A 144,179-nucleotide genomic window follows, 5' to 3' on the forward strand; every position below is an offset into this window, starting at 1 on the left:
CACAACTGTGGCTTCGGCGGCTTGGAGCGCGCGCGGGTCTGGGTTAGGGAAGTTCTGCTTTGACCTTCAGTTTGAGTCTGAGACATAAACAGCTTGCACTTAAACTGGGATTAATGTAACTGGGTTTATAGACGCACAGCTGATTTTCACATTTATCAGCAGGTTTTTATATTTAGCCAGGCAGCACAGCGGAGCGAATCAAAACAAGGACTCCTGTCCTTACACTTGCTCTGTCCCTGACCTGCGGTGTAACCTCAAGCAAGGCCCACGTCCATGTCTCTGTCTTCACAATGGATCTAGCTCACTTATTTCACAGAACAAGCCTGGAACCACCCGTATCCATCCCGGGCTTTGACGTTGCTATATGAATATGGTTTCACTGCTGAGTAAAATTCATAAGCATAAGCGGACAGAAAAGGGGTCTCATCCTCCTCTTCTTCTGCCTGGCTTTACAATGGCATGCCCCCACTGACTTGTTTCAAGCTAGTTGGGATTTACCCCAGTCCAAACGGAGTTTCATACACGGACATTTGATAAACATCTGAAGACCGCTCTGCTGAGCACGTCCTATTTTTCTATCACTGACCAAGTTTCATCAGGTCAAAACTGGCTGAAAAAAAGTTGCTGGGCACTAGGGTGAGAAACGGGCCCAGGTTTTGGATCCTAGCTCTGAACACCAGACTCAGGACTTTGTTTGGGGTCCTGGTCTAATAAAGAAAAAAGAAGAATTGCTGAAACCCAGGCAATACTTTGCTAGTCAGGGAATGGTTTCACAAGGCCAAAGCCATCCTTTGCAGATCTGATCCCATACTTGTAAGTCAGGGGTGGGCAAAATGTGGCCCGCACAAAGCCAGGGGTGGGCGCAAAGCCCCCTTGGCTTAGCTTCTGCTCAGGCCTTCTCATGAGGGCGCGTGCATTGGGCGATGACTTCTCTTTTTCCAGCTATCGCTATGCAGAAGGGCAGTTGATTGCATTTTGCACCAGGCCTGAATGAAGAGTGCTGAACACACTCACTGCCTTTACCCACAGCTGCAATCAGTCTGCAAATCAAAGACACACTTCAAGGCAGCTGTTAACACCTTCCAGAATAATAATACAATGAGAAAGTAGCAGGGATGCAATTTTGCTGTCCCCCGCCATAAATACAGTCACTGCCTTTTCCTCTTATGTCCTTGGGCCCGGTCCTACCACCCTTCCTCACGTGACTAGGTTTGCAGTATCGGGTCCAGCAGCCCTGCAGCCCGGGTTGCTGCTCTGCTACATGCCTATCAAGCGGTTCAGCGGGGTGTGCGTTGGAGATGACTTTTAAATAGCTGCGCGTTGTGGAGTGACCTGATGACGTGTGGAAGGAGCTGAGCGCCTGGCGGTGAGGCTGACAGGGCACCACGCTGTCCTCGCTCATCACGGGACTGATCGTATGGTCACAGCTGGGGCCTCGCAGCAGCTGCACAGTAAAAAAAATGACTCCAAACAGCACAAAATGGAGAAACTGGCACAATCCAGCTACTCTTTGGAGCCGGTCTCCTCCCTCTCCAGTCTGACCTCCCTAGAGCATCCTCTTCAGAGTTTGGCCTTTTCCCCCTGCTGCCTGCAGCAGAGCAGTTCAGAAGCAGCAGCCCTGGCTGGGGCTAGAGGAAGCTCATGCTCATCTCCCCAGCTCCGGGAGTCGGAGGGATGACAGTGGTTTTGCTTTGCAGCGTCTGCTGGTTGTCTCTGAGAGCCGTGCCAGCAGCCGGATGTTGGCAGGGTCTAGACACACCACCAGACCCTTCCTCCCACGACGTACCCCCTGCACTCGCTGCCGGCCCTTGAGCGGACAAGAGAGCTGCTCCTCGGTCTTGATGCCATCCCAGGGTTTCCCCTAAAGGTTCCCTAACCATTTTTCATCCCCAAGGCCACCCAAAGCAGCCAGAGTGAGTGCCTGGATTTGGCCTACTCTGGTAATAGCTTTTCTCGGGGTCCTTCACAGTCCCAGCCAAAGGTAGAAGGAACAAGAATGAAAAATGCCAGAGGAGGAAATGTGTTATCGGGACCTCTCTGGAGGTGTGGATCGAAGTCTGGAGGTGTGGATCGAAGTCTGGAGGTGTGGATCGAAGTCTGGTCTCCTTTGAGCTGACCTAGATGGCTCCAAGACATCCAGAGGCTGAAAAGCAGGGACTTTAGAGCCCAGATCCTGACCCTATCTGTGCCCGTGCAACACGGTACGTGGCATGAAGTTGTCTGAAGTGCTAGTCAGACAGGGAGATGCCAAAAGCAGCCCATGGCCAGGTCCACCAAAGACATACAGCCAGGGTAAAGTCTAGACCAGCGGGTCGCGTCCTCACCTGGCACACCCTTGCAGAGTGCAAAAACACCTCCCTCCCTCGAGACCGGGCTGAGGCCTTGGCACAGATGCACAGGCAGAAACTCTAGAAGCGTCTCTGGCTTCCCTGCCGGTCGTGCGGGGGACCGGGGTGCAGGTCTGGAGACAGCGGCCATCGGGGTTGGCGAGACAGGAGGCTCCCGATGCGGCACGTCCCCGGTGGAGGGAGCTGGCTGTGCCTGGGGAGCTTGATCGCAGGAGATTGCCGTGGGAATTTGTACGAGGGATCGGCGGGAGGCCGAGCCAAGGTACGGATTTAGTCAACTTCCTTTTCAAAGCGCACGATCCCTTTTTCTTTTTCACACCATTTGTTCTCGCTTGTAATGAACCCTCCTGTTTTTCGGTGGCTTTACTGAAATGCCTGCGGTAAATCGGGATTTCTGGGCACATTAATAACTGGGCATACCCATTCAGCAGACTGGGGGACTGATAAGCTCATGGAAAGCTATGGTGCGTCTCTGGGGGCACCCCAGCACCCGAGGGTTTGGTCGCAGGCCTGCTTTATCCCAAGAGCTTATCTGTGTTTCCCCGCCCTGTGGCTGCGGATGCGTATCCGCGCAGCATACCGGGACACATCGCGAGCGAGGCTCAGGCCTGTGTGAGCAAGGCTGATGGAGCAGCAGGCCAGCCTCCCTTCAACAGAGGGCCAGCTGGCTGCCACGGCCAATACTCGTCTTGCTGCACTGACAGTGGAGCACAGCTGATCAGTGATAAATGCAAAGTATTTGCCAATGAATAGCTCCCATCTAAGGTGTCTGCTTTCATGAGGTACCAAATCACAGCTGGAGCTGGCAGCACATTTTATAGGTTTACATGCTTTATGGTGTGCACCTTGGGCACCTGGGTACTTATATGACCCCCTAGTACTTCACAGTGTCTGAACACATCACAGGCATAACGCACAACACCCCGGTGAAGCATCCTCTCCCATCACAGAGGCGGAAGTGAGGCTTGGAGAGTCCCCCTAAGGTCATCCAGGAAGCATATGGCAGAACGAAGAACTGCCTCTAGTTCCCCTAAGCCCAAACTGGTGCTGAATCACTGGACCATTCTTCCTTCCTGTAGTTCGTGATTGCCTGCATTTCAAAGTCAGACATTACTGGTATTCGGACCTTAAGGTGATGAGACGGAAACCTTTCAATGCTGCCTTCTTTGTGATTTGAGCAATACAACACGTGCCTTCGGACATCTGGCATCTCCCCACGGTGCAAAGTTTACCACCATTCAGGTGACGCCGACTGGACACAGAAACCCACCCGCAAGACATTCACCTGCAGGTCGACGCTGCCCTTGGAGCGAGTCGCTATCATTTTACCTGCACGCAACAGCGGAGATCTCTCTTGCACCAAGCCCACCAACACGAGCCAGGCTCTGTGGATCTACAGACAAGCAGGCCGCACGACTGTCCGATAACCACGGAGGGTTTTCACATATCACAGTCTGTGTGGTCACCGTGGCAGTAAAGAAAACCAGGGTTACAGGCAATGCGATGCATCACAACCAGGACCAACCCACAGCCCGTTAAAATCTCTGAGAGTCCTTCCCCTAATACCAAGGTGACTGGATCAGGTCTTTCTGTGCCCAGATGCCCCTGTTTCATTGGCATGTGCACCTTGTATCTTTTATCTGGGAGTGCAGATTAATTCAAGATGGACAAACCTCCTGTAGCTCCAGCTGATTATTAATAGTCTTTATAAAAACAAAACCAAAAACTCCTAAGGACCATACAAAGTTTGACTCTGCATTCAAACTGAAAACAAGGAGGAGATGAGCCCTTTGAATAAAATCTCAAACATTGACATTTTTCATCTCAATGGTATACCCAGGGTGAGCAGCACAACAATGGAAATGCAGCTTTTAATTAAAAAGAACTTAAATAATTATGTTCCAGACAACACGATATCCATCTGCAGGCTGGCTGAGAAAATGACCATAATATTTATGGAAGTGTGAACAGCAGGAGCATGCTGCGGGTATGTTTGATAATAGTCTTCCTCCATTTGCTCAGCTACCTTACTGAAATGTAGCCCATATATATAAGTGCCAGAGAAAAGCAGGTTTTGATCTAGTCTCTCTATCAAAATGGTCACCTAATGCGCTCTAGAGCCACATATGTTTCCAGCATGTTGTACAAGTTTTAGGAAGCATCCCTCATAAAATATGAAATTATTACAAATGAAAACATGAAATACAAATTTAGTAGTAACTTGTGTCGTTGTTTTTTTTCTAGTCCTTTTATGAGGAGCTTCTGTTAGCAGCACTGAGTCATACCCTGGCCTTGAACGTTGACTGATTTTGAAGATCTAATCCAGAATAAAAAACAGAGCAGTAAGGCTGGATCTGAGCTACAGCCCCTCTGCCACTTTATCAAATCTTGTCTAAATAATATTCTGAGGCAATTGCATGAGCATTTGCAGTGTTACAAGGATGCCCCACACCGAAAGGCCAATAGATACAGTGCAGTCTGCAGGAATACAGTGATTACTACGCTGGCTCGGGTGAAGCAGGCCAGCATCTAGACTGGGACACCAGAGATTTTTGTGAAGAGCAGCGAGGAGGATCATGGTTATACTTGTTACACTGCACTGAAGAAGCAAAGGCGAACGGTCCAGCCAACGAGAGACCATTATTAACCAAAAAAAATCATTCTTCCATCTCTGTGAGAAAGTGTCAGTAATTTTTCTTTATGGGAACAGTTTTTCACACAGCCCTAAAGCCTAGAATTAGATACTGTATGCGTCTGGTTCTAATTTATTTTACTACTGAAAGCCATGGAGCAATCCAGAATAGCCGCTCGGTATTACGAAGGACATTTTTCAAGTGGTTCTTCAAGTAACGTTATACACCTATTGACTACATATAATCATAAAGTGCTTCACAGCTATAATATAAAAATTATACATGATTCTCAAAACTCAGCACCAAACATTAGGTCTTTTTGGGGAGAGTCAGTCCACAAAACTGTCTCCAAATACTTCGACAGCTGAAGAATTTTCCAGTCACCAGCGCCGGGTGTGTTTTTTTGCTGCTTCTCAAGCAGTTTGGCCAAGAGCAAATACGATTTTGGCATCATGTCTGATGCCGCTTCTAGAGATCAGATCCTGCCTATTCCCTGAAACAAGAGAACAAGGAGCAGAGCCATAGGAAGGTACAGTGCCCCACAGAGGTGCATTTAGCAGATCAGCCACATTAAATTTCCTAGTCAAAGGTATTCACCTCCATTCAGATCTCTGCTGGGGAATACAACTGACATTAGCCAACCAGGTTGAAACCAATGGCTTATGTTACTGATTAATGCTGTGAATTTTTGCTTAAAGATATTTGGTGTCCCTGAAGCTGTTCCGCTAATCACGTGTGTGGTGCCCAAAAGATTGGTACGTGTATAAACCTAACTATGGACTCAAGGCCCTGGCTGTGGGCAGTAAGAGGGAGGGCGAGATAACTAGCTCCAGGATCACAGTCCTTTGCAGTGGACCCGTGTGCAGCCGTTGGGGCACAAATCGTGCAAGTTAGAAACTCCTAAGCCCGCTCCTAGCTCACTCAGACTGACTGAGCAGCCCTCCAATGATTAGAAATTAGCTGATGTTGATTAAATCCTATGACCCCAGCTGACTTCCTGCCCTTTGAGCAGGGGGCTGGACTCGATGATCTCCCAAGGTCCCTTCCAGCCCTGATGTCTATGAAATCTGTGAAATCTATGAAGTGCTTCCTTGTGATTTGCTTAATCCTCTGCCTGTGCGACCCAGTGGCTGAAATGCCAGATGGATGCCAAAGTCCCCACCATTGCCAGCATCACAAAGGTGGGAGACCTCAAAAGAAACAGAAAATGGAAAAACCCAGTTTCCCCAATCCGTTAGCTTGCCTGCTGCTAGAAACTATGAAGTTATCAGACTGAAAGTGAATCTGTTCTGAGTTATTTTAATCAACACTTTTTTTTTTTCCCAATAGTGACAAGTCACATTTGCTACCTGACCCCAGTCAGCTATCCTTCTGGTTCTCAGGAGGGGCCTCAGCTGTTTCTTTCATGTCCACCAACATCGCGTTCAACGTGTTAGCGAGTTCGTAATAGAGTCCTTGGAGCCTACAACGGGAAGGAGACAGCATAGCGTAAATACCCCACCACCATACCGGTGTGCCCAAAATGATGAAAGACGGGTATGCAGAACTCCAGCCTCCCCAAGCAATCTCCCTGTTCATTTAACAAGACAAAGAGTGATGAACATCAGCTATTTTGTATGAGACTGGGTCCCCCTTCTGTGCAGATTTTGCTTTAAGTCATTTGTAGTATTTTTCCCTAAAGAACAAAACTGACAAGGCTCAATGGACTGGCTCAACACGCTGTTCCATGCACAAGTCCCAGTGCTGGACCAGATCCATTCACCCAGCAATGTTTTGAGCACATGACATATCGGTGCCCGGGAAGACGAGTAATAGGACAGGTCTAATGAAACTAGACCTGGTCCTTTGGGGAGCTGGCCACAAACCGATTTTCAGAACAATACTAGTAGGACAACGGTCACTGGATCCCCCCGCTTCTGCAGGGCTCCTCCGGTGCCACGCAGAATTTGAGTTGTTGGGTGCTTAGAAAGGGCCTAAACCCTTTTGGGCGTCACTCGCAGAACGGGTGAAAATGTTGCAGGATTCCTGATCTAGATGCCTTTAAACAGGGCAAAGACCAAGCCCGGATCAGATACCAGCTCTGCATTATGGTTAAGCAGACTTATGCAAAACTCAGCAGGCTCAGTTCCCTTGGGATTTGTGGGAGCGGGGTTTGCTTTGACATCAGGAGGGGTCACTTTCCCCTTGGACAGGGTTGTAAATGGCCACCATCGGGGATGCTGCTCGGGTTGAGCCACTGCTCCAGGCCCCCATGGCCATTTCTCATGTTGCTGAGTTCCAGGTTTGTCCCAAAAGAAACCCCCAAACACTTCAAAGTGGCATTCACCTGAAGCTTGGCAGCTTTGCCTGATTTGGGGCTGAAAGAAATAGAGCCACTCATAATTTTTTTCTCAAAAGCATAAATCCAAGAAGGTCTATAGGCTCCAAATGGAGCCCAGATTTAGAGAACAACTGGGAAATATCCATTTAAGCAGGAGTTGTTATATGTTACTGGGGATGAGGGATGTCCCAGCAACTGGGCCCTGGTCTTGGACTGGGGAGAGCTGGGTGCAAGTCCCTTCCCTACTTCAAATGCCCGGTGTGGCCTCACAAGCCATTTAGCCACTCAGCTAAACCAAGCCACTCCTTCCCCTATCTGTGAAATGGGGATAATAGCATTTCCTTACCTTATAGGGCTGGCGTGAGGATAAGCGCTACAGCCAGGTAGAGAATGGAAAGTCCATTTCAGAAAGATTTGATTTCATTCCAGTTTGGCAACAACACTGTGGAAATGTCCCATATTCATGCAATGGAATAACCATTCTTCATCCAGCGATATGGGGAGCCTGGTTCTGGGACCCTGGCTGTCCTGGGTCCAAAGCAATCCAGCTGCTTAGCCTCCCAGAGCCAGAGACCCTGGAAGCTGTGAGCTTTGGTGGCTGCAAAGCTGGGAGCCTGGAAGCCCAAGCTTCCCATCAGATTCCCTTTCTATAAACTAATACATATCTGGAGTAAAATCCTGTATTGCTATGAGACGGTTCAACCCAAGTGTAAGTTAGCATTTTCTGTTGAATTTCACAGGCTAGTTGATCTATCCCAGTGGTTCTCAACCTTTTGAGACTCAAGGTATCCCTCAGAAAGTGCCATCCCTTAGCTTTCAGTCATTTTTTGACTACAGAAAAAATCACAGAGCAATGCTTCTGCTGCAAACAATTCAGGAAGGCAGCCCCAGAGCACACCGTGGATTCCTATTCGAGATGTCTGGGTTTATCTTCTTCAATATATGTAGGTGTTTGCATACCTTATGCTGTTAATATTGTGTGGCACCCCTGGCACCCTTGAGAGGACCCCACGACACCTCGCTTGAGAATCACTTGTCTATCCTGGATGAAAATATCCTTTCACCAAACTCAGTTTGAAATGTATATTTTGAACAAAATCTAACATTGAGCAAATGGCAATCAGATTTGTGTTTCAGTGAGAAGACTTCCAAATGTGCAAGGAACCTCAGAGTTCAGTGGGAAAGGAGAAGAAACACAGGAGCCCAACACCAATGCCCAGGCTCCTGGAGTGGTCTGGCTGCCCCAGTGTGCTGTCAAAGGACTAGGGCAATTTACACACTACAGGGAAGGTCTGGCCCATTCTTCAAATGTTTCGACAATCTGCTATTTGGGTTTTGTACCTGTACTATGATATAAAAATGATAAGTGAGTTGATTGCTAAATAGATCGAGGTTCTGCGGCAGTAAGAGATGACAAACCAGGCGCCACCGCAGTCAACTTTTCTGGTGGATTTCTCTAGGTTTTAGCATTACTTCAGCTATGGTTTCTCTTTCTCCTCTCTAATAGATGCCAAGTCCTGAATAGTCCCATATTCCTCTCTCTCCATCCCTTGGAGAATCCACTTGACAACAGCTCTCCCAGCCGTGGAGGAGTAGTGTCGGACCTCAATACCACTAGAGGCTTCGACCGCCAGCGGCTGCAGTTCCACGCAGTACGCTCCTCCTTATGGGCATCCCTTTGGGGAGACCCTGTGCATGTATTTGGCCCCACTGCTCTCTCTTGAGTGGGATGTCAGTGCTTGTCAGATCATTTCACAGTGTGATGGCTGGCTTGGCAAGAGCATGCAAGCCTTTGTGCTACTCACAGCTCAGGGAGGTTCTCCCTTTAACCTATATAGTTTGGGCGTGTAAGCGTGCTGAATTCCCTCCTTGCACTCTTAACCAAAAGCCACAACACCTGAATATACGGCTGCTGCTTTGTTGCTACATGTCTGGACCCAAGCTCAAATCCCCAGCATAGCAAGCGCTGTGCTGGCCTCAGTTGGCTCTCTCTTGTAATAATCTACCACTCAAAAAAATGAGCCTATTTGCATGGGATGGGGAAGCACTCTCATCTAGGGACCTTTGAGCCCAGAGAAACCTTCAAATGTAAGGAAAGAGTCACTGTTTTCACTAAATGTGACACTTAGCGTTAGTCCCATACCGGGAACTCCCAAAATCAATGGGCATTAATGCTGACCTATCTATCACAGCTTCTTTATGCTTTGGCCTATAAACCGACTTGCATGAGATCAAATGCCTTTAATTGTATTCTTGCAGCCCATATTTTGAGACCTGCAGGGCAGAGCTGATGGGCTGCAGGTTCCCCCAAGGGCTGTCCATCCTGTACGTCAAAGAAACAAAACCACCACTCTAAGGTACAGTTTGAAGATTTCCACCATGGCAGTCTGTATTTCTGTTTGTCACACTTGGACTACCCACCTATATATTGTATCATCCTGAAGATCCAGGGATGTCAAATACAGATCAATAAATGCGATACTGACACAAAAATCTTCTAAGACCACAGTATCAGAATGCTGTAACGTCTTTTTAAAGTCGTCCACCAATTCAATGAAAGCTTTATACTCGCTGGTTTTCTAGTGTGAAAAGAGATCCCAGGAGAAAACTTTGTTAGCGTGGAATAGGTTTTAAGTAGTAACTTTCGTTCCTCAGCTATCTCAAAGAGCTTTGTAAAAGATGATGGTTGTGCAGGGACTATGGAGACAGCTGGAAGATGCATTAGGCCTCAGCAATAACTCGCATGCGGCCTTCCACCCTGGTCTCCAGTTTTGCAGACCCATCTTTGCACACCCACACAGCCAATTGCTGTGGCAACTGTAAGTTATTTTGCGTGGTTTGGAGGAATGCATGGTTCTGGGAGCAGTAACAGAGGGCAAAACTAGAGGAGGGCCTGGAAACTTTTGCTTTATAAGCCATAAAAGAGAATGTTGGCCAGAATGGTAAAGTGGCACTTCATTCAAAAACATCATAAGATATTTAATTAGGATTTGAACAAGCACCAGATTCAGACACAAAAGGGACTCCGTTCAGGGCTCTTCCTAAGAGACAGTGCCCATAATTGCATAGATATCGTCCCTACTAGTAACGGCAGTGGGCACTAAATTGTAAGTCAGCACTGAAAACTTTACTTCAATCAACAGGTTCCTGGCCCAAAGGCAAGAGCGCTTCAAACTGAGTCACACAGACCTAAGTACTTTTAAATCACAGTTGACAAAAGAGGAAGTGGAAGGGATGAAAGAGAAAGGAGGAGCATTATTCCAAACCTTCAGAGAGTGTTGGTCAAGAGGCCTTCAAAGAGACCTTGACAAATTGGAGGATTGGGCCAAAAGAAATCTCAGGAGGTTCAGTAAGGACAAGCACAAAGTCCCGCACTTCGGGCAGAACAACCCCATGCACCTGTACGGCCTGGGGACTGACGGACTGGGCAGCAGCTCTGCGAAAAAGGACCTGGGGGTTACAGTAGACAATACATTGAGTATGAGCCAACTATGTGCCCTTGTTGAGAAGAAAGCTAACAGCATACTGGGCTGCTTTAGTACGAGGGTAGCTAGCAGATTGAGGGAAGTGATTATTCGCCTCTATCCAGCACTGGTGAGGCCACATCTGGAGTACTGTGATCAGTTTTAGGTCCCCCACTACAGAAAGGATGTGGACAACTTGGGGCGAGTCCAGTAGAAGGCAACAAAAATGGTTCAGGGGCTGGGGCACATGACTATTAGGAGAGGCTGAGGGAAATGGGCTTATTTAGTCTGAGGAGGGATTTAATAGCGGCCTTAACTGCAAAGTGGTTATAAGCAGGATGGAGGTAGAGTGTGCTCAGTGGTGGCAAAAGACAGAACAAGGAGCAACAGTTTTAAGTTGCAGCAAGGGAAATTTAGGTTAGATATTAGGGGAAAAAATTCTCATGACAAGGGTAGTAAAGCACTGGAATAGGTTACCCAGAGAGGTGGTGGTATCTCCATCCTTGGAGGTTTTTAGGACCCAGCTAGACAAAGCCTTGGCTGGGATGATCTAGTTGGGGACGGTCCTGCTTGGAGCAGGGGCTTGGACTAGATGTGACCTCCTGAGACCCCTTCCAACGCTCATTTTCTATGATTCTATGAAACATTTCTATTTAAGTGGTACTAACTGCACTACATTTCAAATAGCTTCATAGGAGTCCATTATGAAAAACTGTCAGGTTAAAAAAATTCTAAATCCATGAAATACAGTTCAAATCTATCACATCATCATTAGATATTGCTCAGAGACTGAGTATTCAATTTGGAAAAGGGCAGCAATCTGCTTAAGGAACCAGAAGACAGCAGATCTCAAGTCAGTCATTTTTGGAAGGTGCCCCTGACTACTATAATAGATTTTGAAATACTTCCCATAGAAGTGAACAGCAAATTCAAAGACATATATGGTTACTGCAGAATATATGTGCTGCACTGAGATGTCCCCATAATACAATGCTGAGTTACATTTAAGAATTCAGGAATGCAGACATTTTACAAAAACCAAAAAAGAGAAATCTTTTAGGGAAAGTGCTGTTATTATTCAGAATGTGTCCACTTTTAAGCTGCTGTTTGAAATAGAAAATTCAAAGTGGAACATGTGTGATAAACGTGCACATGCAGACATCACTATTTGGAATCATTCCCGTACATAAAATGAAAGAATCGCTCTAATTAAGCAGTGGTCCCCAACAAGAATAGACAACAATACTGAGTAAATAACACCCTGCCAGCGACATCATCCTTTACACTCCTTGTCAACTTCCACTTTAACGTATTAATTTCCGATGGCCACAGGCAACTTTAGGAGGTCTCCAAGGCAACCTAGGGACCTCTGCTATAAGCAATGGCAATCAGGAGCCTTATCTTGGATTACTTCAAAAGAAGAAAAAGCTTGAGATTAGTTTGGATAAGTAAAAGAAACATAGCATGCTATGATGCAAGTGATTGCAAAGGACACTACTCCTTACATATGTTCGAAATACTCATGATAACAGGCAAGCTTATAGAAATGGCATTCTGTGCATCTACCTGCTGGTGCATTAACTTGTTCACTTCTTCTTGTTGTCTCTTTAATATGGCCTGTTTTTTGGCCTGAAGAGCAGCCTGCGTTTCTGCTTTACACTCCCACTTGTAATTTTGAGTTGAGTCCTATAAAATGAAGGCCAAATGGTTTAAGGGCAGAGGAACACAATGACACAACTCAAGAGTTTAGTCCAAGAGACTCTGTCCTCTATGTCCATTTAAATCCAGCCCATATTGGTAGCAACAAAGCTGTTACTTGTGATGAGTTGGACAGAGAGAGCGCAGTAAGATTTTCACCCCAGAGATGGTGCCTTTACTAGCAGTCCCACCATGGAGGCTGTAGGAATAACATACTGGAGCAATGATGTCTAGCTTAGTATCCTGTCTCCGGCAGTGACCCTGTAACAGATAGTCCCAAAGCAGCTCAAAGCCCCGCCGTGGGCTGTCCTCAATTCAGAGGGCTCGTCCACACTGCTACATACAGCTACGACCCAAACCTGCCAACCATCCACACTAAAAGTCCCTTAGCTGTCCCCAGCAGCTCTCTTTAGTATCAGAGCCCAAGGCTGACCTTCCTCCCAGCATCCCGCTATGTGCAGTGAGTGTTCACACCTCACCTGCTTGCTGTAGGTCACAAACCTGGGAGTCAGCCAGCACATAACATGTGGCCTTCCTGTCCTCCACTTCTGGTCTCTACTTCTCGTAGAGGCAAGGAGTAGGCAGACTGATTCCTTGGAAGGACTCTGCTTGATGAACAAGAGCTTTGCTCTGTGTCTGGCTTTCAGGTAAAGTGTGGATGGGATGGATGGCCAAGCCTGGTTCAGACTAGGGTGACCCTTGTGGCCATCCCAAATAGCAGTGCAGACCCCACTTGAGGGGCCGCCTTGTAAAGTGTAGCATGTGAGTCTTCAGGGAAACCTGCTTTACTCTTCAACATGGCAGGGGTTGGCAGATGGCTCCGTCTGTCCACGTGTGACAGACCAGGGCCAGAAGTGAAGGGTATTGCATACATGGACAGGACAACGTCCCCACTTTTCACCTCCTAGGTTTGCTCCCTTCAGCTTTGAGGAAACTTAGCAGGGCTGTGAGGAATATAAACTATTTACATTCAGCGGCCAAAGGGCTTCAGTCTCTAGTAAACTATCATATTTTCCAGGGTATAAGACATGTTTTCTTCCTCCTGAAAAAGGAGATCTATAATGAAGGTGCATACTGGACATCAATGCACAGAAATGCAATCAAATTTATGTTCACGGTCTGTGACACCTCCCTCCCCCCCCCCCCCCCACACACACACACAATTTGACCCTTCTTTTTTTCCTTTTTGAAGGTTCTCCTTATGCATCCAAAAATACAGCAAGGACCCAATATCCATAAAGTCACTTTGGGCAAGCAACTAAAGGCGAGTTTTTAGGTTAAAGGACCTGCAGCGAGAGGTTTTTTTGAAAGAAAGTAAGAAACCTCCAGCTTACCTGGATATTGATAATGACCACACCGATAAACATATTGAAAAACACAAAGAAGCCCAACAAGATGAAGACTATGGTGAACGCTCGGCTGGCAGTAAAACCCTGCTTCTCCAAGCTGCTCTGCAAGTCCGTCCAGCCGTCGACCTGCAAATGTATTTAAGCAGATCAAACAGCAAGTTCCAAACCACAGTATTACTCAGAGACTGCAGTAAATCCCTTTCTCTTTTTTTTAACTGAACAGTTTCCTCAGTTGCCTGCAGTTCCAGGCTTAAATCCGCTGCTAAGGAGCCCATCGCTCAGGAGATTTTTCCCCTCTGAATTTTCAATGCCAGGAAAAAAAAAAACCCATCAAACTGAATTTTCTCAACTCTCTGAAATTAAATAAAACCAGAGAGCAGCTTGCATGGTCTTTAATGCTGGGAATAATCACCATTTAATTAACTGGCTTCCTAACTGTCCCCTCCCAAAATCAGGGGCAACGGCTACGAAGTTACAGGCGGGCATAGAAGAGAAAGCCCTCCAGAAATTACCGTGACTAAACTGAAGAGCGTGAAAAGTGCAGATGCAAGGTTGCCCCAATTTTCTATGTCTCCACTGTCAGGGTCTCCATACAAACCGTGGCCCAAAATGGCAAAGATAAACATTAACAGGAACAGTAGAATAAGGACATAGATCACAGTCTTCATAGTCTGGCCTACAGCTGTCATCAAATTCTGCAAGACAGAAAAACAAGTGTGTGCAGTTTAGACTGGAGACAAGCAGCCCTAAATAAAAGAAAATACTCACTGGAATTCAAGCCGCGGCAGGCAACAGGGTGGCTGGTTCAGCAGGTGGCTCTCTTCCCACTGAGCATGTCTGAACGGGCTTTGAGTGCTGCTCTTGGGGACGGCCCTGACTTTGCCAAATGGAAGACGGTAAACCCAGATTGTGCAGGGCCACTCAAGATAACGGCAAATGCAGATTTTCTCAGCTGAAAGATGGTCCTGTCTCCCTGTCAGCAGTCAGGAAGCTTTGTCTAGTGATAAGAGTATAGGGCTGCAACTCTAGGGTTATCCATTCTGCTCCCCACTCCGTCACTGCCTGCTTAACAGACTCTGCTTCATTTTCCCCACTACGCATGAAAACAAGGCAGTCGAGATCTGTATGTATTCAAGTTTAAAAGTGGCCCTGGGATGCAAGGAACTAGGGGAGGGAAGAGCATCATTCACGATGATTGCAAGACTCTGGATGCTACTACATCAATATGACATGACTCTTCTTCCTAAGCTGAAGCCCTCTGGTCTTCTAGCTGATGGCAGTACATCTCAAAATGCATTGACTGTCAGTCTTGACATTGCCATTGTTAATCAAGAGGACTTATCCTGTGAGACAGGACAGATCTGTGAACAGTTGGAAAGACGACAAGTTAAGGAGCTGTGGCTTTGTAAAACCACCAAGTCCGCTCCATCTGTTTAAAAGGAGCACCTTTAAAACAGGTCATTATTATTCACATCCATTTGAATTACCTTGGGAGCTCACAGCTGCAGGATATGGAGCAAGGGATTCTGCTCATAAAGGATAAAATGCTTCAGAAGATGACCTTTTGTATTAAATTAGCTAGATACAAATTACACAAGCTATCAATCCTTGTGTTTCAATTGCAGAGTCTAATCATGAGCTGGAGTCAGGAAGAAATTTCTACCCCCATCGCTGTTGGACGGTTGTCTAGACACATGCAATATTGTTTAATAAGAGACAGGATGTGGGATGGGGCATTGTCTTTCTTTTCCACCAAGGTAACTCTGACTTGCACACTGAGAAAAAGCACCATAAAGCATGGGTTCACTAGGAAGGAACTCAAGCCAACCTCAGAGACCAAATGAATCCTTGCAAAGTCCGAAATACAGCATCAGTACGTAAGACACCCTTAGGACTTGATGGGAGTACTGGTTTGGGAATAGAGCTTAAGCCAGACCATTGGTAATGGATCTCCGCCAAATTGCAAACATTTCTATTAACTCCAAATTATAGAAGACTGCATACAGCCTTTGCATCAATGTTATATTACTCCAGGGACTGACTAAAGAATGGGCTGGCTGCCTTCTCCTGATTACAATAAGTGTGCTAATGCCAGAGGGTCTCTTATGCAGCACACCAGTTCAGGGACTATCCATGTATCATTTCCCCTTTGGATAAGGTCTCCAACTGTCGACAGCATCTCAAGTTCAAGCTCCAGAAACCACCCGGTTGATCTGTTCCGATGGCGCTTCCTGGTTAAGAGGTTTGTGCAGAGCTTACATAAGACGCTTTCCAATCTCTCCTGCTTGCCAAGAAGTTGATCTTGTTATGGTGGATTAAAGATTCCCCCAGCAATCACGTGAATACTGTAGTTCCCTGCTTTCTAAACTCCCGTCTACTCTAGAAAACACACCCACGTCAGGAACCTCGGCCAATTTCTCCAGGTGTTCCCATTAGCCACTAAACCTCAGCTCCACCTTATCTGGATTGAGTTGCAGGCAGCAAGCCTCCATTGAGGTCAGACGCTGGAGTTTCTACTACCTTCCTCATCCCACAATAGGGCAATGTCCACTCTCACTATTTTACCCTAATATTTCCAATTGTGGCAGCTCCACAGGCCCTGCCCATGCAAACACTGGGGTTCTTCTCTTGCTCTCTATCGGGTGGAGCATCCGCCCTCTTGAATGCATCTGATCATGTAACATCCAGGTGCGACACTACCTAGAAGCTGTGAGCCCTTCACTACAAGCATGAAAGCTTCATAGAGCTGATGATAACAAAAATAAATGTTGACATTTCAGAGACAGGTATAGTGCTTTTAAAGCAACCACCCCAGTGACCTTCACCTTTGGACTATGCAATCTTATCAACCACCTTTTATTCTGCAGGCCATGTCTAGGACTGGACAGGGAGAACAAAAGCCATTTATACAAAAAACCACGTGACATTTTTGCCAAGTTATGTAATGGTCCCCAGCAAATGTGGGTCGTGCACATGCTCATAAAGGCAAACAACCACCCAGAGCTGAAGGCAACAGGAGAGCTATAAAATGCTTAGAGTCACTGCAGCCCAGCAAGTGCCCTTTGTATAGTAGCATCAAATCATTTTGAGTTTCCATGGCACATCTTGACATTCCTGTACACTTTCAGAAACCTAGAGCAGGTCCTATGTGCTTCTATTAAGAAGGAGCTTTGTGGCTTATGGTCTTCATAGGCTGTAAACTATGTCGAAATTAATCCCAAATACATTTTAAAAAAAAGCAGAAAAGTTGATTTTTAGAACAACCTGGCATTTTTAACGTTTATTTTCACATTGAAATAAAGATGAATGGAGCCTACACTAAAGCTGGGATCCCAGCTAACAGAACTTCTCTGTATGGAGTACAACAAGGAAATTATTTCCTCAAGGTGGAAATTTATTGCACCAAGGTGGAAGGCAAGAGTGTTTTAAAGAGTTTTTTAATTAATAAAGGGAAGTGTGCCAAGAATGTGTTGCATGCTTGAGCTTTCAGTGTTAAATACAGCTAACCTGTTAAGGGCTAATTGAGACTTCAATTAATAAATTATAATACATGTCCAGGTATAAACAAACCCCTGCACCTTTAGTGAAGCTCCACTGGGCAGCTGGCAGCATGGTTTCCAAAGGTGAGTTTTATCGAAGGGCTGCTTTTGCTGCGCACACGGGACCGGCTCTTAGTGACTGTCCACTAAAACTCATGTTCTGTCCCCGCTATGGCTGGTACCAAGAGCTTCAGAGGAGGGTGAAAGAAAACTCCCAAAAGATGACTGCAGGCTAATCGCTTCATATAAGACATTTCTGACTGCTTTGGGATAGGACTGGTCAATCTCTGGTCAGAAACATGAGACCGTATATCCCTCATCTATCTGATATAAGTCTGGATCCTAATATCCAAGATTAACCCTATCCAAAGTCACCTAAATCTTTTTGGCACAAAGTCCCATAAACATTTGACACGGTCAGATTTTCTCCTCCTGAAGTTGCAGAGGTGTCCAGTGGGATTGTCCAAGCTCCTTGGGGAAAATGATCTATTGGTTCAGTGTGGTTTTAAAAATCCTTTTATCATAGATAAATGACAGCCCATATTGTCGTGTGCCCCTACCTTACTAGCATCAGAGAGCATGGACAAAATTTCGTGACTTGACTTCTCTAAACTGTTCATTAATGTATCTACCTCTATTGTATCCCCACTTCCAGCTACACTGAATAATTAACATATAAAGTCTGGTGATAAGTGAACTTTACGATCGCAACTAGAGGAACGAAGCCTCAGAAGTGAACATTATAAGAGCCTTGTGCCTATAAACATCCCACTTCTGGTAAGCTACCCAACCAATTAATTACATGCAGAAACCCAGGCTGAGCATTCACTGCCCACATTAGCTCCCTGCTTAAAAAATAAACCTCCAGGGTTGTCAGAAGAAAACTAAATCAGAGACGGTGCGTGTGGGAGAAAAACACACACAGGCTAAAATAGTACGTGTGACCTATTTTTTATAGCTCTTTTTTTTTTTTTTCCATCCACACCACTGTGGTAAAATGAATGAAGTCAAAGGAAATCTCCCCTGGACACAAGAGAAGCAGAAAGCAAACAATGCCCAGGCTGTGAGGCTTTTTGAAACTCAAAACTCAACCATATTTCTCAAGCCCTCGCTATTTTCGACAACCCCTGAGATCACAACAGAAGGCCTCTTGCCACATCTTGCACGCTGCAAAGACCCCTGCTATCTCTGTGGTCTGGCACAAATCGTCACCCCTAAAGGGGTGACTTATATTTGCAAAAAATACAACGCAACCTGTGATCGCTCAAGGGACTAACAAAACCTGCTTGCTTTACATAGGCGGTTTCCTAATAAATTGAGGGGAGAATCGGGCTCAGTTCTCATGGAGCCATTCTGGGTGGCTTCTTTAGACAGGTGGCTACCGCATAAGGGTGGTCCGGCCAGGCCTCGCTACGGTTTCCCTGACCGTCCCGATGCCGCTCCCTCGGCAGAAAATCAAAGGAGCATGTCTTCCCCGGTGGGCAGCCTGCAAATGGCAGCCAGGCCCATGCTGTTTTCTTTGGAAACAGCCTCAGTCCGGGAGTTGGAAACTTCTGCCCAGTAATTCAGCAGTACCACAAGCCAGGACATGCAATGGGCATGTCGTGGAGGCCTTGCCCATACACAAAGCGACAACCCAGATGTGGTCCTGTGACTGTCATGGCGTGCGTGGGCAGTGGTATTCAGATGTGCTGGTTTCCAAGGGGCTGCCCCAATGCTCGTTTGCCCCCCAAACCTCCAACCACCACCATAATACGCTACTGGGTGAGGAGCTGTGCCTCCTGTAGCAAAACTCCCATCTGCTCCGGTCTGCTCAAACCCTGCCCGCAATAGCCTCCTGGCACAGAGCAGCCTGGCTCCTATGCCTGTGCTGGGTTGCACCTGCTGTAACAAAGACTCCCGCGGGGAGGTCATTCGGGTGCCCCCTGAGACAGCGGGGGAGCACTAGGTTTGTTCCTGAGCTGCAGCAGTGGCGAGAGCTGGGGCAGCCTCCAGCGGTTGCAATGCACCCAGGGCACTGCAGGAGCTCGCCATGCCTCTGGGCGAAGTGGCCTCAGTTACAGCAGGATGAGCGGGTATAATACAGCATGTAGCATAGATGGCTGCAGTGTACCTCACCACACAGCAATACCCATTCCCCGAAGCCTGCATCAGTCAGGGAGGTGATGTAGCTACGCCTACCAAAAGGTCCTCTCAGCAGATGCGGCATCTCCAGTCGAGGGCTTTGCCAACATGGCTATGCCAGCAAAGAGAACTGGGGTATCATTACATATCACAGCAACCCGCAGTACTGCTCTGGGGCTTGCTCTTGGACATTCGCAGCACTACACCCTACCAGGCCAGGCACCGGAGTCGTTCCTGCACTGGGAAAACATCCTGGTTTGGCAACAGGTACCAATCAGCAAGGGTGGCCACTCAACTGATGCTAGACACAGTTGAACACTGCGAGTAGCCCAAAATGATACCATGTGCTTATCCATGTTCAGGGATGGGTCAGAAGCAGGAATTAAAAAGGGTAAAATTTAGAGTGTGACAAATCAGAGAGCTCTTCCTATGCCCTCCCCTCATCAGATGTGCTTGGTAAGATGATTAAAGTCACCCAAGTGGGACCAAAGAGTTGGAAAACAGAAGCTTACTGGAGAGCAGGGGAAGGACATTGCAGCAGCCTAGACATAAAAACCTGAGCGTTTTCACCGTTACCATCATTCCTCGGCTGTAGTTGATCAGCTTCAGAATCCGGAGCACCTGGAAACCTTTGAGCGTGCTCCAGGTCCAGTAGTATTTGGTGTTATTTTTGTTGATAGTATACGGGAGGTAAGCAAGGAGGAGAATGATAGCATTGAGTATGTTGTAGCCGCTCCTCCAGAAATTCAAGGGGTCCACATAAAACAGTATAAAAAACTCTGTGGTATAGATGGCCAGAATGATCACGTCTGCCAGCTGAAAAGGAAACAGTACACATTCAGAGCATGTCTTTGCTTGGCTTTTGGGAAGGCTGGTCCCTGTATCTCCTCTATAAGAATCACCTAAGGTGTGATGTGCTTCTCAGGAACGCAAATAATATCTGGTCACTTCAGACCAGATCCCCATTAACCTTGCAGACACGTAAGTAAATGTGAGGTGCATCTTCTGGGGTTCTGTGTTGCGCTCAAGGCTGCTCCTGAAAAATAAGCCTTACCAATGCGTGCCCACTCTGGTTGCCTCAAACCTGGAAATATAGGGTCAGGTCAGCCACCCAACTTCTGCTCTCATCTCACAATGAGTATCCTGGATCCTTGCCCCCTCCTCAATTCTGGGCGGTCTCCTCATTTGTTGCATAGGAAGCCTGGGTGGCTAAACATTAGACATTGCAACACCTAAAGGGAGGCACCTACAAAGTAAAGTTGGAATTGGCCCTTAGTCCTTCCTGCCACTGAGCAAATGCGCCATGAGGAGTTGTCCTGTAACATTGGCAGGGCAGGGTGGCAGCTTACAGACAACCTGGTTCATAAGCAAAAGCCTCTGTGACTCAGTGAGTCCCTAAGGTGCCATCTTGCCCGCCTTCTGCCTGACTTCAGACTAATGCTGGTAAGTATTGCTGTGCCTTGTAGCATTGTGACATTCATTCAAATCTGAAAGCTTGTCATCATGGAATTGGGGGGGGCACAGTCCCTTAATTCCCTCCCAATAGACTTTGTTACACATTGCCAGAGGCCACCCTAAATCATTCTTTACCCTATGTCCCCCCTAGATAATGGTTCCCATGACTAACACTTCCACTTGTCCAGGACAATAAGGAAATGGACATTTGCCACAGTTACAATTAGCACTGCAATAAAGCAAGCAGCAAATGCTAAAGCCCAGTAAATATTTCTGTAGCCCTGCTTCTGTAGCCTATGAAGATCTCCCCGTTCTCACAAGTGGGGACATGAAATGCAAAAAGAATGTAACCGCCCTTATATTCACCGGCTCCTTACCTCCAAAAATGTATGAGATTGAAACCTAATATTATAATCAGTCTCCATAGTTATGAATAGTGCATTGACCAAGACGGTGCTAATCATGATGACTCTGATCATGGGATTCTGCAGCAATTTGGATAAATACGCACAAAATTCTGCATCATGTCTCCTACCAAAAAAGAGGCAATAAAAGACAATAGAAATGACAATGGTTTCTAGGCCCATCAGGAGTTTAGCAAGTGGTGGGGCAGTTCTGCCTTCAGAAGAACAGGATCAGCACCTGGTGGGTTCAGCCACCTTTCAGTGTCCCATCATTGACTGGAATGAGCAAATCCTGTATTCTGAATAGGCCATGGGAAAACTGCAGATTGGGTAAAAATGAGCCCAAATGGTGCATCTGATTCAAACACTTCTACACAGGGGAAGAGCTAAATGTTGCCACTCAGTTTTTTCATGACAATAGGGGTAACTTTTATGTAATGAAATGGTGCAACCACTGGTGTCTATAGCAATTTCCATGTATTTTATTAAGGACTTTCCAGAAGTCAGTTTTAAAACATGCTAATAAAGTAAGAAACCTCCAGTTTTTCAAGGGGTTGGCTCTCACTGAAAGAGTGTCTGAAACTGGGGCTGCCTGAACTGAAATACTACATCAACTGGGACAAGGAAGAAATCAGAGAAGAGGAGGCAGAGCAGAAGTAGAGGAAAAAGGCCTGGCCACACTTGTTTCACTGAACCAACAGAAAGGACTGATGGGAGGGGCAGAGAGTTTCAGATAGTTACTGAAGTAATAGGTTTTCACGGGTTTCTGCGTGAAGAAAGAGAGTTCTGTAAGGATTTCTTTTGTGGGAAGTTGATATATGTTGCTTAAGGGTTTAATGGGCATAGTATGTTTTTGCACAGTTGTTTTTGCAATATGAAAGTTTGGTAAATCAAGGATGCTCAATATGTGAAGCTGTGGGTGTGACGAGCGTGTGTTTTTAAAAGAGCGGCTTGGTTTTTTTTAAGGGCCACACAAAAAAAGAAAGAAGAAAAGTTCCCATCTGTATGTTTGCCCCATATGTGCTATGTACTTAATAGCCATGTTCAGTATTGGCTACATTTAATGAACTTTATAGTTGGTTTCCATTGCTAAGCTTTTAGCAGCAGTTCAAAGACAGACAATGTATTTAATGAGGTTTCCATGTATGCAAATTTAAAATGAGGAGCTCCCCCTCCCCCATGTTGATTGGGGGGCAAACCTTCATCCTGTATTTTAGTAAATACAGTAGTACATTATTGCAGGTTTGGTTTTGTCTTTAAATTCCAATTAAGTTCATTGAGTCCAATCCAAATCCCATTGAATTCAATGGAGGGAAACCCACCAACTCCAGTGATCCCTGGATCAGGTCCATGTTAAGTAGATTAAATAGTTCAATGATGCATATACAACTCAAACCAGATACGAGTATTTGACTGATTCCAGTCAAGCAGGACAAGCCAAATAACTTTCAAAGAGGAATGCCCTCAGAGAAAGAAACCAATATTTTTATTTTACAGTTTTCCCCACTAGTACTTGCACTGTCCTAAGTGCTGAGTTGGGGAAATCATTTGAAAGACAAATAAGGCAAAAAGCATCCAGTGCTTCATTTAAATGCATAGTCAAGGACAGTCTATCTTGTTAAAATTTTGCAGCGGTCGTCATTGGAAATTATCTAAACATACACTACAAAAATCCTCACCCTTCAATTTAAAACAAACATTGACCACATTCATTGCTCCAGTGACATCAACATTACCTACAAGAGCAATCTGGCTGCCTTAATTAAAACTTAAATCATCCATTTCTGATACTGGCACTTACTTAAATAGCGCAAACAGCGTGTGTTTCACTTTGACCTCAGATGTGGACTTAAAAGTTTCAACAGGCAACCTGAGGGCAAGTCCCCTCTTATGAAAAGATTCTGTAATCTCCATGGTCAGACTTGTAGATTTTTGTTTTCTCAAGTTAAGCCGTCTAGGAGGTCGTCCAGTTTCCTCTTAAGCAACTAAGAGGGCCCGAGACGGAGGGAGTGGAAGGGAACGCTCTATGGGAAAGGGCCGGAACGGGCCGGATTGCTTTATTGTGACATCACCACTTTGGAGGCACCGCCGGGTGCTGATGCGAGACCCAGAAGCAGCCGAGACAAAGCGCTTGACGAGGAAAAGCTATTAAGAAAAAAGACATTACAGCTAGGTAGCAATCATCATTTATTATTCACCAAATATACCAAACTGGATTAACATTGCCAAGTGGCCTAGGTACAAAATGTGGCTTTTGTTGAAAGGTATATACAAACCTAAATATTAATAGAAATGTTTTTAAGCCAGCAAAATGTCCTTGTTTCAATTTAAAGAGATTTACCCAAGGGCAAGTGAAGCTGGAAGCATCAGTTTTGTGCCTTGGGTCCGGTCTCTTAAGGTCATGTGATTTTAAAGAAGACTGAAATGTTGGTGTAATAAAGAAAAAAAACTCGTAACCCCATGGGCATAGCAAAAAGTGAGCCCAACGACCCTGTGGGCAGCCTGAAATAATCACTCTGAGATATAAACTTGCCCAGGCATCTCCATAGGGTGTTAGCTCCAAAGACCTGCTGTACGGCGAGACTGAATCGATACCTCGCCCAGCACAGAACTGTTCAACGTGAGGCGGGGATTAAAAAAGGCATTGATGGTCCATATACCCAAGCAGAGGTAAGTCGAGCTGAAGGACGTACCCTGGCGTGCCGGTTGACACCTGTTACTCTCTAGGAGGGAAGGGCACGTCTGCAGCCATCCCTGAGAGGAGGCCCCCTTCTTACCTAGGCAAGGACAGAATCACCCTGCCCACAACCACATCGATGCTAGTGGATAGAGCCAGGTGTTGTGATGTGCACAGGCCCTATGGCTCCACCATACCATGGAGAACCAGAAGGCAGAAGCGAGACGCACATGGGCCGTTACCTAGCCCAATTTCACTGACCCAGTCAAGAGGAAAAAGGCAAACCCCAGCAGAAGGAGGGGAAAGCAGATAGTAACCCTTCATTATGTAAAATAACTTGAGCAACGCAGACCAGACACTTTGCTGTCACGTATTATTTTCATCCCGACCACATGCCTTTCCAAGTCACAAGCGTTTGTAGGGGGCAGTGAAATTACATTCATTTTTACTGTTTATATTTTGTGGGGTGCCAAGATAGCAGAAGAAAGGCATTTTTACTGCTGGACACCTCCCAGGCCCCCTCTACAAGGCACAGAGCAACAAGTTTTGTTGAAATGTTCATTATTGAGAAATAAGGAAAACCTCTATGTCTATGCAAAAAGACGTGCGTGTATTGGGGGAGAGGAGGTTAGTAGGACAGCAAAGCGCATCCCCAGCGTCCAGTACAAGAGTGGTCCAACCCAAGCTGAACGCCTTGCTGAGTCTGGCTGTGCAATGCTGACGATGGCCAAGAACATTCTCCCGTCAAATTGCTCACTTGGCTTCATTCTTCATCATCTTGTCTCTTAAAAAAGCAACCTTCATCCCTACACACGGAAACAGCGATAGGGAAGAGCATACTTGTAATTATACATATTTGAGCTTTAAAGGTAGCTTCTTTATTCCTGCTCCTGGAAAAGGCAAAAAGGGCAGAACTAATAACTAGCCGTCTACTGAACTTGAGGCAGCTCCCAGCGGATTTCAGGTGCCAATCACAGGGTGGGCAGCCATTTTTATGGGTGGAGTGCGACTGCCCCCCCACCTCTGATTGGCCAACAGGCCCCAGTAGCCCTGCTCCTCATTGCTGATTGGCTGCAAGGACCGTCTGTCACGCAGCCCCACCCCTTACCACCAACTGGTGACGAGGAAGAAGGGCCATAAGATGGACAGCCGTTACAACCAATCAGCAGTGGAGGGGGCAGCAGCCCCCCCTCATCTCTTCCCGCCCTGCCCTACCCCACCCCCAGCGGGCTGCACCACTGAGCCACAAGGGCTCCCAGAGGGAGCCAGCATTTTATTTTCAGTAAGTATTCTATTTTCTTTTCTTCTCAGGGAGCCCGCCAAAAGCACGGTGCCCACGCTTTTTCACAGATTTTCAGGAACCTGCCTGAAATCACGGTTTCTGCGAAAAATCACAAAAACGTGATTTCGGTAGGTCCTTACTAATGACCATGTGTTTCTGCTGCTGTTACTGCAATACAGCACGTGCTCTGTTATCACGCACTCTCGTGATCTCCAGAGACACTACAGCTTTTCAGTAGATTTAGCCCTTATCAAATAACTGCAGGCAGGCATTATGGGGTTGCTGCCATGTTTCATCTAGAAACTAACTTTATCACTGTTCAAATGCTATAAATTAAAGGGCCCAATTCTGCAGAGTATTTCCTCTGAGTAGCACTGATTAGAAGCAAGGAACACATGTCAGCGGTATAAATGCAACTCAGTTACATTTACAGATGCAGTTACATTAGTCTTGTTTTGGTTTTTAACCTAGGGTTAAGTAATCATCAATTAACTCAGTCAATATGTTGATACATACTAATTTGGACCCTCCATAAATATTTGTTCCAGGAGAAAGGTAGTTTTGGCTGCCTTTAAAATGCAGCTTAGAGTAAACCGCATATGTTTGTGTCCTGGAACAAACAACTGTGGCATGTTAAATCTAGCATGTACAAAGTGCTAACTAAACGGAGTCAGTTTGCAATCCTCTAGCTCAAGCTTAAAAATGCCAGCACAGATGCATAAACTAAGCCAAGGCTGTGGAATTTTGAAAGAATCAAACTTTGAAGCAAATTATGTTTGGTTTAATTAGAATCCGCGCTCTGGAAAAGCAAATTTTAACAGCAGAAAATGTTGGCAGGAGGAAACGAACAGGCAGATTACCCAACACAGACGCAAAGTTGGAGTACCTACATCTTAAACAGGAGTCTTCATTAAAAGGAATTATGTTTCGTCACCAAAATATGGAGGCTTTCTGAATATGAATAGAGGCACTGGAAGCTTAAAACATCCTTATTCTATAGATTTTTCAAGTATTATGGAGGCTATTGGAAATGGTTGTGTTAGTAAAATTCCCTTTCCTAATTCAACCCTGCTTCGTACAGCAGATGGCTCTTCAGTTTAGCAGACAAAAGTATAAGCCACAATTGCTCAACACTGAAGGGAAGACATAAGATGTACAGTTTTAGCAATGAGGCCTTTAAGTCCACTAGAACAACCTACATTGGGTCACAGCAGATTCTTAAGTTACTTAGGATCTTTAGCTGAAGCTTCTCCAGGACAGATACTTGATTCAATTAGAAACCATCACAGAATTTGTTTTGCTATCAAGATGCCAAAAAATCTGCATGGCATCTCATGATCTTTCCTCTTCAACTGACCAACAGACAAAATGCAACAGCCACCAGTGCATATGCCCCAACCCTTGATACAATGCCCAAACAGAATTAAAATTCTATGCTAAATTCAACCAGCTCCCGTCATCTCTCCCCAAGGAAGGTAAGATCATTCGTTCTGGTGATTTCAATGCTACAGTGGGTACTGACCCTGAGCTATGGAAAGAAAGACTTGAAAGGGACGGAGTGGGGAAAGGTGGAATTCTTCTCTGAAGCGAGACATTTATCATCGCATTAAAGCCGAAAACCAGAGGGTGATTTAAAAATGAAAGAACAAGGGCTGAGCGGGCACAACACTGAAGAAACTATGCATGTTGTGGCTGTCTGCAAATGTTGAATCTCTTTGTGCAAGAGAGATTCACATTTTTGCAGACAGCCACGACACGCATAGTTTCTCCAGCACAACCAAAGCTATCTATAGGCCACCACACAAGGAGCCACTCTCTGAGGTCCAAGAATGGAACAGCATTCTTTAAAAGCAGCTCCACCATCAACATACTGTGAAAGCAGCACTTTCAAGAGCTCCTGACCCAAATTCAAAGACAATACCATCAATGTCGCTCCACAGCACTCCTCTATGGACTACCTTGCAGACCTGCCAACTTACCAAGACGCTTTGAAAGCCATTAAGCAGATGAAGAACAAACAACTAGAATACCAGCTGAAATGTATAAGTTAAAAAAAAAAAAAAAAAGCTCTCTTACCAACTACACATCATTATTATGAAAATTTGGAAACATGAGCAGATTCCCAGTGACCTGAAAGATGCCAGAATAATTACTATATTCAAGTAAGGAGGTAGATCAGATTGCAGCAGTAATTATGATATTGCATCCTGCCCATAGCTGGGAGGAGCCTCACCTGAATTCTCCTCAATAAACTCACTTTCCTTGCTGTGAAGATACTACCCAAATACCAATATGGTACTCAAAGGTACAATACATACAATATTTGTTAACAGACAGCTACAAAATGAGTGTTGCAAGTGACGCTAAGATCTTTATATGGCTTTCATTGACTATGGCCTTTGATTCAATCAACAGAAAGGCCCTATGGAAGATCCTGATGAAATCTGGATGCCCGCCAAAATTTGTCCCAGTATCAGTCTTCTTCACAGGGACAAGACAACCATCCTAAGCAGTGGCTTAGAAACAGACCCTTTTGCCATTAAAACTGAAGTCAAACAAGGATGTTCAACTGCACCAATACTCTTTTCCATCTATAGCACAGCTATTCCACATTTCATTGCTGATAGATTTCCATCTGGAGTCACATCCAGTATTGCATGGACAGGAATCTCTAACATCAACCAGTTATGTTCCAAATCCAAGATAACCAACACTTCCGTTACTTATTTTCAATACACTAATGACTGCATCATCTGTTCCCACTCAACTGAAGAGCTCAAGGTATTTCTTGATTTCTTCTAAGAAGCATATAAAATGCTTGGACTCTCTGGCAACTTCACAACAAAAGATACTTTACTAACCCACTCCAAACCAACTAGTTGCCCCTCCCCATGTTACAATTAGAGGGCAATTCTTGGAGGATGTTGAGCATTTCCCCTACCGGAGTAGCCACCTTTCCCCAAAAAGTAAAGAAACTACACTCATAGAAATCATAGAGAAGGCTGGAAGGGACTTTTATAAGTCATCTAGTTCAGCTTCCTGCCTGAGACAGGATCATCCCTAACCAAACCATCCTATACAAATCCATAATCTCTAACCTCTTAGTAAAAGTGCCATCAGCCCTGACACAACACAAGACATAACACTAGATAAAATCTACCAGTGCTGCTTTTGGACTTCTCTAAAATTGTGGCTTTGATGATCATAACTTCAGGACCCAAATCAAGCTTATCATCCCTAGCTTGTTATGTGGGCATGAACCGTGAATGACAGATGTGAAAGCTTTGGAACATTACCATCAGCAATATCTTTGGAAAATCCTCCACTGGAAGGACAGAAGAACGAATGCCAGTGTTCTGGCTCAAGCAAACAACAACAGCATTGAAGCCAAGTTTATAGGGTACCAGCTCCATCGGACAGGACATGTCATAAGGTTGCCTGACAACCAGCTCCCAAGACAGGCCCTATACTCCTACTTCAGCAATGGTCACCTCTCTAGCGGTATGCAAAAGAAGAGATTCAAGAACACGCTGAAGGTAAAGCTGAAACAACGCAACATTAATATCAATACCTGGAAGACTCAAGCACCGAATCATCCCCAGTGGCATGATGTACAACAAGGCATCAATCACTTCATGCACATTCACCTCATTATGAAAGCAGATAAGAGGAGAGACATAAAGGGAAAGAGCTTTAACTCAACATGACTGAGATCCACTCCTTCCTTCTGCAGCTATTTTCCACATCTGCAGTCAAATATGCAGCATGAGGATCTTGGATCAGCCTCCTCAGTCATCTCCAGACTCAATGATGACATCTCCATTTACTGGAAGACTGTCATCCTTGTATCAAGGGACTGCCAATGAGGATGAGGAGTTTGACCCTGAAATCACCTGGTGAGATTCTTTGGCCTGGGCTGTGTGGGACATAAGACTACGTGATCACAGTGGTCCCTTTCTTGCCTCAGAAATCCATAAATCTATATTCTGAAGATATTTCAAATAGTGTCAGCTACAATAGCTTCATCTCTGCCACTTGGAATCAGCTAAGATGCTTTAGGCATCACTGGACACATTTACACACGCAGTTAATGTGACTGAATATACTCTGGCTCAATTTGAGCCAGAGTAAACTAATCCTAATGTCACCATCTACACGGACGTTTAAGCACGGTACTTTACTGTGCTGCCAGACACCACTTGTATCTGGCAGGACGGCAGCACAGTAAATTAGTCTACTGAGCCCTAATTGCCACACGTATATAGACAGTGATGCTTTACTGCACAGCAAATTAGTCTGCTGCACAGTAAAGCGTCTCATGTAGACAAGCCCACTATGAAATAAGGAACGTGTCACAGTAAATTAAAAGATATTATAGCAACTCTAATTAGAAACAGAAAGTGAAAGAACTGATTCCAAGCGATTCTCTGTTTGCAGATGTGGCTTTGATTGCCCACAGTGAATCTTTCCTGCAAAATCTCTTGCGCAGATTTTCTGAATCATGCAAGAGCTTTAGGATGGCAAATAGTCTCAAGAAGACTGTGATCACATACCTAGGGGTGAAAGAACCAATACCAGACATCACTCTGGAGGATAAATCTCTTTGTCTTGTTAACAGTTTTTTGCTACGTGGGTTCTACAATCAGCAGAAATTTTGACCTTCAGACTGAACTAACAACTGGAAAAGCAGCTAAGAATTTCAGGCTATTACAGAAACATGTGTGGAAAAACAGCAAACTATCAGCTAAGGTGAAGATATGAGCCTACAAGGCTTGTGTACTGTCATCCATGCTTTATGGTTCAAAAACGTGGACTACATATATGCAATGCTAAGCTATGTGGAACCATTTCCACATGAGATGCCCCTGTAAGATCCTGAAAATAAAGCAGAAAGATAGAATATCAAACACAGACAGGCTGGAGGGCACAGAACTGACACACTTAGAAACCACTGTCAAGAAGAAAAGGTTGCAATGGACCAGCCACATCAGGAGACTGGGAAGAGACTATCCCGATGAATATTTTATAGTGAGATTTGAGATGGCTCTAGAAAGCGGGGTCACCCTCTGTGGTGGTACTATGTGTGCAAAAATGATGAGGTTGTTCAACATCAACATAGAAAGCCAAGAGGAGCGCACAGAATCCCATCCAATCTTGAGGGAGCAGGTGGCATTGGGTGCAGCTCAACATAAAGCAGCTTTGATCCAGAGGATGGAAGCAAAGCCAGAAAGAAAACAGCGTGTTGTAAAGTTGGACTCCAACTCAGACAACTTATGGATCTGAGACTTATAAGAAGCTGTGTCGCTCTCAAGTTGGGCTTGTCAGCCACAAGACGATGCATCCGGCATCTGACTAGACCTCTTCCGCATGCGCCATGACCCAGACGATTCACGGTTGCTTACTAGAATTAGGAGGGGCTTTTTCCCCTAATGTGAGTAAAGTCACTTAGGGCTAGAAAAGTTTGGTGCTGGAGATGGATATGGAAATTCTAGCATAGTTCTTCCAACCTGTGCTGCTCCCACTGATTCACTCAAGTAAAACACCAACTTTTCAATGTCGATACCTACATTCTGCCTATGCTGCAGCCAAGTAACAGTGAAGATTATGAAGCAAGGAAAAGGATAGCAAAAACTCTGCCAAGATTGTGTTGGACACCACCTCACCACCTACATATGAAAAGTTTGGACTTTAACATATACATGGCATGCTTCCAGGGTAAAGGACTTACCTCTGATCTTATATACTTTATATGCCCAGATCTGGTCGCATCCCTTCAAATTCGCTTCTTTCCTCCTCCTGTTTTGTCCCTCTCATTCTACTTGGTCTTTTGTTAAAAAGCTGTTTTTCTTTGCACACAGATTCTGTAATAAGAATTTGTTTCTGTTGCTTCCCTTTTATTGTTTACCTGAATGCAATATTATGTAATGTGGGAGGAAACATTCACACGTGCAGAGCAAGTGGGAAATACCAAGTGCTTTTAGCATTGTTGGCTACCATGAGGGTAACACTGTAGTGGCAGAAGCCAGCATTCCTGCAGGCAGTCCAGTGACTTTAATTCCCCTTTAATTACTTTTCCAGATTCAATGCAAGTTTTGCACTGTTTCCTGAACAGTTCACCAAGGGCTTTCATCTTTTGGGATAGTCAAAAACTTATTTCCGACTGTCCTGTGCAAACCAGAGATTTCACTGGTAATTGAGATCAGGTTTAAATTAATCCATATGCCAGGGAGTTATCTTCCAGCAATACAGCTGCTTAGTGACAGGTTATCCAAACACTACATCATAATGAACCTGGAATCAATAACAAACACTCCAATAAAGTATTTATCCTGGTAGCTGCTGGTCATGAGCTGAACTGTGTAATACGTAGGGAGAGAAAGAAGTGCCATTCTAAGTTGAGCTGTGATCCTAAAAGCTAAGCAGAGAAAGTACCGATCAGTGCCAGTTTGTGAAACCATAAACATAAAAAATTAGGACACTGCACAGAGGGTATTTTTTATTTGCTTGCCTCTTTCGACTCATCAGCACCATCCAATCTAATCATAGGTGTGATTATGGCTGTAGAGATAGATGTCTTTTAGATGAGATTTAAAACTCTGGCCTGGGCCACTTCAATCATCAAGGATCCAATATTTTTCACAAGAGAAGGAGCATCAGACCACATCTGCGGGCCTGTAACCAACACATATAATGAAATTCTGTCCATATGAATTTCCCATGTAGATTTAATGGAACTCGGTACTGCTCATATCCTTAGGTAGTGCTGCTGTACTCTGTACTCAGTTGCTATTCTCCAACCAAGAATTCAGGGATGAGCAACGTGACTGCTTCTGCCCTCTTTCAGTACCAACATACATTCTCTCTGTATGCAAATAGCATGTACACGTGCATGCGCGCGCGCGCACACACACACACACACACACACACACAGAGGAAGGTTTTAAGAGAGACAGACAGAACCTGCACACATGGTGGACTACAGCTAGATGGCTCTGATTTAGCTAGATAAAGATATACAAGGAGAAATCAAAGCCTTTTCAACAGTTAGGACACGGCCAAGATTCCATTGCCACTTGCTTTGCAGAACGCAGCTAGTTCATTATAAAAACTAACAGTGTTGGTGAAGGGAGTGTGAGGGGTTCGACAGGTTTGGGATGCAATACAAAAATGCTAAGAATTCTGTCAAAGCCTAAAAATGGTCCTTCTCTAATGAAAAAGTAAACCAAACCCCAAGAGAATGTCGTTGCCTTTTGTGCTGAACAATGCAGGTATCCAGCAAAAGCAGGAAAGGAAAGCAGCCAACAGCAACTTAATAAAAAAATATATATATAGCAGGCTGGAGGAAAGAGTATTGCCTCTGAGTCAGAGGTGAAATCTTGGCCCCACTGAAGTCAATGATAAAACTCCTTATAACTCCAGTGAAGCCAGGATTTCACCCTAAGATTCTGTCTCTGAAGTCAAAAGTCTTTACATAAAAAAGGGAAATGATTTCCACTGCTAGTTCAATGATAGCTTAATAATGTATTTGTTACAGCTCTCCTTGCTGAGGGAATCTCACAGCACTTTGATATATGCAGAAAGTTAATAGGCAGCAAAGAAAAACCTCTGTCCAAAAAGTTGCACTGAATTAAAAACATTTCCAATGTAATACTCACCTTTCATGACAATTTATTTTGCCTGGTTTCTATTACTATGCAACAGACCTCAAAAATAACAACACAGTACAGCATGATACCACTAACCAACATCCCAAGGGATAATATTGTGGCGAATTTTTTCCTAACATGATGTAGAAATTAATGTTTTAAACATAAGACCCTAAATACAATTTAGGTCAAAGCCAAAGAATTTTGTCACGTACACGTATATACACAACTATGCAGAAACAAATTAGAGAGGTATTTTGATTTTCTTGTTTTTATTCAAAGTATTTGCATAATAGATCATTTTCTAAACATGCTCCCCCATCTCTTTTCAGAGCTTATTAGAGAGACTGTCAAACTTTTAGGCTTGACCGTTCATTTATCCATGGTTGACACAATACACCAATTAAGGTTTGGGGGAAAATTCTTTGTTGCAATGATCATTTAAAAATCATGTCCAAGAAATCCTTTGCTTCCTACAGGCAAAGTCAGACCGTTTGTAGAGAGACTGGTATTTGAGCACGTAAAACTAGAATTGACTCACTTCTAAGTTTTAACCCTATATCCCAGGGATGGTCACTAAAAGTAACTCTTAGCCTTAAGATCCTACAAAATTACTTACTGTTGTCTATCAGCGCATGACTCTGAATTAGTTAAGGATGCATTATTCATTTCTTAAAAGTTTAATGATTGGAATATTTCTGTATTAGCTACTGGCAGTGCCTCCAAAATTATCAGGAAGACCAAAAATCCAACAAGTACACCAAATATTGCTTTAGCAATCATTCAGTGTAGATCTAGTTTTCTAGTTATAAACTGTGCCTCTGGTGTCATCATAATAAATGCCTAGATGCAGGGGTGGAAGGTGCCAATCTTTCTTTAGGTATTATCTTTAGGTTTGATGCTGCAGGCTAGGTATACATAGTAACAGGACTACAAAGAAGAAGCCTGTCCCTGCAGTATTTGCTTGGGCAGAAATCCCACTGCTGTCCATGGGAATCCAATCTAAGCCAGTATCACAGAAGAAGACCAAGTCTTTACAATCTGGGGTCACTGTAAGGAATGGTTTTCTACCCACTTGGCAAGTCATGGAGGCCTTGGAATTAGATTAAAAAACAAATTACTGTGACTGTAAGAAAATGGGTAACCAGAACTTTCAGACTAATACGACTTCATAGAAAAATCTAATGTGGCCTCTGCTGCTGACAGGACTGACTGGTGTTACAGAAGCCGCTCACTACTTCTGCAGGCTCTAATGAAACACGAAAATGTCATAACAAGGTAAAGGCACAATCCCGTAAAATGCTGAGCACCTGACCCGCCAGTTCAGCAAAGCACTGAAACCCATACTTACCATAAGTACAGGGATGCTCCCAGAGCATATATGTAAAGTGACTTATGTGCTTACACAGTTTGCTGGATCAGGGCCAAGGTGACTGAGCCATTCACAGGATCAAGCCCTGTATGTACAGCTAAGAAGGGGGTTGGTTCTCAAAAGCATCTCACTGTTGTGGTTCTCTGCACGCAAAAGTATACGGACAGAGGAGGAAATAAGTCACCCAAATGCCCTGCTTGGCTGGGCACCAGGAACAGGATCCATTCGCCTGGCAGCAACCCCAGGCTCACTCTGGTAGAGCTGCTGCATTACTAGGTGAGATTACTGTGGACTTGGGGAATACTCATAATTCTGGCCAGGCTCCAAGTTTCCTTCTGGCTTTCATGTCTTGTAGGATAATGGTAACTTGCATTCCTGGGTTTGGTGTTTAATGTTAAAACGCTCTTTTAATTTCTAAGAAGGGGCTGTTGAAAATAAAGCTGGTTTTTTATCAGCTACATGGGACGTGTAACCAACACTGGGATTTGTATCTCAAGAGGCACAAGGGACGGACCCAGTGGAGAATGTAGATCACCGCACTGACCAAGCAATATTGTTTAGCTATCAAGTGTTTTCAAAGCAATAGCATTTTTACAAGGTTTTCCATATTCAGTTACTACACAGAAGCAGCCGCCTTGTCAATGAACTGCGCCAGCTTCACGTCTCTTTTGGTCAGTCCCCCACAGTCATGGGAAATGAGAGTTATCTGAACCTGTAAAAAAGAGGAAAGGAAAGGGATTACTATTCACATTCCAATCTCCTCTCTGCAGACTGATCAGAATTCAGTGGGAAATGCTGTCTATGCCTCAAGGGGAGGGGGTGCCTCTGTAATGAATTAGGCTAGAAAAAATCCTCTGAGTAGACAGCGAATCTCTCTGGTTGTCCAGGGACTGAGACATCCTAGGTGAGCAGGCTTAGCCAAATCTGGAGAGTAACCAAAGAGAGCCCCTTCACAAAGCAGAGAAGTAATTTAGGCTTTGCATTCTTGGGTTTCATCCAAGGAGAAGTGTCTGATTAAATTACTCACTCTTCACATTTAAATTCCACGTATTGGTTTCACAAAGAATTTGGGCCAACAACCAAGTTGCAAAACAGTCAATTCAGTGACTTGAGTGTTATGTTAAAAAGCATGCTCCTAAAGGTGAAGCAACTGGTGAGCTCTTGGCAGTCTTGGAAGCCTGGGAAGTCTTCACAAGTGAGATGTGAGCACTTTGTGCAATCAGCTCTTAACACAGGGCTGTCCAACTGCTAAGTGGCCAGGGGCCACATACCATGCAGCAGGGGCCGCACCTGCACAAGCCCTATGAGATGCCACACAGGCGGCTTCCCTCCTCTCCCCACAGCTCCCTGGCCACAGGCTCCCCAAGCACTGCAGGTTGTGCCAGGCAGCCGCCGGAGGTCAGGGCAGAAAGCAAAAGCTGGAGAAAGGAGAGAAAGCCTGGAGACTGCTGGCTGTCACTGCAGCAAGAGAACTGTGGGGAGTGGTGGCCAGATGGGAGCCTGGGAGGTGGGGGGATACACAGATTAACCCATAATGGGCTGGAAGTCATTAGAAACTTCTTTCTTTTTCTGAGATCAGACCACACCAATGCTGGTCAGTCTCACCTTAAAGCACAACTACAGTACTCTGTCCTAGCTGAAAACAAGCAATGCTGTCTACGTATAGTTACAGAAGTCCTCCCTCTTTCTATTTAAGAGTGCTTACAACATATTTATCAATGAGGGAAATTAAAAAAGGGCTTAATTAACCACAGTTATTGGAAAATAAAGGGAAGGCAATCATTTCCTACAGTGCAGGATCTTTTGAGGGTCTCTCTATACCCTCACATTTGGTCTCATGAGGCCCCTGTCAATTAGGTATATATTAAAAAGCATTTTTGTCAGTTGCCATGGTGAATGACGGGGACCACTGTATTCAAAATGTAAGTGTCAAGGCAAGTTGCCAGGCTTGTACTTAGACACCTAAGTGGCCTGATTTTTCCGAAGCTCCACGCACCCAGCAACTTCCTTGGAGGCAAAGGTGAGCAGGAGAGTGTTCACCAGTCTTGAAAGTCAGAGCATTTATTTAAATGGCCAAAACATGTATTTGCAGCCTAACTTTAAGATCCTGCTTCTAAACATCTTGATCAGAGAGATTCAGAGACTTCTCCAAGCCACATGGCCAGGAATAAAGGATCTGAGAGAGGAACCCTGATGTCCCAGCCCTCATTGCCCACTTCTAACTGACAGAGAATCTCTTCATGCTATAGAACCCACAACTTTAAAGGTAGGAAGCACTTGCAGTTTGGACACACTGCCCACGGGTTTAATGTTAATTCCATTATCATAATGGAAACAGCAGTTATCACTGGATGGCTGTGCTTATAGAATAAATTCAAGCTGCTGATTTATTTTGCCCCTCCCTGGGGCTGCGTCTTTGCTGCAAGCATTCTTCTACAGTCTCCAGGACCTATTCTCCTCTGCTGTACAGAAGCTGCACAGGATAAATGGCAAGGAAAGGAGTGTTCTGTAAGATGAACTAGTCTAGTAAATTTACAAAGGTAACTGAAATGATTCTCTGTACTACCTTACTGTACACATTAAACCATTCAGGATGATGATTCATCTTTTCTGCCTGCAGAGCAACTCGTGTCATAAATCCAAAAGCCTAGGATAAAAAGAACAAAAAGAAAGTCAGTCTTCTTCATCTGTCAGTTGTTCAAACTGGGCTGAAGTTACTGTCATAAGTCTGAATAAATGTGTTCCAACACCTCAAGGATTTTAATGACCAGAGTGGGCACAAACTACTCCCCCAGTGCTTTATCTCCATCCCTTTGAGCTGAAGAAGTTAGTCGTCTTTTGGTGCTTCCCCGCCAAAGCAATTCCTTCCTCTGGACTGCCCTCTTCAGCTCTCCCTTGCTATGCCAGAGACATGTCTCCTGGTTTCCTCTTGGAGTCCATGCTCCAGGAACGCACACCCATAGCACCACAGCTTCCTCCTGCCAAGGGTCACAGTCCTATCAACACTGTGACACTTATTCCAAGCTTGGTTCCCTCTTACCAGCATTACCTAAGCAAACCTTAAGAACAAACAAAATATTCTGTTGAATAAGAATCACATTCAGATGCACAGGCTGTAAAACTAATCTAGCAAAAATCATACCGCCCTTCTATCTTCCATCCCACCCTGCCCAACTGCTCAGCTCCCCAGGGGGTACTGATACCTCTGCAACCCAGGGCATTTCCTGAACAGTGGCAGTCCACACACTTTTAATCTACTACTCCTGCATGGGAACCCCTGTAATCAGAAATAGCAGGACAGAAGAAGGGACCAGTAGACTACATCCTAGAAAGGGAATGAGACACCAGAAGAGGAAGCCAGGAGCCCCATGGAACAAGAAGTATTCACAATGTTTTAGATTAAGGGTAGAGATTAGTGGGCAAAGGAAGTTCAAAAGGAAGGTAACTACTAGGTTTAAACCAAGCTGGCAACTTGAGAGATACAATACAAAACCTCCCAGTCGCAGATTTCACAAGAGAGTCTACCACGCAACCTGGCTTTTGTAATGAATTATATGTTTGTGTGAAAAAGTCCCCCGCTTGCAGGTTTCTGCCAAAAGATACAGCATTGTGCCACAGCACAGGCCAATACATCACAGCACCAAGCGTGTACAGCCTTGCATAGTAAGAACCAGGAAAGAAGGCCTGGCCTGAGCAGAACCTGGATTCCCGAACAGTATGTGTTCAGATGTCACTATCATGGGGGAGTTGGCACAAGCTGAAGGGCCAAAGGAGAAGGCGCTACCTTGTTTGTTGTTCTGGAATTACAATAACCAGGGGGAAGATAGCTGCCAATGTCTAGAGCTCACAACACCAAAGCAGCAAAGTGTGGGAAGAGGACACTGGCAATCCCTTTTTCAAACCTGACTGCCTTCCTGAAGGGGATGTGATGGCTTTCCTGCTGCTATGAGAGCTCTGTGCCTCAGTGGATACTGGCAAATTATCCCACCTAAAATGACTTATCCTTGGACTCAGCTGATGAGCAATTATTTCACTGTTAGCATACAAAAGGCATCTCAAGCATTCACCAGACAGCCCTAACCCCTACCAGATCTCCGACCTCCCTGCCACCAGCCATTTCAAATTATGCAAAGCATTCATTGCGCTTTACTATCAGTTGAGCAAGGCTGTTTCCCAGGAACAGAGACCACTTCCAGTATCATGTCCAAGTGAAACTATTTTTGGGAGAGGGCTGGGGTGAAGAGATGGTGGTGTTGCTTCTACTCTTCATAAGTATTGGGTTTAAATGAGAAAATAATACATTTCCCATTTCCCCACCCTAACGCTCTGCACTGCACACTCCTTCAGGACACAGGCTAAAGGAAAAACTGTTAGAGGTCCTTGGCAAAAATGTGCAGCAAATACTTACATTATATAAAGAAACCTAGGGTGTCCATGTACATCAAGACCGCAATCATACAATGGGCCAATACAGACCTGCACAAAGCCCTGGGGAAGTTGACGGGCTTGGTAAACGTAAGGGTCCAAGCAGGAAGGATCAGGACTGAAATAAACACTGTAGAACAAGACTCCTCTTCCCATATATAATCTGGTTTGTATTAAAATACTTGCCTTAAGTTAGTATCTCAACATGAAACCTACCTGCTTAGGTAGTTTTTAGTGCTAATTTATAAAAGAGGCTGTATATGATCCACCTTCCATCAAGCAACAGCCATTTCAAACAAACATGTGGTCAATAAATAACATATAATGGTTGATAATAGTTTCAGCCTTTTTTCCTCTCACAAATTACAAACCTTTTAAGCAAAAGGATCAGTGCCTGGATGAAGTATGACTTTGTAAGTCACTTTGCCAGTCAGATGAATGCAAACATTATAATCAGAGCAAATTATTCTAACGAGGTTTGTCATTTGGAAATCACCAAACTGTCAGCAATTAAAAAGCTTTTTTCTTTGACCCAAGAGCATTTCCAAAAATTGGGAACTCTAACTTTCCTTGAAGCTTTAGATAATTTCACTTGGAGTGAAGAATTATGTTTAAAAAATTTCAAACACTGCAGTAAAATGCTTCAAAGCATAAAGCAGTAAGCTGCACACCAGACATTAAGGGTAGCTTGGAATATATACATTTATTAATAGTTCTAAGGTATATGTTTTATTCAAAGTTTTTTTTTGGAGAGCCTATCACCGTAACATCAATCTTACCTACATGAACATACCAAGTTAAAGAATTGCCGAAAAGGGGTAACTTAAAAACCCAGTGTCTCAGTCCAGAAAGGATCAACATACAGAGCAGGGGAAACTGGAGGGAACTCATGAAAAATCCAACCAATCCTAAATATGCACTACCAGTATAGATCGTCGGTACAAGCATACAGTTTATATCCTTGGCCGAATATTTATTTTGTTGCATGTCCAGCCCCATTCACTCCAGACTCAAGTAGGAAAAAACAAACAGCCCAATAACCAAACTTCAGAACCATTAAATCAAACCACTCGCTAGGCTCTTTCTCTCTTACCTACTGATGACAAATTCCCATCAATTAAGTAGCTTGCCAGACCTACCCTCCCACCACATAGTTTGCATCAAGCCTGCCTGCCACCTAAAAGAGGGCATTACCTTTTAGTTGAGTGTTAGCCTGAAAATCGTTCAAGTTGGGATTTCTTGAAGGATAGTGAGGAACGGTTCCAAAGCAAAGTGTTCTCCGTGGAGAATGTCCCATTGCCCATTCTTAAGAGCTCAAGCCTGGAAATGGGAATAAGAGCTTTCTGGCTGACCATACAGAGGTCTAACAGCTAAAAGGATCCCAGAAGCACCGCTTTGTGGATATATACACTTACGCATATTTACGTGAGGACATGTAAACCCTGCTTTGCGCCAAGCAATTTTTCTTTGCCAAAAGTTGCATTTTAATTATAGCCTACTTTACTTACAAACAAAAAGAACACATGACCCACTAAGAAACTGAATAGTAACTCTGCTGAATAATTTCAACAGTACAATCTCCATTAAGACCCTAAATACTTCCAATGTTAATTAAAAGAATTAAAACTGTATTGTTTATGAATCACCTTTATATTTGTAGAGCCATAACCTTACTCTTAGAAAACACAAGTGGCTCTAGAAGGAAAAGATATTTAGGTTTGATTAGATATGAAAACACTATTACATAATCAGTTTGGACATTTCTTCACGTCTTGAAACATGATCAGTAATTTAATCTAATTGGTGATCAAGGAAACTATCTTGTGATCAATTAAAGTAATTACCACATTCCGGCAACACAACCAACCTTAATTGGAGTTGGAGTCTGCACTTCTTCAACCTTAATTAAAAATAATGAAAATTATTAAACGGTCTGCAGTGCAAGATCATTGTCAAGCATATGTCACATGATAGCATTGTCACTGGGTATTGGTGGATATAGTTTATCTGACAGCCAAACATTCCCCAGTGCAGGGCACACGTGTTTTCTTATGCCAGTAAGTCTGAACATGGCCTTGACCTTAATAGTATTGTTTGTAACAGCTTTAGCCACAAAAGAGAGCACTTTCAGTTCTTAATTTGCAAAAGAAAAATAAAACACTCTAGGCATTTTAGCAACTATATACCGCTATTTTAAAGGCAAGGTAGATAAGCAACACTTTACTCCCTCACAGGGGATGTTTTGAAGATAAATATGTTAAAGACTCCAAAACAGTCTGGTCCTTTTCTACTGGAAACTTTGAATGTATTTTAGATAATTAATTCTCTGTAGTAAAATAATTCAATCATTTTGACTCAAAAAAAATTTAGAAATAAACCCCTTGAAATATTTAATCACATTCTTAAGTCATGGGGAAAAAAACCCAGTGAACCAATGAAAACCCCATTACCTCAAACACGGTGGAAACACCACAAGGAAACAGACTGGACAGAACAGTCCTGCCTGGGCAGAGAGCTGGGCTGGATGGTCGGAAAGACTTTTTCCATTTCTATCTTTTAAGAGGCCGAAAAGAAAGAACTAAACCTACTGATGCTGCAGTTATAGCTCAGCTGTAATTTCTAAAGTAAAGATTCATTTCCTTGGTGCTGCCAGCTTTGTCATGTCTGTCATGGGGAAAAGAATTCTTCTGTAAAGCTACTCCTAGAAGATGTAGTTATACTGAAAGGTAAAAAGGAGGGCGGAGACTTATGAAAGCTCACCTGGCATACCTAGCTCAGCTAGTGCTTTTAAAGCAGCGCAACATGCCATCACTAAACATGACTCGATGCAATTTGTGTTTCTTGAGAATGGTAAAAACAGGCCGATGTGCTTAGCTTTCAGAAAGGTATGGAAAGATGAAATTCCATCCATCTCTTTGCACCATACAACACTTAACAGCTTGGGGAGGCTTGCAGAGGCCTTCAGCTAATCTGCTATTATTCTTCCTTTCACACATCTTAAGCAACGAATCAATTCATCTTAATACTTTTTAAACATGCTCCCTTTGTGCAACGCTTGCCAACATCATCTTGATGAGTAATACATCAAAGCAGTGCAGGTTCAAGTGTTGCACTAATATATCACTGCAGGGTGAGTCCCCAGTGATGGATGATCATAATATATCTCAAGAACAAAGCATCTGACAGTGCTTTACTCCAAAGGTAGGGATCCTCAAGAAAAATGGCCCCAAGGCCCAAAAACTTAATAAGCATTTTATTTATTTGTTTTAAAATGCACAGGTTATGAACTTCAGAGCGTTTTAAATCCTTCAGACATTTATCCAATGAAAACATATGGTAATCACAAGTATATTAAGGATTTTGTTTCCAATCCGTCACTATAATACTAGAGACAGTATTAACTTTGACCTTATGTAGTATAGAGGCTACCTGTCTTTGTACCATTACTACACAATAAAAAACACTGCGTATCATTCCCCATTATTGTTGGGAGGCACTTCAGTAGCTGATAACTGAAGTTTCGCCTTAGGATATATAAGGCTTAGCACTTTCCCATTCACATCCTACAATAAAATAGCATCATGATGTACTTACTGTATGTTGCCTTTTTCCCGTTTATCTTTCATGCAGCTTGAATTCTTATGTTACTATAATTATAAAGCCAATTCCATATCATTAGACCTTAGCTCCAAACTGCAGAACTTCACTGCATTTAACCCTAAAAGCTAAGTTAATTTAAAAAAAAAAAAAGTCTAAGAATTCAACCAATGTTCAAAATGGTAAAGAAAAGATTCTCTGAGGTACTCATTATCAACTCTACTCCCCTCTCTTCAGAGTCTCTCTTGCACCCATTACTATATTATCAGTCTCCCACGTATATTAGACAGATGTGGCACTAGAGAGCAGCTTTCAGTCTCCTTTCCTGACATTTATTTGGGTTTATGTATGAGCCATGAAAAATAGTTTCCTGTTTTGCTTTTTACAATCTTTCCAAGAACGGTGGGAAAGCTCTCTGGAAAAGTGACCAAGGCAGGCCACCGTGCAGCCAGTCAGTAGGTTAAGTTGACTCCTTCCTGGAAGCTGCTCATGAAGTGAAGTACCTCAAGCAGCAAACTCGCTCTCTCCTGGCTTTGTAGGCTATGCTATATAGGAAATCTCATCTGCTTTGGGGCATTCTAGATGGAAATGCAGTTGCTGATGCCTTGACCTATACGAAGATAAGGACAATATCGTCAGACTGGCAACAGCAGCTACAGAAAGGGCACTGTTTGTGGAGGGAACACACTTCACTCACTGCAAGTAGTCCGTGAAGACCAAGCTACACAAGCTGGAGCCTCTCCCTGCTTCCACATTCTGGCCCAGACCTGGGAACGATAATAATCCCTGGAAGTGACTAATCAATGGGATGACAGAGGCCAAAACCTCTGCAGCTCCTAACAACTGTAGACTGTTCCTACAGCATCACCTTGATACTTAGGGCTTGAATCAGCAAAATGCCAACCATCCTCAAGTCGCCATCTGCCAAGCTTTGCTCATTGCTTTGGAAAATTACGTTCATAACTCCAAAAAAGTCCTGAGAAAGGAAACTGATGGGGTATTGCATAAAATCAACACGAAGAGACAATGTTTGTTTTTATTAGACTACCTAAAGAAACATCAATACAACCTTAGCCGCAATTGCTTGTCTTATGTTCATCCAAATTCAGAATATTCCATTACAAAGCAAATATGGACTAGCTGCTAAGATTTTTTCCACCCTGATCTTCTCATCCCACTTGCACGTAATTTGAAGCCTCTTGTTTTGTTCTGAAAGTTACTCATTAATTCACATTACAGCAGTTAACGCTCCACTCCACGTGGTGTTACAGCTTCCAGAGCATGTGAAAACCTCTATGCTTTATTCCACAAGAGGCTGTCTCTGTCTTGCAACACTTGTTTACAATTATGTCAGTGAAGAAACTAGCTAGCCAGTTCTATATCAAACATTTTGACAGCAAAAGCACAAACACTGATCTATTCTAAGTCGTTTGCCACTCTATGTAATCTTGGAAAAGGCATTCTTGCCTTTGATTCTCAAAATGTTTACACTTCATACATTATGCAAATAGTTTTTATATATTAAGAAATAGTGTGAGCAAAGCTCAAGTTAAATTAAATTCTTCAGCAATAACCTTGCCAACGCACTGTGATTTTCCTATAAAAAATTATTCCAATTTGTTGATCTTACATTGGATGAAACATACTGTAACAATCTTCATAATTTATGTCCTGTTGGGACACTATGATTTAAAGTAACATAATACAGACCAGCATCACCGCTAATCTAAACCACCTGACCAGATAAACAACAGTTTCCCCTTCCCTCTTCACCGAGGGTATTTCTGTTTATTGTCATATGATTCACCAATTTTAAGAACACGAAGAATAAATGCAGGCAAACAGAATTGCAGCTTAGAGGTATGGCCTTTCTTACACTGGGAAGTTTTCACACACAGGTACCAGTCTAATATCAGGAGTTGCAGCAGACTGAAGGCAATTTAAAGAATTCTGTCCTTGGGGAAAAAAAAATAAAGTGAAGAAAAGATTGGATTCATGAAGTCCAGTATGAACCAGGTGAGTGTTAGAAGCTATGTATTTCTAAAGTTACTGAAAATGCAATTTTCTGAGATATGTTAGAATCAAAGGCATTGCCTGCCAAGTTTAGCACAAATCTAAACTGTGGGGTAAGTTGTCAGAAAGCAGGTGCAAGTAGAGTTTGCTCCATTTGGCGTTCAGTGAAACCTGAAATCAGGAACATTTGTGCCAAGAAAGTCATCACAACCAATAAAAGGGTGTTATAGAAAAAACAGCTAACAAAGGTACACAGATAAAGCTGCATTTCACTCTTCCCTCTTCTACTTCCCAGAACTGCACCAACATATATATATCGGGAGAGCAGTAGCAAGCAAAACAGAATGTACCCTGCATATCGGAGACAAGAGGCACCCACTACATGGCCACACTGCAGCTTCTAGAAGATTAAAATCATGGAAAAGCTCTCTATAGTGAAGCCACCAACTGAAACACTGACAGCTACACGTATAAAAATGTGGCAATCACAACTAGAGATGATTCCGGAGGGAATTAGGATGCATAGCGAAACAGCCAAATATCTCCCTGCAGGCACGCAGATTGACTGGCCAACATAAAGTTGAACAGACGCTGAATGGTGGTCAGTAAGACTAAAGTTAACGTGCAACCGAGGGGATGCTCTATCAATGAGAACACCATGTGTGAATATGGAGGAAGCTTTCAGACTACAGAACACCTACTGCCTGCCCACCTTAAAGGAACCATGCACCAACAAGGACTTTGCTAAGGCTACAGCAATAATAGTATGTACCCATTTCTGGACCCAAATTTGAACATGGTGACAGGACGCAAGAAGGAAGAGACTCTTCCCTTAGTTGTTTTGCTGCTTGCACCTCCCTCCTACTATTTCCTAAGTTATAAATTATATTCCTCTTTTGCACTCTCCCAGAAATTCAAACATGGGCAGTTTGCACTACTGCTGACCTCACATTTGGACTTGCTGCCCACTTACACTTTCTCAGGCTTCTGGATTTGGCCCTACAAAACGTATATTTTTCCTTGGAACTGATGTTGCACATGGTCATGCAGTGGGATGCAGGACATCAGTTATACCGTCCTTTGTCACCTTCCAAACCACAATGTTACTCGAGGATCCTCTTCCCATTTGTTTTTTACTGCAGTGAGAGTACAACGAAAAGTCACGTGCAGGCAGCAGGTAACATCCACATCATTCAACAAAAGGGTATTGCATCCAAACAAAACACCTATCCCATCATTTTTTATACACCTGGATAGAAATGAGAAGACCAAACCATTGTTTTAAACTGACATGAAAAAAAAAGAAAGGAAAGAAAAAACCAAGGAAAACTACTTTCTGCTGTTGCCAAGAAATTTTAAAGTTCTTCATGCTCCGCTAAGAAGTGCTTTGCTTTACAAGCTTTTGTCCCTGCCAACTATCTGCTCTGATACACTTTTCTAGAATGCATATTGGTTTCCTTACACAGGCAGACTAGACTACTTACCTTTACCATAAAGACTACTAAAAAAGATGTAAGATCCCTGAAATAGAGTGGAATCACAAAAATCACAACACAACCCCACAGAACAAAATGACACTGCTCCACAATAATGTCCTCCCTGCAATTGTGCCGTCTGCTTTGTAGTCTATTCTAATCTCCCCAGACAAATCTTAAGAATTGACAAAAATGCCGCATGTAGCCATCTTCACTTTGCTGCTTTTACTAATGGCCCTACAAAAAAATTCCTAAAAAAGGAACATTCAGCTTTGCACTGTAACCTGGGGCTCAGTAATACAGCAAATTGAATAAGAAGAATCACTTTGTCTAAAGCAAAGGGTTAATTCAAGAAAGAAAGAAAGTTCTGATTGAACAGTATTATACCAAGAGATTGATTACTGAATCCCACACAAGCAGTCTTAGTAACAAACTTCAGAAAGGTAAACGTACGCGAGCTTAGAAAGTATTCCCACGAGTATTATCTGCAATTGATAATTTCACATAGAAACAGGTACTAATATTTAGAAAGCAACCCTTGCCCAACGTTTAAATGCACAACAGTACAGTACCATTTCTATGCAATTTTTTTTCAAAATGACGGTTAGTCAAACTTCAAAGTATTTGAAGCCTTCAAAGATTTGTACAATATTTGTACTAAGCTGCATTTTTCTGTTACTAATATTTTTATAACATGCACGCCATAAAGAAAAAAATGGAAAAGAGAATGAAGAGGTTCCATATCTGAACAGAGACACAGAGGAAATTGTCCCAGCTATGACAGGAAATGGACTTTCCCCTTCTACCTCCTAAACAGTTTTTTTAACGCACTTTGTGCTCAAAAATGAAAAAACAAGGGCTTCACACAGAAAGTTTAGGCCAGATAAAATACCCATTCAAAGAAATAGAACTTTTTTTTTTGAAATAGGCTTTTTGCAGCCAACCAAAAAACATTAAATAATACAATGAAGCCCTCATTAACTGAGCACCTGTTAAAGCAATCAGTCACTTAAAATAATAAATTCTATTTGCTGTGCAACTGAAAGGACAATGATAATTTGACTTGTTAAAACAAATGCAGAGTCCAGCAAATCAAAACACTGGACATACGGTAATAAACTCTCAAACAAAAAACTATAGAAAATAAAACCAGTCATAAAATGCATTTTGGCCCCGTTCCAAACCTTTTCAGTTTTATACACCTGAATCCTCCATTAACTTACTGTACTCACCTTGATGCTTTGTACGGTACAGTGTTCTGGATGTTAAATGCCCTTGAGCATGTATAGCTATATCCTAGCCCAGGGCTACACAAGTACTCCATAATGAACCAGTTCAGAAAAGCACTTAAGCAAATGCTTAACTGCAGGCATGCACTCAAAATCTTTAATAGAACTTAAAGGGTGTTTTCTGAATAGGCATCTTTTCTAAACTGGCATCTAAATTAAACAGAGAAAAAAACCCCTGAGAAATACATTAGTTATCTTATGCCATCTCTGACAAATGCCTGCCCCCCCCCGCAAAACCAACTTAGGGGCAAAAAATAAAATTCTGCTTCTTCCTAAATGATTATTTTTCATTTGCAGACCACAGAATGGATTTCATTCTTTGACTATAAAAATGAACTGAACCTGCCATATAATTAATTGATGACATAAGCAACACCAATACAAACCTCTTCTGTTGGCAAGATTACATGTGATACCAGTTTAATATCCAAAATATTCTTTCCTAAAGAGGAAATTATACCTTGCCTTTGATGATCTTTTAAGTCTCTGCCATCTATGATCCTAAGAAGATATCAAAGGGTAAATAGAAAACCATCACCTTATGATGGATCAAAAGCAGCAGCAGTAGACATTTATCACCATCATCATCATCAGGGATCTTCTTACTGTCACTTTTTTCTTTGATTGCTTTTAAAACAAGAGCAAACAAACTAACAAGACACAACTCATAATCAATCATTCAAATGTGTCACAGAGGAAAAGGTTAGAAATTATAAAATGGTCAGCGGTGAGGAACAAGAACTGCAGATCCAGTTAGGGAGAACTTTCTTCCCACCAAGTGTGGTTAATCTGTACACACTTTCATACTGAGACTTGGGCAGATTTATATAGAATTATTGTTTCTGAAATATTAATACCATTTAAGAAAAATGTTACAGAGGACCATCATCATTTTAAGGTCAGCTTGGTCTGAGCCAGGGTTATTAATGTCCATGATCTGTATCCAAGGATAAAAACAAAAAATTTCAAGATAAAGCATTTACTGTAATAGATTTCTTATTTGAAGTTTCCACTGAATCCTTTCAAAGCAGAATAGGGAGACAAGGCCCATCCTCCTAGAAAGCATGGAGGAAGCAGAGAAAGAAAAAGACTTTTTAAAAAGCCCTGTTATGTTTAGACAGTCTGCGTCTCTTAAAAGCAAGTTCCAATTTGCTTTATGCAGCAAATTATGCAATCAGTATTAAATATAATTCCAGGTAATTTATTTGCTAATCTTCATATTTAGAGCAATTGCTCAAATGAGGCTAGCAACAGAGAAATGAGCAGCAAGAGTGCTACGTTAAGCACATTATTAAAAAGAAAAATAGATTAATTTTATTAAGTAATGCTTGGGATAATGGTACATGACCTATACTTAACATTTTAAGCTGCCTCAAACAACTCTTGGTGTGCTCAAGGTCTATGACTAAGTGCCAAAGAGCAGATGTAACATATAATATTCTGGGAGATAGTCAGCCCATTTGAAATACATACATTGCTCATCAGGAGAATAGATATAATATTCCTCTTTTTTTTCTGGCAAGTATCTTTTTTGCCTGTCTGCTCACACAAATACACCATTTTACAAACAGATTCACGCCGGAAATAGGTGCAGTTCACAAACAGTGAATACTGATTTTCATTTTGCAGTGGATCTCAAACTACGTATTAAAAAAAATCCACATGTACAACATACACGAGATAAAATACAATCCTTTGTACCAAAGATTAACTTTTATATATGGCTATTATTTTTATTAGAGTGGATACTTAAAAGAAGTCTGCATAACTAACAACGTAGGCTTGTAAAGCAAGTAATGTTTTTGCCTGCTACCTCCAACTGTCCACTTCCACCAGGTGACAGGAATTCCTCTAACAATGTACATCCTGATAAAATAAAAACTATTTTTTTAAACTACCACTAGTCTAGATTCAATCACACCCCTCCAAATCCAAGGACAAGAACACTTCTGCATGAAGCATAAAATAAATAAGTGCACGCCAAGAGGCATAATGCCTTCAACTCCTGCTGAAGTTAACGTCAAGTTGAGGGTACTCAGCACCTCAGAGGACAGGGCCAAAAATTAGAACAATGTTCCTAACTGACCAGTCCACCCTTCCCCAAAGCAAATCCCTCAAAGGCTTCACAGTCAGTTTCATGTTATTCCGAGACATAAGCGAGTTTACATCTGAACCCAACAAAATTAAAAGAAGAAAATGGCAAATGGACAGGAGGGGGAGCGAAAGTCCCCCAAACACATTTAAAGCTGGTTTACAGCTTTATGAAAGACGAATGAAAAATTATACTCACATCACACTGATAAACTGTGGGTCTGCCAGTGGTTTTTTAGAGCAGATGTAACATTTTAGCAAATGTGATTGTTTGTGAAAGAAATAATTCTGATCAAAAACGAAACTGCAGCCAGCGCAAGCCCTGCACTTTGTCACTCTAATCCATTCTGACAGGAAGCAGTAAGTGGAGATTCCTACTGTGAAAGGAGCAGATGTGAAAGGTCAGCCTTGGCCTGGAACTTCAAAACCGTTAACGTGTAAAACAGTGTGCATTAAAGCCTGAAACAGCTAACCGCTGGATTAACGGATGTCCGCTAAGTGGGTTTGATGTGCTTTTGGCAAGTAATGGTTAATTTTTAAATAGGTGCATTGTAATTTTTTTTTAAATTTTGTACTTTTTACTAGCCAGAATCCATGTTTAATTACAATTGCAGAGTATAATATCCCTTAACATGGCTTTTCCTTATGCTCTGGGGGTGGGTAGGGGAAGCTACAAGTGTAAAATGCTATTTACAGTTTTTAAAAATTTGATCACATTCACCATTCCAAAAGCAAGGGTATGCAAGAGATTAAATGCAATCAAGCTAGAGAAAACTGCCTATCTGCACTGAAATTAGTATCTTCCTACTCCTATAATGCTACCTAATAATTCAAGGAAGTTTAAAAATGATTCTGAATTAAGATAAAATTTATGACACAGGCTGAATAAACCTCCCTCATTGAAGCAATCCAACTGAATGCAACACTGTCCCAGTATTTGTTAATACTGGTTTAACAAACACAGGAGGATGCCAAATATTCGTTAAAATTATGAACAACATGAAGATATCTGGAGACTAATGGTAGGATTAAATGGTAGTCTTGCCTCTGTAACCATTTCCCTTATAAAACACCGTTATATCATATGCAGTGACACATCATTAAAATGCATGTACAGAATATATACAGTTTCAAGACATGGGGCACTTCCACTTTTTTTTTTAAATCTAATAAACCCCTGTGAGGAATTAAAAGCATCCTTACAGGCCTATTTTACTACTTCAAATTAAACCACTGGAGACAATCCTTCGAGATTAATAGATTAACACAGTCCTAGATAGATGCTCATATAATAATGTTTACGTAAGTGATAATAGCTCTACACTAACCATCCAAGACATGTATTTGTGCAACTGGAGAACAGACAAACAGTCACTCAGACAGTTTCTTGGTCTCTTTACTCTGGATAACACAGGTCTAACTCTACTGTAGCATGCACAGAAATGCCAGCAAGACCTCTCCCTGCTTGGAAGTACATTATTCTTTTGTTATTTATGTAATAATCCTCTGACCCTGGAAGAGAAGAAAAGGAAGCAGCAAAGACCTCCTGTATCTGTCATAATCTAAGCTCTAAATCACCACTGAATCTTAAGCAAAACCAAACTGAGATGAACCTGTGCTTAGTGTCACTGAAAAATCAAAACCTTTACCTCCTACACTTTACCTGCCAAGTGTGGGGGTCAGGCAAGCCTTTCCCAACACTTACAAAACATACTTTTTAAAAAAGAAAAGCCTATATTATTTTAACCTAATAAACAGAATTGAGCAGCATGTAACATTCCTACCCAAGGAAAGTGAAATGCAGAAGTTTGTCCCAAGTCTTCAATATATATGCTTCATTTTAACATAACTGCTGTAGCATCATTTTTAACATGCGTTTATAGTGCACTATTACTATTATTGCAGGAGGACCCAAAGTTGACAAACCAGTGCTGGATGCTGTACAGAGTGCCAGCAATCTAAAATATAAGACATATCAAGTGGATGATACAAATGAATGAGTTGGGCTGGAAGACATAGTTCTTAGCTGCTTGGTAGCAGCAATCACAACCTACCATCTGCCTGGCCAAAACCCGGTTGTGGTTTTCTATCTGTTACAAGGGCTAGAGTTTTGAAGATGGAATTCCAGGAGGTTGAAGAGTTAAGGGGAGACAGGAAGTTGTTTATATATGATTATTTAAAAGGAAGGGGGAAGAAGTTTAAAAAGTTAAACTGAAAACATTTTGGAAGAGATGGTCTTCACTGTGCGTGTGACATGGGAACCGATTGCATCGGCCACCAGTAAATAATAAATAAAAGTACTTGTCACTGCCCAACACCAAAGGGTTAAATTTTGTCTGGCAGAAAACCGATGGAAAGCTGCCAGCACACCACCCCTGTACAGCTTTGCACTATTTCTCATCAGAAGGATACTACTACTGCCAGTTGAATGACAGTGTTACTGGAAACAGAATATTCTGACCAGGACACTACTGTCATCTCTTCCATTTTTAAAAGTCAGGGAGGCAAGTCTTAAACTTTCAGATGAATAATCTCCCGAGAACCACCATTTAATTTTCATCCAAAAGTTCAGCGCTCCAGCTTTCCAGACCTAATGCCATACTAGGATGTGGGTAGATGGAATGTGTCCAGGTCCCACAGCTGGAACTTGACCCTACGACCTCCTAACTCAGAGGCAAGAGTGTTATTTACTAAGTCAATCAGGAGCATAAACTTAAGGAAGGTGTGATCATACAGGAATAATATATTTTTACTATGCTAAGTTTTGAAACTGTTGAATCAGTTCACTCAAACAATTTTGGCCTGTGACTTAATCTCTGCGAGTCCTGAAAATGTTACTATCAGTTTCTAATAAAGAAAAATGTCAACAGGCAGATAGACCCGCAATTCAATATCTACGCTTTATTTTCAAATACAAAGATTTTTCTCAACTCTGTAAACCCACTCATAAATAATTCTGATTTATAGTAAATCAGCTATTGTATTCGTAAATGCAGGGAAGTTAGTGAACAACGTAACTACCAAAAGAAATACTTTCATAACTTTGCAGGTGCACAAATCATAGCATATGGGAGAGGACTCAAAAGGATAATGGGAAATGAAGCGGTTTGGGAAAGACTATATGAAAAACAGCACCTACCTAGGTGGATATAAAACCCATTCTTCTCTTTCAAGAGGCAATTGAAAGCAAAAGTCCAACAGAGAGGCAAGCAGTCAAGAGTTATGCATTAAAATAGTTAACCCGCCAAATAAATGAAAATTGGTTTGTCTTCTGATTAGCAAAACTGACAATAATGGACTCACATTGCTCATTCTTTGAGGTTAAACACAACTGACATGAGCTACACCTGAAACCAATCAGTGCTGAGGCTTTGAGAAGATTCACACGCGAGGACTAAATTTGTCACAAATGGGTTGGTTTCCGATCCTAATGTAGCCAAGTTGCTTTACTCTGACCTCCATTTAACAAATCAACTTAATGGGCACTGGGAGTGCTATAAAACTTAACAATGGAGTGATTTTAACTTTTAAAATATAGTTATGAAGCAAAATGTTGGAGAGCTCCTTCAATACTGGAAATCAAATTAAATCTAGACATTTTTTAACAGTCTTGACAGATATAATCCTAGTTACCATGTAAATTTATGGTAAGCTGCTGTGATATTAGCCACAGGTGCTACTTTTAATATATGGGCCGCATCTGGCTGGGAATAAAGTTTCTCAGAGGACTAAAAATGACCTCACTATCAGACAATGGAAGGGGAAAAAAACAAGACCATTGTGGCATATAAAAAGCTGGAGATGTGGTCCACAACTGAATATTTTACGTAAAATTAATTTTAACCCTACGATTGTAAGTTAAACGATATTATGTTTTCAATACATAAAAGGCGTGGACGTATTTCAGCCAAATAGCCAAAAGATTAAGTACGTAAAACAGCTACGAAAGACTCTGGCAATGAACATAAAAACAAATTTCCCAACCTTTGATCAATACAGAAGACAAACTGATGTGCCAAGAAATTGTTGGGGGGGGGGGGAAGCATTGACAAATTAAGTTCAGGAGCATTTGCCCCTGCTATGCAATGAGTTAAACTAAGCTGAAGTGACTGCAACAACCAAAACAGCACTAATTCACAAAAAAGTGTGTCCCACCTATCCCAGTTTCAAGGGATTTGAAAAGTTTGTGAAGTTCTTCATGGTCATTAATCAAGGTGAACGAACCTACAAAAAAGGATTCATGCCAAGGGATTGTCACCAAGTAAGAAGATTAAAACAAATAAAGACCATTCACCACAAATCCTAGTAAGTTAGTTTTGATATATAAGCCACTGGTACTCCATGTATAACAGGGACAATCAGTTATAAAAAACTAAAGTGAATATGTTGTACCATAGCTAAAGCAGAGTAACTGGAAATTCATATGGGACATATGTAACCGAGAAAACAGTCTGCTCCAGTAGACACTCTCTGAGATTTTTGTCATGTTATTACAGGTCTGGAGGAGGAGAGTTGGCAAACAGAAAAATGCAGTGTAAGAACTTGAATGATTTAATTTCCTATGAAATAACTCTTCAAAAGCTCTGCAAGTCTCCTTTAAACAACTGCTCAGAAAAACAAGATTTTGCACTATCAGCAAAACAAATTTGCTACTTTTCTTGCTATCCATGAGCCCCAAAGTACTGTTAGGCATGTCTTCTTCCATCAGACTTAATCGTTTTTAAACAGAGCGCTCTGTATTTAAGACATGATTATTAAAAAAAAGCCTCTTGTAAAGCACATAAATCTATTGTCAATGTCTTCTTATGAGCAGAAGCATATACTTCACCTCTGCAGAAACAGTACGCTGGATTAAAAACTGTCCTATCAAGTTTAAGGAACACCACCATCGTGAAATTAAAATAGAAAGAAATTTTTAAAATGAGAATAAGAAAAAGTAGCTATAAGCATTAAACCTGACACCAGAGTGGCCATGACAACCCTGGTGGTTTTCAGCCACATCCTTCTAAATCTCACCTCCCTCCCACCCCGATTTTGCTATTCAGCGAAACCACAAAAAAGAAGGAAATATACCAAATAAACAAGAAATGAGTGAAAATGGCTGTACACAAAACAAACCTAAACATATCCCCTCAAGCCTCTTTTAATTCTTACTAATTCTAGATGTTGTTCATAAAAACAGTAGGTTACATATTTCTCAGGAAGATTGCAGTTATGTGACCACTGTTTTGTGCGATTAGTTCCTCAAACACTTCAGAGGACAGGAATTCCAAGAGAACTGGCAGATATTACCTTCTCTAGACCACCAACTTTTCAAAATTCTTGCCAGAAATTTCTGCAAATGAAAATATATATTAACTAACATCACTACTCAGCCCCTGCATCACTGAGCCTACTTCCATAACTCTCCAAACCTCCAGGTTTTGCTTTGGCGAGTGGAAACAGGTTGGCTGCTCTATACGTGAGCAAGGAACATTTTGTTTTGGTATCTGTTGCACAGAAATTTCTGACTCATTAACAGGTTTTGAGCCACTCTCTCTTTTCATAATACAGAATGCACTGAAAGCCACATGACTTCATTTCTTCTTTATTCATTCTTTCTAACATGCCTCCATTCACCCCTCTTAGGTAAGGTTCTTACTACCATCTGTCCCCTGTCAATTCACGCAAAGAGGACACAGGTAGAACAGAGGGATGCCACAGGCGGACAAGGAGTCACAACCTTGGGTTTGTCATCTTGTCAGCTAACAAAGAACTTTATTTGTAGAAAATATATCTGTGAACCCAGTAAGAAACAGTGCAGCAGGCTGCACTGTTGCTATTTCATTCATGTGAGGGCACATGGTGGGCAATCTGCTTCTAGAGCTGTTACAGGACTTTGAGAGTCACTGTTAAATAGTTTGGTACTAAAATTTCTTATGCTTCAGTCCCAGAGTCAGAACCTTTCACTAGGAAGGATCCCCCCAAAAAGTTGAGAAGGATCTCAGTATGGTAGAAGGATTTGTGCATGGGGATGAAAGTGGTAGGAGTCACGTTTTGAGGTTCCAGCTCTCCAGAGAGGGACATCTTTGCCTGTGACTGGACAACACATAGCAAAATGTGGTCTCAATTCCTTCTACTGACTAATTTAGTGGAGTCCTTCAACTCAGCACACAGAGGCCTGCATATCTGAAGACAGAAGCTCACAAATCCTAGGTTAGGTGGCAGTGCAGACATATAGAACCAAAATTTCATTATAGTATTTGTTTGGCAAGTGTTACAACCAAGGATTAATTGAAAGGTGCTGGTGATAGAGCACAATCACCATTTTAGAGCAGCTATACTGAGGTGTGGGGTCCAGGAAAGTCTTTAAAAGAAGGACTTTTAAAGCAGCTCACCATCACCCTACAGACTAAAAAAGAAAATGTGGCTGTCTGCATCTGGCTGGTGTTTTTTTATAACCTGGGCAGTAAGTGAACACAATCAAAGGCATGGTGAACAACTGACATTTAAGATAAAGCTGCTACTCAGCTGAGGACTGAGGAACAAGCCGTGCTGGACATTATGTGCTTTTCCTTCAGGATTGGATGAAGAAGCCTAGAACACTATGAACATCAACACTATCCAAACCAGGATAGGGACATCTAGGGTGCACTGAGCAACTACAAAAGAAAAAATAGTTGGCAAAAGAAAGTATGTTCATTAGCATACTTTATAAATATTTCTAGCGTTTTTCAACTCATTTTAGGGGGTGGAAAAAACAACCCAAAGGCCCATTTTTAGAAAATTTAACTTCAAAACAACGAACACCATAGAGGGTTTAAAATGAATCCTTATAAAAGAATTCTACAAGCCAGAAGTGTCATTAGTTTGTCAGTGACTTAAAAGGCAGCCTATTTCTGATAGCTTTTAACCAAGCTAATCTCAGTCTGAAAGCTTCAGGAATCTAAATAACTCTCATTTCACAGAAGTTTCATTTCATGCTCATGCTGAAAATAATATACATAAACCAAGTTCATGTCTACACATTTGCACGACTTTATAATAAAAGTTGTGTTTATATTTTTAACATCTGTTGACATACATAGACTTTGTAAACCTGGCAGAGATTTTAAAGCCACAGAATTTTCCATGCATCGTGCGCATTATCTGTGAGAAGCAATAAAAAAGGCAATGAATACATTAATCATACCAATATCATCTGCAAAACATAAATCTGAAATACCTTTCATGTCAGCTCAACTACTCGATTTTTTACACACCTGATTTTATGCCATCTGTAAAAGGGCAAGATGAAGATCACTGAGGAAATTATATTTCTCAGCTCTCTGACTTTTACTAAATACTCATACTTTAAGAACTGTAAACAGAAGATTTATTACAAGAAATAAAAGAACTTGTACCTAAAAGTCCATTTTTATTAAAGGCCTGAAAAACTCTCATACTACAAAGCAGGCATATAGCTCCATTTTAGCACTTTGTTTCCCAGAGCTGTGATATGTATTTAGTGCTTTGGAGAAGTCCTGCTAAGTACTGCATGAGGACATTAGTAAATATAGGTCCTGGACTAGTAGATGAACTAACAGGTACACTTTTAATTTACCCTCTGTACCAACTTCCCAGGAGATAAACATTTGCTCTCTAAATCCAGCTGCAAACATTCATGCGTGTTCTAGCCAGAAATCCCACACTAAGTCATTTCCCATGGCTGAGAGATCACCAGTTTCTCCAGTTTGAAATTTCAAACGGAAGGTGTTGTACCCTGCAGCTGCCTCAATTTTTTTTAGATGTGCAGGGGTGAAATACAGCTGAATAACCCCCTGAACTGCAATAAGAGCTGGAGAAAGAATTTGGCCCCTGTGTGTTTCTTCAGTGGAAGGCATAGCTGAAAGTGCCATGTGCCACCACCTGGAAATTCTGAATCCTGAAGTCAATTTTCAACCCTTCTCACAACGGTAACAGCATTCAGTTTTATACAGACTTAATACTTCTAAGGACTACAAAAATGGCAAGAACTCCAGCCAACCCCTTCCAGCCACCTGGAGCAGTTGACTCCAAAAAAGGACCATATTTAAGATGATACACAGGAAGGGGCACCTAACAGGATATTCTGCTCCACACTGCTCCCAGTCTTAGGCTTAATGTACTCTATAACATACATATTCTGACTCCCCACCCTGGTTTGTTCATATCTCCAAATTGCAGCTTTATGAATAGCTAACTTTTACCCTGTAACATTCTGAGGATAAATCCTATAAAAAAAGTCAGTAATTTAATCCCTCCTGGTATCCTTCACTGATCTAATAGGGTGGATTTTCCAGATTTCTTTTGCTGGACTGTGTGTGTTCCAGTCTCTCTGGTCCATAGTTTTTCAGGTCTGTTCCTTAAAGCTGTCTGATTCAAATGATTTATTTAAACTTACTTACAGTCTACAAAGGCTATTTTATACTAACTTTAATAAAAGCACTCCCACTTGTGCTCAGCCAACAGGCTCTCTAATTACATCGGGGTCTGAAATGCTCCAAACACAAATATTCAGACTTCGAAACTTGCAGCACAGCTTGCCCCTGAGCCGATGTCTCATTGCCTTTGACTCTCTAATTCTCCCACCCTTCCCCTGAAGCTCATCTAGGTCTCATATGCACTCTGGCCTGGTTTTTTTCCCTCCTTTGTTGCCCCATAGTTTGCTTGGTCTGAAGCCGTTTTGCTCCGTTATTAACTTTCAGACTGAAAGTGCAACTCAGGAAAAATGGAGTCATGTCTTCATGCACGCACCCTTACAGCAGTGCTGCTGTACCTGTTCTGTATGACATGGAACAATGCTGCCGATTTCCTTTGTGTCCCCTTTATGACAAATAAAGTATTTGAAACAAAACAAAAAGTTAGCTAGCATTGCACACCATCATTGTCACATTTCACCACCAAAGGTCCCCTACAGCCTTGTCGGGATTATACCACAGCCACAGAACTAAACAGCATGCTAGGCAGCCCTTCAAAGTTACTGTCAACAAACATAAATAGATACCTTATGCTACAAGTCCAGTAGGCACAACCCAGCATCCTCGGGCATTGTGGCGGAGAAGAAAAAGAGCATCTTGCTAGAAATAAGTCACTTTTGCAAAAATATCCCCCTCCCCTGGGAAAGGGGAAATAAAACAGGCAGTAATCTTCATCTAAACAATTCCTATTGATAAAGGATTTTTCTTCAAGCAAACACTCCCAAGTTCATGGATATGAATATTTCCCCACTAAGATCATAATGCAAAGCAAAACAATCAATTTACCTTTGAATAGTTACCTGATTAAAATTTTTGAAATTGAATTCTTTGTAGATGGCATCTCTTTCACCTAACTCAGACCATCCTGAAGATTTGAGGTCAAGTAAAACTTGATTCCTTTCCTCTGTGGTCCGCCAGTGTGATTGTGAAGACTATCAAGGGGGAAAGAAAAAAAAAATTCCAGAACCAAGGTTAATGTCATCTCTTTTCCTTAAACAATACAAAAAAACAAACATGTGCTTAAATTGTAGCTATGCATTATAGAAATGTAATCCTTCTGGCTACCATCAGTGGAAAATTTATTATGGGGCTTCCTTGCACTATATAGTTTTATAGAATAGCATAACTCCCCAGGTAATGGAGTCAAGAAACCTACCTGTTTGGTGAATTCAGTTATCTACTCACACCTAACTCTGAGACAGCAATTTACTCTAGCACTGTGATGAAGTATGCACTACTGACCACAGGCATATATGACATAGGTAGCATGATTTAGTCTCATGTGTACTTGACCTATGATAATTATGCACAGGATGTAAAGTTTGAAATAATTCCTGACAGCTCAGTTCTGATATTTTCTCTCATTTAAATACTAAGCTAAATTAAATTTACAAAAACATGAAACTGAATGAAAGTTAGCAAGCATAAATCAATTTTAAATTAGAAAGCACAAAGGCAACCACAGCCTGCCATGTATTATCAGCATTGTATCTTACAGCTCCTAAGAAGCCCAAAAAGAATTAAACAATTAGGAAGAAAAGAATTTAAACTGTTATTAAAAATATTTCTCCCAAATAAAATATACCATTGTATCTCAAATCTGCATTAAAAACTCCACTGATAGTACTGACAAGTTCTGCATTAGGGTAAGTGCTCTCACATCACTATAAATCTAAAGTAGCTAAATTAAACAGGGTTACCTGTTTTCAGAAAAAGTCTCATATTTGGGAATGTACTTAAGCACATTTAACTTTCAGCTAATGAGAAGTCCTATTGAAGCCAATGAGACTACCCAGATGTTTAATGCATTCATAACAGAAACCTGAGTTTTTTGCTAATACAAATCCTAAATTACCATGAGGTTAGAATCAGACCTGAAGGACAGTTGACTGTTTTAAATGTTTGCTAACTTTCTCCATGAAAATATAAAATACCCTGCCTTCCAGAAGGTCAGAGCTATTAATGTAATACTGTACTTGATCCAAAGACACCCAACCCTCTGTTTCTGATCACTGGTTTGTCCTAAACTCGTATTAGAAATATAATGGTAGATCAGGGAGAAACTCCCAGTTATATACTTCAAGTGGCCTTTATGCTGTCGTATTATTAAATCAACATAATTTTGTGAAATCTTACTGACATTAGATGAAATAGTTTCTATCAAACATTGCAAGAGAACGTTTATGTTGAGAGCGCCACACAATATATATATGCATTTGTTCAACTATTTATTTTGACAATTTTAAAATGTGCAGTAATAATACTCTGGAAGTGCCAGTCTGCGTAGACTTCAGTTGCTGTGATCTCGCACTGAATTTGGGTCTCATTTGGCAAAGCTGACAGGTAAAACCAATAAACAATGTTTTGCAAATTCAGTCCAATACATACATGTGTATGCCGTATGTTGGTTCAGGCATAAAAAAAGTTAGCTCTTCACCACTAGATGGTGCTATATATTAAATCAGAACAAAAAGTAATTCAATTAATTCTGGTTAAGAAACAAAAGAGGTTTAAAGCCTGCTCTTTATTTCCAAATGATCTTACAACAGAAAACGACAATAAATATGTGCATCACTTAAAAAAGACAAAGGTATAGGTATCAACGTAGCACCTGCTATTTAACTCCAAGCAGAAAAACATTTTAACTGACAGCAAAGGAGCAAGAACAGTTTAATCAATTGTACTAACTACATCTATATGTAGAACTATTTTGATTTGTTTGGATTTGTCCTTTTTTTTTTAAAACAGAGAAGTTTTAAATACCAGAAAAATAATGTTTCAATTTAATTTTGTCTCTCCAATCTGCAAAGTGTTTCCTCTGCTTTAATATAAAAATTAAACGTCCCAATATAGTGATAGTGCTGCTATAGCAACTTTTCTGGATTAGAATGTATTTTATACCTGGTTTTAAAATGCATATAGATCACTCAAAAGTTAGTCTTTGGCCTGAAATTAGTCATGCATGTCCTCCCCCCGAGAAGAGCTTGAGAAAGTTCTGTTCAGTGGTTTTCAAAACAACAAACCACAAAATGGGGATCCAGGGGTACCCTTTGTTGTTGTTGAGGAAATTGTCATTTTTAAACCAGTTAGGACATGTCAGTTGCTTTCTTGGGGCTGATCTAAACCCCACTGAAGTCAAAGAGTCTATCCAGTGACTTCAGATTAGCCCCTTGGTATTCAGGTTTAAAACAAAAAAACCCTAGATTTTTGTTAGCCACAAACTTGGTCCTCACTAAGCAATACCACATTTGCCACTGAATAAAGTGTTTGTAAAGGCCAAGCTCTGTAGATGCTCATGCCAACACATAAAACTGTTACTGACTGAAGAAGTTCAGCAGAAAAAGCATATGCAGCATACATTAACCTATTTTTAAAGCAAAAGAGAGAAGCACAAGGCTCCAGACACACACATCTGTCATATCATGCAATGGAGCACAGCTCAACCCCACTGAAAATGTGGAAAAGTTCACCAAAAACAAACACAGCATGGACACTAAACTGTAAATATAAGACTTGGCCAACAAAATGATGACAAGTGACCCATGATTTACTGATAACATAAGATGGGCCCTGAAGCTAGTTAATAGCAGCAGATTTATTTGAAAGCAGTCTAGGGAAGGTAGAGAGGGGGTAGAGTCAAAAGCATTCACCTCCTGTAACAGACTCATATATTACAAATTTTTTTTTGTGGGTGCGGGGAGAGTAAAGGTCTCACCTTGCATATATGACTATCTACTCCTTGATATAAAAATCAGACTCGCTACGCTCTACAAAGCCTGAACTGCCAAGTACTTTTGCCTCCTGGGAGAACAGAGCGGGGAACCAAGCTGAGATGTAAAAGTTAAACAGATAACTCAATGACTGACTGCTTGAGGTGCTTGTTCAGGGTCCACACGGTACCCCCATTGATATCCACTTGGGGTCTACTACTCTGCCAAATACACTCCTAATGTGTTTTTCAAGGCAGCATCTTATAGAGGACTCTGCATTCAAATAAGCATTTTGGGAACGAGGGGATGGAACAGCTGGCTTGGATGTGAAGGGCACCTGTGTGAAGGATAACAGGGAAAAGGCTAAGTCTGTACAGTAAACTTACTTTCCTGGCTGACAAGATTCTTTGAGTGAATCCAATATCTTTTATTAGACCAACTTAAATAGTTGGAAAAGTTTTTCTTAGCAAGCTTTCAGTGTTAGAAACCTTTTGCCAGACTGAGGAAACATCTGCAGTTGGTGTGTGCTCTTGCAAGTGACACTAGCTCCTCAACCAGAAGCAAGGTGGCCAGCTCCACATACAGCCTCGGGCATCTCCCTGCTTCCAGGTGAAGAGACAGCCCATCCTGGAAGTTCCCCATGCAGCCAAAGCTGGGCGCAGCCAGAACACTTCCTCTTATGAAGTTTCCTCATGAAAATCAAACTCGGGCATGGTTTGCTCAGAATAAGGCTTCCTCGTATGAGGCTGGCTCATGAGAAGCAAGCTCGGGCAACTCACCCAAGGGGACAATGCTCACTTCTTTAGAGCCATCCAGTGCTGGGCTGCCAATACAACTGAAACTGCCCACGGCCCGGGGAGGCTGGTCCCCTGACAGACAGGAACCCCAAGGCAAAGTGAAGCAAGGGAGAAGTGACTCCATGTAAGTTTTTATAGTGGGTAAGTGTAAACCTGCATAATGAGATAACAATCCCAACGGATTGTCTTGTGCAAACACGAGCAACCTGCACCTATTGCACAAGTGCACGGCCAGCCTTCCTCTATTCTGCAACTACCTGGACTTTAGGTGTAAGTGATTCAACCTGGGGGCTCTTTGCATTTCAAGCCTCAGAGGAGGGGTTGGGCGGTCTCAGAAAGAGGGGGCTTCCCCATCACGCAGGTACTCCTCATTCAATTCCTCAGAAAATGCCAGCTCTTAATGTTCAGTCTTTTCTGGACCATGAAAAATAATAAAGCCATTCTTCTGTTGCAGAGAGATCTGAAAGACCCAAACAAGTCAGAATGTTTTTGACACTACTGGTTTCCCTCGCTTTATGCTGTACGTGCGTTCCTCGAAAATGGGCCATAATATGAATTTGCACAAAGGGAACCTATTTTACAATGTAACCAACAGGGACACGCTCCAAGACCTTGACTGTACGGACCCCCAGACCCACGCCTACCACTTTTACATGACCATTTTGGTGCTCACCAACAGCAGCGAGTGCACACAAGCGCAGGGCACTATCATAATGGGGATGGCAACTACAGCAACACACGTCACAGACAACAAGCGAGGAGCATGGATAGATGTCGGTGCGCGTCACTCCCACAACGCGCCACACAGAGCACCCGACTGCAGGCTTCCACCACACCGTCCCAAGAGAGCGAAGTGTCCTCACAGACAACAAATATTGGGTATAAAAAGGGTCATCGCATAAGAGCGAATTGGCCCATCCAGAACCCACATAAAAGGAAGGGAACCCGTACGGCTTCCTCTCCGACAGCCCCCGATGCTTGAGAGCCGCCTCATCGGCTGCCACCTGTCACAACCACCCACCGCCCAAAGCGGGTGGATCTGGAGGCAAACCTGGAAACGAACGCGAACGTTTCCAGTACCAAAAAGCAAAGGAAAAGGACCCAAATGCAGTACTTAAAAAAATTCGTAGGAGTTGTGAACTGATCTGATGACAGTCGGTTTTGTGGGGTTTGTTAACGGGTGAGAGAACTTCTTCACGGTGAGGGCAGCCAAAATATGGAGTGGGTTTCCACGGGGGGGGCCTGCAAGAGGAGACGGGACGTGCACCGGGCGGGGCTGTCTGTTTCTCGGGGATGCACTGAGGGCCCTTCCGACCTTGCATATCTGTGACATGGGCGCAGGAGCCACCTCAGCAAGGGGCAAGCGCGGGTCTGGCACCTCCCGCGACGAGGCTCCGCCGCCGCCCGCCTGGGGCGGACATCTCCCCTCACATCCGCCTCGACCGCCCCGACCCGGTCCCGCCCGCGCTCACCATGGCGGCCCGGCTCCCGCCGCCGCGGCCCCGGCCCCGTCCCGCCGCCAGCAGAGCGCGGCGCAGCGCAAACCCCACGCCCTGCATCCAGGCGCGACCACGCGCGGAGAGCGGGGGGGGGGGAAGGCCCGCTAGGGCCTGCACCGCCAGGAGTGGGAGCCGCGTCCCACCACCGCGCCACGGGAGTGGAATGGTACAGGCCGACCCCCGCCCACAACGTGTGAGAGAGTGGTACAGCCCCGCCCCCCCTGCCTGGGAGTGGTAGCGGCCCGCCCCGCTGACTCGGCCAATGGGATACGCGCGGGTGCCGGGGAAGCCGGAAGTCAGAGCGGGCGTGGGCAAGGAGCCGCCACGTGCGGGGGGCGCTGCGGTTGGACGGCTGGGTGTAGGGCGCAACTACCTGCCCCCGCTCAGGAGCTGCAAGCAGAGCCCCACCCAGGCTTTATCCCAGATGGTGCAGCACGGAACCACCCTCCCTCGTTCAGGGGCACCAAAGAGCACAGGGGCTCCAAGCAGAGGCCCACGCAAGTTTTATTGTAGGGATGCCTAACTCGCCCAGCCGAGCGACGTACAGCACACTGGGCCCACGGAACCCTTTCCCCTCACCTACACCCCGGCTTGTTCCCACCAAGGCACCCAAGTACCACCAATACCAGTATCTTCCCGTGGTGCTGCTGCGGCTCCAACGCCACAGGTCTCACCAAGCCAGAGGGTCCCCCACCAAAGCTGCATGCTCTGCAGGCTGGAGGTTTGCCACCCCTTATAAAGGAATATTGCAGAGGCAACTGAAAGCTGGTTAAGCCTGCCCCTGCACACCGCAGGCCCTTTGTGCCACTCCAGCCCACCAAGTACACCTGTAGCCCCCCTGGGGGGGGGGGCCCACTAAGGGCACATCGCTGATTGCTTAGGACAAATAAATGACAAAACAGAGACAGGAGTAAAGGTCGGAGGTTCAGAACAAGTGCACAGATCTGTTGGAAAACTAACCATGTATCATCATTCACGTAGGAAAAAATGGCTCTGTAGAAGCTTTTGTGCAAAACCGCCAATTCTGTCATAGATTCAGTTATTTTAGCTTGGACCCATCCCATTTCAGCTCTCCTTAAAACCCATACAGAAGGAGTATTAATTGAACTCTCCATAACTATAAGGAAATTCATACTGGCAATATCAAGCTTCATGTGAGGCAACACAAGTTATGGCTATCCATCTTCTCTCCTAGCTTCATTTCAGCCTTCTATCGTAACTGTCTGCTGTACATAATAGCCATTCTCAGGCAGACGAGTAGTCAGAGAACATGCAACAAACCATATCTTACTCTAGGTCCCTATTTAACACGATAGGTCATAGTAGCAATAAGCTAATCCCCTATTTACCTGAGGCTTTCCAACTAAGACAGCAAACAAACACTTGTGGAAATGTAAATACACCTCATGATTAGTTCTGCTAAGTTTAGGTGAGAGGCCATATTTCAAAAATTGCATGCCAGCCAGAACGAACGATTTCAGTTGCATGTAAATCCTTTTCTACAAAAACAAGCAGTTAGGACATTTAATACAAGTAAATATAATATAATCCTTAGCGCAAAATGGCAAATCCTTACAGAACATAGTAAACCCACAATAGTAAATAACACCTAGCTTCAGGGCCAAATGTAGCACGTGACCACCTGCTCCGCTTGGCTGCACAATGAAGTTTAAGGTGTTTATTGCTGCTAAGCTTGACCCCCCGCCCCATACACACTCTCTCCCCTCCCCGCTCCCTCTCTCAAACAGTCCTTCCTAAAAGTACCAAGACAGTATTAAATGGAGGAATAATTACTCTTAAATGTTATATTATCCATCCAGCTTTAAACATATTAAATTTATCGTTTTTTCCTTGTTGGTAGCGAGGAACTACACAAGCTATACAAATACACTCTTCTTCTGAACCTCCATTTGTTTATTTATTGCACCAATAATTACCATCTGTTTCTGACTTCTGCATACCCAGTAATTGGCTAAAACATCTATTTTGTGAATCAATGAGATTATAATGAACAAATTCACAGTGTCAATATATTTCATTTCAGTTCAATTGATTTCTTGCTTTACCAGATGCACAAAGTAGTGCCCTCATTTCATTCTGAGAACTCAAGAACTTAATCCTGATGCTCCTGTTCTTGTCCTGGTATCAACCACCGAATGCTTTCAGTCCGAATGGTGGCATACATAATAAAACTAGCCAGAAACAGTAAGGAAAATAAAAGTAGCCAATCTACTCCTTTTGTCAGAATGCTCGGTAGGGGGCCCTCTCGGTCTTCCTCAGTCACCGCCACATCAGGTTTAGCTTCTATTCCTGAAAGAACAAGAAAAAAGGATCCACTGATTAATATCAATAGTATTAGCCAAGTTTAAATGTCATGATGAGTTAGCTAGGGGTGGACCGTATTCAGATTCCCAAATATGCTGCTGGATTTAACACAATTCTAGTCGATATAGCCACAGGACCCTTAGCAAAGGTCAAAGAACCTCCATCCTCCTTTAATAAGTAACTACCATCAGTCTGTCACTAGTGCATCATCCTCCGCACTCAGAAGGGCAACATGTCTTAGAAAAAGAGAAGCCTTATCCCAGTAAGATCAGAGCCCAGGCAGGCACTTCCCAACAACAGGAAAAAGGGCCAAGGGCCCATTGTTCTCATCCTCCTACTGCCCCCAACACAAGAACTGAGACTGATACGTGCCCAACCTGCTGCCTATCAGGGAAAGGACCCTAAGACATCTGGCTCTCTCCCCTCCTGGGCAGGTCCACTTTTATTCCCAATAAATTCAGGGCTTTGTTGGTTAAAGGTGCTTACTCTCTACTCAAATTCTCCAGTTGACTACCACCCACAATAGCCCCAACCAGAACTGCTTTTTACAGATGGACTCCTAGCTTCTACCCCTCCCTGAAATCACCCTCACAGTCAGAAGAAATTTCCTAAGACATTTTTATGGGTCCCATAATACAATTTCAGTCCGGGGCTACAGCTGACCCTCACCCTCACAGCTCTACATACCTGTTTGATTAAAAATAAATGCCTTCAATGTTTCCAGGGTCCGATCCGTATGATTAAATCTGGCCATAGGTTTAGCTCCTTGGAAAAGGAGGATATTAGGAACAGCCACAGTTCCAAATCGGGTTGATAAACTGAAGGAAAGAAATAGGTAACAACAGATAGTATTTACTTCCTGAGAAAAACAGTTTTCATCTTTTGATTCAGACTCTAGATGAAGCTACCTGCTATGCTGAGATGCATCCAGTGCCACAAAACGAAGAGTTGGAAATGCTCGAGGCAAAGAATTAAAATGAGGAGCCAGGTTGGCGGAGAAACGACACCAAGGAGTGTAGAACAGGACCATTGTACAATCACTGCTGTTTGGATTTAAAAACTCCATCAGGTCCTGTGAGAGGAGAAAAAGAAAGCAGATTAGAAAAAAGAAGGGCCAATTAAACATGGAACAGGATTTTATTCTCCATCAGTGCATAATCTAGTAACATTCAGGAGGATGAGGCTGTACCACTAGGAGCAAGTCTGAACAGGCTTTTCAGTAGCATTTTAATGATTCTGATAAACAGAATGTGGTTCCCTTCCTTTTAACCCCATTTCTCAGTTAGGACTCTCCTTGGAAATCAAGTAATACTCTGGGGTTATCATTATAAAACAAATGCAATAGTTATTTTCCTTGCTCCCTTCCCTAAGCGGCTGTGCTTGCTGGCTTTTAATAACAAACCAAATTTTGTTCGTCAAAGTGGGGCTCAACTACCTCTTGCCTTCTCCAGAAGGTGAAAATCCAGGCCCTGGCATGGACAGGGAGCTAATGTGGGAGAGGAAAAGGAAGTACAGTTGTTCATTTTATAGACAAATGGAAGAAACAACAACCAAAAGGAAAAGCTCCAAGATGACAAAAGCCTGTGCAATGCAGGGGAAGCAAAAGAGCCAGAAGATAAAGGGAAATTTGAGGACAGAGCAGAACAGGGAAGTGTTCACTGGAGAATCACAGAGCAATGCAGAAGGCAAGTAGGCTGGGAGTAAACAAGGAGGTACTTGGTAAACCAAAGTAAAACTTCCACCCAGGAAGAGCACACACCAACTGCAGATGCTTCCTCAGCCTGAGAAAGGGTTTTTAAACCGGAAAGCTTGCTAAGAAAAAACATTCCAACTATTTAAGTTGTGTTAATAAAAGATATCAGATTCACCCAAAGAACCTTGTCTACCTTAGTAAACCAAAGGCATTCAAGTGAACAGGTTCATGTTCTCTTCCAAGCCCATCCCTTGCCCTCGCATTTGGGGGAATAAAACGTGAATGAGACAGACCCTAACAAGTTCTACCACTTTTGGGGTGGGCTGAGGGTTTAACATCCCAAATATTTAAACAGTTAGTTAGCACTCATCCTTGGGATCTAACAGGAACAACTCCTCTTGTAACCTCCTGAGAACAGGAACAGCTTAAGGAGATACTCCCATGATGAAAAGGTTTTAGCCAGACTGCTTCATAGATGTCCTACACGCATGCCTAGTGTTTCAAATTCCACTGATATTTTAGTAGAGCTTCTCAGAAACAAATCAATCATTCAGATTTCAACCATTGCCACAGCTAATACTTTAACATTACAAATCTCTTTTAATTTTAAAGTTTTAAGGAAGCCCGGGGGGGGCGGAGCAGAAAAGCTGGAAGGAATGGTAATGTCACACATTTGGGTCAAGCAATCAGAGCTTGTGGAAAGAGGTGGTATCTTTTATTAAACCAACAAGATATTTGCAAAAAAAAAAAAATTCTTTAAGTGCAGGCTTTCAGGCATAAACACCCCTTGTCAGCATCAGAGAAAAGACTGTAAAAGTTCTACGTAGAAATGAAGGAATGAATGAATGACAGACAAGGTTCTTTGGGTGAATCCAATATATTTTATTAGACCAACTTAAATAGTTGGGGGAAAAAATTCTCAGCAAGCTTTTGGGTTTTTTTTAAATAGTTTCTTAGCAAGTTTCTTAATCTGGCAAGTTAAACAGTTTCTTAACAAGCTTGTGGCTAAGAAAATGTTTTTCCAACTATTTAAGTTGGTCTAATAAAAAAAGATCAGATTCACCCAAAGAGCCTTGTGTGCTCACATCCTTAGACCAACATTGCTACAACCTGCACCCCTGAATGAACAAACAAACGAACATTGGCGACATGCACAGGGTGCACCACCTGCGAGACCAGAAGCGCCAGTGGAAATGCACTTCTGGTTTTGTCACTCAGCTCTGGTTTCACTACTGGGGGACCCACCCCCCGTCCCACCCAGACCCGGGAGGGACCAGTTGCCCACATGAACAAACGAATGAATTTCTACCCACAAAGACTCCTACAGCCTTTTCTCTGATGCCTGACGAAGGGTATCCATGCCCAAAAACTTGCAATTAAAGACTTTTTTTTCCTCAAAGTGTTGTTGCTCTAATAACAGATATTATCTCTACTACGAGTCCCCATTGCTTTTTCCTCTAGCCCAACACGGCTACTGCCCAGATCCCCGACACATTCGGGTGGAGCGCTACACCGCAGCCCGCCGAGTCTGAACCGCGGCCCGGAGATCCTCGCACGGGTACCCCCCGCCCCAAAGGAGGAGCGGAGCGGGAGCGGGGGGAGGCCGGCGGCCCACCTGGGAGACGTTGAGGACGTGTAGCGCGGAGGCCCGCGGGCCGGGGCCGCTGCGCTCCTCACAGGCCACCTTGGGTGCCCGGCCGCCGTCCGTGCCGTTGGCGTCGGCGGCGGCGCATGGCGGCAACACGGTCTCCAGCACCACGATGGGCTCGGGCTCGGGCTGGGGTTCGGGCGGCGGCGGCGGGCTGTCTCTGGCCTCGCACGGCGCGTCCGCGTCGCAGGTACCGGCGGGGAGCAGCGAGAGCAACGGGGGAGCCGCGGCGCCGCCCAGCATCGCGTCCGCCATCTCCGCCGTCTTGTAGCGCGGCGGCTCCTCGGCCGCTGCCGCCGCCGCCGCCAGAAGCCGCAGCCCCGCGCCCAGCCAGGCCGCCCACAGCAGCATCCTCGCGGCCTGGTCTCCACGGACAACCGCCGCTTCCGGGGCAGCGTGCTCGCTTCCGCTTCCGGGGCGCGACCCCGCAAAGGCTGTGGGCAACGGCTCTCGCCGCCATCTTCGGTCCGGGCGGAAGCGTATAGGGCCCCAGGTGGACCGCGGAGCCGCACTTACCCCTTTTAAGCACCCCTCGCTCCCTCTGCTGCGTCCCGGGCTGTAGGGCCAAAGGGGTGGAGCAGCACCAGCCCAGTGCTATGGACCACCTGGGCCAGCGAGACCCGAGGACACGGCCCCGGGCCAGGACGAGCACCTGCTCCACCGTGCGGGAACCGTGACGGACTACTTCAACCCGCTGCAGAAGATTAATTTGATTTTTTTTTATAACCTTTTGTCATCATCATCATCATCATCTTCACTTCATGGTTGACACATCATTGCCTGTTCCAGCTTCTGACGTTTTCATCCATCTGGTTTCTTCTCTTGCAGACTGTCACGATGCTCAAGTTCCCCAACATTTTGCTCCTCCTTGACTTAAGTGACTTTCCGCGCGGCTTTCCAGCATCTCAGGATCACTGCCATCCACTATGGGTTCTCCACCCCGACATGGGAAGCCTGGGTACCACTCTGAGCTAAGCCTCCTACTAAGCACCAGGCCATGTAGAGGTCAGGTGCAGCAATGCTAAGAGAAAAATATGCCTGAATAACTTCAAGGTCTAATAAGGCAAAACGTTTCCAGCTACAAATTACGCTGTGACCCTACAGTCAAGCATTACACGCCACAAGATTTGCAATGCAGGAGTTTTATGGTTGGCTCCCATGAAATAGCAGGCCACGAAGGCTGAGTGGGGGGGAAAAAAAGTAAATCCTATTTCTTAGAGCAGTGGTTTTCAATCTTTTTTCATTTGTGGACCCCTAAAAAATTTCAACTGGATGTCCAGACCCCTTTGACTTGCAAGTGTGACTATTCACGTACTTTTGATTGATCATAGTCAACTTTTCCAGACCCGTTAGACAGTCTGCATGCCCCCAGGGGTCCATGGACCATGGGTTGAAAACCACTGTCTCAGAGTTGTCAGATGAAACTGAGCCGTGCTAGTTATACCTAAGTCTTCAAGACTGTGACAAACGAGCAGGTGTTCTAAGGGAGTGCTGTGACAGCTCCACAAAGTGTCCCTTTTAAAGACCCCCAGCCTGGGCTCAGCCTGCAGACCACAGCAGCTCCACTTACCGTGCTCATATGCACCGTTCCAGCCAGCAGGTGGCAGACTCCTCATAGAACTAGGAGTCTTATCTTCCTCCAACACAGTGTTTTTATTATCACAATACTCTGGAGATGTTCTCCGATGAATCCTCTCAGGCATCAGAGAAATAGGTCACATTGACCCCATTTTACAGATGGGGGAAAAAGAAGCACGGCAAATTAGTTACTTTGGGGCTCAGGGAGGCTGTAGAACAGAAGTGGTCTTGGGCTCAGGCCATGGCTCAGGGGAACTTTTGATTCCTGCAAGTATTCTCTCGTAAACCAAATCAGAAGACTACTTAAATAACATCCCCACACATGGTTATTTTAGTTGAACTTTCACTAAAATCTCACCTGTTGTAAATTAAGTGCAAGGGGCCATTTCAGAACCTACAGAATTCTTTTATAAACTAATGTTATTTTAATTGAAACACATGATGGCCTTAAACTATCTTATAAACACATGCTGCACAGAGAAGCATACTGGTCTATAATCTGTAGGTCTCAAAACTATTGCCTCAAGGTAAGTGGGCACAGGTATGCAAGGAGTATTGTTTCTAAATAGGGACTAGACGTGAATCACTGTCTGGGAACATCTACACAAGACACTACTGCACAGTGGTTACTGTGCTTTTATTTAGTATTTGCATAATCAAGTATTAAATAAATGTGCAGTAATTGGAGTTACTGCACAGCAGTGCTGGCAAATGCCTTTTAAGTGACACTACCGCACAGCAGCCTAATAATACTGCACTGTAGCATAGTAGCAATGTTAGTGCTGTGACACGCTACTGAACAATATTATTCAGCTACTGCACAGTCAGGATCTCATGTACATGCGCCCTCTTTGAAGCAAAGTCATCTTTGTCACATCCATACATATGATGTTAAATGAATGTTGTATAGATGACCTTGGGAGGTCTCTTCTAGCCCTACTTTCCTACGATCCTATATTTGCAATTTTCATTTCAACGGCAAGATGCAGGATTATAATTTCACAGCAGAAAGAGGAAGGTAACACAATCTGAGCTAATCAACACATTAATGAAGTTATCACCCATAGTAATTTTAGTTTTCAAATATTAAAGTATCATAAAATCCCTCCTGACAAGTATAACAACTTGCCTAATGACACAGAGCATGGCAGGTAAACCCCTAGCATTCAATTCTTAGCTCCCAGACATTGCAAAGTGAACAAAAACATAACAGAAAATCTCTTCCTTGGTACCAAAGCTTTCTGTGAGGTAGCTTTGATCTAGCTTGAAAATCCCCTAATTTCTATGTCACCATGGAAAAATAGCAATTGCATTAGTTTATTTGCATTATGTTTACACACAATTAAGGGCCAGAACCACCAACAATCATTTAATACAGCATGTACCAGAGCACATGCTACACTAATGAGAAGTATAAGCACTTGCTATATGTATGTGGCTCTGCTGCTGCTCTGAGGCCAAGAGGCATCTTACTATTGACTTTAATTAGATAAGGCCCAAATTCCTGTACCAAGAGAAAGGTCATTCTGAGAATGATAGGATGTCATGATTGTGTGGTAATTAATACAAACAATATGTAATGTATTCCACAAGCTTGTTTCATTATAGCTCAGTATCATAGTACTTGACTCCAGATGTGATGAGTTTAAATACTAGGGAAAGCATTTATTAATTTTCCAGCCCATTATAAATCCTTTAACTAAAATGACTCAAACCTCTGTGGCTTCTGGTCTTCAAATTCTGGTATATGCTGGTTTCAGCAGAACAGCTGCATAGATTCATGTCCCATCCTGATCTCTAAACAATAGCTTAAAACAGTGAGCCAACTATATAGAGTCCTGTTTTTTAAACTTCTATGAAAGGACACAGACAAGCATTCTCCAAATTCAGCAAGGCAATCCATATCTGCTACACTGCAGACCCTCAAGCTGACAGTAAAGAGAAATCTAGTGGCTTAGCTTTTCTTAGAAGGCAGGATAGATATGCACCTTCATATACTAAATATGATACATAGAGAGGACAAGCTTTCATGAACCCCAGTTCACCCCCTCAGATGTGCAAGTGCTCTCTGGATACATCTTATGTAGTCTATAAAGGTGCATATGTAACCCTGGCTTCGGACTGACTTCAGATTAACAAAGCTAACCACCTTGTTGCTTTTCTTAGCCAGTAAGTTAGCATTCCTTCTGCCCTAGAAAAAACCCTTTGAATGTGAAACCAAAGCATAATGGTCAATTATGCTAGACTTCTTGCACAACAGAGTAGCATTTTTGACTGCAGTCCTCCCTTTTGTATCATCATTTTGAATATTCCTTGAAATCATTACCAGCATACACAAGACAGGTAAATGAGGTTTGGTAATTTTAAAGACCATACATGATACAGTTAGAAGAAAATAAGTTATGTAAAGCCTAGAAAAGCAGGCAAGATATTGGATATATATGCAAAGAACGTAAATAACCTCTTGCCTAGCTTGCGACTCCCAGAGACACCACTCCTTGGGTTTGGAAAATTTTCCTGTCCTTGCCCCAGTGCTGAAAGAGATCCACAAGTAACAAATCCAGCCTGAACCTGGGTTATTCAGGAAATGATCCTTTTTCCCTTACTACCTTTGCAAACTTGGACAAGGTGAATACAATGTTCATCCTCAGAGCTACTTCCTTCCCTCCTGTACCTAGCTGCCTTGCCACCAGAGACCAGATTCTTTCAGTAACTGTTGTACCAGATAGTGTTGAATTGATACTTCAATCCCTCAATACAACAGATGCCTCGACATGTTGCCAAAAAGACATTTTAACGGACTTTAACCTAGTTGAATATTTCTCCATCCCAAGGGAAGGCTCAGAGGTTACGCATATATGTGAATTTAAATACATTCACATTACATAAGGGAATCTGCATTAAGAAACCAAACAACACATTCCAAAAGTTGTCGGTACTCAGCGCATATCTAAACAAGTCAGAAGAGATCTACTGTCCCTGTGCCGGCATATTATAGGCAAGTCTTGTAGCACTGCGTATTATAAAGACTGCCTGACATTCCATTGTTTCATGCTGTTTATAACTTTACCAAACTTTAGCCACCTGGCCTGAAATTTTCCATCTGTGGTGTCAGTCGGAGGCTGAAATTTTTGGAACATTTCAGCCAGGAAAAAAAGACATGTCCATTTCCTAAAATAATTTGTTTAGCCCATAGTAAAAATCTCAAAGACCTTTCTCTTTTAGAAGTATTTACTTGCCTGTAGTTTAGAGAAGGGGTTTAAAATCTGACAAGGACAAGGAGGTGAAAAATAAGTGTGAGCTTTTTGCCACACCCCTGAGTATCTGTGAAAATGTAGCTCAGTTGCAAGTCGGAAAAATTGCAGTTGGCACACGTATATACTATTGATATTTTAAGAGCTAAACTTCCTCAAGGCTCTGCTCATTGTGTGCATGTTCCTGGCATGGGCTGAGCAGAATTCATCCAGCAATGACAGCTCTGGGCTCTTGTGGGCCATGCCAGGTTCCAGGATCCAAGCTGTCTCATTGCCTTGGTGACTCTTCCCAAAATAAAGGAGGAAGTAAACCATAGATGGGACAAGCAATGGAGGAGGGAACAGAAGGGAGAACAGAGAGAGACAAGGAGCCTTGGTAAGAAGAGACTGGAACTGGAGTTTGGCAAGCAGAGGAAGGAAAGTAGGTCTGGGACTGTCTGGGTAAGGGAAGTGAGATGGGGAACCAGTAGACTAAGGAGAAGGGAACGGAGATAGGACAAGGACCAGAGGTGGCAGAGGGACTGAAGCTAGTTAGGCAAGGAGACAGGGACTTGGACTCAGAAGGGAGGAAAAATGAGGTGGAGAAAACAGATCTAGTGAAGAGTCTAGGTGTCCTGCCATTGCCTAGGGCACCTAGACTGGACACAGAAATCCAGCAGGAAGAAGTCACTGGGCTGGACAGAGTTCAGGAGGGAACTGGAAAGCAGTGGAGAATGGGAACCTGTGGTGTTGGCAGGAGACCATGTGTAAGGAGAGAGATTGGAGGACAAGCTGTGGGAACAGGAATCGGGAACTAGCACTAGCATAGACTCTGAAGGGTGAAACTTGGACTTGCTAGGGAAGGAGATTGAGATGAGAAGCTAGGGGCCAACTGTCTTCCCATCTTTACTCTTCCCACATCCAACAGATTCTTCAAGAAGTAAAGAATAGGACTGGACTGGTAAAACAATGGGACTAGGATAAGGAGCCAGCTCTGGGGAAAGGACAAGAGAGAGACAGGTTGAGAGGGAGGCATGTGGTCTAAGTAACTTGCCTAGCATCAAAACAAAGCTGTGGCAAGAAGAGGGACAGAATCCAATTATTCTGGATAGCATTTGATCACCATACCCTACCCCTTCCTGCAGTCTTCATTAGGTACACTCCAACTTCTGCAACAAATGAGGCAGGCCCCCTATAGACAACAACTTTCCTCACTATCAAACCTAGATTTATTCTGATCCAGGGCAATCCTATATGATAAATGATGCCAGTGTCCCTGTGGGGGGAAAAATGTACAATCATGAAACTAAAGACTTACATGCACAGGGGCACTCAACTGTGTTTGCATGGCCGTCAGTCTGAATGCTCGACTTCACAACCTTCATGTTCTTTTAGGATAGGTGAACTATGCACACTTAATAAAAACACTTGAAGCAGAGACCACCCACTTACATACTGCATCATAAGATCTGCTTTGGATCATTTTAACAATTTCAGCATAACTCTGTACCAGTTTTCTAAACTGTCAACTCTGAAGCATTTTTTAAAAGTTTAACAAGTTCTTTCAATGCTCCTGCAAGGTTGACATACATTTTTACCTCACTTATGGAAGGGAAAACCGAGGCAGAATTATCTCAAGGCCACAGAAGAGACAAGAGTCAGGTTCAGAAGTCAGGAGTTTCCTGTCAAATCACACGCCCCTCTCAAATAGGAAAAAAAACAAATACATGGAACCACAGGCAACTATCCTAGTGGAAATGACAAACAAAGCAATGCAAACTCTCCAAGTCATGCCTTTGTTTCTAACGATACAATTTCAATACTGACCATCGGAACATTCTTAATTTGTTTGTCTGTGTACACGGCTGCTCTGCCCAGCCATCAAAGCGTTGATAACATTTACTATTTCCAGAGATTCACTGTAATTTTTGTATTGCTGTGGCCTCAGACAGGGATCGGGGTTAGGTACTGACCAGAAGCGTAACAAAAAGAAGCTGTGGCCCAAAGACAACTTTGGTATCTCATCACACACCAAAATACATTCTTAAAGAAAAAGGGACAATCGCCACCTAGATAACTCCCCCAAGATGTCCTGATTGCTTAGCAGGTATTCCAGCATTGCTCTGAGCAGTGGCAAAAAGCTGACAATCCTGGAGTCTCTCACCATGAATAAATCATAGTGTGGTTCTGTCATCAGCAGCTCTGCACCTGGCACTGGACACTGCCTGCATACTGAAGGAGCAGATTGCTTTGCAGTTCTTATTGTTCAATTCATTATGTGGCACAGACAACACAATAGCCACACAAGTAGCAAAGTAGCTCCTAGCTCAGCTTAAAAGCCAGTATTGTGATATGATATCATTTATGAATGACTTCTTATTGGGTTCTTAAAGGTTTCATGAAAAATGAAGAGTAACCTATTTTCCCTTAAGTACATCTGAGAACAGATCCATAGAATATGTGGCAGACAGCCTATAGTCTAATTCACCTGTTCTAAATATATCCAAATGCCTTGAAAGCCAGAGCACTTAGACCAGACCAGTTTAAGTCAATAAAACCTGGTGTTGCATAAGGGTTTGTTTTCTGGTGATTTTTTGGAGGGGAGGTGGGGGAAGAAAGTGAAAGCTGTTACAGTTCTTCACGCAGAAACTTGGGCTATAGCTTCTGAAAAGATCTGTTCTGGTTTTAGAAGTCCAAACAGCAGTTTCATAACTAAGCACGGACCCTCTTGCCCCATAATGAACAAAAACCATAGGGGCAACACAAAGAGGATTTGGTATAAGATACTTTTAGAGGTTTCCTATCAATGAAATTAAATAGGAACGTAACCAGGTCACAGGAACGCACATGGCACTTCTAGAAACACATCTGTAAGATTTTATAAAGGCAAGCACAGGATGCAAGTGTTGTATCTCACACAGAGAAGATGACTTTACCCATCTAATTCTATAGCTATTCTTCAGACTGAAAGTTATCGTCCGCCTACAGATAATCCAAGTCTTTCTCCTTACATATGACTTTCAAATGAATTTTTCAGTACTCTGAAAGAGAAGCTAGTTAAGTTGCTTCACCCATCACATGCTATTCCTTCCCCTTGCTTTGTATCTTTGAAGACCATGTAATGTATTGTTTATTTGAAGTAGCAGACAGACATTTCAGTGCTCTGGTTTTAGCTGTTACTTTTTCAGTTCAGTTTCAGAAGCCCCAAACCCACAAAAAGCTAAAACGTCCAGCCTCATTCTGATGACAAAACCCACAAAAACAAGCCAGTGTCCATCTGCAGTGGAGGAAAGGGAATTAAAAAAAGGATACCAACAGTTCACTAGATAATTTTACATCCGGTACAAACAGAGCTTCTGGTACATCAGTGTATTTATAAGACGCCCACTGTTGGCAAATTTCACCATTAACATAAGAACACCTTAAGAAAATTCCACCGGCTATATTTTCAAGTCAGTAATAAAAGAGTTACACCATATTTCTATTTGCTGAAGACTTGCAGTAAAAGTGGGGAGGGGGGTTAGATTGCAGATCTTCTGGCACTCATGAAACAAGCCAAACATTCCCCATACCTGGCGATTTACCGATTACAAGTGTAAGAAACCATTTAACTTATTCTCTACTGAGAAAATAAAAAGTCCTATAGTGCCACCTCCGCCACACACATGGAAAGGAGGGTGAGAAACAGATGCCATTAAGAGGGTTTTTTTGGTTTTGTTTTCAATCTTCAGATTGTTCAATCTTCAGATAAAGCCATTTATGCTTTGTCATGCAGCAGGCACGCAAGCAAAATCACTGTATTCACAGGAGAGTTAAAGCAAAGCCTTATTGAAAAGTGATTCACAATCTTTTTGCTCCAGCTTGAAAAGGAAAACAAACAAGTTCAGATAATAAAATGTTTGGTTTTAAAGTACTGACTTTATTAATAAATATACATCCATATGATGATGTAAATACAGATCATGAACACTACTCCATTCTCATACACATAACTGCACACGAGTAGCTCAAGTTCATGGACATAAAAACATACACAGTATCTAATCAGGCTTTTTACAGCAGAGGGCAGGGTGCTGATATTAGTTACTTAATGGATAATTGTTTCCTCCAAAATGAACCTGTGGAAAAGCAAAATTGTAAAAGATAAAGAATCAAAGTGGTCCAAATTACCAAGCAATGAGCATAACATTCCTAAAAAATGATCATACCATCATCATATTTTTCATAAAAAAGATTTACCTACTTGGAAAAAAATGCAAAGAAAAAGCTCTAGTCTCTAACTAGAGTTCATAAATATATTTAAGCAACGTTAAAATATATGCATTATAATAAAAGAGGAACAAACTTATCTTGTGGTCAGAAACAATGTTTGCATTTCAAAGTCTTTACAACTGCAACTGTTTTATTTGTAATGGTCTATAGGGATAGTATGAAACATTACTGTACATATAGTAACAAAAAAGCAGAGTCATAACTAATGAAACCAACAGACAAATAACCTTAAACTGCTCTGCCTTTTAAAGCTCTTCAAAATGGAAAAAAAGTGAAGTTCTGATCAGAATTACTTTATGTATTTTAGATCAAAGTGATTCTTTTCTCAGACACATCACTTCTTAATGACTTGGTTTGGTAGGGTCTTGACTGAACGCTTAAGAAAAATCTTTCTGGCAAAACGAAAACACACTTCAGAAAAGAGATGTTTAATGTGTTTTGATGTTTTCTTTGATTAATTTGAAGTAAATGTAACATGTAAAGACTGTTGCTTAAATGACCAAGCCAACTGCTGATGTTGAAAAATACCACCATAGGTTTAAAAGTTAGCTACCGTCTGATGGCAGCCATCTTTCTTTTTCCTGCCAAACCGTGCTGCTAGTATTCTGAAAATGTCCAGTGCAAGACTTAAAAACAGTAGCAAAAGTATTTGGTTCTAGAGTTTAAATGCAATCAGAAATCAAATAGAAGTTACTGTATGCACTTTAAACAGTGGCTTTTGTATTAGCTTGCTGTTACTCCTTAATGATGGTAACGGTTTCACGTATGTATAAATAAGACATAATAGAAATCTGATACTTAAAAGAAATCATTAACACACAAACATGACGTACAGATCATTTTCTGAACAGTGTTAATACATAACAGTAATTCTAGTTTATGAAGAACAGAATTATGGTACATAGTATAAAATTAGCCATTTACTTTGCAAATAATGTTTTCATAGTATGGGGAAAAAGGCCAGTTTTCCCATTGATAACAGCAAAATTTAGGCATTAAACATGCTGTTTCAGTGTTTGTCATGACAAGAGACAGGGTTAAAAGAAAGGAAAAAGGAAAAATAAAAAGCACAAGTTATATATAGGCAAAGCAAAAATATCTGAAGATTCCATTCATATTTCACTTTGACTTCTTGACTTCTTTTTCCCCTCACAGCATGGCACAAAAACTATAGTCAAATATAAAATAAACCAGAATCAGGAAATGCCCAGCAGTGTACTTCTGGTCTTAAAATCCAGGGTGCCAAGAGGCCCTTTCCAGATTCTGTGAACACAGTTTTCTAGTTTACGTTCATCGTTTCACGAAAACTGACAATGTTCATCATTTTTACTGGGATTATATTTCATCTGATATAATTAATAAACACCGTAATGAACATAAATTGTTTAGACGATTTCATTATTTCATCAGCATACTTGAATACAAAATTCATTATACTAGGAGAACAATAATACACCTGCATTACCTCCTGACACACAGCACAGCACCATTGAGTAGATGCACAAGTGCAAAATGAAACAGGTGAACAGGATAAACAGAAGGTAAGTAGTGGAGTTACTTGAAGATACATTAGTGACATGCAACATGTTTCTTGCCAGCGTGGCATGACACTTCTGTAGTTATTACATTCAGCTGAAGAGGACTGCTTTCCAAGAAGAGTTCAGGAAAGGGTTTAAAGCAGCCTTTTGTTGAAAAAAAAATCATCTGATAAACAGCCAATACAACACATATCCTGAGGGTGATTAGCTCATGTTAGCATTTTGTGTGTCAGAAGTTAAACCATTCTCAGAAAAATTACTAAGAGTTTCATACTTTGAGTTTGTTGAGAAACAGAATATACGACTGATTTCATAGCTTCAGCGTGGAGAAACTATATTTTAGTAGCAGTTTAGCTGCCATTAATTTACCCATAGACTAAGGAGCCATCCAGTACTGTTGAGGTTCAATGTCTTAGTTGCCAGTGCATACACAGTCCCCCAAAAAATGCAACACACCTATTGTAAAGTACAGCATAAAGTCCAGCTCATTATGTGTTAGGCATCACTGGAACACCTGAAGGCTTGCTGCTTTTTTCCTGATAAAAAAGGTATGAAACATGACATCTGTTTCTTAAGTTGTCATTACTGAAATCAGAGTTTTCAACAAAATGACAGCAGGCCAGAATAGCATTTAACTTAACAGGAAATTAATAGTAGAGAATTTCAGCACAAGCTTTACTTAACCTGAAATCTCTCTGTTCCCCCAAATCTGCAAACATAACATATTCCCCCCCATGGGCATTTGAAGCTAAAAATGTATTATAATTTAAATTATATTTGAAATGTTATGTAAACTTCCTTCCAGAAAATATGCAATATTGAGGAATGTTATTTTCCAAGTATAGGCAGGTATGTGCATATATATATTATATATATATTATGTATATAAAAAAATACACACCCGTGTGCACACATACACGCACACTTTTTTAATCAAAGACACTCGGCTGAAAATGGGACATTTCTTTTGGAAGCAGGAAAGGTCTCAGCTTGTGCCAGGAAAGGTATTTATAGTTAACCAATGAAATACTTTTTCAGCTTGCATGCATAGATGAATTCCTACAGACTGCTTTGCATCTGAGGCCTAGCAATGCAGTAAACGACATACTGTTTGTACCAACCATAAAGTTGGATATTATGAATCATGAAAATGGTGTCCTTTGGTAGAATCATAAGCTCCCATAATTTAAATAGAGTATAAGTGTTAAATAATGGGATAGCTATATTCCTGGAATATCTGCCAACACTAAATCTGACAACTTGGCAACAGTGTCTACTTAAAAAGTGTAATTTGTAAACATCCTAAATTAATACAATTTTTAAAAAAAGCAGATTAAATAGGTATTTACAGATGTCAGAACATAATTTGTAATTAAGAGTATTATCAGGATGAACAGTACTTATTTTGTAGTTTCTTATAAAACATTACAGATTTATATTGAAGCATTTGAGTTTTGGTATATGCACTCTTAGGCATTTTAAAATTATACAGTGGAATCCTGTAAAGGAGTATAACTAAAAGATCAGCCATTGCCTAAAGGCAAGTTACTTCATGTTCGTAAGGCGCTGCAAAGATGTAAAGCGCTGTATAAATACTCCATGTTGTTATTTAGTATTTTCAAAATACATTTTTGGAAAATTAGTGAAAACGGACTTACTGCTACAACTCAGCAAATAAAAACTGCCTGAAATCAGCACTTTTAAAAAAAATAGTTTTTAAAAGTTTCAAAATATCTATAAACATTTGAGGTCTGTGTAAGATCCAGCAAAAGTGGAAAATTTAGTTTGCTCTCTATTCCTTCCTATAAAAAAACACGCGGGAACTGCAAAACTTCCAGAGTCATTACTGATAAAGTAGTCCTGAATCAAGTTCTTTTGCTTCAGCAGTTATAAACTCTTCTGGATAAGTTCTTTAATGTGGCCAAGGCTTACTTCACGAGCCAATGGTCAGATAATGCTTTCCTCCTCATTTCAATTGCTTATGCATAATCACACAATTATATCTGTCTGAGTGTAAAAGGTGAAATTCAGGACATAAGCATTACTTTAAATAAACACACGAGGGCATCATTTAGGAGTTTTCTTAAAAACCTATGTTAAAAAAACCCCACAAAGTTATACCAATGCCCTTTCAAATGTTACCTTTAAAATTACTGGTTTGCATCTGTGGACACTGAACAGAAATAAAATAAAATTTGGAAAGCCGAAGTCATGGAAATATTACATTAAAAAAAAAAAGAAAAACATGTCAAGACTCATTTTAGAAATGGATTAATGAGGAACTGCTACCTAACTCCTTTCTTTCACTCATTGGGTTGTTTGATTTTGCTGCTAGTTTCATCACCAGCAACATGCATTCCTATGTTACGCACCATAGGATAGGGAAAAGCTGCACTGCCACAAGTATAACTTAGATTTGCAAGCCGTGATAGAGCTTTAATGCTACCTGGAGGTCTCCCTGGGCTGACTTTGTATCCTGCAGCTTTAGTTGTACCCAAGGGTCTGCCTGGACTTGTCTTAAATCCAGCTGCTTTGGTGGTCCCAAGGGGTCGACCTGTGCTGGTTCGGTACCCTGCTGATTTTGTGGTCCCCGAAGGCCTTCCACGTTTGCCAGACCGGTTAAGGTTTTTCTTTTTCTTTAGTTCATCTTTTGTCTCTATATTCCTGCCACTTGTGGTCTGCAAGTGCGACTCATTTAACGTGTCTTGTCTCTGGCATGCAATTGGTTTGTGGCTGACTGCGTGGCCGTATTTGCTTTGCTGTGTGGAATATAAATCAAACTGGTCAGTGGCTCTCACGTTGTCTTCATTAAGGCAAGAACTCTTGCCAGTCCCACAGAAAGCTGTATTACTGCTGGCAACAGGATGCATCATTTTCTACCAAAATAAAGGAGACAAACATGTATAAATATAACATTCAACAGGAAAGCAATCATGTTTCCAATAGCTATGCAGGCTCCCCAAAATTAGTCTGAATTGGCTTGAATGCCAAACACTTAGTCACAACAAGACATCCATCAAATTCCAAAAAGCAAAGGGTGCCAAACAAGTTTGTTGGGTTTTTTTTTTTGGAGGGGGTGGGGCTTTGCATCTCAGCCTCTGTGCACAGACTTCAAATAAACCCAGAAAAAAATCCTTATTTAAACAAACAATGCAAAAACACATTAAAGAAATCAACAACAGAAGTTCAATGATCAGGGCTTGAAATATCACACAGACAGTAATTTTGATATTTCTCCAGGGGGAAACTCATCTAAATTCTAGCTATTATGGTCACAACAGTAAGCTATCCAACATAAACCAAGCAAAAACCACCGTAGTCGTATCTTCCTGATTCAGCAGATAGAAAGAGCAGAGCCATTCAGCTGACAGCTCTCTACAGCAGGAGAGGAAAATCAACAAGCTGATCAGGTTTATTGCTACTGCCTAGAGCCTTGTGAGCAATGCTGAAAATAGTCAAGAGCCAGCCCACACAGTTCCTTCCACTCCAAAGCTTTGAAACCTCAGCACAAGCAGATACCGAAGCTATTCGCTGGAAGAACTTCCCCAATACAAAGACTGAGGATTAAGCAGTGATTTTACTTCATTTCTTCCCCACCCCGCTCTCCCCCAAACCTAAGCAGGTTGCAGACTAGGACTGAAAAGAAGAACCAAAGCAAGAAAAAGCTTGCTTTCTCTCTGTTCAGTGACAGGACTCAACTTCAAAGTTATCAGATACCCACTAGCTGAAGCAAACAACCTTTTGCTGAATCAGGAGAGCTCACAGCTTTTTCATAGCTGTGATTTATGTTAGTCTACTTTAAAAGATTGTGATCATCCTCTTAGGATAGTCTTTGCAATAAGGCAGCGGAAGCAATGGGTGCTCAGCACTTTTACAAAAAGAATCACATCAGTTTCTACCAGTACATTTTCCATCTACAAGCACATCTCAAGTTACTTATCACACCACCAAGAAAAATGTCAGCACATGAGAAATCAATGAAACTTGCACTTTCAGAGCTAAGCAGAGGGAAAATACATGCTACCAGACATCAAATTCTCACACCCAAATTCAGAATCACAACAAATGAAACACAAAACACGTGGAGATTCAGAAAACTCCCAGAAACAAACCTACCGACTTTGTACTAAGAAAAAGGTATAGATATGGGCATTTTAGCCCTGTAAAGTGGTGAGTTAAAGTGTGTAATTTTCTTATTGCACCTCAGGCACATTTGTGTGAGGTGCATGGACTTGCACTGACCTTAATAAATTTGAATGCAGCAAAGGGAGAAGATTAACCATAATAAGTAAAGAGTGTCCATGGCTCAGGGAACCTGCTGATATATCCTATCTTGTGTGTCATCCTTCCACATGCCTTATTCCACTTGTGTGAAATAACATTTTGTACGTCACCTGAAGACACAGGATCAGATCTGCCAGCATCACACCAAGAGCAAATATGAAAATAGAGCTATAGTATAACCAGCACAGAAGGATCACTTCGCTACAATGGAGAAGGAATAGCAGGTCCTGCACCAACCATCTATCCTCCTGCCTCTGGAATCTGACATTAGGAGTAGGCTTGGACACCTTTACTCTTCACTGATTATCAGTTGTTAACTTTGACTTGTTGTAAGCAAACTTTAATTGGCTTTAAAATTCTGCCTAAGGACTAGGGGCGCACAGATAGAGATTTTTTGACCCAGTATGGCTGATTTTTAATGAGCCGTATCAGCCAATATCGATCCAACTGCTGATATGCAGCCCTGCAGCATGGGCAGCAGCAATGGGAAGATAAGTTTGTTGTGGGGGGAAGGGGTGGCAGAAGGGAAGAGGCATGGGGGGGCCCATGCGGTAAGGTAGGGAGTGGGGCTGGGGCAGGTGCTGCCCAGCTAAATTGGGGCAAGGCATGGGATGGAGCCACAAGTGGCTCATCTGAAGGGTGCAGGGGGGATGGAGTGGCTCCCACCACTACATGCACCCTAGGAGGACATTGGAGGGAGGGAGGCGCATGCCCCTGGATGTGCGCACGGGGCGAGGGCAGGCTGCCTCTGCAAACTGGGGCTGGGGCAGCGTTAGGCTCTTTCCAGTCAGACCTGGGCCAGGCCAAGCTGAGCTGTGCTCAGGCTGGTGGCAGTGCTGGGAGGGGCTGTGCGAGGGGCTTGCAGCCACCCCAAAATTTGCCGTAGCTCCCCTGTAGCCTCCCCTCCAAGCACCGCTCCCCACCCTGAGTGCAGCCCAGCCCAGCTCCCAACCAGGAAGAGCCCAGCACCACCCCAGCCCCAGGCTGCAGCAGCAGCCCACCCTCACCCCTCGCAGAGACTCATCCAGGCACACATGGTCCCGTGCCTTCCCAGGGTGCGTGCAGTGGCGGGAGCCACCCTCCCTCTAGACAAGCTTCTTGCTGCTCTGTCCCATGCCCCGCTCCAGCTGTCCCTTCCCCAGCCCTGCTCCCTCCCTCCCTTCGATCTGCTTCCCCACGCCCCTTCCCTCCGCTACACCTTCCCTCACAGACTTACCAGTCAGACCCAGCTGCTGGGCTGCACTCCTGGCTACCTGCGTGCTGGGCTGCGGCCAGATCCATGCACAGGGCATTTATCAGCCACAGCAGCCAAAAAAAGCCATTCACCAATACTGTCAATTTTCCTTATATTGGTGCCAATCCAATGTGGAACCGATGTATCGGTGCACTTCTACTAAGAACCAGACCAATGCACAGCAGTCTCATGATCAGGAGACAAGGATGAACTGCAAAGGTCATGTCTGCATACAAGCTATACAGTACTGTTTTTTCCAGCTACGACCATAGGCCTGGTCCACGATCATTTTTTTTACATGATCCCAATAAATTGTTTTGAAAATACTACCAGAGGTCCAGGTCCTCCAAACGAACCAAATGGAACCCAGAAGTCTTGGAGAACAGCGCCGATTTTAATAGAACTTTTACATTTCCTCTGCAGATGAGCAGAGAGTGATGTTTCTTTTAAATGAATGCCAGGTCTAGCTTTGACCATCTCTAGTGGTGCCAAATCCAAATGCTGCTTTGGCAGCCTTCCATTGCCAAATGCTGCGTATGGTAATTTTTCCTTTTAAAAATATTCCCTGCTGCATCCCATCCTTTCTTGTTCTACCTAATGAGAATAACTAACTCGGCAGTCTTTAACACATCCCTTTAGGTATATGTAGACAGTTATCCACCTTGTTTCCTCATCCTCTAGACTGAACACATCTCATTGTTTTCATTTCTGAAAGCAGTTGTTATGTGTACTACTGCTTTCATTTCATCTTCCTTCAATTGGACTCATTTTTCTAGTAACCTGATGCCCCAAAGTAAACACACTGGGCCTCAACTTGGGAGTACAATAATGGAATGGGCTACTTTTTTTTTTTTTTTTTAACCTACCCACAACTACCAGAGACATGTATCTACTCAATATCCATATTATGTTCCAGTACTGCATCTGACAGCACTGAAAAGCATCTCTTTGAAAACAAGGCAAGTACAGTATGTGTTCTCACAATGCATATTTCCCTTTCACTACTTTATCCTTGACCCAGAGAGACCATCACCTGAAAAATAATTTCAGCAAGCTTGTAGATTCAAAGGCATAATCTGTGATGGCAAGTTGTGTAGACAGGTCATGAAAAATGTATCCAGTACCTATCACGCTCAAGTAGGAGTCTAAAAGTTAGAGTAAAAAATACCCATGCTGTCGCTGGATTACAAAACCCACAGCCTTGCCTCTGCATACTGTGCACACCATACAGCATTTAACTCTAACAACAATCAACTTTATTTTGAATACAGTTTGAAAATTAAAATACAACATTAGAGCTAATCTAAAAATATTCTGAACAGTACACTATTTAACCAGTTACACAGCTAGCTGAATGCTGCAAAAATATTTGCTTAATAAATTATTCATTGTTTCCATTATAAAACCCAGTTTTCAGCAGTTTATAAATCAGCGGCAAACATGGCATGCAAGACTGCAACCAAAGAGTGCCAACTGATGCCTAACCTTTAAAATTGGTTTTATTGGTTTTTAAATGTATGAGACCAAAGAAAAACAAATTTTACAGATTTGTGCATATTGCCACAAATCCCCATCAATACTGCAGAGCAACTGTTGTGTATGTCAATAATCTTCTAATAGCCTGTATTTCTATGATTAACTGTAACAATTTCAGATTTCATGTTAATAATTCACATATTAAAAGAGAAAGACCCTTACATTTTCAAAGCTTTTCTCTTCTCGTTTTTAAAAGGTAATAAAGCAGAAACAAAGCGAGACTTCTACAGGAGATGCAAAGGGTAAAAATCCCCAAAGATGCACTAGCACTTTTGTCTGCATGCCACTGAAGTTCGCTCTAATTCATGTCCATAAAACAGTGCACTGGTCTCTGATGTTCCAAATGGAGTGTCTGTTTCTTAGCTACTAAAGGCCATGTTTACAGTTTAAAAAAATAATTATTTCTAATTTAACTGGACATACCTGATTCAGCACAAACTGTCCACTCTGCTTACCTTAGCCACATAACACTATTTTGAATTACTGCAACTTTTCCTCAGTTCTACATTAACAGTTTTCTAAATCTTTTCGGCTTTAATAACCTCTAGGTATCTACTACACAGATACTGGCAGGTACAGTGATTCTTGAGAGATCTGAAAGGGCCATTTGTGCAGTCTACAACTGCAGCAGGAAGACAATGTGATTACATCTGTTTGAGCACCATCCACTCTGGCATTAAGCTTGTATAGGCTGAAACAGCTCAAATCAAGGCAATATTTCACCCTACAGAAGGCAAAGCTAAAGTAAAGGTATATAGTCAGATATTTATGTCTTACACACACACACCACTTGGCTTTTATGTGGACATGAAGAGCAGTCCTTAAATACAGCACATTTCTGTAGTATAGAAAAGGCACAGCAGACTAAGCCAGTCCTCCTTCATGTTCTTTTGCCTCCTTCTAGGCAAAAGAGAAATATAAGCAGCTTAATGCAGCCAGACTTCAATCATACAATTGATTACTGGGTCTACTTGGCTGGCCAGGAATGCCTCTCCACCTTGGCAACAAACAAGTTCAGAAAAGTACAGACAGTCTTCTCTCCAAGGACCTTCTCTCCCCAGCAGTCCTTCATCCATTTACAGTAGCTGTAATCAGCTGCAGCTGGGGCACTCCCTACTTCCTAATACCTACATCAACCCTTCCTTACTTGTTTAACATAGTACATGCATATGTAATTGTATACATGGAGATATCGGAGATTTAGAGTAACAACATTTTTCAATTTCTGATTTAACCTCTGAAGAATACAGGCTGCAGCCCGCAGCATGATTCAGAGATCTCCTGCCTGTCTCAAAGGCCCTGCTTCTGGTCACACAGAAAGCTCAGCTCCACTGAGCAACATCATACAGGAAATGAAACCAATCAGAGAGAACTATGGCCTGAGGAGTTATTCATGGGGGTCACCTCCTGGGAAATGTCAACGACAAATTCCCAGCATCACTTTCTTCTCTGCCATGCATCCCTCCTCTAGGATGTCTACAAGAGGCAATCATGGATTGTCATGGATTCCAACATCCAGCTTCTTTCTGGAACAACTACAGGTAGTTCTCACTCATGAACATATACTAAATGCTGCAATTTCTTCTCCTACATATTTGCCTTCATTACTGCAAAGTGATAAGATGTTCTGTAGAAAATGCTGTCTATACAACAAAGCCTGGCTGATTTGTACAGCCTGCACTTGACACCAGCTGATATTGTTCCAACTGGTACATGAGAAGCAAAGCACAGCTCACGGAGTTTCGAAGGGGGATCCAAAAAAGATGAGACAATCAACTGAGCAACTGCCAACAGGAATGTTTTTTGAACGCTTGTTATTCTCACACATCAATCAATTTTTTAATCACGCTATGAAAATGGCATGCAGTATGCAAAGTTTACATTCTATATTTTAGTTTGCAACTCCTACTGAAGTCCTTTAATGCAACCTTAATTATTCTGTCATAACAATCTCCATCATACTTCTACTGAGGTCAGAGTCAGCAGCTGACTTTACACTAGAGATTACAAGACTACCAAGTGTTGTCTGTGTCTGTCTATCAAGTAGAAGTGATTTTGTTGGTAGGGAGTTTGGAAAAAAAAATGGGTGGCCCTAAAGCCTCCTCCCTGGTGCCAAAGGGAAGCTCAGTGAAGGAGGCAGGGAACTGGACCATCTTCCCTAGACTTGTGTACTTCCCCTGACAGGGAGAGACAGCTATGAATGGCAGGCATAGTAACAGCTCCCAACCTATGAACTAGAGGTGGCAAAACATGAACTACCAGGGCAAAGTAAAAGCTTAACAAGAACCTCAGCAATGGTAAGACAGATTAACTTCCCAAATACCTGTGTGCATGAAATTGCTTTAAAGGTACTAATATACTTCAGGACTCCCTTTCATCACTATGGGCCAGCCTACACACTGGCTGAAAATATGTTGAAAAATCATGCTGAAATCAGTTCCTCTATACAGCACAGACAGGGATTTTAAGAATAATGCCATCTAAACCATGTAACATAAGGCAAACCATAGGAAAATATCTGATAACAGTAATAAAACACTGTACCTTCTTCTTCCTTAGTCAGGTTTCACTGCTGCTGGGGCAAAACCAAAATACATTCAACACCAGAGATGGGAAACTGTAAATGACTACTGAAAACACTTCGCTCAATCTAGATCTGCTTCTTTCCCAAACCTGAGGAAGGGTCCACCTCGTGTCCTGAAGCTCGTCTGAAATCTCAAACTCCCCCAAAGAAATTCTTCTTGCTTCTCACTGAAAATAAGTAGTTAATCATTATTTCATAGACAATGCATGTGGCTCAATGGGACAATCATTAACACAGGAAGCGAGAAAGGGAACTGCCCTATAGTCCTGTCTGCACTATAACAAGGTTTGGGAAACTACCAATTCACTTCCACTACCAGTAGCAATATTTGAAGTCTTTTTGCTGATTTAAAGCCAATGTTTTTAAATGTTGATAAGACCCATTCTAAACAGGAGTTAAAAGTTAAAACAATACCTGGCAGACCATCCACCCTATGGCTTTCCAGACTGTAAACAGAAACTTCACCGATGCTGACAAACATTTGAGATTTTATAACGTGGTCTTGGCATAGACAGTGAATTTTCTGGGACCCTGCTAGAAAAGCTGTTCAAGTACAAATTTGTGTCTACATTAACCATGTTTTCTGAACTCTTCTACTTCATCTGCAACATACAAATAAACCCCTGAAAAGGACATCCTGATGCAAAGAAACAATCGCCTATCCTAAGTACTCATATAAATTAAGTCGGGCTTTCTCTCCCTAGGATTTTTTAACTATTTTCTAACTATTTATTATATCTGCGTGAGCTACCTGTTAATCTCAACCTCCACCTTCAGCAAAATGTATATATGGGCCTGTTACAACATAAACCAGAATATCTAAGCCTACACACTAAACATGGTCTACTTCTGAAGACAAGTAAAAGTTTCCCAACTGTGATCACGAAGCAGTTCCTAAGGACCCATAGTTACACCACATGGTCACTACTCCTTAATCTAAACTGCTAACTTATCTTAAAAACAGCAACAAAATATTAAATTTCAATTTTATCTTTCCACGCAAGGAACTGCCATAGGGATGCCCTTACAGGGGAAGAAAGGATAGCATGTGCAGTGCTGAATGCTAAGAAACACTACGAAATAATTCAGGAACTCCTAGTCAACAGTGCCACCAAAATTACAACTGCAGTCCCTCGTTCGATGATACAAGATCTGCTTCTGCAAGAATGAATAACACCTTCACACAAGTCCTTTCACTGACTGTTGTATCACATAGTTCTTCCATTAACTGCAAAGTAGCAATTCTGCTATAGTTTAAGTGAAAATGTTCTTGAGCTTAAAAGATCAACACAGTGCTCCAAAATCCACATGCTTACTTGATCACCGTGCAATCCGGCATGCATCTTAGAGGCACTACGAAGAATCAAACACATTTGAGCCAAAAGTTTCTGATATCTGGCACCATGCCCAAAAAACAACTTCCCTAAAGGTTGACACTTTCTACCAATTTCTTTCTTTCCTTTCATGGTGAAGTTGTGCACCACCTCTGTGGGGAAGCAATATTAAAACTTGTATTAAAAGAGTTGAGCTCTCTAAACTGCAATAAACCTAACTCACAAAAACTGAACAGATTACACTGTGCCTGCATAGACACAGCAACCAAACGGCTTTCTGTCCTACAAGCTTTCAAATAAACTGGGTGGGACTTGCAGTAACCAGAATTTAACCCACATGCAGATTTACCTCGAATCTGATCCATGACAGACATCTTTAAAAAAAAAAAAAGAAAGAAAAGGAAAGAAATCTCATTATAATCTGATTCTGTCAAGGGCTCGTTGTTTTGCTTTTGCAGGCAAGGCATTATCTGAATACAGCAGAAAGGTTAGAAGATGCCCAAACTATTTTCAAAAAGAAAAACTGCACATGCAGTGCACACAGGAGGTATTAAGGGATGGAGCAGAACGGACAGGGCAAGAAAGCTCTGGGGCTGTGGCTGTGGAGGCTGGGAGTAAGGACAATCAGGCCCACTTTCTCTTTTCTGTGCTAGCATCAGGGGTACTCTACTTACTGAGACTCCTTGGAGTCCTCCTCTGCTCCTCCAGATGACCCATAAGACCCCTCTTTATGTAGATGAATGTCAATTCTGCCTCTCCCCTCTAATCTGGGAGCTATAATGGGGGCTATGGAGTCAGTGAGGGAGGTTAGGCATTTTGGCTGAAGGGAAGACTGAGGCCTTCTCTCCCTCCCCAGTACACATTTTAAGGTCTGTGGGACTCCCCCCACCTTGCTTCTGTCCATACGAGAGAGCATACAAGGTAGCCCTGCTCTTCTGGTGTATAGAAAATGGGTATGTGCCTTGAGAGGTCCATCAGGTGTTATTTCACCAATGTGCTATGCAGACTGTATCAAGAGCAAAAGCAAAGAGGTTTCCTTGCCACGTTGAGACAACTATAGAAACATAGTTTCTAGTCCCCCAGTTTCTTAATGACCTGAGTAGATCATCTAGTCCGACGCCCTGCCATGGCAGGAACGGGTACTGGGGTCAAACGACTCCAGCAAGGTGTTCATCTAACCTCCTCTTAAAAACCCCCAGGGTAGGAGCCTGCACCACTTCTCTTGGAAGCTGGTTCCAGACCCTAGCCGCCCTGACTGTGAAGTAGCGCCTCCTGATACCAAGCCTAAATCTACCCTCTGCCAGCTTGTGACTATTATTCCTGGTCACTCCTGGCAGTGCTCAGGGGAACAGTGACTCCCTCAATGCCTGCTGATCCCCCCTGACTAGTTTATAACAGGCCACAAGATCCCCCCTCAGCCTTCTCTTGTGGAGGCTGAACAGGTTCAGGTCTCGTAGCCTCTCCTCATAAGGCCTACCCTGCTGCACCCAATCATGAGAGTGGCCCTCCTCTGGACCCTCTCCATGTTGTCCACATCCCTCTTGAAGTGCAGCGCCCAGAACTGGACGGAGTCCTCCAACTGAGGCCTGACCAGTGCCACATAGAGGGGGAGGATCACCTCTTTGGACCTGCTCGAGATGCATCTGTGGATGCATGACAAGGTACGGTTGGCCTTCCTGACTGCCTCCCCACACTGCTGGCCCACGTTCATCTTGGAGTCAATGACGACTCCAAGATCCTTTTCCGCCTCCGTGCTGACAAGAGGGGAGTTCCCCAACCTGTAGGTATGGTGCCGGTTATTCCTCCCCAGGTGCATCACTTTGCACTTGTCTGTGTTGAATCCCGTCCTATTCTCATCCACCCACCCTTGTAACCTGTCCAGGTCTGATTGTAGCCTGTTGCTTCCTTCTAGTGTGCCCACATCCCCCCACTTCTTAGTGTCATCAGCAAATGTGAACAGGGTGCTTTTTACCCCCTCGTCCAAGTCACTGATGAAAATGTTGAACAGCATGGGCCTGAGGACCAAGCCCTGGGGGACCCCACTGCCCACGTCCTTCCAGGTTGAGAAGGACCCATCCACTACCACCCTCTGGGTGCAGCCCTCCAGCCAGCTGGCAACCCATTTGACTGTGTGGGCGTCGACACCGCAGTCCCACAGTTTCTTGATGAGAACGGGGTGAGAGACAGTGTCAAAAGCCTTCCGGAAGTCCAGGAAGACTATATCCACTGCTACCCCTGCATATAATGATTTGGTATCTGATCGTAAAAGGCCACCAGGTTGGTCTGACAGGACCTGCCACTGATGAACCCGTGTTGGTTGCCCCTAAGCATGCAGTCCCCAGCAGTCAAGTGGAACCTAAGCATGGACTGTGAATTTAATAATAGATAATCAATGGCAGTGTGCAAGAGGCTGAAGATGTTGTAAAATTCAGAAGATGTGCTCTTTCTGTGGGACCAACTAAGTGCTTGACTGCAGGACAGGTGTAGGGAGAACCTGCGCAGTACAGTACAGGGAGAATTCACATGTTACAGACATCTTGAAGCATCACACAGAGGGCAGAGTTGAGGGATATGGACACGTACATTTGGAGCCATTTCAAAAGTGCAGCAACTATTACCTCTAATTGTTACTTGTGGATATGCTGGGAATAGCAAAACTACTCTAACTTTAACCCTGGATGAAGCACTGTTAAAGCTGAAGCAGTTTCATTACATATACATCATTCCTAGCTTGTTCATAGATAAAAAGTTAGAATCTAACAGGTGCTGTCCCTTTGCAACTCATCTAAATATAAGTATATCCATTCTTAATTTCCCAGTTTCTGGGAGTTTGTTTTGGGGACCTAACCAGATTGCAATGGCACAAGATAAAACCAGTCAAGCTTGCCTCTATACTGTAGTACAAAATGCCATGCCTCCCCCTCCACCCTTTTTTTCCCAAAAGAAACAGAAGTGTACTTGCAAGAGTTAGCGATCAGTTACTGGCAGTTGTCTCAACTGAAACCTGCATGATGACACTACCATGATTTCATAAAGGTTGCTGTGCAATTCCCACCCACTCTTCCCTGGCTACTATGCACTTTCTTGTAGTGCTTTGAGAAACTAATACTGTGTAGCTGCAAACGTGGCCAGTGAAAGAAATCACAGATTTGGGGTTTAAGTCCCCAAATCTTGACAGTGTTCCTACGTGATAGGTTATAACGGGTTTAAGCACGTGAGGGAAGAAGACTGGTGTGTCACTCCTTCCACTGGTCCCAAAACAGGCAGCCCTACTCTGCCACCACTTCTCATGCACTCCCCACCTTAATACACTACCAGCACACAAAGTTGCTCCTTGCCATCTTCAACCAGTATGTGACATGTTTGTGAGATTTTAGAGCACTTCCCATGCAAAGGTCAACTTTCAGAGAGGGACTTCCCACAGAAGAGTCAAGGTTTAGCAAGGTGCAAAAAAGACCCTTCACCACAATTCACAGCTAAGTTTCACAGTCATTAGGGGCTGGAAGGGACCTTACAAGATCACTGGGTCCAGCCCCGCTACATCTGGGTAGGAAAGACTGCTAGGGTCAGATGACCCCAGCAAGTTGGGTGTCAAAGTGCTTTTTGAAGTGAGCACCTACCCTGAGGATGGATGCCTTCTGCTGGAAAAACAATAGCTGGAGAGGTATGAGCCATCCCATTCATCTCAGGGGGTAAGATTTCCCAGCCACCCCTTCCCAGAGACTCTTACTCATCCCTCCCATTCTCAGCCCTTACCCCAAGTTGAGCACTATGCTCTTCAAACACACTTTCATGAAATTGTTGTCATTGAATTTGCAGACTAGGATCCCTGAACCCAACGCAGCTACTGCACAAGCAAATAGAGACTCATCACTGAACCAAACAAGCTAAAAGAGGGTAAATTCAGGCTGGACACAAGAAAAAACTTCTTTTCTGTAAGGGTCACCAGAATTGGGAACACGCTCCCAGCAGAAGTAGTGCAGTCGCCATCCTTGGAGGAGTTCGAGATGACGCTAGACAAGCAGTGAGCCCAACAACTTCCTGCCCACCAGCCCTTCGATTGTACGATACTGCAGTTCACCTACAACAGCGCATGTCAGACATCTAGCAGCTCAGAGCCCCCTTGTTAGACACATCCAATTACCGCTTTAGATCCTTACGCAAAAACCATCCGTGTTAAAACCACAGTCCAGAGCTGAAACGCATAAAAAAATATCAGACCGGCAACACCAAAACATCCGACCTTCGTGACCTGCAGAGCAACGGTAACAGGCACTTATTTTTTCTGAACACCTCATGAACACCCAGCCCTTCTCCTTTCCTTTCCGAAGAACAATTCAAAGCAAAATAATCATGCACAATGAGGGACTTTGGGAGGTCCAGTCCAGTGGTTCTCAACCTTTTTTGTACCAGGGCCCGTTTGTATGCATCAACAGCCGGCCCGGACCCAGTCAATAGTTTAAGTAGAAGACTGGCTGGCGCCCCCCTTACTCCCCGCCCGCACGTGCGGGGCAGGGGCCTGCAAGGGAAAAGCCCCATTCCCCACCTTTTAAAGGAGAAACCCACGTTTAAAGTTTGTTTGCACAGCCCCGCAACCCACTGTGGTGTCGCGACCCCCGGGGCTGAGAAGCGCTGCTTCCCTCCGACCATCCCCAGCGACGTCCCAGCCCGGCCGTAGCGCCCCTCGGCGGGGAGCGTCCCCGGCTTCCCGCTGCCCCCGCCTTAAACATGTGCACACATAAGTGGGCAGCCACCGCTGCTGAGCCGGGCCGGGAGCCCAGCGCAGGGCAGGGCCGGGCCAGGCCGCCCAAGGGAAGGGAGGCAGAGCAGGGGCTGAGGTGACGCGGGCAGGGACCCCGGCTCGGCTGCGCCTTGCCCGGCCGGGACCCACCTGCGCGGCTGCCCGGGACACGGCGTCGCCGATGCGGGGCCGGGGGCGGCGGCGGCGAGCGGGCAGGGCCGGGCCGGGGCGGGCGGCGCCTCCTCCCGCAAGGCGCGGAGCGGCCCGGCGGCGGCTGCAGGGCGGCGGGGAACGACGCTGCGCATGCGTCGCGGGCGGAACGGGGTGCGACCAGAGTGGGCATGCGCTGAGTGGGGAAAGGGGCGGGGCCGGAGTGGGGAAAGGGGCGGGACATCGTGGGCATGCGTGGAGCGGAGAGGGGGCGGTGGCAGAGGGTCTTGGCTCAGCTGGCGCCTCGGTGCGTGTAAAACAGCCGCAATAATCGTGGTATTATTATTATCCAAATACGTATATTATTATAATTGATATAATCATTATAAAAATGAGTATAATATAATTATTATAATACAAAATGAAATAATAATAGTTATACAAATTATATTATTGTAATTATAATTGTTATACAAATTATTAATTGTAATCATTACAATCATAGAATGATTACATTATTATTATAGTATCGTTTTATAATGATTATATTATTATGATTACAATAATAAAATTTTATTATTATTATTATTATAATCATTATAGTTTTATAGCTAGTTGGGTCAGAAGGGACCTGAGCAGATCATCAAGTCCGACCCCCCGCCATGGCAGGAAAGAGTACGGGGTCAAACGACCCCAACGAGGTGTTTGTCAAGCCTTGTCTTAAAGACCCCCAGGGTAGGAGCGAGTACCACTTCCCTTGGAAGCTGGTTCCAGTCCCTAGCCGCCCTGACCGTGAAGTCGCGCCTCCTGATGTCTAGTCTGAATCTACCCTCTGTCAGCTTGTGACCGCTATTCCTGGTCACTCCTGGCAGTGCTCGGGGGAACAGGGACTCCCCCAGTGCCTGCTGATCCCCCCTGACTAGTTTGTAAATGGCCACTAGATCCCGCCTCGGCCTTCTCTTGCGAAGGCTGAACAGGTTCAGGTCCCGTCGCCTCTCCTCGTAGGGCCTGCCCTGCTGCCCCCTGATCATGCAAGTGGCCCCCTCTGGACTCTCTCCATGTTTTCCACATCCCCCCTGAAGTGCAGTGCCCAGAACTGGACGCAGTACTCCAGCTGCGGCCCGACCAGCGCCGCATGGGGGGAGAATCACCTCCTCGGACCTGCTCGAGATGCATCTGTGGATGCATGACAAGGTGCGGTTGGCCTTCCTGACCGTGTCCCCACACTGCCGGCCCATGTTCATCTTGGCATCAATGATGACTCCAAGATCCTTTTCTGCCTCTGTACTGACAAGAGGGGAGTTCCCTAACCTGTAGGTATGGTGCTGGTTTTTCCTCCCCAGGTGCATCACCTTGCACTTGTCAGTGTTGAATCCCATCCTGTTCTCGTCCGCCCACCCCTGTGACCTGGCTAGGTCTGACTGCAGCCTATTCCTCCCTTCTAGCGTGCCCACATCCCCCCACATCTTAGTGTCATCAGCAAATTTGAACAGGGTGCTTTTTACCCCCTCGTCCAAATCACTGATGAAGATGTTGAACAGTGCGGGCCCGAGGACCGAGCCCTGGGGGACCCCACTGCCCACATCCTTCCAGGTCAAAAATGACCCATCCACCGCCACTCTCTGGGTGCGGCCCTCCAGCCAGTTGGCGACACATCTGACTGTGTGGGTGTCAACACAACAGTCCCCCAGTTTCTTAATGAGAATGGAGGAGGCCTTCCGAAAGTCCAGAAAGACTGTGTCCGCTGAAACCCCTGCATCTAAGGATTTGGAGACCTGGTCATAGAAGGCCACCAGGTTGGTCTGACAGGACCTGCCTCTAATGAACCTGTGTTGGTTGCCCCTAAGTATAATCTCCCCTGCTGGCCCGTCATGGACATGCGCCAGGATAATTCTCTCAAAAAGCTTACCCAGGACACAGGTAAGATTAACTGGCCTATAGTTCCCCGGGTCCTCCTTCCTCCCCTTTTTGAAGATGAGAACCATGCTGGCCCTCTTCCAGTCCTCTGGCGCCACACCAGAGCACCACGAGTGCTCATACAGCCGTGCCAGGGATCCCGCAATGACCTCAGCCAATTCCCTCAGCACTCGGAGGTGGAGATCATCCAGACCAGCTGATTTAAATACATCCAGTCCCGCCAGAAGTTCCCTGACTAGGTCCCCACTGACCCTTGGCCTGGGTGCACCTCCCCTGGGGCCTGAGGGGGACCCACTGCGGGGGGACTGATCATTATAAAATGATTATAATAATCATTATTGTTCTTGTTATATTGTTGCTACTGCTGTTACACTATTACTATGGTTATATTGAAGGGGAGGAGAAAAAAGGCAGCATTACTATTATATTATATTATATTATTTCCCATTCTCATGACAGAGGGGACTAGAAGCCACTGCGGGTTTGGGACTGTGCCCACCCTGGCCCTGCCACTGCCTCCTGGGCAGGCTGAGGTGCACACGGGCCTGGCCAGGCACGTGGGGTGTGAGCAGGGCTGGAGCCTCCAGATAGGAAGGGCAGAGGCTTGCAGGATGGGGCAGGCACCAGAGGAATACCCAGAGCAATCTGCGCCCCTCCAGCACCACCTTTTAGATAGTAAACAGGGAGGGCCCAAGCCCAGCGCATTGTGGGTCCCCCCCAAAACACCTGCCCTGATACTGGCTGGCCGCACATGTTGGACTCCATGAGAGCATGCTTGCACCCAGCCTTTCTACTGCATCTGTCTCTGGCTGTACACAACCCCATTGTCACAGGGAGGTAGTTAGCCATGTTCACCTGAAGCCAGGCAGAAGGCAGGTTAAGTTATGCTCCTCATAAACTAAGAAAATATACCTAGAACATAACTAGAGCTCACTTCATCATCAGATGTTGTCATTGGATTATCATAGCATCTGCAGGCCTTTTTAATGCATTTCTTTTAGTTCCCATCCTCTGGGAAACGCATCTCGTTATCCTTCCTGTCCCACCACTCCAGTTCCCAAACAGTCCACGTAGCAGGTCTCTACAATGAAGGACAATAAAAAAAAGCAGCCATGGGGGAGGGGGAATGGAGTATTGAGAAGCTTGATAATATCTTCAAAAGATACTGCAATCCCTTACGGCAGAGTCAAGCTTTAAGACTGTGTTAAAATAATTCATTGGAAGGGGACTGCTATTTCTCTATTACCGCTGCCATTGCAACAGGGCTGCCATTTTTCTCCATACATGGCTGGGTCCATACACAGGAAAGGCAGCAGAGTTTTGCAGCACCGCCAGGTGATAAGTTTTAATTTACCGTATTTCTTCTATCGGTGTTTGCATCGTGTATAGCCTGAGAGCGCCGTTCCAGCAGTATCGCTTCCCTGCAGGTACTGTCTATAAACAGGATTCAGCCCATTAATCTCAGCCTCTTTAGAGTAGGTACTGCAAATTCCACATGATATTTTGAAGGAGTTTTAAAAGGCAAATGGGTTAATTTAGGGCCTACCGTCACAAGGAGCTGAAGTTTCTCAGCACCTCCTAGGATCACACCATGAATCATCACTAATGCACTTTGCACAGGGCTGCAAGCCTACCTTTGCAGCATCATGATCCATGTTGTCCACTAAATTCACAGGAAAAAGTGACAGAGGTAGCTTAAATTGTATCTCTGCCTGGACTGCCAGGGTTTGGAGAATTCTCAAGTTCTGAAGTTAGGAAAGGAAGAGTTTTATTCAAAACCATTTTCATCTCTGAGAAATTGCTTGGTTAAGAGGGTGACATGACTGATTTTTCTCTCTTACTGTTTTCAATTCTAGCATCTTATGCACCTCCCAGACCAGAACTGAGAAGCAGTTTGCAATCAGTGTTAGGGTTCAGGTGCTTCCTTGGCGCCTACCTTTAACATCTCTTCATTTTAAAACCCTCTCCTGTTCCTAGAAAACAGATAAAGTCCTGACAGGCTCCATATTTTTATTTCCATACAAGCAGTCCTCCTCCCTGATCTCAGCAGAATCTAGAGTTAGCCAAAGAATACACACGCTGAACTTCAGTAGCGTTTCCAAGTGCTCAAAGGTTCCACTTCCAAAAACAGGGAAACCTAAGTCAGCCTATTGTTAAAGCTATCCCTGGAAGACTGATGGAGCAAAATCTAAACATTTGACCTTCAAGCTGGAAATGGATTTGTGTCTGTACTATGTCTGTCTGACTGATCTGTGTTCTGCTGTAGGCAAATTAATTCCAGATGACCACCAAAGCAACTCTGGTGCCCATATTACTGAGCAGGGCCTGTTTTTCTAGTCCATGGCCTGTTTCAATAAAAACTGAAAACAACTAAAAGCTAACACATCCCTACAACCATTTCATTTTCTGAAAACTCTCCAAGAGCTGCCAAATCTGACCATTATTTAGACTGTCTGTTTCTAAAACATCACATATCTAGCACTAAAGCACTATACAATTATGAAAGTAACCGTCTGCATGGCAACAATGAAATGTTCCCCTTCCTTTATTCTCAGCAAGAAGTCCTGCCTCTTTACTTGCAGTGCAGTTGCCCTACCTAGTAATGCAGCTTATAGTGATCAATCCTGGACAAAAAGGGTGGCTTTAAATTTGTGAGAAAGAGGAAGAAGGCAAATGTTTTCCTCTTCTCTCTCCCTGCAAACAAGCTGTAAATCAATCTTCTCTACACATGAAGTTTGGATTACACGTGGCAGAGTGCGAAAAGATGTTTCACGAACTCTTGCAAGCCATGTGCAGGTGTATTCGTCCTGCTCAGTTACTCTTGCCCAGGATCAGATTCCTGGGATGCTCCAGCTGTGTATTTGTGCCTGTTCAATAATCCATCATTGAACCGATCACATTTCTAGAAACTCATTCCAGAGTTGCCAACACATATACAACAAGGCTGCAGGGAAGATGAAGTTAATGTAACAGCTTCCTGGTGAGGAGTTTCGATTCAGAACCAGAGGTTGCTTCTACTGTTCGCGGAAAGGTGTCAGGCAATCATGATGAACGCTGTGCTAAAACGCCTGGCCTACACCTTTATGGAAAGGAATACTGTCAGCATAAAAATCATACGCTCTCTCTGCGCTATGTGGCTCATAGCTACTTCAAACATCATAAACAAACACATTTCTAAAACTCAATTTCTTTCCCCCTTGCTTATGTTGGTCATTTACATTGTGCATTTTTCCTTAAACTGAATAATAAATAAGCAGTTAAGTCCATTTCAAATGAAAATTCTCAGCAAAGCAATATTTGGGTAGTAACCACACTGCGGGACAATGGTCATTTACTGAAAAACAGTTGTCTCCACTGGAGCTACATCTCCCCCCCCGCCCAAAAAAAACCTAGTCTCTTGGGAGACATTTATAAACAACTTTACAAAATGTTCATTTTGGGCCCAACCACGTCCCTTTTGTCTTCGTATTTGGAGAGGGCATTCCGGGCAGAAGTTGCTTTTCCTTTCCCCTTCCTAATATCACCTTGGGTAACTGGAAGTCAGAATTTCTTCTGCAAATGCCTGAGGTTTAAGAACACAAACTTATTTAAGCCAATGCCATATTTGGAAGAGATCTGGGTCAAGAAAAATAATCAAAAGGAAAGTACATTCCTCTTCAGTCATGTGACTAGAGCAGACGCACGGAAACCCATTTGCACACTCCCTCCCCCGGCCACCTCCTTAGCATCAGCTGAAGCAGACTAGACACAGCTCTCATAGAAATGACAGGGCGCAGGTTTGGTGCGGGGGGTGGATGGGGGTGGGGAACTGGCTTGACACACAGATTCAGATTCTGAGAGCCTCTTTTTACTGGCTTATTTGTAAGGAGTCATGCGATTTTGGAAAAAAAATGGAGCATTGAGGTACGCAGACCATAAATAGTATACTATACTATTTGTACAGACAACCCAACAGCCAGCTCCTGCTACCCGGGCAGGGTCCAGTCCTCTAAATATGTATGTGCCAAACTTTAAGAACACGAATACTGCTAGTGTCACTTCTCACATCCTGCAAGTTAAATACCTGTGGGCCTGAAGGATCAGTGCCCTGAACTCTCTCACTTCCCAGCAACTCGGGTCTTTTTTTCCCCACAGCATCTCATTAAGTTCTTGGATCGAGCCATGATCATTCATTTCATCTTGGTCTCCGATACAAAAGGTTAGTCAAAAGCAGCAGTTTTGTTTTAAAACAGAATTGTTGTTTCTTGAATTCTTTAGGGGAAACTGCTCCTTGAGCTAGCAATACTCCTTTTGTCATCCTCTCAACCTTTTATTTAATTAGCAGCTATATACACAATAAATATCCTACTACAATCAAAAGATCAAGCAGTCATGGGAATGAGGAGGTCAGGTTCCAATAGCCAGGTCATGCTACACGTCTGTTATATTCTGACAAGAGCTTTGAGCTACGTTTACCCGAAAACACAATTTAACAGAACATCGATGCATTTATTTGGTCTTGTAATGGATTCTTCCTGAGCAACGTCCACGTTGTACTGACAATCTTCTGAATGCCATTCCCTTTATTTTACAGAGGAAATAAATTTTGCTCTTTTCTGGCTTTTAAGTTCCTTGACCAATAATTCTGCAATTACACACTTGGGCAGCACAAGTCAATTGTCAGTGCTTCCTACTGAATGTGCTCAGTGTGCAGTTTTTGAAATTATCACCTGTTAAATCAAAACCAAGCTCTCTGAATTACAAACCTGGGCACCTGCCATCATTGTCCCATTTCAGGCATTTTAGTGATGAAACACAACAGCTGTTGTGTAAAGTACATTTTAACTAATTGAGTTAAATTAACACTGGGAGCATCTGAGACGGAAAGAATAGCTTGAGCTAACAAATGTATATACAATTTTGGGGGAAAGCAGAGAAATGTAAAGCAAGTGTTTTGCTTTTAAGCTTCTGTAAAAGCTGCTCGGTGTGTAGCAACAGCACGGCTTAGACAATTCTGGATGCTACACTACATTGTCTTAGTCCACATTTGGCTTCATCATCATACTATGGGAGCATGGCACGATCAATTTACCTTCAGAATCCCATGAGAAGTACGCAAGTGTTCTGTGTATTTTATAGATGGGGAATGAATGGTGGCACAGAGGTTACTGATGCGTCCCAAATCATTCAGAATGCTTGCAGCCAAGCAAGAAACAAAACCTAAACCATCCTCCTCCCCCAAATCCACTGACTTCACCAACAGACTTCTCTGAGGAAGTTTTTCATGCACACGTTGCATAGAGGAACTCCTGGGAAATGCTGATGTTTCTGCTGGTTCTTTAATATCTGCCTGAGTCCAAATATACATATCATTTAATTGCCACATGACAGGCCACATTCTGCATCTCAGCAGTGTCATAGATTCTTAGTTCCACCTCCCACCCCAAAAAGACCAAATGTGTTTTGAGGTTTTCTGTCCTGTCCCTCAGCAGCTCAGAAGCATAATACTTAAAGACTGGTAAAAAAGCCACTTACTGGAGTGCTGAAAATGCAAAAAAATATTCTTGTAGAACTGACAGAATTATTAATTTTGAAATAACTGGATAACTCTTAACATTAACAACTACACATGAACAATGTATTTTGTCCTAGGACAATTGCAATAGGGCCTTGAAGCAGCAGAATACTAAGCCTCCCTTCTAAGAAGTTTTGCTTTTCTCTCTCCAGAGCACGCTTGTACTGGCTCCTGCTATTTTTTGTTTTAATCACCTCCCTGACACCTATATCACCCTCTCCTCCCATACATGCAAAGGTGACATAAAGAGCATCTCTATCTATCAATCTTTCCATCCCCTGTTTTGACCCCTTCCCCAAGCTTCCACACTTTGGTGAATCTTGGGTGCCATGAGATTGTAAGATCTTTGGGGAAGAGGCTTTGTACAAAGTATATTCCCTGCAACCTACAGTAGCATGAAAATATTCAGTCACTCTTTTCACATGTCCCTCACGCTGCTGTGCTAATGAAGCTACAACCGCAGCTCAGAAGGAAGGCAAAGATAGTGCTTTTATACTGCTGTGCTGACAAGCTGCATGTAAAGGGGATGAGCTCCACAGAGTTGTGGTCCTGGGGCCCAGTGCTCATTTTACTTACCTTTATACACCATCCTGATGCATTTAAATAACTCCACTACTCCACTGAAATCTTTGGTGCAGCAATTCTCAGTCAGGATACCCTGGCACCCTGGGGTACATAGAGATCCTTTCAAGGGTAACAAAGGGTGCCAAACAATGTTAGCGCTGTTAGATGTGCAAGCATGCTTCACAATATAAACCCAGAGATTAGGAATCCATAGCGTTAAAAAGATTCTGACCTGTTGTAGTCCTTCTGAGCTGTTTGCACCAGAAAAATTGCTCTCTTTTTATGTAGTTATAAAATGAGTGAAAACTAAGAGCTGGCATTTTCTGAGGGATGCCTGGAGTCTAAACAGGTTGAAAACACTGCTTTGGTGGATGAAACCAGTCAGCATTCATGACAAAGAGCCTACAAGCTTAGTACTTAAGTGTGACTTTGGACCATCTTTTTGTAGGGCTAGAAAAATGGTAACCTGGTCCGTACCTGGGACTCCAAAGTGCTACTGCAATGCAGTAATAGGGACGGTCATAGGTAATGAGTAATGCGTCATGTAGACCACTCATACAAGTTATCCAAGGGAGAGATTCAACTCAAATGCCTCTGGGGCATGGTACTCTTTACCTAGGGGACGGGCCTCTTGTGAGCTAAGATCAAGTGTGTCCTATACTAGATGCAAGTCAGAAAACTCACCATCCCAACTCTATTATCCTGGCCAGAAGATAGAGCAAAGCTCTGCCATTTGTCCATTTTAATAGCTAGTGGAGGAGATGCAAGAGGTAAGTGGTACGCTACAATGGGAGCAGGATACCTCTAGGACCAGCCTCCATGCTAACGGGAAAAGTATATTTCAGTGTGACCAAAACTGGATGGAGAGAGAATTTGTCATTTATTAAAAATGTCTATTCATGGTACATGAATGAGTATGACTAAAGTTTCTGTAGGTTAGGACAGGATAGAATGTAAGGGGGAAAAAAAAGGGAGTGAAAAGGGTTTCTTATGAGGCAAGACAGATGCAGCATTAAAAACACAGTCCCATGCCAAACTTTGTTGCTGGGTACCCCCTGCACTGGACCCAGGGTACAGGTAACATAAGGGGCGTTTTTACTGTTCCTTCACTCCCTTGCACCAGCACACACTCAAAATCACAACCGGACCCTGAAATGAGTGCATGCTCAAGTGTGACACAGCTGCATTCTACCCGGCACGCCCTGGAATAGGCAGGAGGTACTTGGAGCACAGATATCACCAACCACAAAAGAGATGCCCAAGGACTACCCACTGCAACCCACAGGCTATCAGCAACATTTAATTACAGTAAAATGTAAATAAATGGATATTCATCCATGACCCAGCATCACCTACCTACCCAAGCATCAAAAGCAAAAGAAAAATACAGAAAGCTGGGAATATATTGTCTTGGGTAAACAACAGAATAAATAGGATATCTACTTTTTTTTTTAAGCATTGTTCCTTTTCCCCAACATATGGGACAGGAAACAGGCCAAGGAAGCCCCAGACCTGTGAAGCTTAGCAGGAGGGGTGGCTTTTACTGTGCAAGAACAGTTACAAAGATGAACTTTTCCTAGCTTGCTTGTCCCCCTCCCCACCTCCAAATCTCTTAATTCTTGCCTCGTTACCACTATTTTTTTATTCTTTCTTTTATGCTCCTTTCTTTTTCTTTTGCCTTTCTTTTCTATTAATTTGGGTTTGCCTCATTTCTCTCTAACTTGCCCTCTGCTTCAAGCACCTGCACACATTCAGTGATGCTTCTTTTGCAGCAGATCCTCAGTGACTGGTATCTGACCCGCTACATCTCATTACATTCCTTGTAGAGAATGATTCTAATATATACACAGGGAGTAGACATTTCTTACATTTAAAGGAATAGCTGCCATTGGTTGGTATAGAGTTAGTTGCAGCAGAAACAAGTGAAGAGACGAACGCATAGTGCAGAACATTGATAAGTTATTCAGAAAGAGTGTTTTTGAAAAAACACACATTGAAATTATTTTTATTTTTGGTGTAATTTAAAAAACATAGGAATATTGACATTGCTTTTAAAATCCCTTGGAAGTTAAAGACTGTACACTGTCTGATCTTTCTGATAACTCTATTGTGTGAATGTGTAAATAACAAACATCTCTGTGTGGCTTTGGTCAACAGATACCAACAAGAACATTTCAAAACAAGGCATTTTTTTAAAAAAAGAAGTCAAAGTCTGAACCTGAATGGGCACCACACCAAACGCATCAAAACCTGCCACAGCTTGAGAAACGTGGCAATTTACAGTACTGTGAGAAAGTCAGACAAAAATCAGCACAGGAGCCATGTGAAACATTCTCAAAAAACAATCTTTACAAAAGGGGGCCTGAACATTTAAAGGAACTGGAGTTTGAAAATTTGCTTCAGAGTTGATACAAAACCTTAAATATTTCCTTATGAGTCTTTCTTCTGAGTCTGTTCAGGTTAATTTTTTTAACCATGCCAACTACTGTATTCAAGGCATTTTGTTCAGGGAGAGAGTGAAAGTATACAGCTGTTATTTTTTGTATCTCAAAAATAAGGTTACTATGACACCAAAAAAAACCAGACAAATTTATAGGATCTCAAACTGGAAATGATTATTTAAATTACTTGAATTCTGTAAATAGAAACTGTGAATTTATAACCATGATGCAGATTATATAATCTGTCTTCATAGGGTTAATGCTTACATACAGGCATTTTAAAACTTTATTTTCAACACTCAGATAAGAAAAAAATCAGAAAGTCCTGTGGTTTTCATCCTCTTCAAAATTTTTCATGGCTCAAAAATTCTAATGCCTCCTCTTACATTACAGATAAGAGGTGAAAAAAATTAAATCAAGATCTTTTGGATATTAAAAAAGAAAAATCACCATTATGAATGTTAAGTTTCAGGAGCAAAAGGAAGAGCTAAACTAAGTTTCGACTATCCCAGTAAACTCCCACATTCCAATGCAATAGTGGTCAACTTTGGAGGGTTGACCTACAAATACTATTTGCCAAAAGCAGCTTTCTAACAGCAATAACGACATTCCTGAAAATATCACATTAAATGCATATATATATATATATATATATATATATATACACATACACACACACCACTATAAAAAGTGACAAACTTTATACTGCATTACAAAAGATGTTTCTCATTTTGCTGATTCTGTTTCTTTTTTTGTTTGCTTGGTTTTTTGTTTTTTTTACTAAATAGGTTTATAACTCAGGTTGAAGAATGGGGGAAAAACAAATCCTAAAATCCTGACATTTAGAAAAAAGCTGAAACCACTTTTCCTACTACAAAACATCTCTTTTTTTTTTTTACAGAAACACCCAAATAATTAATTATAACAAGGGAAGAGACAGAAAAATGAAAAAAAAGGATCTTAGAATAAACGTCTAACTTCTGTTCTAGGACAGAATTGTCTACTCTGATCAGTATGGGGCTCTAAATGCCATTACTGTGAGTTATGCACAGGGTATGGAGGCTGAACAGGTTCGTGAGCGAATACAGATCAGGGAGGAAAATTCTGCCCTTACTTTGGTGTTGAATCACTAATTTCCACTCTAAGTTATAAAGTGTGAGCTGCCCCCCAGGGTGTGAAGCTGTAAGTACTAACTTCCAATGCAAAGCCCAAATCTGCTTAATTTACATTACACTAGAGTCTGTCAGGAAAATTAAAATCCATTTTATTCAGCATTTTAAGGTGAAATGTATATAAACTACACTTTTAAATTAAATCATACCCTTCCAAAATTGGTCTGCTTTAAGATGTCTAACCTTAGCAGATAGAATGAAGATGTCTCAGCAAATATTAATTTCGTGTTAAAAAATGTCCACAAGACAAAATAAAAAATTCTTAATTTACAAGAAGCAGTGTAAACAGCAAAAACAAGAGAAGCCACGAAGTTTCACACACCAGCCACTGGCAGATGGTTGCTCCAAATATTTATAAAACTTTGTATCTTCCTTTGTTGGTTGGTTGGTATGAATTTTGCTGCAATGAAAGAGGAAAAAGAAGTCAATCACAATGGCTTGCCAAAACAGATGAATAACGATTTGTAAAAACTGCTCAGCAATAAGTGGATATTAAAAATAATTACAGAGTTGCTCAGTAGTAACACACTCTTTGCAATTTGCAAGGAATTTTTATGCAGATTTCAACAATTTGAAAAATGGAGCAAAATTAGTTCCAAAAACAGACAGCAAGAGCAACATAACCTCCAGACTGTTGAGCTGAAAGACCACTGGCAGGTACCTTGAAGAGAAAGGCAGAGCCTACGATATTACTGGTGATTGCTTCCCCCACCCCCAACAAGGCTTTTACTACTGAAGGTCTCAAAATTCCATTTCTTATGACAATTTCAATTTCCTCTGAAAACAGGAAGCAGAACACAGAAGGCTACCACACCATGGTGTACTGTCCACAGCAAGGTAAAGAAAGAAAAACAAACCATGACACAAATGGTACTAAATACCAGGAGGGTTAAAAACCAATCTGTTAAAATGCAGTTCTGCCTTATGGAGCCAGAGACAAAAATTGAATAGGAAAACGACTCTTCCAGGAGTCTGAGATCACAAAATTTAGTTAGTGTCCTGTCTCCATCTGCTGGTTGTTCATAATACCCATAACACATGGAGAAATGTATTTTCCTTGCTGTTCACTGCTACACCATTTTCTACATTTTCTGATACGTAGTCCCAGATATTAACAGAGACTTATCTTGTAGGTCAGGTTTAAACATTCCTGCAAATCTTAACAAAGCCATCTAATACATTTCACTTACTAATCTGATTAGTTCTTCCTTTATAAGTCTCGTGATTTCAGCCTTTGCTTTCTGCACAGCCAGCTCATTGGCACCTGGACAGCAGAAAACAAACGTTAGAATTGCTTCTATATACTACGTGTAAAGAGTAAATGTTGCAGGTTTACTGTCAAGGCAATCAAAATGTTTCAATGGTTTGCTGTTGAACTGTAATAAATGTAGACTACCAGCACTGCTTTTTTCTTTTTAAAAAAAAGGAGTAACCTACTTAAAAACTTTAATCCCTGTTTACAGCATTCAGTAACATCCTGGAATAAGTTTGTTTACAGACAAACTAACATTAGCATGGAGCATGTCAAAAATAACCATGAGATTCACTAGGCTACACACAGTAGATTTGATCAGTTATATGACCCCTGCCAGAAATTGCAGGGGAACAGCACGCTGTATTCTTTTTCCATATCAACTCAAACAAGATCTTTATATTTGTCCTCATTTTTAGTACCAAATGAATTACTGTTACTCTTTTTCAAATATTTTCATACAGGGCGACCATATAAGTCTCCTCATTATGGACACACAAAGTTTTCACAGGATCAGTGTTCCTACAACTCCAGGAACCGTTTGGCAAAAAGTATCGAGACAAATGAGTAGGTACCCATACTTATTCTCAAGATAACAAGAATATCTGGGAGTGAAGATCCAAAGATGTATGCCACAAAGAATCAAACGCCTACGTATAGCACACGGAAAACATCTCTAATTAAAAAATACCCATAATACTTACTCTCTATAGCCAAATAAATTTTTCGTTCGCCTTCTTTAGGCTCTTTGCCTGGAGGGAAATATGTTCCTCTGATTGTAATAGCAGCTTCAGAATATTCACTGATTCTCTGCAGAGCTTCCTTAGATGTAACTTTCCACCTGGCAGTCTGAACAAAAAAGATTAGGAGAAAGATATTTGCAATTCAGCAACAACATTACCTGGTGAGATCCACTATTTAACAGAAATGTCTTAAGTGGAATTTTGGTTTCAAACAATGAGGCAACTGCCCAGTTCCAAAAGAACGTATGCAATAAAATCCACGTTACCACTGCATCAATTATGTCAGGGAAATAAATGGGAGGAAAAAAAAGGATGGATCTGCAGGACCACTGGAGGGAGAGCTCTCAAGGTTCTCCATTTTGTTTCTTGGGAAGTCAAAAAAGTAATAATTGTTCTTGTTATGCTTTTACCCAGCAGCACTCTGCCGAGAATATCATTTACCGAGCCTTTCATGGGAATCGACTTCCAAGACAAGTTTATTCTGCTAATTCTCATCATCAGCATTATGTTTTTCAGAAAGCTCTTTAGGGGTGCAAGTCTTTGTTGAAAGCAATTCTTCTAAGAAACAAAATTAAATGCTATTATAAACATGCATCTCTGCATGCCTGCTTATAAAAGCTCAGATACTAATGTGTGGAAAGAGATGATGAGATTTCAGTAGAAAATATCAGCATATAATGGGGGTTTTTTTCAAAGAGACAAACTGCATGGTCTTGTATATGAACTAGTTGTAACTATATCAACTACATTCAGTGTTGAAAGGCAGGAATAGGATGCATCTCATACTGTATTTATACGTATGTAACTTGACTCCTATCAGGAAAAGACAATGAGTTGTCCCCTTGGGAGTTTCTCAGTTTTGTTAGGTTGAGCAATGGCACTGTCCCTTTGTCGGAGGCATAAGGGGCATTGAGGCACTTGATTCCCACTGGTAGGGCTGGGTGGTATAGCTGGTGCCTCTGAAATTATGAGATGAATAGGTGAGTGAGCCAAACAAAAAGGCGGCCAGAAGAGACGCTGGAAAAATAAACTATTTTTTTCCCTAGATTTACATGCTAATAACTTCCTTGGGAATGAATCTCAAGCACTGTGCACCTCTGAACTGAGGAACAAAGCCAATAGGTAGATGGTACTTATTACCACAGTTACATGTCAAGAGGATGTGGCAGAGGAAGATCTGAGAGGCCCAGAAATCCCTTCTAATGCAAGATCATGTTATAAATCTGCACAGTCCCAACTAAAACAGTGTTAAGTGACAGTTATTAAAATATGATTCAACAAAAATCAGTTACTTGCCTGTGGGAAGTCATTGATCTCCAGTTCCTCCTCATATCTCTTAAAGGATTCGTTTTGTCCTCCCTCCTGTTTCTCTTCCTCCTGTTTCTCTATAGGTACATAATTGAGCTTAGCATTGATCTTTTCAGCCAGTTGCTCTGCAATGGTTTTGGCAGATACAGTAGGAGCCTGAATTGTGCCTCCTCTCAAGATAGCGTTTGTTGCCTGCTGCATCACATCCTGTAGTAAAAGAGGTTTGTATTCAAAATGAGGTAGCCAGAGGCAGCAGCACCCTAAAAACCTGGCCTTTTTAGAACCAGAGTTGCTTTAGAAAGTTTCTACACACATCAATATGGACAATCTGAAAACCTTCCTTTCCTTTCCCTCCTCTCTCAGCAAGAGAAAGCCTTGTTTCATCCCAACATGCCAAGGCTAACATTGGCTATAATCCCTTCCCTATCCCTGCATCCCCACACTCACTCCTTGTCCAAGTACCAAGCCAAACAAGGATGCCATCCCTCCCCACGATGGATATAAAACCCCAATGGTACTGGTCAATTGAGCTGACTTAACCTTGGAATTATAACTCTGTGAGAAATAATAAGATCCTGAACTGGAATTTCTGGCAGAAAGGAAATTTTAACAAGTGTTTTTCTGACATGAACCAGCCTGGCCATCTGCCCCAGCTGCTGGCAACTTCCCTGCCACACAGGGGGGGAAACAAGAATCCTCAGTTCTCAAGTAAGGGCTCCCAGGCTCTCCACCACACAGCCGGGAGCCTGGTGTCCCAGAAAGCCCCTATTAGAGCTATAACTCCCAGGGTTGCCAAGCTCTCAACTCAGCAGCAGCCCCAAGGCTGGCAAGCCCAGAACCACTAAGATCGGTAATTCAGACTCCCCAGCAGCCCGCCAGGTAAATAGGCTAGAAATGCCTGTTCATGAAACTTGTTAAGATTTATTCAAAATAGTTTGGTTTAAAGGAATTCACATTTTCCAACGAACTGAAAATCATCTGTTTGGAAAACTCCCACCCAGTTTTACAGCACTGACACACAGCCCAGCCAGTCAGCCCCCAGGCTGTAGCGGTGCATGGGATTCTTCCATCCTAAGTGCAAATCCTTGTACTTGTCCTTGTTGAACCTCATGATATTTCTTTTGGCCCAATCCTCCAAGTTGTCTAGGTCACTCCTAGCCCTACCCTCCAGTGTATCTACTACTCCCCGCAGCTTGGTGTCACCTTCAAATATAACCCATTGTTCTCTCAAAATGTTGTTAACGTACACCCCCATTTTTCACTTTAATTTAAACAGCATAACCTCCAATAATATATTACATATTTCAGCCAAAAAGGACATTCTGCTACTGTGATAAAATTAGCAAGTTCTGTAGTCATGCTTGGTGAAATCAGACATAATTAATGCCTGTGTGTCAGCGCAGATGAAGAGCTCCCTGCTGTTATACTAATGCATTTTGTCACGCCAAAAAATTACAAATCTAGTAGTTAAAATATTAATATAATTTCCCACCCCCACTGAGTTAGCCCTATTTAGAGGATACAGACCAATCATAACAGCATCATGTGGCAGAACTACAGAGATCAACCTGTTCACATAGCTGTAAAACAAAATTAAATACATTATATTACACATTTATTAATAGCTGCATGATAGAGAGCATGACCTTGAAGTGGAAAGGGACAAACACTTGTGCCTCTGCACCAAGATTCTTCTGGGCATTGATTCTCAATGCCAATCTTTTGGCAATTTCCAGTTTTTCTGCGTTACCAGCTGTGGGAGTAGGAGCATTAGATGTTCCTGGTGCTGCCATGTCTTTCACTCTCTTCTTTGAATTGAACATGCTCTCAATTTGTTCGTCAATCTAAAGGAAAGGACAACATCGGTACCACTGTTATGCTGTTCTTATCAACACTGTGGAAGGAAACACTAGGTGCAACTGCTTTTTTTTTTTTTTGATTTGGCAACCAGTGAATGCTACAGTGCCAGTCAAGAACTATGGCAGAACAAAGAGAAAGGGTCTTGTAGTCAGAAATAGGATTGGGGATCAGAAGACTGGAGTTCTAATTCAGCCTGCACTACAAGTTACTGTCAGACCCTGGGTAAGGTGCATACGCTATCCTCCAGTTTCACATTGAACTCTGAGCTCACTGCATGAAAAGTGCTACTTCAGGGTGAACTAAACAGCAAGTTTCCTTAATAATCACACACTGCAGACTGGGGAAAAGGCATTTGTATCATGAAAACTACATAACTGGGTGAGGAAAGAGGAGTTCTTCAACTGCTCTTTTATCAGCAGTCAATGGAATAACTTTCCAGCTCGCTGAAAAGGTATCAAACATTAAGTAATAGGATCTGATATGGATGTAGACAAGGAGAAAGCTGCCAGGTGCTTCTTTAAAACCCTGTAACTACAAGCTTTTTGTGAATGAGGTAACCACTCATTCCATTTGGTATAAGACTAATTAACTGTACAAGTATGAAAAATATTTGAGCCCGCTGCATGAAATAATATCATCCATTCTTAATCTACTTATAAAATACCAGTAAGTCACAGGTAGATGATTTTCAGCTCCTCATGAGAAAGAGATTTCATGAATTAAAGAAAGCACAGAACAACACACAAGATGTATTTAATAAACTAGAGTACAATATAACAAATAAAATATTTTGCAATTTGCTACTGTACTGAATTTGTGCTATTAGGTGTTATCTGAACAAACTAAAATCCCTTATAATGTAAATTACTAGCTTATTTGTACTTACATCAACAGCTGTATCTTCATCATCTGAATCCTGCAAGCCAAGAGCAGCTTTTTGTAGTTTCTTGCGTTCATTTGCCAAAGCCTGTTCTGTTTCATCAAACTTAAATCCTTTGCCAGAGAAGCCACTACTCTTTTTAATAATCTTCCCTTCCTACAAAGCAAGAACAATTATTTTTCAAAAGAGATTCAAACACAAATTTTAAGAGACACTTCCAGCAGGAGTAAAATAGAGACTATTCTTTATTTTTACTACTGATTTACTGTTACTATTGATTTTAAATGTCTATGCATTAACAAAGGTAAAATTAGGGTACTTAGAACTTCTTCCAAACCATGAAAGAAGTAAGTTATAACAAAAAGCTTACACACAATTTTGTATCAATTCCATAAGAACGAGTAAGCCATTTTGGGTTTTGAGTGAAGAAGTAAAATGCCCCTTGAGGTGAAGAGAAATATTTGTTACCACACAAGAAACTCTTCATACTAAATATCTGGGGCATGTGCCTAGTGATGTGGTGTTAACTTTTTAGATCAGGGTATCAAACTCACCCCATACCCTGGACCAGATATGGACTACATAGCTCCCTGTAGGCACATCCAGCCCAGGGGATGTGGTTGCAGTAGCAGTTCCAGCATAAAACATGCAGCCACAGTGGCAGCTCCGGCACGGGGCATGCAGTGGCAGCAGTTCTAGCATGAAGTGGTGGCAGGGCTGATAGCTGAGGTGGTAGGGCTGTGGCAGCAGCAATGGGAGAAGTGCTTGAATAGTGACCAAGGCTGCATCAGCCCTTACTCACTGCCCTGCCAATGATCACCACATTCACTGGGGCCTTCCAGGCCCTGGATTCTGCAGCAGGTCCCCTGCTCTGGCCATGCCCAGTTTCTAGTTGGCCACCAGCAGGTTGGTGGGCTAGACAGAGCACCTTTGTGGGCTGGATCTGGCCTGTGGCCCACATCTTTGACAACTCCATTTTAGACCATATATAAATATTACAAGAGACTTCACTGTCTTTTACATGAACCCTGATAACATCAGGTCCCAAGGCAGGCTCAGCGGTTCCTCTTCCAACTACACAGCCAGTTACCACAGTTAAATTCCCCAAAACAATCCAATTGCTTTCCATGAGTGTTATCAGAGGGTCAGTGAAACAACTCATGTGCACAACGTTATTCACATGCAGAATTTGTACCCAAATATGTAAGCAACACAACATAAACACCACACACCAAAAAGGAAAGATTACTTACAGCTTTCTGCTGATCTTTGAAGTCAGCCCAGAGCTTCTCCAGTTCAGCAGGAACTGGATTCCCTGACAATTCCAAAGCCTTAATGATATCACCAGCATACCGTGCTTGATCTTCCGTAATAAAAGTGTATGCAAATCCCTATTAAAGGTTAATACACAACTGTAAGCCTAGTAATTGTTAAATACACCATTTCATTCTTTCATTGATCTTAGCAAGGGTACTGCATTGGAAAACTTTTTTTTTTTTTTTTTTAATAGAAATGGAGAGTATAAATAAATGCAGTTAACATGGCAACTGACAAACTCACTGTAAAATTAAAAGCTTTTCATTTAGGTCTGTCTCTGGTGGTGAGTTTGAAATAAGGCCACTCATGCTCATTTCCAGCACAAACAGCAAGAGCCAAATTCATAGAGAAAGTCTTACTCCAGAAAAGCATTATCTACATTCCGCAGGGATGCAAGGCAAAACAGGAAGCCGTGGTTTGAAATTTCCCCATTTCTCTAAAAATCATCTCCCTTCTTCTTATCAAATACAAATAAAATCTTTTTATTTCCCATTCCCATTTCAATTACAACATTAATCAATATACAAGGCAGGGTTATCAATTAATTAAAAATAAAAACCACTTTTTACTAAGAAAAATTACTTTTACATACTTTATTGCCGGCTCGTCCAGTTCGGCCTGCTCTGTGCACATAATCTTCATAATGGTTGGGACAACTGTAATTGACTACCAGCATCAGCTGCTTTACATCCAGGCCTCTTGCTGCTACTGATGTGGCCACAAGAAGTTTGCACGCTCCATTCTTAAAATCATTAATTATGCTGTCTCTGTCATACTGATCAATTCCTGCAAGGAAGCAACACAACACCATACATTTAAGTTTGTATTTACTTCTATGTATCTACTGTCTTGGTTTTCAATAACAAAAAATGTTTCAGCTAAGCTGAAAGAACCCCCAGCACCAGGTTGTTGTGCATTTCCATCAACTCACCCATTTCAATAGACAATAGCTGAACTCTGAACAAAACCAGGCAGTCTCAGCAGAAGAGTAATTCTCTACAAAGACTGTCCCACCCAACTCCTCCAAACATTCTTTTAAAGAAAACAATCTCAATAAACAAGTTAATTTGACCTGTCACAACTGAATTTTTCTGAAGGCTTTGTCCACTTTGCAAGTGCACCCAAAAGCGCAAGACATTTTTCATTAAAACCTGGGTTTTTCCTATGTCCTTGGCTAAATTTTCCCTGGCATTGTTACTGAAGTTAGAGAATGTGATATGCATGGGCTGGCTGCTGTATACCAACATCACTCTACATAGTTTTTGAAACACTTGGGGATGGCAGGTGTTTGAGTGAGAGATTTTTCTGCTTTACTTTTTAAATAACTACTTCATGGCAGAAGGGAAATAACAGCTACTAGCTTCTCAAAAGCTACAAAAATGGGGTTTTTTGCCTGCCCTCCAGGCTCTGCAATAGCAATTAGTTAATAATATTCCCAGAGATGTATTACTCTCGGTTCATAACCGTGTTGCATAAAGCGATATTTTGGCACATGACGGTGCTTTATAAGTTAACGTAATAAAGAAAAATGCCAAGTCAATTGCACTTCCACTCAAAATGTGAAGAAAAGTTATGTGAACTGCAGAAATATTCTAAATGTCTACAGTGACTCTATAAAGAAACATATAAAAACACTTTTCAATTATTCTACCCCATTGATCTAGCTAAAAGTAATATATGTCCTTAAGATTGCACATTACCTCCATGAAGTGACATGCAGGGATAAGAAGCTCTCATTAAATCTTTCAACAACCCATCAGCATGTTCCTGTTTATCAACAAATATGATAACAGATCCTTTCTCCTGATAATGTCCCAGCAGTTCAAGTAATTTCAAGAATTTGTTCTCTTCTTCTATAACAATCTAAAAGAAGCAAAACAGAAAAACAAAAGTAGAAAGAACAGAGATTACATCTTCAAACACAAAACTCTGAAGAGTCTAACAACATAAACTTCACAACATCTGTCTTTGATTAGATTTTGATTAGCTTTTGAGTTTCAACTGAGCAGGAAAAGGAGAGAGAGAGAGAGAAATTCTTCAGGCCATATGCACAGACAGAAATGGAAGTACTAAAGCTGACAGTAAGGTAACCTATATGAAACAGTAAAAAAAACTAGATATATTGCTATCTGCAAATGAAGGGGCTTTTTGAGTGTTTTAGTGACTACTAATAAACCCAATGTTTACACTGAAGAGGCAATATTCAAATGAAAAGCGGCCACAGAAAAAAAATTCTCCAGACCAGCACAGCAACATAGGCATTAGGCAAGCCGAAGTGACTCCAAAATATAAGTGTACAATTATAGATTGAACTGCACTGCAATGATACTGCGATATACTTGTTCCCACATTCAGAGCTCTGCAGCCATCAGCTAGGTCAGGCTAATTCACTTTTATTTCAGTATTCCATCATAATTTTTTTTATAGACATAAGCGCAAAAAAGGGCAACAATTACAAGCACGTCTTTTTTTCCTATAACCCACAACTGTATCTAAAAGAAACTACAAGGATCAAAATGACAAACTACAAAATAGTAGAAGATCACCAGAGTGCTTGAAAATTAGAATAAACAATAGCGCAAATCTGCCAATTCGAACAGACTAAACATTCACCACGTAAGACCTGCATCATGAACCAACTGTGGAATATATTTTCAAGCATCATTCATTACAATGAGAATTTCTGGTTCCCATTAGACAAACACCTTTGCAGAAAAAACAAGATGGCAGCTCAAAAATGCCACTTTTAACTGCAAATGACTACTTTAAAAATACCTGTCATATTTTACTCACAGAGAGGGTTGCATGTCTATGAGAACTTTCCTACTGCTGTGTTAAACCAATTAGGTTGTGCTGTCTTTAAAAGCACTAGAAAACATTTCTGGAAATCTCCTCTCTCTCTGCATCTCCCAAAACATTCTTTATATCAAACTAGAAAATTGTGTCTCCTCACCAAAGGAAGGCTGGAAGAGCCTCACAAGGAATTCTAAAGGAATTAATGCCATTCATGCAAGGAAAATAAACTAAACTGACATGATAGGACTAGACTTAAAAAAAATTGCTGATTTTCTCTATCTATTCCAACACATACAAATGAAATATAAGCTGTTTCTCCATGTCAATGTTTCATTAAATATTCTTGCAGAAATGATTTCTTGCTACAGAAACAAAAGATGCAATTATGCAATACTCACTACATGTTGCTCCACATCAGAACAGACCACGCTTCTTCCCCCAACTTGAACCTCAATAGGTTTATTCAGAATTCGACGAGCTAAAGCCTCCATGGCTCTGGGGAAAGTAGCAGAGAACATGACCGTCTGACGATCAGGCCTGATGTTGTCTACAATGCGCATGACCTGGTTTAACAGTAAAATCCTGATTAACGTTGAAGTGCTCTAGCAACAAACTTTACACACATACATGATCACATAAGCACCTTGTCATTTTTAAAGCTAAGAAATAATTGCATTCCACAAAATACAAACAGCTTTCTGCAAGTTACACCCTCTGGAGACCATGAGCCATCGCTGTTAGAGAAGCAACATTCGGTGGGCTCAGTTGGAACATCACAAACAAAACAGTGCTAGAATTTTGTACCCCTTAAAGGATCAGCACAACACAAACCTTCTAGTAGGGAGAAAAAGAAAAAAACCTTCCCAATTTTGAGAGAGAGAAAAAAAGCCTTGGGATAGTCCTGAAGCCCCAAACTAAAACCTACGTCACAGGAAAACCATCCCTCCCCCCTCACCATTACTCTCACTGCTTAAAATCCACTGTGTCATTCATTACCTGTGGTTCAAAACCCATGTCAAACATTCTGTCTGCTTCATCAAGTACAACGTATGTAACCCTGCGAAGGTTTGTCACCCGTCCTATGAAAAGGAGAGGGGAAAAAACATGGGGAAACAAAATCAAACTGAAATTTGTTTTCCCCTCAGGAGTAATTTTAAATAAAGTGATAAGTATTCTGACTAGCTTCTAACCAACATATAAAAGTTAAATAGCATTTTAATTTTTTTTTTTTAATATCACTAAAGGTGAGTTTTAAACGTCTTGTTCTAATGGCATTATATCTATCTATATATATTTTGAAAAATGTGTAAGTATGCACAAGGCCCTTTATTTTGTCAAACTCTTCTCTTGCATACCATCAAAGGGCCAGAAGAACCTGTAAAATTCAGAAAACAGCCCTCGCCAAAACACATCATAAAACTAAGACTGAGATGAAGCAACGAGCCACATCAGCCATAATCTGACAGCGCCACCTAGAAAAAAACATATTAGAGATTACAGCGCATGTGTGGAAGGCAAAGTTCAGTGCTAACTGATACAGCCTCAGAAAAAAGGATTATTTTTATAATATAATATATAACATATAATATATAATGCCTTCTTGGCATTCAGAAATAATGATTTTTTTTAGGTATTCATAACTATTTCTAACAAACTGCTAATAATATGCATAATACAGTATAAGCAATATTTTCCAACCTGTCTAGCAAATCCATTGACTTAAAAGACTTTGGGACAAGTGGAAGCAAGATCAACAGTTGTCAGCTTATACACACAGCTCACTTCGGAGCAGTCTTGCATAAACAAGTCAAAACCCTTCCCAAATAAGTACATGGGCATCTTTTAACAAGTATGCATAAAATACAAAGGGATTTTTCACAAATGCAATTAAAGCAAGTTTCTTCTAAAAAGCACTGACACAGGATTATGTCAGATTTCAAGCAATAATGTAGTGACACTCTGTTGAGAGTTCTCAGATTGGAATTATGATTTTCATATTCCAGAAACATTCTTTATTCAAACTGGCAGCTTTATCAAGATATGCAAATATTTATCAACTTAAATTAAGCAAGATTATAACTGCCTTGAATCCTCAAACTATTCTTTTTTAAGGAGTAATACAGAATTTGTAGATGTTGAATTCACACTAAGTTACCAAAATAAACTTTTCTAAAAATCTACATCTATACTTAATGTTAATATTTGCATCCCCAAATAATAACTCTGCAAAATTACTTGGGAACAGCATTAATGTACCTACCTTTGACGGATTAAGTCTTGGAAGCCCAGTTCTATAAGTCTTGAAGGTACTTTTTCCACAGAAGTTAAATAATGTCAACAGTTTAGTAGAGGTTTTGATGTGGAATATTTTAATAATCAAACTTTGTCTAAAAAGCATGCAATGATTATGCTAAAACAAAACCTCTTAAAGCTGTGTTATCCCAGCATATCCTACCTACATATTCAACTGAGGAAGTTGGTAGTTTTAATTACAACTAAAATCATATTCAGTAATTCTTTCTGTTTTTTTATCAAGAGATAAAGGTTGAGACTTCTATTGGGCATGCCCTTTTTGAGGTAAAAGTCAGCTGTTAAATTATGTTAATATTAATTAGCATTGTGGAGGAATCATGTAAAAATAAGTGAAATTTAGGTAAGTCTCTCTTTACCTAAATTACTCCCAATTTGGGGCAGATAGTTGTATATCTATAGTGCACAAAAATCCTTACAAAAATTTCAAACATACTACAATTACTGTTTTTCAAAATCAGCAAATGAGTAAAGAGTCATTTGTACTAGTGTACACGGTAAAATGAATAACACAGCTTCAAGAAATATAAATAAATTCCAGAAGACCATTTATCAAAACATATGATCTCTTGAATTTCTTTATTTGCATTACACAAATATTTTTTAAAATGTGCAAAGGAAAAAGATTTCTACTCACCATTGTTAGCTGCTAACATGTCAATCATACGTCCAGGTGTGCAAACAATAATTTCAGCACCTCTTTTCAGTTCTGCGATCTGATTTTAAAAACACAGTAAATTTAATTTAACAAGCCATTTGAGTTACTTTTAGAACTGTGACCCTATAAATAAGAGAGTGAATGATACATGCAATCTTTTCAGTCACCATAATTAACTATACATGCAGCACTACAATAGCCCACTAATGGTTTTATGTATTTGTCATTTAAAGTTTTTACTTGCAAATTTCTTTAACTTCTTACCAGAAGTAGATCCATAGTTGCTACAAAAGCATATGATAGCCATATGAATCCTATATACAACAAGTACCCCATTTATGCTATTTTATGTAGGGACCTCAGAAACTCTACAGCAAGGATATCAAACATATGACCTGTGGGCCAGATCTGGCTCATGGTTCACTGGACCAGCCCCACATGCTGCATCTGACATATGGGCCAAATCTGGTGGTGCGTGTGCTGCAGGCAGCACAGAGGGGTCAGCAGTTCAGGATGCCACATGCGATCCACGAAATGCTGCAAGTATTACCAGTTCCTATTTCCATGGCAAAAAACTGGCTTGCAAATTAAACTATCAAGCTTTACAAAAATGCTTGCTAAAGACAAGAAGAACTAAGAGAATCTAGGGGAGGTGTTTGAGGCATTAATAAAAACTAGGGAACTTCTGGAGGTAAAACCACAGAAGCCCTTAAGATGGTATTTCTAATTGTTACACTGCACAAATGCTTTAAGTACTGCCCAACTTCGCATATAAAAATATTCTGCAACTCTGGGAAATACACATGAGAGACTTAAAGCAAACTGGCTTGTAGAACACAGTTATATGTACATGAAGAAGCAAGGGATTGTTAAAACTAGACTTTCAAGGATGGCCATTTACTTCTAAGATACTGATACCTATAGAAAAGCAAAAAGGAGAGCTCAAACCAATACTGGATTTGTATGAAAGGATGTTACCTGAGGAGTGTCAAAAAATGTTTATAAATAAAATAGTGTGTACCTGCTCACTGATTCCTGTTCCTCCATAGACACACACAACTCTAAGTCCCAGAGTCTTTGAGAACTTCTTACACTCCTTGGTAATTTGCAAAGCCAACTCTCGAGTCGGGGTCATGATAACAGCTGAAAAAGAAAAATATTAGAACCCACATAACAAGAAATGTAATTGATACTATTAATGACACAGTAAAAAAAAAAAAAAAAAATTTACAGTGAAGTTTTAACCACCCCCAGTACAGTAATACAAATTTACTTTTGTGTCCAGTTTAAAACCCTTATTTGAAGAGCACTGCAGTAGTTGAGCCTGTGATGGAGGAAAAAAAAAAAAAACCATGACCAGATCTCCAGTAACATGAAAGAAAATTCTTCCTCTCCAACTTATGGAAACGCACTGTCAACTCTAATGTAAATGCTCCTAATGGATAAATCACTCCACAAAAGTAGTAAGTGGCTTGCTGAAATGACAGAATCTTCAATGGTTACGAGCAAGGAAACTTATCTCAGGGCTAGCAGACAGTTGTGAAATAAATCTCCAAGAGAGGAAGTGAAGACCTTTCTTAAGACCTTGCTGAGTGTGCAAAAAATATCTGACAAAGCATATCAAGAATTCTGTAGTTCATCTCCTGCAACCAAGCAAGAGACCAAAGCTGACTTAGCCATAAGTCAGCCCCGGTCCCACATCCAGTGAAAAAATGTAAAGCAGCAAATTTCCCTTTCACTCCTCATGTTAAGCTGTTATAAGTAAGGTATATGTTGAAAGGTTGGGGGGGAGAGGAATGGAGACAGGTGCACAGTAATTTCACCTGCCAGCTCAGAAGAGCTTAAACACTGAGATGTACTGAAAGAAAAGATATTTTTGGTTGGTTCTTCTAGAACTCTGAAGATTCTCACTATCCGTGGAAAACAGAACGTAGCCCCCAGATTCCACATTGGTAAATGGCATTTAAAACTCCTGAATGTATTTTTATTGGTCGTGGTATTTCTTAACCATAACTAGATTATTTACAATACACACAGATTTCATTAGTGAATTAGCCCAATGCAGTTTTTTAAACATCAATATACCTAACTTTAAAAAAAAGCATAAATCTGTCACTATCTGAAAACAAAAGATCTGTACCTATTGGACCTTCTCCTTCTTCTAACGACCTCTGATCCATAATATGCCTGAACATAGGCAAAAGAAATGCAATGGTCTTTCCACTTCCTGTTTTAGCAATGCCAATCAGGTCACGTCCATTCATAATTGCTGGAATAGCCTGGGCTTGGATGGGTGTGGGCTTTTCATAGCCATGTCTTAAAGAGAGAAAAACAAAGCACGGTTAGAACAAAAGAATGTTGTGAATGAAATAAATCACATATAGTTTTGCTGGAAAGATTTCTATGTTCTACTTAAGCAGAAGTCTCACTGGCATGCAAAAATATAGCACAAAAATAGAGAACTTAGAAATGTGTTACATAATTGATGGGAAAGATTAGTTCCTAATAACTGTCCAATACACCGATCCTGAGTGAGCACCTATCAAACAATTTTTAAATACCTCCTAAGGGTTAATGTGTATAATGAGAAAAAAAGAGAGTCAAACTGTAACACCTTGGCCTGAAGACCTCATTCCCAGTAGACACAAAAGAACATAAACTTAGATATTTTTTGTTGATACATTTCTCACTTACTTTTTGAGGGAATTGAGAATTTTCATAGAAATACCACATTGTACCCAGGTTTTGATTGGTTTGGGGCAGCCTTTCCCCTTGACTGTAATTCCCTCCATTTCCAGCCTGTACACATTCACCTCTGAAATGCACATTAATATACAATTAAACAAACTCTAAGCAAGTGGGATTTTTAGACTCAAAGCAGCCCCCACCCCAGAACTTTTCAGAATGTAGCAGCACACCATTTTAGAAACTAACATACTATGTATATTACAATATAAACATTTGCATTCAATAATAAGTCGATATGCTGTTAACTGCTTTTTATTATGTTCATCCCATCAACTGGTGGCAGGGAACGCCCCACTAGCTCTGCCTGGCCTAGTGCATGCTTGCTCCCAGGACAGCAGTGGACTCCCCACATATGGCTCCAAGTCACTGGTGAGAATCAGGAACCAGTGGGGCAAGTTCTCCCTTTAGTTCCCCACCGCAACCTGCCCTGAACTCCAGCCCTAACAGAGAGAGTCTGGGGACACAGCCAGCAGTACAAGACGCTGGGCTACACATGCAGCACACGGAGAGCGCTGAGGCGGTGGGAGTAGCAGGCGGTAGACAATATGATACATGAGGGTACAGTGGGAACACCAGGGCGTGCGATGGCACTGACACTACCACTGCTGTGGGGTGACATCATGCAGTGCACCTCAGTTTTCAGGAGGCACATTTAGACCAAACTAAGAACTGGCTGCAACAGAAATGCACCTGCCTGTACTGCATCAGGCAGGCACCCTGCTTCTCCTGCGGCTCTTCCCAGTGCAGGTCTGACTTGCCTTCTGCAAACCAAGGCACACGGGGCAGCTTCTCCCCATGGTGGCAGCAGCCTGGAGACAGATGCTGCTGCCATCAGGTAGAACTGCCATGCATCTCAGTTTTTCAGAAAGCCAAACCAGGAAAAGCTGCAGGAGAAATGGCACGTCTGCCTAATGCAATGCAGACAGTCTTGCCTTTCTGTGCAGCTCTGGTTTATCTGTGACATGTCTAGGCACACAGGGCAGTTCTTCCCCAGTGTTGCAGTACCTCTGGCAGGTTCTTGCAGCACCACAGTTGAGAACCACTGTTCTAAGCATTTCTCAATATCCTTCTCAGTCTGCTTGAAACGTGCAGTCTAAAAAAGGTGACAGATTTTTTTGCAGCACAGAAATAAAATTTAGCCTGCCAGAGACACAGACGCTGGGTCTGTACAAGAAACTGTATTACACTGACAATGGGCAGCCCACAAACATAACAACGTGAAATAATCCATCACAATTACTGATCTCAGTTGTTTCAACTTCACTCCCTCCCTGCCAGATCAGTCTCCAGGATCTCCCTTTTGTCCTTCAATTCTTCTCTGTAGCCCATAATTGGGTTGCTATGAAGCCAGCTATTCTCAGATTAGCGTCTGTAGATCATTTCCCAATGGTTCACTAAATTTTTGCTTTACGTGAAAAGGGTAAGACCTAGAGAATTCACCGGTGCCCTACACAACGTTTGGCAGACATTTTCTTTCATTGCAAATAGCTTAAAATGCTCCATTATTATCTGTCTTTACCTTCTGGGGTCATTTTAGCAAGCTCTGGAACTTCAACATAGAAATTTTTCCTGAAGGGCTCATACTCGATCTTTCCATGATCCACTGGTTCTAGCAGCTTCCTCTGTTTGGTCTGATAGCCCGTCAAGGCAGTCTGAAGATCAACTTCTTCCTCTTCTGAAGAATACTGAAGAATACATTTTAAATCATATAGCAATTTATTTAGTAAAAACCCGCTAGAAGCATATATTTAGCCCACTGACACAGTAAGAGAACGTTACTTTTCTCTCAAACCCAGCTAGGAGAGTTGGCTTTTCAAGCTCTACAGACCACCCACAGCTGACAGATTTATGTCCCTGCTGTAATCCCTGGGCTGACTGCAATTCATGAAGGCACACAGAAGCCAGCTCTAAGCTACATGCATGCGTCAACTCTGCCATAGCAGAGTTCAGCACAGGCTAACTGCTCAGAGTACTTACCCAGCCTAACAAGTAGACCTTACATATCTTGCTGAGTTCTGAGCTGCTACAGCTACACTCCTAGCGGTCCTAACTGAACACCCAGACAAAACAGCAACATAGATAAATTACCAGTCAGATGTACAACTACCATTCACAAGTCAAATTACCCTCATACACACATCTTATTAGCTATGAGTTAAGTCAGCTAAGTTCACTCACATGCATATCTCAACTCCCAATTATATCAAACAGTCGGCACACTAAACAACCCAAACCTTTCAAACAACTTCGTCTCTGCATAAGAACATGCAAGCGTGGTTCTTTTTGTTATTTTTAAACTACAGCACTGATGAATCTTATATATGGTCAGGTACATTCTGCCTAGCTTCGAGCAGTCCAACCAAGTCAACAAGACTATCCACATATCTAACATACTGAGACTTCTTTTTCTAAGACAAATACCCCTTTTCCCAGTACACACCAAACACTTTCCAGTTACCTCCATTGCATCTTGGTCATTCTCCATCAGCTCCCCTTTCTTCTTTTCTGATTCTACAGCTGCCTTTTTGGTTGTCACCACAGTCACTACTTTGGTAACAGTTGGTCCAGATTTCTAGCAAAATAGTTAGAGAAAACCATTATATTACCACATGTACCACAGAAATATGCTGTGCAAAACATATCGATTCTGTACGCTTCCAAATGCATTAGCCCAACTTTGCTCCTAGTTCTTCAGATGAAACTTCAATAGGGTTAATAGTAAAAATCTGATTTGTGGAGACTAGGGTTAAGGTGAGCAGGTACCATTATTTAGCTCTTGCTTGCTGGAATGTTTTTTTTCCCCCTGAAATACATTCTTCAACAGCATTTTCCTACATCATAATGCTAACACTATGCTCGAGAAGACTGAAACACAAGACAATCTTATGAACCTATTTTACCTTTTCGCTCCCACCTCCACCCTTCACACTTCTCATATTGAACTTTTTGACCTCTTCTTTAACTTCTTCCATGTAAGCATCCAGAGGGTCTAATTCTTCATCTTCCACCTCCATGCCTTCTTTCTCTCCTTCTGCAGTTTCCTCCTCATCATCTAGTTAGAGGGAGAGAAATATTGTTTTCCAATTGGATGTTTTTGTTTAAAAAAGAAACAGTGTGGGGATTTTGTTATGGTTTAGTATAATGCAGATCTATGGAATATTAATAAAGGTGAAGCTCAACAACTGGGAAGCATTTATTGTAAAAGGTATAATGCACAGCAGAATACCATGAGGATAGGTGAACAATCTCTCCCAAAGGTCAGCCTGACTGGGAGGTAAAAAAGGAACTGTGGGCCAAAGATCAGCCCAGGAAAAGGATTCTTCCTTATGCCATCCAAGGACTTGGACACCAGTTGCAGGAACCCCAAAATACTGAGCCACAGCTCACCACAGATACCACACATGGACTCCTCTCCATGGCAAAACAAGTTCCAGAGGAATAAACAGGTCTGGGGTGCCAGCATAGCCAACATGCCTCCACAACCCCAGAAGCCAGAACTCTAAATCCAGAAATCAACATTTAGAGCAATGTATATTCCTCCCCTGGCGATATGCAAGTGGGAAGATTCTCCTGGGCCTGAAAATGACACGTGGCAGAGGATGAAATCTGCTGTGCTAAGACAGGAGGTCACCAGTACCTGGTCCATTTAGCTGCAAATTTAGCGTGGTTAAAAAAGTAGCAATTGCCAGTTCACAAACAAGTGCTGAAACCACAACATGTGAAGTTTTTTGTTTTAACTGGGAGAGGGGTAAGGGGAAAAAGAAAAAAATATATCCACATATGTCACTGAACTGCTCATTATGTCACATAACTAACTTGTATAGCTGCCCAATAATTGGTGGGTTCACTCTGTCCCCTCTTCCATTCCCAAAACCAGAGCTTGCTAGTCTCATTTATTGCTTCCTAAACTGTGTCCATGAACAAAACTATTTCACTACAACACATTCAACAAAAGCAGCTGAGAAATTTTAAAATCAACTGAAACAATACAAAGCTAGGTTTTATTGTTAGGGATAAAAGCTGAATTTGTTGAATTATTATGTAAAATCAAAATTTTAAAATACCATCATCATCTTCTAAGCTCCACTTTTTCCCCTGTTTCATTTCTTCAATTTCTTTTTTCAGTTCTCCTATGTTTTCCATAGCCTTCTTGCGCTGTTCTTCCCTCCATTTCTCTACTCTCTCTTTTCGTTTTCTCATTTCCTCCTCCAGTTTGTTCTGATCAAAGTTCTGTGAGAAAAAAACAACCAACTCAAAGATTATTGCTCTGATCCTGCACTCCTTCATACAACTCGCCATCAAGATCAGTGGCAGTTTTACTGGAAATACAGGTTGCAAGTCTGGCCTCCATAAAACCTATACCAACAGAAGTTAAACTTATTATAGAGGAAAAGAAAATACTGATGTTAACTGTAACACTTGAATATAAAACATCACATATCCAGTGCCAGATGGTCCTACGGATAGATCTTTCCAAACCAATACTCCTGAACCAGCTGCTCAATCTTTTAGGAAAAGTACACTACAGCAACAGTTCTCAACCTTTTTCTTTTTGGTTTGTGAGCCAGTAAAAGGCCAAAAGAGTTCTCTTACCATCCACTATTTCCCATAATCCTCTGAATTAAAGAAGCAGCTCTGAGTGGTTTATGGATAGAGGAGTCTGAAGTCAGAGTGCTGGTGGAGGAAGCACATGCTGTGAAATAGGTTGGGTGGGGATTCTGGTTTTAGGGCTCCGGTGCTAACGAGTACAAAGATAGAGGGTTGCCCTTGAGACACTGTTTCTTTCCCCTGGAATGGAGCAGTCTCCATAACTGGAGAGGAGCTCTAGGCTTGGGAACATAACAGCGGTGGATTGAGCTTCTTCCTCTTCTTCTCTGGTCTCTTTCCGGGTTATTTTTCAGCTCCTCAGTCAATCACAAGGAAGTTACATAATGAGCTCACAACCAGCTGATACGTTTGCATCCAGTAAGCTGAGGTGATCAGCCTTAAGGGGAAAATGTTTATGTCAAATAGTAGGAGTCCATCCTACTTCCCAACGTACAGCAATTAACCCCCTCACACTCACAAGGACATTGCCCAGACCTAAAGGGGGATTATCTAAAGTTGTTTTTCTTTTTAATTACAATAAATCCTATCTAAATTTATTCTAATGCTACCGCATTTATGAAAGCTTCTGTTTAACTCGTACACGTTTCTCTCTTGGTGGCAGATTTATACATACATTAACCTCTTTATCCTTTTCTTCTTCTTTGTCCTCTTTCTCTTTTTTCTTTTCCTTGGAAACTTCTACACCTTCTGTCTTTTCTTTAGATCTTGATCTGAAAGGGGAAGTCAAAGATGTATGACAGACTTTCACAAACTGTTCCAGCTTTTCTTTGGAGGTTTCACATGCTGGACAGAATCACTGCCATTAACACTATGCATAGGCTTATGCTTTATAAATGCTTTTGAGAGTATGTATTTCACAGCAAATCTCTCCATTTCATGGAAATAATTCCCACAACTGCCAGATACGTAGACTCTATTAGGACCCACTGATTCATACGCTCTGGTTCTGTTCTTCTCATTTATTTCTGGGAGGAAGTTGCAGGCTTTGTTTCCAAACACTTACAGTTGATACTCTAGTGGCTCCACAGTTTATTTTACACCTCTTTGAATACAGCAGTTAGAATACAGATACTCAGAAATTCTTGCCTGTTACACTTCTAATGGCAAAGTGATCTAGCATTTTGCCCTAGAAATGCAAGTTCCCCCTGAGGATAGGCTACTGCCTGAAAGACATAAAAACCCCGTCCCTCCAGGAAAGGCTACCTATAAATTGAATGCAACAGGCAGACATGCATTTGATATTAAATCCATTTATCACAAATGTTATTGTGCCTACCTCCTCCCAATAAAAAGTAGATGTCTCCAATCTAAACTCAGAAGAGTAAATGTAAAATTCCTTTTACTCAATTAAATCTTATTAAGCTGTTTCATAGCCCACTGGGTTATTTTAATGCAAACCATATGCTTATTTTACAAGACATTTTTATGTCATTCCAACTTCTCCAAGTGTAATTCTTGTGATCTCATGATTAAAATACTGGATTGTCATCAACCTGCTTATTCTATATAAACATCAGCGTAACAGTTTACATACTTTTAAATTATTTTACAATACAACTTGACTCTTTGCAATTATACTGTAAATTCCAATAAGAAGTTATTTAAAATGGCACATGACCTGAAGTTAGGTTTTACTTTATTTCTAACCCAGTGTAAAAAGAGATCAAACTTTACCACTTCACTATGACTATTTAGCAGGCAGTTCATTTGAATGTAAACTCCCAATGGTAGGGCCCTTGTCTAGTTCATGTTCTAAATCAGTGGGGGCCAACCTTTATGACAGGCATGCCACAAATTAGCCCCACACCCTTCACACGTCTCTCTGATCCCATTCTTCTGCCTAATATGCTGCTATGTCTTCTGCTTCCTACCTTATCTGCCACTGTGTTGCCTGTCCCCTCCCTGGTCTAGTGTACCACAGATACAGGCTGCCCATGCCATTTGTGGCACCCCTGTTCTACTTGGTGATGAGCACACAGGCAGTATTTAACAAACAGTTTCATAGTTTCATAGTTTGTAGGGTCGGAAGGGACCTGAGCAGAACATCTAGTCCGACCCCCTGCCATGGCAGGAAAGGGTACTGGGGTCAAATGACCCCAGCAAGGTGTTCATCTAACCTCCTCTTAAACACCCCCAGGGTAGGAGCCTGCACTACTTCTCTTGGAAGCTGGTTCCAGACCCTAGCCGCCCTGACCGTGAAGTCGCGCCTCCTGATAGCTAACCTAAATCTACCCTCTGCCAGCTTGTGACCGTTATTCCTGGTCACTCCTGGCGGTGCTCGGGGAAACAGTGACTTCCCCAATGCCTGCTGATCCCCCCTGACTAGTTTATAACAGGCCACAAGATCCCCCCTCAGCCTTCTCTTTTGGAGGCTGAACAGGTTCAGGTCCCGCAGCCTGTCCTCATAGGGCCTGCCCTGCTGTCCCCTGATCATACGAGTGGCCCTCCTCTGGACCTTCTCCATGCTGTCGACATCCCTCTTGAAGTGCAGCGCCCACGTCCTTCCAGGTTGAGAAGGACCCATCTACTACCACCCTCTGGGTCCGGCCCTCCAGCCAGTTGGCGACCCATTTGACTGTGTGGGTGTCTACACCACAGCCCCCCAGTTTCTTAATGAGAACGGGGTGAGAGACAGTGTCAAAAGCCAGTTAAGAAACATGTACAAGTTTGATCCTAGCCTATATCATGGATTTCTCCAATGTGTTATACCACAGACTTATCTATTGGCATGGATACCACAGAAAAGGAGCTCTCAAACACTACTGGTTCACATACCACCTTCTCAAAAAATTGCTGGAATGTCAAGCTCAGGTATCACTACTGGCACACATAACAACAGCGTGAGAAACCCTGCCTCTTCTTTCATTACTGTTCTGAATCCATTGCTATGAATGACTCTCGTTCTGTTATTAAAAGAAAAATACATACATCTCCAAAATAAATAATTCATCTGCAAGAGAACAGTGGGAAAAAAAGAGTCATACAATTCATAAGTGGGAAACCAGTACTTGGGGTGAATTATGTGTCAGATCAAATGCCAATCATCCAAGAATTTATGATTACCAATTACTTTTCAAAAAATCTTTTGAATTTTAATATTGATTATGAAAAACAGAGTTCAACTGACTTTTCAGAGGGAACACACTAAGTTGACAATAGAGCCAGGAATACAGCCCACATCCCAGATGAAGTCAGCAACTGGCAGGGAGCAAATACGTCCTCATTAGAAGCTAGCTGCCCCTTATAAAGATATGTCATATCCACAAAATACAGTAATGGCAGGTATTAAATAATATTAGCTTTTTTGCCAAAATGTGTTAAATCTTTCCAGATGGCCTATTTTACTCTCCAACAAATGTGGAGGGTTTCCACTAGATTCTCTCTCTCTCATTACTGAGGACCAATGTCCACAGAAGAGAAATGAGTCCATTTCAGTTTCTGCAGCTGAAAGATTAACCTAATGCATGAACTAGCCCTCTGCATGGGCTTTCTGAGTACATTTCTGGACCAGTGACAGTTAATTATCTGGGAAGATCCTCTAACAGCTGCTAATAGCTTAAGAAGCTGATGAGGTCATGGATTTGTAAAACAAATATAACTATGCAACATACAAAGGGGCTGTCAGTCACTTAGATGAAAGACTCAGTGTCATTTTGCAAACTTATACATAAGGAAATGAGATCTCTCCTGGGAAAAGACCTTTGCATGCCATTGTAACAGTAAAAAAAAAGTTTCCTGACTAAAAGAATAATTACAGGAAGAGGCAAACTCATTTAATATTAGCTAAATCCTCTATCTGGCAACTATAGCCAGGACCTGCAGAAACACAGATTACAATAAGTTTTCACCATGCCTTGTTACTGGGACAGCAGTTATAGCAGTGAATGCTAGTACCTGTTTTCTGTTTTCTTGTTCTTGCCAGGACTGGGGGATCGGGACCGTCTACCTCTACTTCTGCTTCTGGATCGTCTCCTATCCCGACTCCGTGTTCTTCTCCTCTCTCTGCTCCGTTCTCGCTCTCTGCTTCTGGACCGTCTGCCGCAGGAGAAAAAATGTTTTATTTAGCATTCCATACATATGGTTGTAATTTTTAAAAAAAATAAAAACATACTTGTGTTGGGGAAAACGTGACATAAATTGGCCTGTTAAGAAGTGAGGGGAAAGAAAGATCATTTTCAGCAGTGCCCTGCCAAAGAAAGCTAAGAACCATGAAGGCCAGAAATAGAGTTACAAAATCCAGCTACAGTACCATTTCCACCGGGTGATAAACTTAACCTAAGGGAAACATACTACCTAGCACTTTACCTAATTTCACACCTGCCAGAGGCAGCCATGACAAGTAAGCACAGCAAGTGGAACATCACAGGTAGAACATCCCTCACAGAAGGGCAGATACTTCAATTCACTTTCTTAAAGACATGTACTGTGACGTGTACCTTGGGCGCTTCCTCTCCCGTGACCTTGATCTCCTCTTGTCCCTGCTGCGTGACCTCTCACGCCGACGTTCTCGATCTCTGCTTCTAGAACGTCTGTCTTCTCCGCGTTTTGCTCTTTTGTCGGATGGAGAACGACTTCTGGAGCGGCTGCCAGAACGTCCCCGTGAAGCGGAGCGCTTCCGATAGTGCCTATGTTGCGGTAAGTACACAAAATCAAGTCAAGATTCACAGGAGAACAAGTCAGAGGCATCTGTTGCATTTAGAACCCGGTCTTCTCTAGGGAAAGAACCAATTTTAAAAAAGCCTTTATTGCTCCCGCAAAACTGAACTAATGAACACACATACTCCTCTGAAGTGATGGACATGACTTGCCATCTCATTAGAACTCTTTCAAGGGAATCATTGGCAGAGCACAGCTCCTAATTGCAGCAGAGTCCCAAGAAGCATTTACTGGTGGTCCATCCGTTTTGGTATATAAAAGATTAAAAGCATACATAATCATGCCTCTTGTGTCACGGTTGACTGTGTAGTTTTACAAAGAGGTTAGATAATAGATTTGTATAGGATAGTTCGGACAGGGATGATCCTACCTCAGGCAGGGGATTGGCTTAGATGACCTCTGGAGGTCCCCTCCAGCCCCACTTCTCTATGATCTGTAAGGTTTGGGCAGTCATGGTCAGCTTATGTAAACACCTCTATCCAAGTACATTAAGTCATAGTTCCAAAGAGCTGCTATCAAACTCTGTTAAAAATATCATATGCTAGCAAGAGCATCTGTGGTTTGATGGGCAGAACACAGGGCTGGAGTCAGACCTGAACTGTATTTTTCTCAGTTATTTACAGGCTGTGACCTAGAGCGAGTCACTTCACCTGCCTCCGGCTGCAAGGTTTTGCCTGCTTAGATTCTAAATGCTTCAAAATAGGGACGGTCTCTCCATAAAACATAGCCCAGATCTGGGTTGGGACCCCTGTAATAAAACAGCAATCACTCTGACCAGAGACTGCTTCAATGCGTAAACCTTAACAGAGAAGCACAACCATAGCAGAACAGTCTGTGGCAAATATCTCTTACCTAAGGACTCAAAAATGCTCACACTTTTATAATCTTACACAAGAGCAGAGGTACCTACTGCAGAAATGCAGATACCCACGGGGGTGTCTGTACTGTTTGAACTGCGGTGTAGCAGAGACGCAGCTAACCTAGCTTCACGATAACTAACTTGTGTACCCGCAGCAGTCTCACCATGCAAGTGGTGAATACTCAACCGATTCAGCGGTGAGTATTCAACCGATACCATTCCCTTAGCTAGTTACTTAAAGTTAGCTCAGACACTAGAGCACCAACTGAAGTGAAGACATAGCTAACATGCAAACAGCACTGTACAGGCAGTCCTTGACTGACAAAGTTTCAAGTTACAACATTTCGCACTTACAACCTTTATAAATTGAGACCGTTTCAACTTTCTGACCTCAGTTTCAACTTTACAACGCTCGATCCGACGCGACGCCAAGCCAACGAACGAGTTCATGGTGTCACACATCTCCCTGGAGAACATCTATCCAAACTTCCTTGGACACATTCTTTAAGAAAGCAAAAACCTGCAGCCAAGACTCTGGAGGAGACTCCAGCCAAGAGCCCTTCAAAAAGTCCAGCACAGTCACCTCAAAGAAGTCCTTCCAAATCAATGATTGCTATTTACATTGATGTAGTGCTATCACTCATCTATAATTGATTAAGTACAAAATTTGGGGTTATTTTTGATGAAAATTGGGTATCGGGCCTTGGTTCGGAACCAATCCCCCATTTATTACATTGTAACTTGGAACTGATTTTTTCCAATAGGAAACAACATTTCGACTTAAGACATGGTTTTCAGGAACCAGTCGTGTCCGAGGATTGCCTGTAATACTAGGCAGGAGTTCAAGGTGAAAAATAAAGCACTAAAATCGAATGGATTTAGACAGCACGTAACTGCCTACATTTTTGCCAGGAAAGAACAATTAGCACTCTGGTCACAGGGAGTATTCAAACCAAATTCCCATCCCAAGGTGTGGGACCTTGGAAAGCCCGGCTTCCCCCACCTGGCAGCATCCCCCGCCCACGCGTCTGCCTCGCAGCGTAGCCCCAAGACGAAGGTGTGTTGCAGTTCATGACTGCAAAGTGTTATTTAAAGAGGCTGGATGGACCGAGAGCACGAAGGTGCGTCTGCCTCACAGGGCAGCACTGAGAGGAAGCTCCACAGATGCCAGGGAAGCGTCGTACGCGCCATGAAGGTGGCAACAGCAGTTTGCTCTGAAAGCAGTGGACCCGCAACCAGCCCGACGAGGAGGAGGACCCAGCCCGGCTCAGAGATGTCACCTCCCGACTCGCTGGTGCGCGGAGCAGCCCCCCCGCACCGCTCCGACCACCCGCCGGCGCCAGGGCCCTCGCGAGGCCACATCTCGGCTACACGTGGAACCGTGCCCAACCTTCGTGTCCTTAAAACGCCTCCCAGGATGAGCCCCCCGCTCCCGGGCAGGTCGTTTCCCCTCAGGTTCAACCCAGCCCAGCCCGGCCCGGCCCCTGTGGGCCGACAGCGGCCTGTCCCGGCCGGAGAAGCGGGTCTCGCAGCGGCCCTGGGGCTGAGGCCGGGGGGAGCGGGCGGGAAGGCCCCAGCGGGAGGAGCCGTCTCACCTGGACTCGCGGCCCATGGCGGCGGCGGCGGCGGCGTTGGCCCAGGAGCTGGTGCGCGGGCTCTAGGCGGCCGCCATTCCGCGCGGCGGGCAGAGGGGCGGGGCCGGGGACAGGCCTGCGCCGCGTGCGCCCCTTGGCGGCCGGAGGCCGGGAGCGCAGGGACAAGGATCTCCCCCCCCACCCCGCAGCCCGCTGGGCGCTCCGGGCTCGGCCCCAGCGCCAACCCCCCCCCCCCCGGAGACATGTGAACCTGGGCCCCTGGCGGGGCAGGGGTCTGCAAACGGACGGTTACCGAGGAGCCCCCTCAAAACAGAAATGAAATAAAGGAGCAAGCGGGTCCCTCCCCCACCCCCGAGCAAATTAAACGGCAACAGAGAGTAACAAATGACATTTTAATAAATTTAATAGAAAACAACCGCTGTAGAAATAAACGTCCGATACATGTACGTGCGTGAGCAAAAGGGAAGGGGAGGAGGGGGTGCAAATCGAAGGCAGGATGAAGGAGATCCGTTTCTGGATCGCGGATGATTTGCCCCGGCAACCCCGTGCGTCGTTCAAGTCGAGAGCCACGGGTTGCAGGCGACCCCTGGCCCTATCTGCTCCTGTCTGGACAAAGTATCCTTTCAGCTCAAAAGCTCCATATTATATTTCAGGGGTGTCAGTTGTAGTCGTGTTGGTCTCAGGACATCGGCAGACAAGGTCCTTTGGGTGCATATATCTTCTATATTCACCCAAAGGCCCTTGTCTGCCTATTGTATTTCAGGCCACCTGAGAAATGATCTGCTTGGCCATTTCAGAGTTAAAGGAAAGCAAAAAGAGCAGGGCAGACTGCAAAAATAAACACGAGTATAAATCAAAATGCTTTGTTAAGTTTAATAAAGATAGGGGGGCCCTTTAAAAGGTGATATATTATTAACCTGTGCTTTTTCTGCACCCTCCCTAGTGCTACACTGCATTTCTGCAACACTTGCTAATTCAGATAAATAATCCTGGAAGTCAAGTCATGTATCATTTCTGAGAATAATCTTCACATTTCAACCATAGCTAGAATCTCAACTATCAGCATCTGCTGAAATTTTGTCCCAAGCATTTCTGCCAATGGACCTAAATCAGGTTGTCCCCCCTCCCCACAATCTATCCTTAAACATCTACACTTAGATGTTGACACATAAAGTAACTGCGATACAAAGCAATCTTCCATAATTTAGAACACAAGTTCCTTGCTTCAGACATAGAGAAGAGATCTGATCCTGGGTTCAGGAGTGCAACGATGTCATATTTCAGATTATTTTAAATGGGGAAAAAAATTCAGCAGCAAGTAGAGTCTTGTTTACTTGAGAAACACAAACCAGATTAAATAGGAGGCAAAACTGTTAGCAACATTACCAGGCATCCCCTCCCAATTGAAAATCTGGTGTCAGTCTACTTCTGACTACCTGGATGCTTCAAATAAATAATATACAGAAGACAATAGGTTAAGGATAACAGCAGGTTCAGATACAGTAGCAGCAAATATCCAAATATGGGTAATGGGAAGGGTTGGCTGATGGAGATCCCTCCTCAAATAGCCCGTTCCAGTTTACACCACCCCACTAAGGCCAGATTTCTGCTGGACTGGGGGCAGAATGACTGCTACCCTCCCCCCTAGAGAGCAGAAGGCATCTGCCATGGGAGCCCCCATCCCTCCTCCCTGCTTCTACATCTGCTCCAGAAAAGGTGTCAGTTTCCACCCCTCCCTCCACACCCACACATTGATCTTCATATGGAAATCAACTCAGAATAACATGGTGATAAGAATTCTTGTTCCTTGCTTGTTTCAGTACTTAGGATTTGAATAAGTATGCCTATTGTGGTTTATTTGGAGGGACTTCAAACCAAAACGTAGCAGAGAGGAATTAGCAAGTCAGTTAACATATAAATAGCTCTGCTGAATGCTAACCAAGGGCTGGATTTAGGCTATTGAGCAGCAGCACTATTAAGCAGCAGGAGCAGAACTAAGCAATTAAGGCCCTGTTTACATGCAAATGTCTTTTTCTATAAACAGAGGAAAAGAAACACAGAATATAGATGTCAGTTGAAATTGTTTTAAGCACCCTTGCAAAGACCCAGGAAAAAAAATTGTTCCCTTGTTAACTAAAAGTTGAATAAAACTGCTGTATTTGATGACTATTGAAGCAACTGCTTGAGAGAATGGGGTGCAGCTTTCACTGTAGAAAATGAACTGTCTAAAGAAGAAGAGCGCAAGTAGGGTGTACATGAAAGCCGGAGTAAAATTAGGGCCAGGATTAAAGAGCTCATGGAAACATCTGAGACCAGCAGCACACATGCCTTCTTGCTTCACAGTTAATGGCATTTGTAGGCCAACAGGATTTTTCTCACTCTAGAATCCTCACTTGAAGTCTGTTACCGGCGCAACAAATAATTTATGGCACCAAGAGAGGATGAGAGCTCCAAGCCACAGGACAATGAAGAGGCATGTGTCAGCCAACCCCACTGCAAAAGCCACAGGCTTTTTTATTCAGCATTCAGAGTCTGAACGTAAGGATTCATTTTATATTAGTCATGGATTTTTTTTAAATATGGAAGCAACACCAGAAGAGCAGTCCTTACGTGTATCCAGTTGCAACGTGTATACATATGGGCTTCATGAAAGCACATTTGTGCTCTCACACTGCAGAGCCAAAAGGGAGCAGCAATTCAAGTGATGTCAGGGGTGGAGGAAGAAGGATGTCTTCTAGTTAAACAAGTAAAGGAAATCAATCACTGACACTTGCACTCTATTCTTCACATTTGCCATGTGCAGAAACAATAGCTGAATACACTGTACTAAGACCACTCCCACCCTGAAACCCTGTTTATCCATTCACAAATGAGTGACTTTAAGATGCCTGTCGAGCATTCCAACAGATAAGAATTAAATTAAAGGTCTAAACCAGTTTGCATATCCACAGATGTTACAGGAATACAGAATGCAAAAAATGTGTGTAACTGCTGCTTTGAGGTCTACAAGCCCTCACGGTGCATCAGAACCAAAAAACACCAGCAGTTCATGGCAGAAAATAAAAGTAAAGAAGTAGACACAAAGATCTGTGAAGACATCTCCCATTTTGCTATAGGTGTCCATGGAGCGACTAATCACTTCTGCAGGAATCCCCGACAATAAAAGAGCAGCAGTTAATACCGTAGTTTTCACTTTCTTCTCGCACTGAAAAAAAAGAACAAAACAATAAAGTAGTGACTACTAAGGGTATGAAAAGTCATAACTTCTAAATACATTTTAAATCCAACGAGTTTCTCTGGGGACTACCCCCTACTTTGAGTGACAAGCCAACATTTGAAGTTAACATCATTGTGTGAACTGGTGACAAATGTGTGTGAATTCATGTTCTGATGGTCTCCTAATCAGCTGTCTACAAAAAGGTTCACCAGTGCAGTTAGGCCAGGATAGACATGTTGCAAACCATCACACATATCCATACTGGTTTCTTCTGTAAAGAACTGTATTTTTGCCAGCAGAGCTTTAAAACATATAGATAACTTCTGGACATATACGCACGCACACACTTTTGTGGAAGGCCAGGTAGGGATGTTTCGTGTAGGCTGTTTTTGTGCCATAAAATCCTATTCATTTTGTTATGGACCATGGTTTTAGTTATGTCAAGGGACCTTTACCTTTGAATTGATATCCCATTGCATTTAAAACACATTTTTGTGACTGCAGTGTTCACCTATATGACATTTCAAAGTGTTCTGAATCAGAACAGTTTAGTACCACAACTACGCATTATACAAAAAGGTAAATAATTTATGAATATTATGACAGTCATAATCATCAATGTATTTTAACAAAATAATGAAACGGATACCAGTAACAGAATAACCTGCGTAAACAAACAAAATCAGGGCACTCTACATTAACAATTAGAGAATTTTTAATGGAAGAAGAGGAATTCAGCCATCTCCTCTCAAGATTCCCCATGGAAGCTTTACTTTCCACTAGCCCAGACACAGGCAGGCCAGCCTGAGGTTTAAAGTCTCATTGAAACATAGAGTATACAGATAACTACCATTTGCTTTCAATTCAGAGACTTACCTCTGAAATATAAAAGGTTGAAAAACTGATTTTGAGAACCACAGAAACGAAGAGAAATGCTCTAGCTAGCAGACAACTTAGTGCAGGTATTCTGAGGCCAATACCCTAGTGTGCGGTCTGGTAGCTTGTGAAGACCACTATCAAATAATTACTTGAAAGTTCACTGTTTTTACTTACATATTTACTACTCTCACTTATTCTACTTGCTACACTGACTCTACTATTCCTTTTCACACGCAAATATTCTCTTTCAACTATGGCTATGAAGTACTATTCTGCCTGACTTTACAAAGCAGACCGACAAAAACCATCAAGCAAGCAGCTGCTTCTTTATGATTAACTTGTGATACGATCCCATTAATATAAAGCAGGGGATATAATCTCACCATGTTGAGAAGCAGAAAGTAACAGGCATAAATAAAATCACCACATTTCAGACTTCTCCAAAACTGAGTTCAGAGCAGCAAAGGTCAAGGACCCATTTCACTGAGAGGGAAACATTCTGTTTGGTCAAGCATGACATGAACAGTGCCTATGGATGGAGCCTAAAAACAGCAACCGCAGAGAAGTACAGTGTAAATGGAAGGTAAAATCCTACCAAATCAAAGAAAAATCCAAGTAAATGCTTCCTACTGGGCTATAGCTAAATATTTAGTAAGCACAAAAATCAGAACACAAAACTCATTTTCACCCAAGACTTTTAAGAACATTTGGATTCAGGTCCTCCAAGATTAAAAGCTAGGGTATTAAGTGCCTTTCACTTCAAATAAAAGGGAGCCAAAGTATCATACTGCAAGTGATAGCTATTGAACCTGACTCTATTTGTAGTACACTCAAGTGCTGGGTAGTATTGTAAAGTATAGTCTGTGGAAGACCTAGGCCTTCCTAACCACAAATACATTCCCACAAAAATCGGAAGCTGAAAGCACCCAAAATGAGTTTTGTTCGGGCACTGGGCTTACCTTTGGAAAATACTTGGACAATCCCATGTAGGCAAGTTGTAGAGTAAGAAATGGAGCAAATATTGACTGAGAAGAAAATATAAGATAATGAATTAGACAAACAGATAAATTGAGGAATCGCAGTAATTTGCACTTCCAAGGGAACTGACATTTATTTGTAATAAAATATTTCAGCTGCTGCACTGAAAAGCTATGGAAAACGACAGCTATGTTTATAAATAACACTGATCTAAATAGATAATGGCTAAATTAGAAGATGAATCTCTTCCTTATCAGGCCTGATCCTTCACTGAGATGGGTGCGGGGGTTCACAACACCTTAGACTGTGATTACTGCTAGAGATACAGCAATACTTTGTAAAGCCAATTATGATTCAAGAGTTGGCATTTTGTACTAGATGAGATGTAAACAGATGTTTGGAGCACTCTGGTGCTAATTAACGTTCTCAGTCTCCAGGGGCTAAGATTTGAGTTTGTACTCCTCTCAGCTGCTACACAGCATCCGCACTAAGTACATAGTGTTGATTCTGAGAGGACTACCAGCCTCAAGAAAAGCCAGCAATTCATCTGGACTGATATGCCACATTCTATGCATCTAGTCATCCTTGGAGCCAAGTATATGACATGCCTAGACTGGCAACAACTAGGCTGGGTTTTGCCTGGTCACAGTGAAGCATCGTTTTCTGTAACTCACCAAATGCTTGCACACAAAGGCTCGGACTCCGATGGCAAGAAGGGCGCATCCCACGAGTCTAAAAATCCGAAAAGAATCAAACTCCTCCCCTGCATTCCCATTCTCTTGACTTGGCTTCTCACTCATCAACTGGTTCCTTAGCTTCATTGCTTCATCAAATCTCGAGATGTACTGATCTAACCCATGTCGTGGTGCTCGTTGTGCAGGTTCGGGTGGCAACTCCCCTCTGCTGCGATGCCGGAGCTCACTGGGACCCTCACCACCAAGCTCAGGAGTTTTGCTGAACAAGTCCTTTTTGTCTCCCTTGAGCTCCGTAATGCCACTTGCATGATCAGCTGTTCCTGCCAGACTACAGACAGCATCACCCAGCACAATTCGCTTTGAAACTGAGGGAACAGGGAGGGAATTGGACTTCTCCAATTCAAGCTGAAGTTTTGATTCTGAGAGAGTATCATCATCTAAAGAGGATAAACAACACAGTGAATACATTACACACTGCTCAAACCAACCTCTAACCCCTGCTGTATTTTGGGCATCTAGGCTGATCCATCGAATACGAGTGTGAAACCACAGCTTAACAATCAATAAATATATTAAATTAAAAAATAATGAATGCCTATTCAGTAGATATGTGAGCACTGGCAGTCCCATTTTATAGCTAGAGAAATGGAGGCCAAGGATAAGCAACTTATGCAAGGCAAGAGAAGAATTTTGTATTAGAAGTAGGGGTAGAATTCAGGAATTCCTGGCTTCTGCTGGTAAATTATACCATAACTCCAGATGAAGAACACCATAGAGCCAACCATAAAACAGGCAACCTCATCAGGAAAAATCTGTTACCTCAACAGTGTCTTCTGATATTTCTCAATTGCAATAGGAACCCAAATGGCTCCAATCCACTGTACAACTGCTATGATACATAAGTCAATATGGCACTTTCAAACACACCAAATAAGTTATATGCTTTTATTTGTTGGGTAGTATTAGTCAAAAGTGGGGCAGAGGCTTTCTTCAGGTGTTTGTATGTTATCTCAGGTGTTGAAGTAGTTAAAGTCAATCAGCTATGAAAAATTAAGTGAGAGCTCTGGGTTTGAGGGGAGAGTAAAGAAAAAGTCTTCTTAGATAGGAGCAGTTTATACCAAGCACAGACAACTGCATAAGGAGAGAATTCAGAGCAGGTCAACTGTATAAAAGGAAGAAGGAACAGACAGCCCACAGGGAGCAGAGAAGTACATCTTGGCTTGTTTCTCTCTCCAGTCAATGGCAAAACTGAAGTCTTACACCTGCAGAGAATGACCTTGTACTTGGCAGAAAAAGGGAAGCCACCAGAAAAGAACACAGACACCCTAGGCATGGATACTAAAATCAGGGGGGAAATGCAGTTTAGAACAGTGTATTTCAAAACAGATTGAGTCATGGTTTACAGATACCCTTTAAAATTAAAATCTGAAAGCTCTTACAAGACTGCTTCTCATCACAGAATTTTCTGGAAATACAAATGATCTCTAATCAACTGCACGTTTGCTGGGGAATTTTGTATGACAGCCATAGCCAGCAAATGACTTTAAGCAATGTGTCATAACAAAGAAAATTTGCTTTTGGTATTTCAAAAGATTGTTTCAGTTAAAATTTAAAGATGAAATAAAGCAACGGGACCTGAACCTGTTCAGCCTCCAAAAGAGAAGGCTGAGGGGGGATCTTGTGGCCTGTTATAAACTAGTCAGGGGGGATCAGCAGGCATTGGGGGAGTCACTGTTCCCCTGAGCACTGCCAGGAGTGACCAGGAATAACGGTCACAAGCTGGTGGAGGGTAGATTTAGGTTAGATATCAGGAGGCGCGACTTCACGGTCAGGGCGGCTAGGGTCTGGAACCAGCTTCCAAGAGAAGTGGTGCAGGCTCCTACCCTGGGGGTTTAAGAGGAGGTTGGATGCAGATCTTGCTGGGGTCGTTTGACCCCAGTACTCTTTCCTGCCACGGCAGGGGGTCGGACTAGATGTTCTGCTCAGGTCCCTTCCGACCCTAGAAACTATGACACTATGAAACGTAACAGAAGTTGAAAAGAAAAACTGTGCACTTCATACAACTCTGCAACAGCCATTAACATAAGCAGCTTCTTGGGGAGAAACAGTAGCAGATCTAGTTGAGAGAGCAAGGAACGGGGAGATGGGACCTCAGGGCTCCATACTCATCACTTCAGCTTCAAATGGCTGCTGAAGTGGGCATCTGATGAATGGGTCTACTGAGAACCAGAGAAACTAGTGATTCATCTTAAAATAAAAATTTGCAAAAGCGCCAAGTATCATCTGCTCTGTTTTCCAAGTCAATACCTCCCCACGCCATAAGATCATGTTTTATTTTCTGAAGGCAAATCCTTATGGATGAGGAACCGTATCACTCCCCCTGTGATCGCCAGCCACATCACTACCATACCACTAATACCACCGCTGTGATCACTACCATACCACTACCTGTGATCGCTAACCGCATCACCACATCACTACCCCTGTGATTACTAACCATATCACTACTGTATCACGATCACCTTACCACCCCTGTGATCACTCACTGCATCACTACCATATCACCCCGGTGCCTCGGGCCCTCTGCGAGCAAGGCGCGCTCCTCCCCTCTACTGCCCTGCCCCTTTCCTAGCCCGTCTGCTCTGAAGTCGTTACTTGCGATATTACAACTCGGCCCTGTTGCTCCGAGCCAGCCGCACTGCCAGCTGCCCGAAGTAACACCCGTTAAACCCGTTTGCTATTCCCGTTAAACCCGGGGGAAGGGACGGAGACATCAAACAGACAGAAGGAAGCTGAGGGACCTGCGACAACGGGTCTCCAGGAGGCCGGTCGAGACACGAGGAGATAAAGTGAGTCTACAAATAGAAAAGAAAACTGTTTATAGCGCGCAGTCCCCGAAGGGTGCCGACCGGTTTAGGCCCCGGCCCGGCCCGGCCCCACCGGCCCTCACCCTTGGCCGCGGGGCGGTGGAAGCCCATGATCCGGTTGATCCGCTCCTCCGAGTTCAACAGCAGCTTCCTCCGCCGCAGCTCGGCCCGGCGCTGGGACGCCGACTGCCCCCCGGCCCCGCCGCCCGCGGCCGCCGCCTCCATCGCCGCCGCACAATGGAGCGGACCCGCCGCCCGCCCGCCCGCCCGCCCGCCCGCGCACGCGCCGCGGCCTGCCCTCAGCTAGCATGGCGCGCGTGGCGTCATGGAAGGGCGGAGCTTGCCCTGCCCTGGCGGAGGGGAGAAGAGCGTCATCCCGCGCCCGGGGGCGGGCCCAGAGCCTCAGCCCCTCCCACCAGCAGGGGCTGGAGGGTGGCGCGTGTGGTGTTGCCGGCCGCGCAGGGCGCTTAT

General features: G+C 42.7%; 6 protein-coding genes across 9 annotated transcripts; all 6 read right to left on the reverse strand.

Annotated features, from left to right (window-relative positions):
- Positions 1-5,551: 5,551 nt before the first annotated feature.
- CATSPER3 (cation channel sperm associated 3) lies at positions 5,552-23,248 on the reverse strand. The gene is made up of 8 exons (XM_090020549.1): positions 23,136-23,248; positions 21,308-21,461; positions 20,052-20,291; positions 14,325-14,507; positions 13,798-13,938; positions 12,332-12,451; positions 9,723-9,880; positions 5,552-6,443 (listed from the first exon to the last, which is right to left on the reverse strand). Exons 1-8 carry the CDS (start codon positions 23,246-23,248, stop codon positions 6,341-6,343), a joined length of 1,212 nt encoding a protein of 403 aa, XP_089876675.1. The 3' UTR covers positions 5,552-6,340.
- Positions 23,249-33,191: 9,943 nt separating this feature from the next.
- PCBD2 (pterin-4 alpha-carbinolamine dehydratase 2) lies at positions 33,192-63,871 on the reverse strand. 2 transcript variants are annotated; one of them, XM_090020547.1, is made up of 4 exons: positions 63,658-63,871; positions 58,479-58,610; positions 36,878-36,958; positions 33,192-35,023 (listed from the first exon to the last, which is right to left on the reverse strand). In XM_090020547.1, exons 1-4 carry the CDS (start codon positions 63,742-63,744, stop codon positions 34,928-34,930), a joined length of 396 nt encoding a protein of 131 aa, XP_089876673.1. In that variant the 5' UTR covers positions 63,745-63,871; the 3' UTR covers positions 33,192-34,927. The 2 variants fall into 2 exon arrangements, with proteins under 2 accessions (XP_089876673.1, XP_089876674.1); XM_090020548.1 differs by lacking the exon at positions 63,658-63,871 and adding an exon at positions 63,501-63,629.
- Positions 63,872-64,589: 718 nt separating this feature from the next.
- TXNDC15 (thioredoxin domain containing 15) lies at positions 64,590-69,751 on the reverse strand. The gene is made up of 4 exons (XM_090020546.1): positions 69,318-69,751; positions 66,918-67,081; positions 66,697-66,827; positions 64,590-65,994 (listed from the first exon to the last, which is right to left on the reverse strand). Exons 1-4 carry the CDS (start codon positions 69,699-69,701, stop codon positions 65,798-65,800), a joined length of 876 nt encoding a protein of 291 aa, XP_089876672.1. The 5' UTR covers positions 69,702-69,751; the 3' UTR covers positions 64,590-65,797.
- An 8,308-nt stretch (positions 69,752-78,059) lies between these two features.
- Positions 78,060-96,002, reverse strand: C10H5orf24 (chromosome 10 C5orf24 homolog). 3 transcript variants are annotated; one of them, XM_090020559.1, is made up of 3 exons: positions 95,835-96,002; positions 82,418-82,847; positions 78,060-78,279 (listed from the first exon to the last, which is right to left on the reverse strand). In XM_090020559.1, exons 2-3 carry the CDS (start codon positions 82,842-82,844, stop codon positions 78,245-78,247), a joined length of 462 nt encoding a protein of 153 aa, XP_089876685.1. In that variant the 5' UTR covers positions 82,845-82,847; positions 95,835-96,002; the 3' UTR covers positions 78,060-78,244. The 3 variants fall into 3 exon arrangements, with proteins under 3 accessions (XP_089876685.1, XP_089876684.1, XP_089876683.1); XM_090020558.1 differs by having other exon boundaries at positions 78,060-80,507; positions 95,835-96,001; XM_090020557.1 differs by having other exon boundaries at positions 78,060-82,847; positions 95,835-96,001.
- Positions 96,003-105,842: 9,840 nt separating this feature from the next.
- Positions 105,843-135,199, reverse strand: DDX46 (DEAD-box helicase 46). Its single transcript, XM_090064849.1, has 23 exons — positions 135,073-135,199; positions 132,399-132,587; positions 131,857-131,997; positions 128,576-128,672; positions 127,419-127,584; positions 126,255-126,406; positions 125,813-125,926; positions 124,874-125,039; positions 123,301-123,421; positions 122,747-122,922; positions 121,628-121,749; positions 120,586-120,664; positions 118,635-118,717; positions 118,037-118,201; positions 116,543-116,705; positions 115,435-115,628; positions 114,779-114,916; positions 113,532-113,681; positions 112,432-112,629; positions 110,774-110,992; positions 109,439-109,583; positions 108,673-108,746; positions 105,843-107,882 (listed from the first exon to the last, which is right to left on the reverse strand). Exons 1-23 carry the CDS (start codon positions 135,087-135,089, stop codon positions 107,835-107,837), a joined length of 3,117 nt encoding a protein of 1,038 aa, XP_089920975.1. The 5' UTR covers positions 135,090-135,199; the 3' UTR covers positions 105,843-107,834.
- A 251-nt stretch (positions 135,200-135,450) lies between these two features.
- Positions 135,451-144,044, reverse strand: CAMLG (calcium modulating ligand). The gene is made up of 4 exons (XM_090020393.1): positions 143,792-144,044; positions 140,821-141,278; positions 140,128-140,193; positions 135,451-138,277 (listed from the first exon to the last, which is right to left on the reverse strand). The coding sequence occupies exons 1-4, from the start codon at positions 143,931-143,933 to the stop codon at positions 138,086-138,088; spliced, it is 858 nt and encodes a 285-aa protein (XP_089876519.1). The 5' UTR covers positions 143,934-144,044; the 3' UTR covers positions 135,451-138,085.
- Between the last annotated feature and the right edge of the window lie 135 nt (positions 144,045-144,179).

This window comes from Crocodylus siamensis, chromosome 10, assembly GCF_052110815.1.
Source record: "Crocodylus siamensis isolate JL-2025a chromosome 10, ASM5211081v1, whole genome shotgun sequence".
Taxonomy (NCBI): Eukaryota; Metazoa; Chordata; order Crocodylia; family Crocodylidae; genus Crocodylus; species Crocodylus siamensis.

Excerpts from the sequence above, each read along its gene's own strand:
- CATSPER3 (XM_090020549.1), bottom strand. The coding sequence starts at position 23,248 with ATGGAGATTACAGAATCTTTTCATAAGAGGGGACTTGCCCTCAGGTTG. Across the intron at positions 13,939-14,324 it reads CGCTCTTCAGTTTAGTCACG|GTCGACGGCTGGACGGACTT; the intron begins GTAATTTCTGGA and ends ATACATTTGCAG. Across the intron at positions 6,444-9,722 it reads CAGGATGATACAATATATAG|GCTCCAAGGACTCTATTACG; the intron begins GTGGGTAGTCCA and ends TTCCCGTTGTAG.
- PCBD2 (XM_090020547.1), bottom strand. The coding sequence starts at position 63,744 with ATGCAGGGCGTGGGGTTTGCGCTGCGCCGCGCTCTGCTGGCGGCGGGA. Across the intron at positions 36,959-58,478 it reads ATTTCAAAAATTTTAATCAG|GCTTTTGGATTTATGACACG; the intron begins GTAACTATTCAA and ends TTTTTATCCTAG. Across the intron at positions 35,024-36,877 it reads GGTTTAATGTGTACAGTAAG|GTTCAGATAACTCTCATTTC; the intron begins GTAGTACAGAGA and ends TCTTTTTTACAG.
- TXNDC15 (XM_090020546.1), bottom strand. The coding sequence starts at position 69,701 with ATGCTGCTGTGGGCGGCCTGGCTGGGCGCGGGGCTGCGGCTTCTGGCG. Across the intron at positions 67,082-69,317 it reads ACGTCCTCAACGTCTCCCAG|GACCTGATGGAGTTTTTAAA; the intron begins GTGGGCCGCCGG and ends CTCCTCTCACAG. Across the intron at positions 65,995-66,696 it reads ATTTATTTTTAATCAAACAG|GAATAGAAGCTAAACCTGAT; the intron begins GTATGTAGAGCT and ends TTGTTCTTTCAG.
- C10H5orf24 (XM_090020557.1), bottom strand. The coding sequence starts at position 82,844 with ATGATGCATCCTGTTGCCAGCAGTAATACAGCTTTCTGTGGGACTGGC.
- DDX46 (XM_090064849.1), bottom strand. Across the intron at positions 126,407-127,418 it reads GAGCTTAGAAGATGATGATG|ATGATGAGGAGGAAACTGCA; the intron begins GTATTTTAAAAT and ends CCCTCTAACTAG. Across the intron at positions 107,883-108,672 it reads AGGAAGAACTAATCAGATTA|CAAAATTCATACCAACCAAC; the intron begins GTAAGTGAAATG and ends CTTTCATTGCAG.
- CAMLG (XM_090020393.1), bottom strand. The coding sequence starts at position 143,933 with ATGGAGGCGGCGGCCGCGGGCGGCGGGGCCGGGGGGCAGTCGGCGTCC. Across the intron at positions 141,279-143,791 it reads CCACCGCCCCGCGGCCAAGG|ATGATGATACTCTCTCAGAA; the intron begins GTGAGGGCCGGT and ends TATCCTCTTTAG. Across the intron at positions 140,194-140,820 it reads CCTTTGTGTGCAAGCATTTG|TCAATATTTGCTCCATTTCT; the intron begins GTGAGTTACAGA and ends TTTTCTTCTCAG.